Source organism: Oculina patagonica, chromosome 10 (assembly GCF_052425735.1).
Source record: "Oculina patagonica isolate OP01 chromosome 10, crgOcupat, whole genome shotgun sequence".
NCBI lineage: Eukaryota > Metazoa > Cnidaria > Anthozoa > Scleractinia > Oculinidae > Oculina > Oculina patagonica.
In genome coordinates, this window is record NC_135767.1 from 14771271 (window position 1) to 14914421 (window position 143151).

Here is a 143151-nt window from a genome sequence, read left to right on the forward strand (position 1 = left end):
CACTCGTGCCACGACCATACCGTCGGGAACGATTTATCTTTTAACAACAAGTGACATTCGACTGCTATGCAAGCCGCTTGTTTAACAATGCATTGTCCGTGATTTCGCCTTTGTAATATTGTACCAAATGATTTAGGTCTTTAGCAGGTGCCATCACGACTTCTTCGGCCATCTTTGAAGTATTCTTCTAACAAGGTTTTGTAACACCGCTGCCAGTAACCGAACTTCCTCTTCTAACTTGTCTATGCGCCTTTTCAAATCGCTCCTCGATATACACTTGTCACTACACTCCTTGTAAAGAACTATGGTCTTTCCTTCCGCAGTCTCTTTCCTCTCTCGAATGCAATCATCACACTACATCGCATTTTAAAGCCAAATAGCCATGATCGACGCCGTCGTAGGCTTTGTGTCAATGGTCTACGTTTTTCCAACTCAGTTGTGAATTATCCTAAAGGCTATATACTTTCTTGCAATCGTACACAGCTATAATATCGTTCAATGTATTTGTAGAATTTGTTAATAAAACATCTGATCCCAACACCAGTTTAACAGATGCTGCTTTAAGAGTCTTTAACTACGTTAATGCTTAATAATTTTCATCTCGTGTACGTGTTGTTAACCTGTGTTTAATCTTGGATGAACCCTATTTGGTTATTTAAGTCAACTTTGAACTTACTAGCAAAAAAAAAAAAATAAGTTTACCAGCCCTTCTTCTTGACAACAAAACGTACCTCTTGAGTCGATCAACCTGATACATGACTCGTTTCCCTGTCCTGACGATCTGTCCTCAGGAAAGCCTTCGAGTCGAAACGCTTCGGTTGTTAATTACTCTAACAGGGTCAATGACTTACACGTAGCTAAGTAATATGTGGTATCATGGCCCATCGGGAGTTGCACGCTATTTCAAGTAGCCATGAATGCTCTCGGTAATGTCAAAGAAGCTATAGAGCGCCACCTTTTTCAAGTTCGAGACCAGTGCCTCGGGGAGGCGATAAAATCAGCCACAAGCACGTTAATACAAAAGCTGTTTGAAATTTGTCGCGTAGCAGTCCTACTCATAGCGGAACGTAATCAGTAATTGTTAGCAACGTTTTTCCGGTTGACGCCATTCAACGCAACCGCTAGACAGAGCTATATTCTTGTTTCTTTTTACGGAATTATCACAAATGTCAGAAAGATTGACTAAGAATGAAAACGTACTAAATGTCTAAGTACAAAAATTTAATAGCCGACAACTAAAGGGAGTTTGAGCTGTTGTTGCAAACATCCACCCTGTAAAGCCATCATGCACATGCTTACTGGTCTATCAGACAAGTATGCACACACATACACACACGCGCGCGCGCGCGCGAGTTTAAATTTCTGTTTGTGCCATAGGTTTGCTTGCACTTTTGGCCCAGTATTTCGCGATAAAGGACACAACGAGAAAAAACAGAAATAGAGTAATTTGTTTTTCTCCTCTCCTCTTTCCAACCAAACAAAATAATGGTGATCAGTAACTTGCGACAAACTAACAGAAGTAGTGGCTCTATGCTAAAGAAACGGCAAGGATAAGCTCGGGTGGACACAGGCGGTGTTGGACACGACTCGCAAAGCATGCCGGAAGAAATTTTCAATCGCAACTTATTATCGTCTAATCGCCGATCTGTAAACATCTCCTCGCGGTGCGAAGATATTCCAATGCTGAAAGAAATATCGGAGGAAATCCGTATCAAATCTTTCGCTAGCCTAGTAGCACCTATAGATGATCATGGATTCATAAAGGCGACATTTTACGGCAGAACAACTCATATATGAATTCGAAACATCGCGGTTCGTCGACAATTGGAAATAATATTCGATTCTGGCACGTTTGTGATCGAAGTAAACGAGCTAAAATCGTTCTTATCTTTGGCGCTTTCTTTTTCAGAAATGTCGAGTTATGTATGAAGTACGTCGATGTTCTGCTGGCCAACGCAGTTCCCGCTGTTGTGGTTTTTGATGGATTTTCGCTGGGTCGTTTTACTCGGAGGGCCCAACGGCCGTATTGATATATATGCCGAGTATCGGCCAAAAAAAATGATGATATAAACACTTAATATTCGTCTTCTTGAATAGATAGGTGGAACACATGCATATTTCTCGTTCTTCGATCGTGTTGCGCGAAGGATACAAAGTGAAACACGTGTATTTACCGTTCTTAAAGCGGGTTGCGCGAAGGATAAGTGGAATACATTATATTTCTTGTTCTTTAAGCGGGTGCGCAAAGTATAAGTGGAATATATGTAATTTTCTCATTCTTAAAGCGTGTTGCGCGAAGGATAAGTGTAATACATGTGTATTTCTCGTTCATAAAGCATGTTGCGCGAAGGATAATTATTCGTCGACTGCGGACCGCGGGATCATTATAGTTCAACGTTACGCTGCCTGTTAATCGCTCCGACATGCCGAATATCGTCCAAACAAAAGGATGATATAAACACTACAAAAACAAAAATGGCAAGTGAACATTAAAATATAAATACAACCAACGGGAGTACCAATTTAAGCCCTTGTCCTGTTAGAACATCGACAGAAATCACACCATCAACTCACGCAAAATGCGTCGAAATGGAAGAGAACTGAGTGACATGTCAAGGAATAAACCAAATTTGACAGTTAAAACGGCGGGGCCCGCCCGGGCCCACCGCACTTTTCGTAAAGTTCAACTATCGAACTTAAGTTCTATGCAAAAATAATCCACAGTACCGATCCTTGTTTGTCAAGAAATGAGCAAATGTTCATGGACGTCGAACGCTTGCACCAAACAACCCTTTACCATATAGTATGATTTCACTGAATCGACTAGTTCTGAGAGAAAAAATCGCTTCCCTTAATTCAGAACTTGACAGATGACTGGCCTAGGTATTATTCTTCCTGCTTCAATAAAACAGTACATAAAAACGTTTAAGTCTCGCCGGAATCGCACGAAGAAGATGAGACCTTCCTAAAATCTCGCAACAAAATTGTCCGCCATTGCTTCCACCAAGGTGACAAATGATTGGCCGGAAAATGTCACGTGAACCGTGTCCAACACCGCCTGGGTAAAAATTTTTCAGGATACAATTCCAAGACATTCCACATATAAACAGTCTCCCGATATACTATACTCTGGTGAAATATCTGCAGATTGTAGAGCAGTGGACATGTAACCCGAAGGTCGCGGCCGCCCATATGGTCGCGGAATCCCATATGGGTCACTGATTTTATTTAGTGGTCAGGATTTGCAGTGTATTAGAATAACTTCAGCCTTTCGTGACTTTCGTCTAATACTAAGTCGAGAATGGAAATTATAATAAGGGAATCGGATTAAGAACTGGGAGGCACATATATGTTGTAGTTCGAAGTTGTTTGCCGTAACCTGAAGTCAACTTAAAAATCTCATATATCGGGTCATAAAAAGAGGAAATGATCAAGATAAATATACATGAATCAAACACGTGTCAACTTAAGGACATCTCCATATATATCTACATCTACATTATATCCTATAAAAAGATAATTTATACCCAGTAATTAAATGAAATCGTACTAAACCGCCCTACAAAGTGGATCAATTGCAAAAGAAAACAATAAATAAAATGGAATTGCTTTGATTATCGCCATTTCTCTTGGGCAACAGAATCCCAACTAAAAATATCGCGACCTCGCTCCTCAAGTTCATATTAATGCTGAGATGTTTTCACAGTGGCCTCAGGTAAACTCCCCCAAAAAATAACATAGCAATAACTCGAGCATCAAAACAAGGTTATCATACTTGGTAATTTATTGTCTTACCAATGGCAAGCAATGTTGCTGCAATCAAAATTATCTGATTGCAGCAACAGCCTACTATTCTTAGATACAAATCTGTAACTTGCCAAGTCAGTCCAATTCGGCGACTTGTTGCAAACCTGACCAAAATCTTGGAAAGTAAGCGAGTCCAGTTTGAACTTAGAATTACCAATAAGAATTACAGTATGGGGCCCAGTTCTCGGCCGCTTTGTGTTCAACGCGTTTTTCACGCCACAGTTCAATTTAAATTAATGTTCCCAACCCATGAAGTCAAAACAAGACAACAAGTTCAGTGGGAGAAAAGGGGTAAGGGATGAAGTGCTCGAGTTGCCAATCAGAATCATCAATAGGAATCATGCAGGGTACATGTATCACAGGTTAGTTGGTTGGCAACGAGAGACTGGAATCCTCTCCTTCCTTTCAGGACTGGAAACCCTAGTTCCCAAGAACCTGGGGTACTAATCTCTAGGACCCTTGGGAACAAACACAACCACATGCCCTGGTTCCCAAGAACCTGGGGTCCTAATCTCTAGGACCCTTGGGAACGTTCCCAAGAACCTGGGGTCCTAATCTCTAGGACCCTTGGGAACAAACACAACCACATGCCCTGGTTCCCAAGAACCTGGGGTCCTAATCTCTAGGACCCTTGGGAACAATCACAACAACCAACAACAGCAACACTGGGGGTCCCCACTATAAGGGGAAAGCTGACCCTGTGAGGCTATGGGGCAAAAGGGCGAATGGTACAGAGCACTTCATCCCCACAAATACATGAAGTGTATTCCCCATAGACGAACACCACACAAATATAAAATAGGTTTAAGTTAACATGTAAATAAGTAGTAGTAGCCCTTCGCTCGACTCCTTCTTAGGAGTATAGACCATCAACAGTCTCTCGTCATAGCATCCTGTCCCGTGCATCCCTCTCTAGCTGGTACCAAATCTGAGATTCATTTTAAGTGATTTTGAATTGCCTTATAATGTGCTGCAAGACAGGATAAACTGTCCCAACTTCATGATCAATGCATCTGTAAATTCCTTACTATCTTGTACAAAAGTCTATTTTTTAATGACTATCCAGCCTATATGAGAAACATGTTCTCGTTCCGTTCTACTTCATACAACCTGCGTGGAAACTATATACTGGAAATGCCCAAACCTAGAGCTACAACTTTTGGTCTCCACTCCTTTACTTATCTGGCAACAAAAGAATGGAATTCTCTACCTGATTTTATAAGGCTATGTAACTTATCTGACTTTAAAAGGTACATCTGCAAAGCCAATTCATGAAGCATCTAAATGACAATTTTATAATTAGTTAATATAAGTCAATTTTAAATATGTAAATAGTAATTTATTTTTTATTTTTTTTTTGTTCTCTATTTTTCGTTCTCGGAAATATTAGCTGTCAAGCTACTCTAAATTCGAGTTTAAATAAAGTTTTATTATTATTATTATTATTATTATTATTATTATTATTATTATTATTATTATTGCCCATGGACTTGATCTCTGCTTTTAGCGAACGTCTCCAGGTGTTCATGGTCGACCTCTCTTTTAACTCCCTTGAGGATTTCAGGACAAAGCTTGCCTTGTGATGGTACAGGAAGGCATCCGTAAGGTGTGACCTAGCCATTTCATACACGTAAAGGAGTATGTAAACAAATCTCTAAGTCAGTTGGTGTCATATTTAGGTCAAGATATTATTTATCATCTAATACTAAGCTTGATCTGTACTACACCTTAATTTACCCTTATATCACTTACTGTAATTCAGCCTGATCTTCTACATGATATGTAACTAATTTAAAAAGAATTTTTCATTTACAAAAACGTGCTGTGCGAGCTATTACCAACTCAGACTATCGAGAACATTCTGCCCCCTTATTTGCTAAACTGGGCATCTTAGATATCTTCCAAGTTAATGCATTGCAAATAGCTAAATTTATGTTTTACTATCTTAACCAATTATTGCCCCCGATGTTTCTCAATTTGTTTTGCTACTAGTAGTCAAATACACAGTTATGATACAAGAATAGCCAAGTGTTATCGACCACATCACTGTCGTACAAATCTAAAGCAGTTTACAATACTTTTCCAGGGTCCTAAAATTTGGAATTCTCTACCAGAAAATGAGTCTGAAATTGACCTAGCTGCACACTCACAGCGAAATTACAAACTTATTGCTAACCCGAGGTGGCCTCCCCCATAAGCCTTGTGGTTTCTTGGAGGTCTCCTCGCCCTATCTTTTAAGTTATTTTAATTTGTATTTGTAATTCTGAAGTGGCAGATAAAATGATGATGATGATGATGATAGATATATAAATACAAGACTGTTAATACTAAAATGCCAATTCATGGTTTCCCTTTGAATGATACAGCACGAATTCAATGAGTGCTGGGAAAAACGAAAAGAAAGACCTTATACAGAGAGAAAGTTTGTTATTCACCACTGAAATTATACATTGCTGACCTGAGAAACATGGCAGGAAGGCAGAACTCGCACAAGAATCAATCAGGGAAGAAGGTGCGAAAAATAAGGCATATTTGAACAATTTAGACACTTGCGACACAGACATGCATTCATTGTAGATAGAGTAGCTCCTGTTAGATTTATCCTTGTGCCACTAAATTTGGCAGGCTTGAAATGGTTAGAATTTCGAGTATGTCGTGAGTTGTTTGATGCTTCTTGCATAAACAAGGTAATGTATTCACTGCAAAGCAAAATTTTATGTTTTGATCCTAGAATCCTCACTTTTATATTTCCTGTGACATACTCCCGTAAAAAGTCCTGTTGTTGTATTTTATGTCAGGGGCGTTCCTAGGCAATTTATAGTGCTACAAGTAAAGGCAGGTACGCCCCTGTATGTCTTGGATCAAATTCTTGCTACAATTGTTCAATTTCCCCTTGAGTTATAACCTATTTTTTGTTAAAATGGCAGTCACAATGGCACCTTTAAATACCTCAAATTCCTTGCATTAAATGTAAAAACTCTTTACATTTTCAGAATATTCATAAAGTATTCTATAAGCTGAGAACTTTCGTTGCTTTGAGTTGTTATTTGTCCTATTTTGACTTTAGTGACAAGGGACGAGAATTCACCACACTAGCCTCCAGCAAAGCTAAGTTTATGTCACTCTTCCTCAACTTTGAGCAGCCAAATTATAAAGGGTCTCGTCTACTCAGGTATTAAGACATGACTTCGAACGCTGCAGAAGATAACAATAGCGAATTCCACCGGTATCTTGTAATTTCCAGCCCTTTAGGCTTTACGACGGCTGGTGGAAACGGCAGCCTGCAAATTGCTCTAAGTTTCGTTTGTTTTCATATTGAAATCTCATTTAACGCCGGTCGAATATAACTCTACTAACTATGATATAACGCAAAATAGAATCAGCTTATAAATATTTATACTTAGCTTTGAGCAAGCTCCTGGATTCCACTTGGCCAAGATGCACCCTAGGGAAATCCGGATTGCTTGTCAATTTTTTTACTGACCACTTTCGGCGGAAGAGAAGGCGCTAGACGAGGCTTGAAAGACATTCACGACGGCCATGACCCTTGTTGACTGTTCTCCGGCTTGACAAGAGAATAGTATTTTCTAGTTGAAGAAATCGTCTTGTTCTTTATAAGTCGTTCATTCACATTACATAATCTCGGGCAAACGAAAGCATGTTGTCTCCACCATACAAATAATGTTTTTGTGAGGTTCATGCTTTTTGCTGTACTGTCGGTTTTAGCCGCGGTTTGGAGACCACAGGACCTTGAAGCCGAGTCGGTAGAGTGGCCATATTCCGGTAGAGGCAATCCGTTCTGTGTGTGCATATCAAGTTACTCAGTTGCTGGACCGAATACCTGTTCAGTAGTGCGAGGCCTTCGACAGATCGTCCGCATATTTATCTTCGAACGACAGAATAAAATATGTAAAACCGGAACGTAGTTCGCGGGCAGATACCAGGATAACTCATAAAGTACTGATGGAGCGATGTTGAAGCAAAAAACAATCGAAGGATATCACAGCAATAATAATCATTGTCAAAACTCTTCTAGGGAGCTCAGAGAATTTGAAGTAAAACTACTCAAGTCTAGATAAAACCGCATGGCCTTGATTGACATAATAGAAAAGGGGGCGATGTGATTGGCCAGCCCGAATAGCGCATCACACTCTAGAAGTGAATTTGACCTTTGAATGTAACGCAAGAGTGATAGTCTTGCAGCATATTGCGTGACAGATCTGCATATTTGAATAGAGTGATCTTATGACTTCTCTGAACTCCTTTCATGGTTGTCACATTAACTTTAATTTTACATGTAAATTGGCATTTATATTACATATAAATTTGCTGAAAAAGTTATTCTCCTTCAAAAGATAGACTGATTCTTGTGCTCTTAGTATCTTGAGTTTGATCTTACAACTCGCTATAGAAAGCTCACACGGTCGAGTTTATGCGAAGGTAGGTGGATTTGTTTTTTCGAAAACTTGTTTGTTTACGGCTCCTTAAAATTCATGGATGTAGTTAAATTCGTATTTTGTCCGTGAGCCCCTACCAAACGAGCTTATTTTTGGCATGTAAAACTTATAATAATTCAGCTTTCTGCTTTAATTATCTTTTTGTTGAACCGTTGTATATTTTGGTCTTAATTTACTTCGAATTTTTTTCGTGCGACTTTTGCGTATTTGCCAGTTCTCGGCCACCCTGCTCGCTATCACAGTTTAGTGCTTTTGTTTTTAATATAATTTCATCTGCTTCAGCAATAATAAAAGAAAGAAATGATTTAAAAATAAAGTTCAATTAAATATCTAAGTTTTGAGCTGACTTTTGTCTTTTCTATTATTTTTACAACACCTAACTCTTTCAAACCCTTTTCACACAACGTAGTTCTGCGGGTTTGCCAGACCCTGCACATAGGCAAGCAACTAGGCGCGTTAAAAACCTTCTTTTCCAAAGTAAAACAAAATCTCATAAAATAATTTGGGATCGACATAACATAAATAAGTTTACAGAGAGATTTTATGACTGTGGAAATTAATTGAGCCTTGTTACACCTAATTGCAATAACGTTGTCATAGAAAAAAGGAAAAAGAAAAAGGTAATTAGGAATAAATTAGCGTAGTTTCGTAACTGGTAGCATTTACAGAAAATTCATGAGTTTTTATCTGCACACTTTGAGTCCACTTTTTTATGCTGTAACAATATAAATTGATTTATTCGTATTTTGAGGCTTTTTGAGGCCATTTGTACGAATAAATTTCATGCATGCGCTTAATTAATTCCTATTTGACTTTTTCCTTTTCCTTTTTTCTATGACAACCTTATTGCAATTAGGTGTATACAGAAAATTACGCACAAGCTTTTTGGTGGCCGAAAACTGTGTCCGGGTGGCCGAGAACTGGGCCCACAAACGGAGCTTTTTTTTATTATTATTGCTCGGGCAAATTATTTATTGACCGGTCGATAGCTTTACAACAAAAAAGCTGAATAATGTAGTTAGCTGTGGGCGAAATTTCAAGTTCCTGCGGTTCTTCTGAGGTAAGAAATAAAAGTTTACGTCAAAAGTGGCTGAGAACTGGGCCCCATACTGTATGCCGGACACCTTTCTAGACATCACTCACTTCAGTTGACCGGATACAGGGGACGTAGACTGAAACATCTTAAAGTCACACGGTTTTGATTATTACTTAAAGGGCGTTAATTTTATGTATCTTATAGTTGTTATGGTGACACCCTTTGCTCACGAGGAGCCTAAAAGAAATAGCATTGTTAGTAATAAGTAAACGGTTACTTCATTCGCATGCAACGCTCATACTTCATAGCCATGTTTTTATTATCTGACAGTTCAAACGGAAAATGTTAGCTACGTTTTTTCCGGTTTGAAACATCTTGTGCGTAACCACAAGACAGGGATATCCTCCCGGTCGCTATTCCAGCAATGAAACTAAATTGATTAGTTCGAGTGTAAGAAAGATTACGCTCTGAATTAATGTTTAAGTACAATTTAAAAAACAGCAAAAAAACAGCGGGACAAATACAGTGGAACCCCGATATAACGATCTTCGATATAACGATATTCCCGATATAACGATGAATATGTTATATCCCGGCAAAAGTAAAATGTATGAGACGGAACCTCGATATAACGATATAATTTTACTGCCCCCTTGGCATATCGTTATATCGGGGTTCCATTGTACGTACTCGCAAATGCATACTGCATACGACAACCCGGCAGTCAAAGTAATAAATTCTTATGAAAATTGGTGCTGACAGAAACTTGATAGATTCACGTAAAGGAAAAAAAAAGTCAAAAAAAAAGGAAATAAACCACCAGAGTAAAAAGGAAAGAGGTCAACAATCATCATTCTAACATTTTGTCGCTTGTTCCAATTGTACGTGAATCCCGCACTATCGTTGCCTTCCAAATCAGTTTAAACACGTAAACGTGAGTAATCGGTTGCATTTACGAACAAGAAACTTCATGAACGAATCATGACGTCAAACCAAAGAGTGTACTTACTAATGTTGTTTCCGTCGTAAGAATGGACTTGCTAGCATGGTTCTATTTTGGCAGATTTTTGCCCTTTTTTGCTCTGTCCATTACACTGATCTATTTTGCTCACCAGGGATTGCGATAGATATTATTTTTTTGCCATTTGTTAATTAGTACGTACGCATTGAAACTTACAACAACAGTACAAAGCCTCACGTTCGATAAAAATGACCTGAGAACTTTACGTGTTCCTCTCAACACCCCCGCATGCAAATATCAGTTTCGTATTTACAGTATTTTTTGCCAATCCTACAATATTTCACTATTGTAAGGCATTTACTTATGTGCATTCTGCGCTAAAAAAAATCGCATATTTGACCACACCTAAATTTCACGTTAGCTAAGTCTTAAGTAAGAAGACACGTAGAACGGAAACTCCACCATTCTTCAGGTATGGGTGTCTGTTTAGGGTGAGGCTTATAGAACTAGACTTACAGAACCAGACAAGGATAAAGTAGCTATTATGTCCACAGGAATGCTTTTGAATTTCTTGGTCAAAGGGTTCTGAAAGTGGAATTGAAATCTGAAATATCTTTTGGACCACACGGTACCGGATTTTTATTTGCGTTTAAAGATTAAAATATGTTATGTTAAATAAGACTTTTAATCTCTGAAGGTTCTTAAAGATAATCTTTTGGTTTCCTCTTAAGATACCATTTATCTAACAAAATGCATTGAAGATAAAATTAAACATCCCACACTGATACGAATACCAACATCGACAGAATTAAAAGTAAAATAAATACACAATCTTACTTACGTCCCCTTATTACAGGGTTCAATTTCTTTGCGTCGGAGCTTACGATCGCGCGCTTTATCTCGAATAGTTTCCCACACCACAGGAACTGTGATTAACAATAAGTTTTTGTTTACTTCCACGAGTTTAATCCCACTTAGAGGTAGAAGGTCAATAGATGACTAGACGTTATTCCGCAATTGATCAAAGGTTTCCTTTTTTGCGTTATCATGACTCGCAAATGCAATTGCGAGGTTATTTGTGCTTTTTTTTTGTTTTCCAACACCACAGGAACTGCTTTTAAAAAATTTTTTTCACTATTAACTAGTCGTTATTCAATTGATTAAAATTTTCCTCTATTTTGTGTTAATTATGACTTGTAATTACAATATTGCGAGGTCATTTCTTCAAGTGGCTTTATCTCGAATGGCTTCCCCACACCGCAGGAACTAGAATTAACAAATGTTGTCTATTTACCTCCAAGAGTTTTATCCCTCTCGGAATTAAAAGGTCAATAAACGAATTAGACGTTATTCAATTGATTAACGGTTTCCTCTTTTTTCCGTTATTAATAATTTGCAAATACAATTGCGCGTTCATTTTTTCCCTTAACAGTCTTTTTATATGAGAATTCTTTCACGTAAAACAGGAGCTAAACGACTGCAACTACGATTTATTCCAGACCTATAGATTAAATAGTGATCTGTTGCAGAGCTTTTTTTTATTAGCGTATCGCAGTTTTAGTCGTCATGAATCTCTTTTTGTCAGGCATATTCTTGAACAACATATAGAACAATGGCTACCGTATTAAAACAGGCAATTTTTTAGATCACCATTTGAGTAAAAGAGGTTAAAGTTTAGGTAAAAAGGCGCCTTGGGTTTTTTGAAATCCCGAAATTGGCTCAGGTCAGGGGAATGTTATTTTCTAGGAAGAGACAAGCTCGTCCAAGTTTTAAGCCAATTAAAAAAATGTTTATGATAATTATGATCAGACACCTTCGTGAGACAATGGTCTTTAAGCTTCGCTGCACAAAACCATTTCTGCTTTGAATTACAAACCTAAATTAAAAATACAATACATCTTACAGTTACTTGACGTTGTCATTGGTTTCCACTGGTTGGCAGTAAAAAGTAAACCGACTTTGTCGGTTGCTAGTTTTGTTCACTGGCACTTCATATTACTATGCTGACAATAGGGGTTTTAGGCAAGCGCACATTTATCCATGCCCTCCCCACCCCATCGTTTTTTTTTTTTTTTTTTTTTTTTTTTACATAACCTTGACTTTAGGTTTGTCTTATCTTTTACTTCTAATTTCTTTATTCCTTCGATTTGAATGCTAAAAATAATTGCTATCTTTGGCAATCTATCTCACATTCTGAATTAGGACTAAGTGCATGAAAAAATGTCCTCGACTGTCTGCCACTTAAGGCATTATCCAGGAATAGAAATCGATAAGAATTTCAAATATTTGCACTGGGTTTACCTCCTTAACGAATTGGTCTTGGTATTATCGTTGTTGCTTTTTTATTTTACACTTCCGATAGAGGAAGAAATGTTGTATTAAACTTTGCAAGAGACAAGCTTGTACTGACTAATAATTGTCCCGGGGGGGGGGGGGGGTTTTTGGTGGGCCCCCCCCCCCTTCCGTAATATTAAAACTATACATGAAGAAATTTACTTGAAATAAAACCTATTTATAACACTGCATAAAGACATAAAACAATGAATAGTTATTATTGTCTGAGCGGGGTCCAGGGTGAGTCCAAATGTATCCTTTAGGTCATTTGAAACACGTGCGGCTCGGCGCAAAGAAGCTGCGACGTTAGTACAACCACGAATCATAAACCCCCACGGCCAGAAGACTTCGAGTGCCACATCACTTAACAATAGGAACTGGGATTCCCTTTGTAATTTAGAAGCTACCAGAGCACAACTTAAATAACACTGTCCCTATCCCCCCACCCCATCCCCCCCCCCCCCTTTACAATACTGACTTATTTACCAGACGGGAAAATCCCTCGGTCGCAAGCACTTAAGATAACAGTCCCCGGAAATAAAAGAAATATTTGATATTTTTTTATTAATTTTCAAATTGTTGGCCTGCAAATTTGAGCACTTAAATAATTTCAGGAACCACTGAAGGATAACAATAGGTGGATTACGTTCTAACGACCTATATTTATTTTGTAACTGTCGTGCTTTTACAAAAGGTATAGCAGTACACGATCATTTACTACAATTACTACACGCAGGCGTTTCTAGTACAATATTGCCAGCCGTTACCACACATGGAAGGATTTATAAGCTTGTCGACATCCTTTATGTAGGTCTCAAGCAAAGTTGCAAACTTCTCGACCTAACAGTGCGCGTGTAAATATAGGTTAGGGGGCACAGCAGACAGAACACTGCGGATTATTTATATTTCTTACGGATGGCTTGAAAAAATCTACATATAAAGACCCCCTCTATCTCCCTTTATTTAAACCATTTTATATAAAATATTAAAAGCTAAAAAAAAAAGAAGAATAAACTCCGCTAGAAATCCCAAATGGCATAGCTACGAAATAAATAATATAGTAGAGGTGTATATTGAAAGATTCCGAAATAATTATTATTACCTTCAAGACCAGGGAAACAGTTTATCCGTGACAACATATATTTACTCCGAGAGTAAATACTTTCGATCTTCAGGAAAAAGAACATAAACAGAAACTACCAAAATCAAGGAACTGATTTTCTTAAGTGTAACTTTGGCTGTGGCCCTTCAATCGGAACAAAAACCGGGAATTTTTAATCCTCTTCGAAAGACGTATCAATATAATTGACAAATGGTTCCTTGTATCAGACTCCCAAACAGCAAATATGTTTTTTTTTTTTTTTCAATTAATGAACTATACGTAATTTTAATGAACTAGGCTAGGTTGAGGATGGCATTCTTAATTTTTGAGGGTGTCAGCAAAGTTACTCCAAGTCCTCGAGTGAAAGTGTAAAGAGTCTCACCAAAATTATAATATGACTCTTGTCGTCTATAGTCTTACTACTTGGGTTCCGGCCAAAGATTTCAGTATGCAGACTTCGAACCTACTAAATGAGGTTAAGAGACCATTTTAAGCAGGCTTGGCAATAAATCCTGCGTGTGAAAATGATATTTTTGCCATAATCATCCTAAAAACATCTAAAACCGGATAAAGCTACCACTCCGTGTCTAGTGTGAGTTCCTTTAAACATTGCGCGTTTTTTTTTTTTTTTTTTTTTAATTTCGGTAGAAAATTTCGTGCAAACACTTGTGGCATGTTGTAACAAAAGGCTTGTTTGTCTGTTGCGATAAATCGGATAAGGTCTTATTTTTCCTTCCTTTGAAGATTCTCCACCCACGATGTCAAACTTAAAGCAAACTGAAAACTTGCATCTTGATATGCAATCGATACAAGTTTTTCTATTTCTTTCTATGATTTGTTTTTGCTCTGTTTGTTTGTTTTTCTTTTTTTCATCTAAGCAGAACAGGATGAAAGGGTATCGGCTAAGGCACCTATTTCAACTCATTCTCTTCCCTCACATTTTGGTATCATGCTCATTTTAAGCCGTTCAATCTCAACCAATCAGTGATGCTAGTTTTTCCATTGCCACTGTTTTTTTTTTTTTTTTTTTTTTTTTCTTTGGTGCAGAACTTGATTAAGTTCACTTTAGACACTTACTGTGACATTTGCTCTTAATTTCTATATTTCGCTAATCGTATTTAGCATTACGTTATTTTAAGAGGTTCCAGCCACGCAGCTGCAGATGCCTGTTAGTTTTTTTTGTTTGTTTTTCATTTTATCTAAGAATGTCTTTCATTCTCGAGCTTAAATCCATTACGAACACCCACACATATTTGCTTTTAATTCCTAATTTGTTAATCGCATTTAATTGATGTCGGGTTTTCCATTTCCAACAGAGATTATATTTTTCCTTTTGGAACAAAACACGATAAATGTCACCTTAGACGCTAATTTCAACATAAGCTTTTCATTCCCATGCTTCGTTAACCGCATTTGACATCATGCTTATTTCAGCAGTGCAACCAATTTAATATGTGTATCTGTGATATTACTAAAGAAATTCAACTATCAGTAAACATCTATGAAAAATTTAAAGGACGCCTTTATGGAAAAAGCCTACAAGTGCCTGCAGATATAGTTAACAGAGGAAAGTACGATCGCGAATTAAATAGCGAAGGGTATTTGTAAGGGAAACCTATGATGTAGTCTTTATGATCTAATTACCTGGCCCCACGAAAATCGTATCTCAAAACCAGTATTTATCATTGGTTTTATAAATAACGGACATATTATTTCCTTGTGCCAAAAGGGTGTGCCATTAATTTACTAGCCAAAATTTAACAAGATGCTCATATTTTTTTGGCATTCACTTAGAGGGATTTGTCTTGATAGCCGGGGTCATATTTTGCGAAGCGGTAATTCTTTGGAATCGAAAGCGACCTCAAAATAAATAGTAGTAAATATAAAGGTAAGGAAACTACAACGAAAAGGTAATGATAAACCAGTAATCAGGCGAACGCTAGATCAAAACACCTTTAAAAGGTATACACGGAGTCCTAGGAGTTGTGCGTTTTCTTGTTCAATTGCCGTTGTAGTTAAACCGTGGCCTTTTCTGCGTTCTTGCCAGCCACTATTGAGTTTGGTTTTAGAGCATTTTGGAGCATGGAGAAATTTCCCGCCTCGTCCTGGAACAAACCATTTTTTTTTTCCAAAATACTTTAATGAGAACAAGCAACAAAATTAAAAAAAAAGTAGCTGCTAGAACAGCATAAGTTGGGATAATCGCATCTCTGCCCGTTTACCTCGCGCCTACCTCGCCCTAAAAAAGGTTGGTTTGTACAGGGTTGAATTATTATTATTCTTTTTTTTTCCAATTCTAGCGAGCTGGAGTTAACATCCAAAGCTTGGTTCAGTGCCTGGGAGGTGTGAAGTGAGTTGGCGGCCAACTCTCTTAAAGGAGATCACGATCGGTGGACGAAGGGCACCAGTACACAACGAACACAGAAAGGAAATCATCCAGGGGAAATGAAAATGGAAAAGTGAAAACTCAGAAGGCCACACAGCCCAGTTCAAGCCAAACCACCGGCAGACAGACAGTACGTAGCAATGCTAGGCCACTATGTAGATTCCTTAATACCAACACCTCATGCATCAGTAGCACTATTGTGACACTATCCCTTTAAAACTTCACTATTCAAGTCTACGACGATCTCAAGCAGCTATGTTTTCTCCTCATAGATTTAAGTGACAATTTACTTTGAAGAATGAAAGACTTTTCTTATTTCAGCGCGGATCAAGAAAATGTGTTTACGCTAACAGGAAGTCATATCGAGTACCCCAAATAGATCTCCAGTCGAAATGTAGTAAACAGAAACTACCAGTGCAATCGACACCGATGATCAATTTAGCTCACGGACGGGGGCGGACTTCGTCCTCCGTAATATCAGTTGAGCCAGTCAATGTTTGTTGTTTCGTGTTTCTATAAAGTTTCAATATCACGTACAAAGAAAACGAACCTTTTTGCCATTTCCGAGAGACCTCACATAAATGTTGTAAATTTAGGTGCGGATATTGCGTTAGAGAAGTTAGTTATGTACTGTAGTCCCCGCATCGACATCCTCAAGTCAGGTACCTCAAAATTGTGTCTGCGGTGTGAATGTTTTGCTAGGAAATTATAGGATTAGTTCACAAATATTGGTAAATAAACCTTTTTTCAGCACATGATTATAGGCGTGTGGTAAATCTGAGTATTTTACTTTTTTGGTGTACATAATGTTGGTAAGCATCGCCTGTCTTGAAACAGAAAAGTGAATATTGAAACCTTTTACTACCTGTTTTTCTAAAACAAATGGAGAGGTAGAATTTTTGTTGGGATGTTAGGAATTATTTTGCATTTTGCGGTCAAATAAATGGCATTTTCGGAAATAGGCAGTCATCAACGGGAACATGGAAAAAATCCAAAAAATTGACAGATAAAAGTTAAAGAACAGGATCTACAAACGACTTAAAATTTCGCTTCACCTCCAAGAGCTAATCTAACTCGGAATTTAAAAGGTCATAAACTTCTAATCGACGCTGATGGCTTAGTCAATTGTTTTAGAAACAAACAAAAAAAAAATATCGGTATCAGCGGCAAATTTTAAGTGACTCGTGGTTACCTCAAATAGTTTCCCTTATTAGGAAAGTATAGAAACCAACGAGCTAAATTTAACTTTAGATAAAAGAACAGAATTTGTCCTCGTGGCTGCCACGAGTTTCGTAACTATAGTGCTAAATGTGGTCGACCGGAAATCGCACACTAAGTGATAACAAATTAAAAGATATCAATCATTACCTGCTAATCGATAATCGCCGTTGGTATTTAAACTTTGCTGTTCTTAACAGGTCTAAGAGGCTAAAAAACGCAATGTCAAGTGGGCTTAAATCATAAACAAGGTATCTTGAAACTTTTCAGGAAATACCACTGTATAGCGTTAAAATTCAAGTGGAATTTTTCCTGCTTAATCTCCCGTCCACGGTGACGTCACAATGATCGTTTTCACAATTCGTGCCTTCGTGACGTGGCGCGTGGCAATAAAAGGCGGGAGGTTGGCGTGGAAAGTTAGTTCAATGCTCAACTTCCACAGTTGAAGTTAAAAAGAGCAAGTGCAAGGAGAAAACAGCCAGCACCTCGCTTTCTCTTCAGCAGTGAGCAACAAGACTCCATACTACAGCAAAATACGGATCGAAGGTAAGAGTTTGCAATTACAAGCTTTAAACAATTGTTCAGTGTCGGCTTCGCCCCATTTCAGCTGTTTTCTGGTCGTTCCTTTTCGAAGTGTGCAGGATTCTTCAATAAGTAGATGGAATGATAACAAATTAAAAGATATCAATCATTACCTGCTAATCGATAATCGCCGTTGGTATTTAAACTTTGCTGTTCTTAACAGGTCTAAGAGGCTAAAAAACGCAATGTCAAGTGGGCTTAAATCATAAACAAGGTATCTTGAAACTTTTCAGGAAATACCACTGTATAGCGTTAAAATTCAAGTGGAATTTTTCCTGCTTAATCTCCCGTCCACGGTGACGTCACAATGATCGTTTTCCCAATTCGTGCCTTCGTGACGTGGCGCGTGGCAATAAAAGGCGGGAGGTTGGCGTGGAAAGTTAGTTCAATGCTCAACTTCCACAGTTGAAGTTAAAAAGGCAAGTGCAAGGAGAAAACCGCCAGCACCTCGCTTTCTCTTCAGCAGTGAGCAACAAGACTCCATACTACAGCAAAATACGGATCGAAGGTAAGAGTTTGCAATTACAAGCTTTAAACAATTGTTCAGTGTCGGCTTCGCCCCATTTCGGCTGTTTTCTGGTCGTTCCTTTCGAAGTGTGCACGATTCTTCAATAAGTAAATGGAATATATATTTGCATGGAAGCTTGTGCTGATACAAAACGAACCGTGCGTGTCGACACTATTTTCGAATTAAACACTTTCGCCTAAACACTTCAGTTTAGCTTGGCATTCATCGGTGTTCTGTTTGGCCAAGTGTGCTTAACAGTTTTGCCGAAGTCTCTTCAAATTGAGTTCGTTGTTTTTGCTGTTATACATTGTTTGTATACGAAGAAGAAAATTCAATTTAAAATGAAACCATCTCAGAAATAACCGGTTCTTTCCAAATCTAGTTTTTTTTTGTTTTAACATCGGAACATGTATCGCATTACTTTAATGAAAACTGCCTGACTTTAAACAAATTTTGTCAAATTTGTATGTTAAAAATGGTAGAAAATTGCATTTTTTTTCGTAAACCATTATGATAATTAAGTGCTTTCCTGTGGAACTTAGTCAGTGTCCGCAAGTTTCATAGCTTACATAGTTTTTTAAGCACGTCTACGATCATGACTTAAAACTTAAATATTTGCAGTATTAAGTCACAAAACAGGTATTTGAAAAAAGATAAGGAAAGAAGTAAAGTTTTCATGCCAATTGAAGTACATCATGTTTGTTCTCAAGTAACCCTTTAAAGGGACTGTGTCACGAATTTTTGCCTTAAGGCATGGGAAAATGACCTTCACGTTTAGTGAAATATAAAAATAACCCTCTTAAAACAGTGAAGGGACATTTCGATAGCACAGTAAATACAAAAGAAGGTACGGATGGCCAGAAATGACGAAGATTGAAACGGATTGCGACATGGGTTTTTGAAAAATGGTCCGGCGGAACAGTTTTCAAAGTTAATCTCGTTTGCTTGTAACTTTAAATTTTATCGCCCGGGAGACAAATTTGGATACAATGAAGCTATGGTTTTGTCGTTTAGATACATAGAAGTAATATTCCTTTGCAAACATTAGGATTCATAGCGAGTATTTGGCAAAACTAAATAAAATAAACTTCAATCAGCCGTGACACAGACCCTTTAATACGAGAAAGGAAACTTCTGCTGCCGGACTGTTCGTTTCAGCCGCATAAGCTTCCCGAGTTACCTTAAACTTAACCTAAATTTACTACTCTGTAAGGTAATGGGTGACTTTGGGAAGCACGTCTTTGCCTTAAACAATCGTTTCTCAGCGAGCATGTATCTTTTGATGTCTCGATGAAAAAAAAAATTCTGGCCATACAAACGTCTTCGTGAAAAGGCTCGACACAAGTCTACAAATACACGACTCGAAAAACATGAAACAACTTTCCGCTTCAAGAGTGTGTCATTACTTCAGCCTCAACTGAGTAATTTATTAGACATTCTTGAAATAATTTTATTATTTCCTGTCAACGAATTTAAAAATACTCTTCTGCGTGCATGTGGTCAGCTTTTGTTCTTTTGACTTTTTCCAAGGCCTATATACAGAACAATGAAAATCGGCTCTGCACTCTATGAGCTGTATTGCAGAGCATAAACAACATGTAAACAAGTGGGAAGATTTGTTTTATGACACAATCGATCTTTGGGGACGACGTAATTAAATGAATGAGTTCGCAATAGGGTAAAGATTTGTGGTTTTGCTGTTTCGAATCCCAAACAATACATTTCTGCTCTGCGGTCTTTAATGCTTAGGTTTTGAAATTATAAAATAAACTGTATAAATCTAACAATCGACTAGGAAGCGGTCTTCACGAGCGTACATACAACTGAACGTACCTGACCGCGACAAATTAGGATCAAAATTCAAAACTTTCTTATTTATTTTGGAGTTCCGCTTTATTAAAATTTGAGCTCTTTTAAACAGGTATTCTTCATCAAATGTTACAAATAAGGTCGAGTTACGTTATTTTTAGCTGTTCGTGAGCTGTTTGTTCACAGTGAAAATAACACAAAGTATCATATTATCCATTTACTGATGGAATATCTGTCAGCCTCATAAATACCAAAAATTAAGTTGACTACCGGAGGTAATTGTTATGTTTTCTTAAGGCCATATTGTCGTTCTGACAAAAATGAATTTTGGCTTGCCGCAATTTCCTATAAATCTTTTCAATTTTTTACTGAAATTTAATCTCTGTTTTGATTTCCAAATATTTATTCAGTGTGATTAGTTTTATTCCATTTTGAAACCGGTTTGTATTTAACATAACCATTTAAGAAGCGTTCGGTTGACCTTGCCCTTGGGCTGCTCAAGGCTCTAAAAATAAAGGGAAAATTAGAAATGGAGCAAGTGTGGCAGTATTGAGAAGAAAAAGATTATGTTGCTTTTAAGCTCCCCTTTCTTCTCATCTTCTCATCTCATTCTTGTTTTAACTTACTTCCAAGTTTTGAGCCAGCCTAAAACAGGGTAATCTATCCAGTTATACAATAATCTATCATATAAGGCAGATGTGAAATCCTAGATGTTGACCACTTAATTGAGTTGTTCAGCTGCAAATTCCCTACACTTTCCTAAAACGCCCAACATTCATATATTTTTTTTCTTTCTTTCCCTTGCAGAACTTACTACGATTCTATTGAAGAATAAAGAATGAAAATTGCAACGTCCTTTACTACAGCTTGCCTCTTGTTGATGACTCTGGCAATGCTGGTAACGGCAAGACCAAGATCACTTCGTCGGATTGCTCGAATGCAAAGAATGATCAAAGAGGTGAGTGACGTTTTAAGACCATGCGACTACTACTAGAAAAAAAGGTGTCGGTTCCAAATCATTCTTCGGGAAACTAGCTAAACGCGTGCCACGGGGCCCGTTTCTCGAAATCCCTGGGAACTTTTCGAGTCCATAAAGCGATTTTTAGTTATCTGTATCTTAGAAACAGAGAACTTTATAGGCCTGAAACTTTGTATGAAAGAAACCTCTGTTCAATTTAAAAATATGTGAATGAAAGACAGCTCTGAAATTATAAAGTTTGAAATTTTGCAATGGCTTTTCGGGTTCAAAAATCTTTCGGGACCATTGAGAAACGGGCTCCAGGATATAATATCAAAAGAAAACAAAGAGCTTAAGATAAACGGGATTTATTTTTGGCAAGTCCACACAGACTTGGTGGACCCTGGTTGTTTGCAGGAATCCGATACTTGCCAGGGCAGACAAAAATAGACCAAGGTGCTACAACAACGAAAAAAAAAACGATGACCTATGCCAGTTAATCACAAAGGGTCACCCAACTTCGCTAATCTTCCAAAATACAAAATAAACGCGTACGTGAAATCGCATCACTGTTTTTAAGGTTTTTCTACGTGCCTAGGAGTGGCGTCCATCCGGGAGGCCGGAACACTTATGTGAAACAAAAACATCTTTATTTAACAGGAAAGATCGATTTTGTCCCAAGGGCGGCACGCCCAACATGAAAGTTCGATTTTTATACAGGATGTCTCGAACTCACATGATAATTTTCTAAAAGGTTCCAAGTAGGGCAAAATAACTTGACAGATTGTTCACCAGGTCTGTTAGACTGGCCTTATACGTCCAATGGCGCGATAAATGCAGATGGTGATGAGATGATATTCTAGTTACACGATCAAACAAAGTCCAAAACTTGTTACAGAAGAGTTTTTTTTTATTAGAAGTCAATGAATAGAAATGTTTTCGCCATATCAAATGACCAATTGAAAATTTATTTCAGGAAACCCCGCTGGGCCTTTCCATAAGGACTGCAGCAGGTAAAGACATCCGAACAGAAGATGAAAAAGCCCGAGTCTTGGCAAAGCTTCTTGGCTTCGAGGCGATTGAAACTAGTGAAAGAAAACCAAAACTAAATCCTTCCAGCGCTGAGTTAGTCGACTCATCAACTGCGTCCAGGCTTAGCGAAAAAGAACGTCTTGGATCAGACGAAAGTAGGAAGGAGAGTGACCAACCGAAAAAGAGAGTACGAAGACGGTGTCCTGCTGGGCAATGGCCATGTCCAACTCCGGCAAGTCGTAAGCGTTCATTACATTAAAGGGACAACGTCGGGAAGACCAGCAGTAATCAATTTTGCCCATATTGGACTTTATCAGTAGACAAGACATATTGTCAGTGAAAAAAAAGTCTCCAAAGTGACGAATCAATAACCGGTATAATTATCACATACTAAAATTGACAGTAAGTGCCTTTATACATGTAAGTTGTAGACTCAATGTAAAACTTTTTTCGCTGCTTAAAAAAGTGGCTACTTGCAAAGTTTGTTGAAACATGAGTCCAGGTTCCTAGGTTATAAAACACATAAAGGCTAGCTTTTTACACGCGATCTTTTTCATCTTCAATATTGAAACATTAGAACTTTGACTTTGTACGATCATTCACACGAATCCGATTGGCTGATCCTTTCGTCGAGTGAGTTTTACTGTAATAAATTGTCTATTCTTTTTGTTAAGAACTTTTGTTTGGGGGATTTACAAATACGGAAAAACCCAAACATACTACCTAAGAATGTTGCTCTTTTTAATTAAAACCAAGCAAATAAACATTAAAGCATTTTTAGAGCCCTTTTATTTACAAGTATAAGAAATCTTTTCTACAAGAAACAATTTTTCATGAGCCGCAGCGAGAAGCTTTAATTTATGGGGCTTTGATCAGATCAAAGTTTATTTAACGCAGATAGCTTTGCAAAAGAGACAAATAAAATTGTTTAGTATTTATACGAGCAAGAAAAAAATAAAAAATAAATGATATTTAACTGGATTGTATTTCTTTTAGGTGTGTTCATTAAAAAATTATTAAGAGATGTTCTACCGAAAGGAAAGCAAAGTGGCATCAGCTGGAATTAGCCCATTCAGGCCCTGTCCAAACTGACCCGGGTAAATTTGAAAACGCACTTTTTTTTCTCCGGATAGGCCAACCGTCTACACTGAAATGGCGTTTTCGGTCACCAAAAACGGAGTTTTCCTTTTAACCCTCGGACGTACAGGGGGGGGGGGGGGGGTTGATGCCACCTCCCTCCCCGATAAGGTTTTTTCCAATTTTTGAAAAAAACAATTTACTCTACAATGATGAAACTTTCAGTAGCTGTTCATTCATCCTTTACGGAAATTTTGACATGTCAACCATATGTCTGTGGTGTGTTTTCGCCGTCCACACTAGTGCTAGTGCGCGAAAACATAACTTTTTGAAAACGCTGACGTCAAATACTCAAAGGTTCTATGTCAAAACAAAAGGATTAATTAGCTTAACAAAAGCTCTGTGCATGTGTGAGATGAGAGGTATCGTTTTCGACGTAAAACATTTTATACGACGTTTTTAAATTTCTCCAACTTGAAATTTATCCGGATTAATGCGGATAGGGAATAAGTGCAAGCATAAACATAAGCGCATAATAATCAGAACGAACTTATTCTTCTTCTACTGTCCTTACTTGGCATAAATACAGTCCGACCTCTATTAAGCGGCCACCCTCCATGAAGCGGTCACTTTCCAAAGTCCCCTTTTATATATTTGTCACTAAACTGCTGTATTCGATTCCTCTATTCAACGTAAACGGTCACCTCTATTAAGCGGCCGCGGCCACCTTTTTGCTGTCGCAAGTGTGTTATTTATATTATTTTTTACCTCCATTAAGCGGCCAGCAAACTATTTTTCCAAACTGATAACATATTAACTGTTGATGCAAAAAGGCCTGAGAAACTTGTCAACGATGTTTTGAATATTTTTTTCTGTACTCTATCAACCCGAAGAAATACTGTACATTTCAACTACCTGCCCTCTGTGAAAAGCTAGTACTATGCATGGGTGGAAATGCTCTTGCTGTTTTGTTAAAGTGAAATTTCGATTTATCTTCATATAAATTCACTTTTTAAAAACCTTTTTGCTATATAGAGTCGATAAAATCATGTTTACTGCCATTCCTATGCAATTTACATTGTATTTCTTTTAAGCGACCAACCTCTATAAAGCGGCCACTTTTCAAAGTCCCGAGGGTGGCCGCTTAATACAGGTCGGACTGTATAAGCATAAGCATAAGCACATGAAAACAAAATTAGTTGACTATATTATGTTTTTGCTTATTCCTATTGAGAACAGCATAAGAAGAATGAATGTGTTCGTTCTAGTTATGAGCGAATACTTGCGCTTATTTACACTATTGAACGACAGTAAAGACTGAATAAATTAAATCAAAGAGCAACGGTCGCAAAGGATCTCACAACAATTGCTCCTCTGTGAACGGAAGGAAATTCGGGTATCAACCAGACAACAGATAACAGAAGGATGCATAGAGGGTTGGTGGTATTCCGGTAATTTTAGTCTTGACTTGTGGTATTGCGGTATTCTCCAAACCGGCAGGAATTATTTTCTCAGCGGTCTCGTCTACGATAGTCAGTATAAAAACAACTACCTCCACTTTTTCCGACCATATCCATGTTTCGTTTCAGATACAAACTAATACATACTTATATTTTGTCACACCGTTTAATACGTGAAGCAATGGTAAAAAAATGCAAAAAGTTCTAGTAGAGAGTCGTGTTAATGTTTTCACGTTCCCGTCACTCCCGCCTCGATTTTTGCCTTTGCGGCAACCAAACCGCCAGCTAAGCAGGTTTAACAAGACATGGGCTGCTTTTCTATTCTTTTTCTTTTCTTTCTTTCTTTTTTTTTTTTTTTTTTTTTTTTTTGCGGCATTGCACTATTTGCTAATCTTTTTGCGGTAATGTGGTGTTCAGTACCACCCAATGTCCCCCTTCAAATGCGCTTGCAAAACAATTCGTTATATTAAGAATACTAATAAAATATATTTATAATATGGTTGCACAAAGCAATATCCCCGCGGATTGTAAAGTGGAAACAAAGTAAAATTGGATTGAAAATTCTGGACTATTTGTTGAAACCCGCAGAAATGAAGCGGAACAGTGCTTACGCTTTCAATTTCGACGGTGACTCAAAGCTAGTATAGTTCTTGTCTGGATTGATTAGATGCAACGTGGAAAGTTTTCAACAATCAAGCTAACTATATATTACTTTTTATTCTGTTCAAAAGTTAAAGCTGTTTATGTGTCATCAAGATTTCGCTTCACGGAAAACAGCTCCAAAAAAATAAGAAAACAAATTCCATTACTTACATTCAATTTGTTAGTAGGTACCTAAGAATTCCGTGAAATGCCGTGCGAAATAAGCCGGCCTAAATTGCTAATAAGTGGGAGGCGCGGTGGCCTAATGGTTAGCGCGCCGGACTCCGGAGCGAGCGTTCCGGGTTCGAGCCCTGGCCAGAGTCACTTGTGTCGTGTTCTTGGGCAAGACACTTAACTCTCATAGTGCCTCTCTCCACCCAGGTGTATAAATGGGTACCGGCGAAATAATGCTGGGGGGTTCCCTGCGATGGACTAGCATCCCATCCAGGGGGGAGTAGAAATACTCCTAGCTGCTTAATGCTAAGGAAACCGGGATAAGCTCCGGCAGTATGCGCCACTTTGGCTCGAAGCTGACCTTATATTATATAAATTGCTAATAAGATTTGGTGGATGGACTGGCACTGTTGTCAGTAATTTTTTTAATTGGTAGAGTAAAATAAAATAAAAAATGGATAGCATGCTTCTTAGCTGGTGATCAATTTTTGCCATTCTGTGGTAAACGCCCATATTATTCCCGCAGGAAATAGTTGACCCATAGTTGTCACGCCTTGTTCATTTAGAGGATTAGCTAGACCTTAACCGACCATCGACTAGGTGGCTACCGGCTCTGTAGAACCAATCCCTAGGTCCAGTCTACTGCTATTATGTATTACTCGGCCCAGTCTACCGTGTATATTAAGTCACCTTTTCGCGGGTTTTATGCATATTGTTTCTTCACGCAAAGATTCGTTTATATCTAAGAAGCTACGTTCGTTTGTCGTCCTTCGTTTCGCCGCGTGTCCAAATCGTCAGGTACATATCGTTTCCTTCGTTTGTCTTCTAGTATTTCCTTTGTTGTATGCTGTTATTTCTGTTCTTAGTGTAATATATTTCTTTATTTATGTCCTAGAAACCACTGGTAATTAAGTTACCTCCACAAGAATAAATTTACGTTGAATTTTAAGTTATATTGCTGGTGCGTTAGCTACAGGCTCTTAGTGTAAATTACAAGCAAGCGCATTGCATTTCATTAATTTCTATTAAGTTTTTCTACTAATAATTTAATTTTGGTATTTCTGCCATTTTTCATTTTTTTCCTCTTTTTCTTTTTACAATTATCTTTTTGCTGTTGTTGTTGTTGTTGTACATACGTGTTTAAGAATTATTTGTTCTGTAATCTACCACCTTAATTAATTGTGTAAAATTGTAAAATGTAAAATGCCTCTTTTCTGACGTTGTATTTATTTTAAATTAATAAATGGTGGTCACCCAACTAGTTTAGCTTTTTAGTTACAGTATTGTGCAAAAGTAATGCAAACGAATTTCGACGAATTTCCTGGCTTTTCGGAGCTTTTCGAAGAAATTTCGCGCGACGCGATATTTCTTCGAAATTTCAGCGAATTATCGTGACACCTATTGTTTGGAACGGCGCGAAATGTCGAAGTGATAGTTCGCTCACCTCGACAAATCGTTGCGATCTTTCGCGCGATAGTTCGCTCACCTCGACAATTCGGCTGCGATCTTTCGCGCGATACTTCGCTCACCTCGACAGTTCGCTTCGATCTTTCGCGCGACATTTCGCTCAACTCGACAATTCGCTGCGACCTTTCGCGCGATACTTCGCTCACCTCGACAATTCGCTGCGAACATTCGCGCGACATTTCTTTCTCTCGGTGTTTTTGGGTGACCAGTAACTGTATGTATTTTTAATTTATTTATTGTTTAAACATTTCTTTGTAATTTTACAGTTCAAATAAACTTTGTTGTTGTTGTTGCTGTTGTTGTTTGTTGGTGTTGTTGTTGTTGTTGTTGTTGTTGTTGTTGTTGTTGTATTAAATTCTGAAAGTATATAATGACAAAGAATGGTGGCTTAAGGATGAGCTCACACAAGGGGAATAGCCATAATGCAAAAGAACATTAAGTCGAAATTCAAAAGCCTATTGTCTCTCTATTAAACTGAACGGAATTTTGGAGGGGTCGCGCCAAAAAAAATCCGATAGAAAATAAAATTATTTCTTGAGGACAACGACTGCAAAACTGGACTGACTTGTCTGACGCGTGGTAAATTCCAGGGAAACTATTCTGTTATGTTTACTCCTGTTTTGTAATCTTCTTGAAAAGCGTCTGGAGAAAATAAACCTGATATTAAAATTTTTGAAGTTCGTAATCTGTTTTTTCTACCTTACTTAAATATGAGAAAAGGTTGCCGACGATTGGAAAGGAATTTAAACACCACATAAGTTTTTTTCTGACAAAAAGAAGTTTTTGCCCAAACAGACAACCACCCTGAATGGTCATAGTTCCTTCAACAAACCATGCTCATGAGGCCTCTGTAATGACGAGGTTTGATGGCAAAGTGTGTATTCTTAAAATACATTGTACTGTAAATCGCAATTAAACGCCTGGTATCCAGAGAGGACCGAGAAGAGTTGTAAATAAGCCCCTCAAGCATTAACTGAAGTCATAATAGCTAGATATATGGCTGTCGAAAGTAATGAATAAAACCCTTGCGTGATGAACACTGCGATAGAAGGAACTATTGTTCCTTTCTTTCTTCAGGCACCAAGTCAAGTTGAATAAAATAGCCAGGGTGTGTAATCGAGGGGAAAACACATATTCACTAGCGACGCAAGCACGCAAAAAGGATAATGTTTGATCCTTATGCTTGTGCTTGCCGCAAGCACAAGCACTTGCATCCAAATGCAGTGCGCTTTGCCTTTGCTTGAGTTGAAGCCGTTTTCATGGTGAAATAAGAGCTGTTATGCTTGCGCTTGTTCTTGCGTCGTTAGTGAAATTTTAAGAGGTTTAAAGAAGGGATTGGAGAAAGAAAAACAAAAGATTGAAACACCACCAGACAGTTGACACCCACGCAAGAAAACTCCAGGTTGACAGGGGACTGTTTGGTGTTCAGGTTAATTGGTAAATAAACACTTCTACTAAAAGAAAACGCCCACTCTTAAAAAGTCGCGGACAACGTAGATATTGATAAACAACCGAGGTGGTAAACAATAAAATCAAGCGATGATTTGATCTGATTTAATGATGGCCGAATGAGCTCCGTGTAGTAAACGTTTGGATTTTAAAAGCAATGAATAATTTCAAAACAAAATGATTTTTTTGAACTCATAGGATATAACGGAACTAGAGAATGCATCTTACCAAAAACAACCGATGGTCAAGCTGCCAACAAGGAAAGAGTCAAATCTTTGAATTGTGTTTGACCTGTTAATTCAGATCTGGCTTTTCACATGTTATCTTACAGATTCTTTAAGCTTTATTTGAAAGTAAGTAACCACGGAGACTAAAAACTTTGAAACAATCTGTTGAAGAGGAAACACGAGAAGACTCTGATTATTGTAAATGTTTGAAGAAGTAAGAAAATCTGTCCGACGATACACTCTTTTTATTCTAGAAGAATATATTTTTTTTCTGTTCAGGCTGAAAATTCTTATTTTTCTGCCGATGTTAGGCTGAATATATTCTCATGAATATTCTTAGATTATAGCCTATGGCATTTCAGTTTGTGCCGTATGCCCTAGCCTGCGTTGCAGACGAACAAAACCCCGGTATAATGCGTCTGCGAATTACTGCACAAAAGCTTGTTCCGGCCCCCCGCGTGTTACCAGGGAATTCTATAATAACCTCTGATTGGCTTTTGAATAGGGCCGTTCTTTCGTGCACTGTAATTGGCTGAGTGGATCTCATGAAACCATAGTTACGCGTTCGATGAATACCAGATACCAGATACAGTAAAACGTTCTTGTCATATATTTGTGCCGTTCTGTATTGGAATTGGTCATCCAATCTATTTCGCTTTTCACTTGTTTAGAAAGGGCACGATATGCTGTCAGTTGTATTATTTGGAGGCGTTTAAAGTTGAGTAGAGCCATAAGACATTGGTCTGCGCGGCTTTCCGTTTGTATATTTTGCCCGGATATTTTGACACCTCTGTTTTACATTTGTCATATGTAATTACTATCGCGGTTAGTCTTGGAACATTCATATTTGCAAGATATTTTTTGAGCTTTTGAAATATTCCCTCTGGTCCTAAATTTTTCGTGAAGATGTCGACTACTTGCATTCTGCATTTGTAATGCCGGGTCCGGCTGTTTATTGTGTTGCAAGGTGTGTTGCTTCTCATCACGGATGACGGATGTTCGTTGTGTGACATTCTTTCACCACAAGACAAATGAAGATTATTCAACATTTATACCATGACCTTTTTGCTTGTCATTTGTGTATGCTTCTTGTCGTTATCGTTGTTTTCTTTTTTTATGAGATAGTTCGAACCGGCTTCTTTTTTACCGCTTCAAACGCTAATACTCACCGATCTTGTCCGATCTGCCGTGATCGCCGCCAAGTTTGTTTTGTATCTGGTCTTCGTCGAAAGCGTAACTATGGTTTCTCATGATGCACTCGACCAATTACGACGCACGAAAGAACGGCCCTATTCAAAAGCCAATCAGAGGTTATTATAGAAATCCCTGGTAACACGCGGGAGGCCGGAACAAGCTTTTGTGCTCTAATTCGCAGACGCACTATACCGGGGTTTTGTTCGTCTGCAACGCAGGCTACGTATGCCCTACATATGAATTAAATGTACCATTTATCGAACTGTCATTAGTATCGAACAGTTGGCTAGTGCAAGATTTGTTATCGTTTTATTGGCTAGTTATGCCATTTAGAGAAAGGGGAATTTTATACGGTTTAGCTCAAAACATATAATTGTATCGTATTTACAACACAGAGAATTATATTCTTTTCAAAATCCCAGCCTTGGGTTTATTCTTGAAATATTCTTAAAATTTCACAAATTTTAGTCTCGATATTTTCATAAAAAAAATAAATTCTTATAGAACAAAAAAGGGTGTAGGTGTTCGTGGACGCGCGTAGAAAATTATCGACTTGCTGACTATGACGGGTGTACCGTCGAAACATGCATGCCTGCAAAATTCAAAACAAAGTCGTTAATGTTTTTGACGATTTCAAAAGTGTTGTTGTTGCCTCGACAAAATGAATATTTGAAATCGTTAGCGATGAAAATGGGGCTTAATTCCTTTTTCGTGTTTCTAAATCATGATAGATGACAAGATAAATATCTCTATTTTTATTCAGATCGATAGGAGTGTCTCTACTCTGCATGCATCGATGCACGTTACAATGTAGCTCTTCAAGATGTTTTCTCTTGCGCCATAACAATAACAACGCATTTGAGGATCCACACTTATTACGATAGGTTTCTTAGTAACTTTCGCTGCACTCTACCGATTTTGTCCATAGTTACCCAAAGAAATTATTATGCAATTCTAAGCCCTAAAGAATACATTCTGGGGATTTGCGGATTTGCGTGCACTTAGCTTAGTTCTCCAGTTAAGTTATGCAGATCCTCAACTGGTAAATAATTCTTGCCATTCTGTGGTATACGCCCAACCTCTCTCAGGAAATGGTTATCTAGGCCTGCACCTCGAGATCACCCGAGGCTTGCACGCGTGCGACCATTGCAGACGACAATAAAAAATAAGGTTGAAAATGCATCCGTTTAGATCTATCGCGTATTTAAAAATGTCACGAAGACCAAGATGGAGTTTGTCAAATGATAGAAAAATACAATGTAGTTAAGACAGGAAATTAATATGTTTTTTTTTTTTTTTAAGAATAAAATGTATGGCCCGGTATGTCTGTGAAGGTAACATAAATGTGCAGCAACTCACGAGATGTAAGCAGATAAAATGATATTGACCTTCTCATATCATGAACCATATATAATTAGGCGTTTTGGGCGTATTACAGGACGCCCCAATTACCCATGGTAAGCAATGTGAAGCATGGTCGAAGAATTGTCTTCCTTGCATGTAAGGAAATCATTCGCAATGGTTTACTTCTTATTTAATAAATGGATTATTTCTACGGCACTTCCTTTATCTTGCAATAACAAGGTAGATTACTGAGATGCTTCACACAGGAAATGGGAGCTAAATACTAATAGACAGATTATAGTTCTAAACAAATAATGTAAAGCATCTAAATGGTGTGTCTATATCGCTTACACGTGGTTGAAAAAGCAAATTTGAACCATCTGGAAGACTCATTTCACATGTTTTAATGATATATAGGCAGATAACGAAGGGAAAAAACAAAACAGATTATTTACATAGGTGGTTAAGTTAACTTAACACTTAACACTAATCGTTAAGCACTTGCTATCATCAGCAAGCTTTCAAAAGCATCTTGAAAAAATGCCCTTGTTGACTCTTTTTGGCACCATTTTGGCATTCTTCTCTTCGGGAAAATTATTCTTTTAATGCGATTTCATAAATTAAGTTTTCTCAAGAAAAGATCTGAAAACACTCGTGAATAACGAAAGAAAAGCCGTCCTTTGGGCTCGTAATTATTCTTTTCTTTGTTTTTGCGAGTATTCACCATAGTGGTACAAAGAAAAGGAACAATGTGATGTATTTTCCTTGCGCTATTATAACCGGCCGGCAGACCTGCGGTATGTTATGCTTGACCTTTGATCCCTACCACTTCCACGTTAAGCCACAAGACACGCAAAGCTAGTTTCAGCTCCCTGATAAATCCTTAAGCTTAATTTTGATCCTATTTAAGAAAGCAAATCCATTAAATGCGATTTGTTGCAATGAATTCCAGCAAACTTCTCTTCATCCTTACAATCGATGTAACATGCACTTTATTGAAGCTCGCCAAATATAGATGATAGACATGTCACTGTTCTAGACCAAATACACGCTGGTCTTGTTTTGACTGCTCGCCACTTAAAAGTTAAACAACTGGAATTAATTTACATCATGCTTAAGAGTTCAGGCTTTAATCTTACTTTATCAATCGTTCCAGGACAAATTGGAATCAAAATACCTCATACCTCACTCCGCTCGGCGTCATCTCGAACATTATTCTGACAAAGGCGACCAATTATATACCAATCTGTGTAATAAGTTTTAAACTAAATGTTTGTTGTTTTGCCCTCGCTCACCTTTCTTCACTTTAGATGACGCGCCTTCGAGTGATGTTATGTAAACAATTCGAGAGAGACGCACCTGGGTCGCACCTTAGATGGTTTTCTTGAAACTAAACAAAGCTTCCATCCTTGTATGGGACCGGGCATTCGGTTACTGGGAGTCCAAAAATAAACCTCATATCTACATGGTGGGACAGCATGGGGTAAAGTATTTCTCGTATATTTTTAGCAGCTTAACTCTGTTGTGATGTCCCCATAGATTAGTGATTTTCAATCACAAACGGTTGTATTGATACGAAAACCGCAGCGACACGAGTATGGGCGTTCTTAAGAGTGGGGTGTTGAAATATTTTTACAGGAGAACTAGCAGGGGATTGGGTAATGAGGAAACATCACAAATGACAATCATTTTCCACGGCTAATCTCGCGGTCAGTAAAAAACCAGAAGGCCGAACATGGGAGTTATCGATGGTATAAATACGCAAATAGGAAACAGTTGGAATTGCAAAAATTTCACTTGCTCATTTATCGTGGTATGACATCACCCTTCAGTTAAAAGTCGACCGGATGTTGATAGCTTGCAGAACAATGATAGGGGTATTTAAACATTTATATATAACGCGTCTCATCAAACGACGCTTAACACTCGTTTCTAAGCAGTCACTGGAGTACAACGTGTCACTGAGGCAAGAATCAAGAGAAAAGAGGTTCTTCAGAGGTAAGAAATATTTCTTGTAACACGGTAACCTAGCTATTATCGGCCTACTATACTAAATTCGTCATACACGTGCCGCCATGCAATTTGGGGCCATATTTTTCACATCACGGAAAAGCTATCGCAGAAACGCGTTTAGCTTTCGTTCAGTGGAAAAGTGCGATAATCTATTCACTACACAAATATGAAAGTAAAAACCATTTAAGGTTTGTTATTGTCAAGAATAGACCTTTATATGTCTCAGTTCTTCGTTTTCGTAATCTGGATACTTCTAACGTGTCGTGTTTGTTGCCGGTCATTTTGCAACTGATTATCATTAGAACCAAAATCTTTAGCAATGTCTCGATCGCAGATTAAATCTTAAATACAATTTGTTCATTTAGTCTTTTAAGCCCCTTCCATCAAAAAAGTGCTACTTACAAGTTCCTGCTGTAAGTCAATTTAAAAACACAAGATCGTTTCTCACTTCCGAATGAGAACAGAATTTATTTCATAGGTACTGAGATTTACTCACGAAAATCGTAGGGAGTAAAAATCGTACTGATTCAGAGCTTAGCCAATCAGGAGCACGAACGACAAAATTTCACTGTGAAAAAATATCGTTCGTACAATGAGCAACGCGAACGACTAATTTTCACTGGTAATGAATGAACGTATTGAAGGAAACGTCATCCCACAGCCGTTGCCGACAAGAAAACCCGCGCTTTGAAAAATGGCCGAGGGAAGGTTTGCTTCTGTTTCTTCAGTTGAAGAATTTATTTTAGAACAGGAAAACAAAAACACCGCTCAAAAAACTGAACGAGATGTAAAATTGCTTGAAAGATTTTTGATAACGAAGAACGAAGACAGAAAAATAGAAGATATTCCGGCTGTTAAGCTGAATGAATACATCAGCCAATTCATCATTGCCGTCCGCACCAAAGATGGAAATAAATACGAGCCGACTTCTCTTAGAAGTTTAGTGGCTAGCTTCGAAAGACATCTGAAGAAAAAGAGCTATTCTGTAAGCATAATCAACGACTTGGTGTTTGAGAAAACCAGGAAAGTTCTGCAGTCTAAACAAAAGCAGCTAAAAAAGCAAGGAAAAGGAAATAAACCGAAAGCGTCGGTAGCTTTGACAAGCGAAGAGTTGAAAATATTGTGCGAGAAGGGTTTGCTCGGTATGTGTAGTCCCGAGGCACTTCTAAACACGCTCTGGCTAAACAACACTCTTCACTTCGGACTCCGTGGGTGCCAAGAACATCGTGATATGTGCTGGGGAGTAAGCTACTGAAAACGGCAAGCGGAGTCAAGTACTTGGAGTTCAATGAAAGACAAACAAATACTAGAACGGGATCAGACTGCAGCGATGTCAGAACCGTACCGCCGAAAATGTTTGCGACCGACGGAAAATAAATTGACTGAAATAAATTGTGATTTATCTTCTTGACATAACTTTGTTATTGATGGCTTCCTTTATTAACAGACATTTGACTTAATTAAAAAATTTTGAATGCTGCAGATCTTTGATTTACTCAGTTGTTGAGCAATTGAATGGTTTTACAGTGTCATTTATTTTTGCAAATAAATTTGTCTACTCAGTAGCACGGAAAAGAAAATCTCAGTACCTATGAAATAAACATATTACAGCATGGAAAATGCTTTGTACGATTTTAATTCACTCGTTGATACGTATCAGAAAACTCACTCGTTCGCTACGCTCACTCGTTCGTTTTCTGACACTACTCAACTCGTGAATAAAAATCGTACGCGCGCATTTTCCATGAAGTAATCTCTATAAATCGCTTACTAAGCCTGCATAACAAAACGAGTGTAAGTTACATCTATGTCTCAGAGAACTCTGCAACAACGATAAAAAGAAGACACTGCATCCTTCTATTAAAATAATGTTGTCCCATTTAAAGAGTGACAGACATTTTAATTTAAAACTGAATCCAATCACTGAGGAACGTATACAAACAGCACAACAAACAAAGCAATTTGTCCTTGTATATACTGAAACAACATTACGCACTCACGTGTAGCCGACTTCATTGAGATATATTTTCTACTCGGATTTCGTCATTAATTTAATTGCAGAATTTTTTTTTTAATAAAAGACACGTGTTGGGAAGAGATAAACTTATAATTACCTAAAAATTAAAAAAAATATTAATACAATTTATAGCAATTAGATAAAATTAGCGCGATCGCGACACTAACACGTTTCCGCGTCCATTCTTTTGGCTCTATTTGTTTTGCAAAAAGGTTGTGAAACTTCTCTGCGTCAAAATGCCCGAAAGAAAACAGTCCCAGGAAACTCCAGTTGGTGGTTAAACAATCCTGCCTCTTTATGAAGATATACAAACCACTGTCATTTTTACAAATAATCTCCTGTAGACTTATTTATCTACGCATAAATTTCAACAAATACTATCATCGCCACTGTTACTGAATCAACTGCAGTTATCTTTGTAAACAAACGTTGAGCAGCTACTACAAACGTTGTTACATAAACTCGACTAACAGAGTAGTTCTTTCGTTATTCATGTAGCATTTTGCATATCGCTCAAATTTTGCATAAACACACAAAAAAATGTTCGTTCTTCTTGTGGTTATGCTTAATCCTAGTGACAACAGTATCAGAAGAATGAGTGTGTTCCTTCACAGTGTTAAGAGCGTATGCTTGTCCTTATGCCGAGTGAAAACCAGCCTTTTATTTTCCCTTATAATCCTTTTTGTTGATTTTTTTTCAATCAGTGGATTTTATGTTTAAAAAATTCTGCTACGATTCAGTTTAGCTAAGGGTTGATAGTTAATAGACCGATTGTTCAGTTAAAAGGAAAACTGGAGATCTCAAGTGAACGTTTTAGGTATTTTTTTCAAATTTGTAACGATTCATATTTTGACATTTTTTTAAGGGACATTCGAATGTTTGACATCAATTGACGTAAGCGGGGTAATATTTTTTCCTTTTTTTTAAAAAGAAAATATATATTTATCCGAACTTTTCGAATAAATCAAAGCGAAACGTTACCATGAAGCCATCGCCAGACGGCAAATAGGTAAATAAACAAGCAAACAACGTTGATGAAACATTGTTGCGGAAACATATTTTCTCGAAATGTTTCCCGGTTCGCGCACACAACCAACATTTGTTGCAGAAGCAGCTATTGTTACCGAGAAAAAAGTGTGTTTTTTTTTTTTCTTTCTTTTTTTTTTTTTTTTTGAAAAAAATTCTGCTTCCGCAGCTTATGTTGCCCCGTTTGCGCGCCAAGGAAACAGCTCAGGGAGCGTTTCCTTGTTAATGCAGGCGCGGATCCTTGGGTTTAAGTTACGTGGTGTGTTTAGAAAGAGATGTTATTGTTTTAAATGCGGCAGGTCTAGTAAGGAGAACCTGAAGGTCAAAGTTAATGATTATAGCAATTTATAATAATTATAAATTTATAATTAATAATGTGGTACAGGTGTCGAATAAAAAAGTGTCATTTACATGTGGAAGTAAAGAGAAAAATAAAATTAAAATTTGAATGGTCTTTGGTTGAGGTTGGCGACCATGGGTGATTTATTTTACAATAAAGATGACAATTCGGTTGAAATCTTAATGTGAAATTTGCTCTCCGTTTCTCTTTAAATCTTGTTGTTGTTGTTGTTTTTAATTTTAAAAACATAATATTCAATTTGTCAAGTACCAAAAGAAACCACAAAACACCAAAAGGTAACTAGAAACAATCAATAAACTTACATACCGTTTAACGCAATGGTCACCTCATGTTTACTCGTCACTCAAACGTCATCGGGTAATCGGGCACTTCATCAGTGTTTTACATTTAATCTTGATAAAAACAACTATTAAATAAGTTCAAACCAGTATCAATCCCTGACATTAACTTTTAAATTTAACACTAAATAATAAAATATGGAAATATAGCTCGCTTTCACTCCCTGCTGAGAGCGAGTGGTCTGCGAACGCATACGTGTTTCCGGCTGTCGCGGAGGCAAGCAACAGCCGGAAATATGCAATCGCAGGCTAGGCTAGACTGGCTAGAGAGCGAGCAACCTAAAACCTTTTGCTCGTCATACAATGAGAGATTACGTGACAAGGCAGGAACTTCGTGCAAAGCTGCATGAATTTCAACAAGCAATATTAGTTGTTGTTGACGTTCAAAGAAATGATTTGAACGAAATCGATGCAAGAGTTCCATAGAAAAGGTGTATTAGTACCTTGGGAGCCTGTCCAGTCAGTTATCCTTAAAATTCAAAAGCAAATGGAGTTACCTTGATTAATTTGTGTTGGCGAGCACCATGATCTCGCTTGTTCGTGTATTTTCGCTCGAATGATGCGTCGAATGCAACCTCTCTGACGTAAAAAACGATGATTATGATGTACGGCGAGATAATCACTCATTTTACAGAAAAGACAGCAAGAAAACATGTCCAAAATCGAATTTTCAAACGACGACTAGACAAACATGTCCATGTGCTTCGTACGTGAAGCCGCTTTGTGTACGTGGTCAACTGACAGCCATCTGCACGTGTCAATTATTCCAGTCGGATTTTGATTGGCGGCTGTAATTTATTTGATATAAACAAATTACAGCATTTTAATAGCTTATAAGTGACAACCTCTACAATCAAAATTAATTTTTGTTTAACATTCGAAGACATTCATTATTTCAGTGCCGTCGTGTTGTGCTGAACGCGATAGAAATCGAAAAACACTTGCCTTAGTACCCATTTTTGCCACGTTAAAGCAGTTTTACTGACTGCCAAACTTCTTCCATTGGATTTCTTGTTTGTTTGTTTGTTTGTTTGTTATGTTTGCGTCTTTGCCTTTATGATGAGAGGATAACTCATAATTGAAAATTCTACACGTTGCCAGTTAAACTGACTAACAATCTTCTTTCACTTATTTTTTTCTTTTTGTCTCGCTTTTTTTTTTTTTTTTTTTTTTTTGCTTCTTTGCTTCTGTAATGGGAAGATAACTCCAAATTGACAACTACATATTCATTTTTTTGCAGACTGACCAAACTATGGGGTATCAGAAGAGCGTTCTGGTTTTTCTTCAACTAAATCTTTGTGTGATGTTGTGTGCTTCGCTTCCACTGGCATACAAAGAAACAGAAAGAACTGGGTCCCTTGTTGAGAAGGTGAACTTTACATTTTTTCTTTTCGTGCTCAACAAAAAACATGCAAAAGGGCAATTTTTGACGGACAGGGGAGAGGGGGTATTGCACGTGGGGGAGGGGGGAGGGGAAGAGTACTATTCATAAACGATCTTACAGGCTTTCTGAGATAAGTCTCAGATTGTTCTTTAAGCTTAAGGTGGGGTACCCTTATCTGGTTCATTTTGAAATTTATGATAGTTAGATATTTTAAGGAGGCTCGATGTAGTTTTTTTAGACTAAGGGTGGTTGTTTTGAAAATTAAAATTACCTAGGAAGCCAATGTTCGATTTTTGCCAAAATACACCATAATGATCAAATGTGACCAAATTTTAATTTTTTACCCCTCACTTAGTCACAACGGTTACCATAGCAACGATTGACGTTTTCTTTTGTTCTCAAACAAGCTTGATTTTCTCGAAATCTAGACTGACACTTAGTGTTTATTTTTTGATATGTTAAAGTTTAGTAGATTGACTAACTGTTGACGAAATTTTAGAAAAATCTGTAAGAGCGTTTTCAAGTAAATCAAGAATGAAATTTTCAGAAAAACACCGTTTTAATATAAAATAGGCGCCTTAAAATTGTTTCGTATTATTTGAGCACAGTTTCTCTCACTAAAATATAAATACTTACACCATCAAAGACCATTAACTAAAAGCAAAAGACTTTTTGCTTTAATTTGTTAAAATATATCGACTGCCGATTGTAAGAAATTATAAGAAAATACCAAAAACTTCATTCTTGATTTACTCTAAAACGCTCTTACAGATTTTCCTAAAATTTTGGGCACAGGTAGTAAATCTACTGTACTTGAACATATCAAAAAATGAATACCAAGTGTCAGTCTAGATTTCGAGAACACCAAGCTTGTTTGAGAACAAAAGAAAACGTCAATGGTTGCTATGGTAACCTTTGTGACAAAGTGACGAGTAAAAAATTAAAATTTGGTCATATTTGATCATTATGGTGTATTTTGGCAAAAATCGAACATTGGCTTCCTAGATAATTTTAATTTTCAAAACAACCACCCTTCGGCTAAAAAAACCACATCGAGCCTCCTTAAGCATTCAATTACAAGGCACATTAAGATAAAAGATAACTTTTGGTCGTTGGTCTTTGGGCGTCCAAATTCAAGCGTCAAGGATTGAGACAAGGTTAGAAAAACTTATACTTCTTAGGTTTCAGTGGAAACAAAGGGGAAGAATTTGCTAGTTCGCAACGCAAAACATCACACTAATTCACTGCCAGTGTAGCTTTCGAGTAACACTGTCAAGTTGAAAACGTTAGCCTGACCTTTTAGCTAGGCCAGGTCACTGTGGATTCTCAATTAATAATACCACCTTCAATCGATTTCAAGTAGCACTAATTCTTGGTGACACTACTTCTTTAAAAGGAAAAGGGGTACCTAGCCTCTGTATTGCGTTCTAAGGTAATGGGATGACAATGTTTAGTTCCAAAAGAAAATCTCCCCGTGTGGCATGGGTCACGTCCCTGACATGTCCTTACTATTCGATAGATTCATCTGTGCATTGTTGTTTTTCCCTTTTTTTTAACTTCAGCCTGTAAAGTTTAATGAAATAAGTTTTCGCTCATGAAAATATATAGCCTTCTAGCAGTCCCAATAAGTAAAACAGAGGGGGTTAACCAGCAAGTGTTCACGGGCATAAGAATGAACGAATTACTTACGTTTTCGATCTTAACAATTCTTTAAAGCTATTTCCAAGCGAAGAAAGATCTGTCCATGATTCCTATGGTCAATATCCTTGGAGCAAAGATGAACGTACAAAACTTTACCCATCAGACAGCAGATCACATGATGAAAACACAGCGTCAAAGTTTCAAATCGAACAAATCATAAGAGATAGAGAAATGAAAAGGAACATTCTTCAAGAGTTGCTGGACTGGGTAAGAAAATAACACTTTGCGATTAAATGCCCTCACATCTCAGGAGTTTTATATTTGAAAATATAGCTGTAACTAAGGTGGAAGAAATGTTACGAGATTTTTTTTTTTTTATTTTTTTTTGCATTCCAGTCAATTCTCTGCATATCTTTATTCAGCATTTTTAAGCCTTTTTAACTGCCAAGAGTAGTTCCTTTTAAAGATGGTAGCTCGGACATTAACGTCTCTTTGTACTTCGGTACATTTGTGTTTGTTCGTTTCCATAGAAGTTTTCTAAATGAGCGGAAATTTTAAGTTATAATTTGCGTTTAATTGAGTAAATTTTACTTCGCTATTTTTTGCTATTTCAAAGATGTAAAATCGAATTTAAGTTCATTTTCTGCATAAAAAAGTTCCCTTCTTATGGTATTCTCTATGTTGATGTTTTGCTATTTCAAAGATGTATGTCTATTTTTTGCTATTTCAAAGATGTAAAATCGAATTTAAGTTCATTTTCTGCATAAAAAAGTTCCCTTCTTATGGTATTCTCTATGTTGATGTGTTTGCCATGCCCCGCTAAGCTATATGGTATATATATGGTATAATATTATTATATAACGCTTTTCCAATACATCGATGACTACGACGTTAAAACTGAAATGAACTGTTGTTGGAACCAAGCTGTGTGTCCTCCTTGACGTCCGTTGAATCTCTCAGTGAAATAGATCCTATGGAATCAAGAATTCGCGAAGAGCTCCCGCTTTAGCTAGGCAAACACTGCTCCCCAGTTTTTTTGAAGACGTCCCCCGTATAGATTTGGAACGTCCATCCACCATGGGGTGAACCACCACGCAGTGTACCCACCATGGGATGAACCCCCCCCCCCCCCCCCCCCCCGCTACCGTTCCTAAGTATTTATTAATCCGTCAATTGTGTTGCCGGTGTGAAAAAAAAACGTATCATCACAATTGAATAACGATATTGTAATAAGCATTCCCCCTATCAGAAAATGGAGCCTCGTTTAAAAATTAAAATAAGCTATGGTTTCTTTTTCAATATCTAAACAGTTCTTTTTTTTTAATAGGAAAAGAGAAAACTTGGACAACCTGAACAAAGCGAAAAAACGAACGAGAAAAGGGAACCACAAAATCGATGTTATGGTGGAAATTGGGGCTGCCATAAGGGTAAACGGGGAGAGGTCTCCAGTAATGAAATGGTACGTAAGAAATTATTTACTGTTATCAGTTCAAATTTATAGCAAAATCTAAGGGCATTAGCCTTTAAAATTCTAATAAAACGATTTCCTATTCGCTAAAGATTCAACTTTAAGTTTGTCTTGAATCAGAAGCTAAAGGTTTTCTTTCTTACAATTGCAATTACCACCATCAACGTGTGCATGGGATCCAGGACTTCCCATCTGATTGGCAGGGACGTAGTTTTTTAATTGCGTTTCGGTGCCTCAAATGGTATTTCGTCATCATAATGGGGTTAGACATTTGCTGTGTATTTTGGTTCCTTTTTTAAAGGAAGTTTGCGAAGTAAGGGAGATAATTGTCGATAAGTGAATTGTCTACGTAAGAAATAATCCGATTTGTCTTGGACATCTGACCCTCGAGTATACCACCAGAGTCACTCAATTTACGAATCTCTATAGCTACAAGTACCTTATTGTTTCTTATTTTCGCGGGACTTAATTTTCGCCATTTTCAAAAAATCGCGTAATTAAAGACCAGCAAAAATTTATTTTAAACGTTTTCTATTGTATTTTTTATGTTAATTACGTATTTTTGGCCAAATCGCGAAAATTGAGTCCCGCGAAATATGCCCGTTCCATTTTCGCGAAATTAAGTTTCCGCGAAAATAAGTAACAATAAGGTACGCAAAAATACTATACCTTCTAAGTAAAAGAGGGTAATATCTCACTGTTCGTCTTTAAGACACTTGATGAGTCAGAGGCTGGGCGTAGCCTGATGGACGACAAGGACATAGACAGGATCAAACAGTACGACATGGAAGTAGAGAGAGCGTTACGGGAGTGGGAGTTGGAAGTCCATAGTGGCAAGAAAATGTAAAACGATAGCTTGCATGCATGAAAGGCTCTAATTAGTAAAGTAATGTTCAAAGGGTTTGGTCACAGACAGTTGGTTTACTAGTCTCCTTCGCAGTCGTTTTATGGGATCCCCAAAACGGTTGCTAAGGAAAGTATTGTCTTGCACACAAAACGATCTTTAAATCAATTAAATATTTAAGTGAATGGATTAAATGACAATGATATACGAAACTCTAGTTAAGAAGACTATGGCTTGTAAAATATGACTTAATTGAGACAAAATGTATCGTGATTATTTTTAATTAATAAATTTCTCCTTTTTTAACTATTATTGTCATGCGTTTTATACATGAGCCTCCGGCTCGGATATGCGAGAGAAACTTCGTCCTACGTATGAAATTGATAAATAAATTAATTGATTGATTGATTGATTGATCCATTAATTGATTGATCGATTTGAGTTAACAGAGACCAAAATTAATGTCGAGTCCCTATAATTTTCATTGTGCAGAAATGTAAAAATCGTCACATTATGGGAATTCGCTAATGAATGAGTACATAAGTTTGAAGCTCGACCTTGTCTTTTTCAACAAGGATCAGTCTTTGCTCTGATGATTTAATGTGTATACTTTTTATAGAACGTAGTTTTTTAGTTATAGCTTTCCAGATGTACAGTCTACTGAAAACGCCTACTGAAAAAGCTTAATATTTTCAAGCACCGTCAGCTGTAAGTCGTGTTCAGTTCAAAGGTAACCACCAAGATATTTTGTTGCTCGTTTGCTTCTGGGCTTTTAAGAGTCTATAACAGTAGATTAGTAGTTTTTCAATAGACAAAAATAAAGGATAAATACTTGTACAACTTTATTTAAAACATTTAAATCAAACAATATGTACTTAAGCTGATGAACGATTGCATGATTTAACCCTATTCAGACCGGGCTTTTTTTGGTCTTTTCAGACCGGGGGGGGGGGTGGGGGGCGGATTCCGCCCCCCTCTCCGTAACTTCCAGAATATTTAAGCAATCACAATGAAACTTACAGGATATATAGAATGTCCCAAAATCTATCTTTTGGTATATGTCACGTGGGATGATGACGTCACATCGCGTGACAATTACATCATAATGTCAATACAGCCGCCATCTTGGATCCGCCATCTTGGATTTCGAAATTTTTTTCAAAACGTCAGAAAACCGCCCAAAATTACTGGAAAATACTCCAAAACCAATAAAAATGTGCTTAAAACCCGTAAACAGGTGAATATAACTGCTTTAAAGTTATTTTTCATTAATAGAAACACGAAAATTACAAATTTGGGAAAACATGCCTGTCAAAATGCCGTTGCCATGGTGACATCAAGTTCCTGACACAACAACCTACCCTATCAAATTATTCCCAGATAAATTTTAGATAAAGTCGCAAAGTTTGGCAGCGTTTGGTTGAATATTAAAAAAAGTTATAAGCGTTCAAAGTCGGCGCGGGCACTTTCCGCCCCCCCCCCCCCCCCGGTCTGGATAGGGTTAACTATCTGAAGTTGTAACAGGAAATTGCACATAGAGGTTTATATAATGCTGTTAGCTGCCGCTCAAAAAGTGTTTAAATAAACCTGTAGCACGTCAAACGTTTGTCAGATTTGAAATATTTAGCACCTAACTTTTCGCAGGTGTCTTAACCTGAGCAAACTCCCGCAGCAAAATGTGAGAAGACATTTTAGATTATGTTCAAGGGGGTCCTCAAATACCGTTTTCATCCCGGGATCCTGGGCCTGGTTGCATAAAACGTCCACTTAAGTGCTCACTTAAGTAGGACACTTACGAATCTGCTATGGGTACACTTACGGGTGTTGCATGGAACATACTTAGCGCACTCGTAAGTGTCTGCCTTACGGGGTAACTTACGGGATCACTTACGGGCACACTTAACTTTGTGTAGACTTTTTCAAAGTCATTTTTAATTTGTTTTCTGATTGAATTTTTTGTTCATTTGAGATGTGTATAAAGGCTTGACTTTCTACATTACACATTAAATGAGACAACAAATGAGTGGAAATGATACTCAAACGTGATTTTACTTCGACATCGGTCGGAAATCTATATATATATATATTTTTTTTCATTTTGCCGATGACTTGTTTAAAACGTAAGCAGTGGATAACAAAGCGCATTTTAAGTATTAAATAAAGACAAAAACCTTCCTTTTCACCTCTCAGAAAAGGGTCTCGTCAACTTCATTGAAGATACGGGACCTATGTAGGTCCCGTAAACTTACGTGCTATTTTTCACGTAAAAAAAAGTTTTATGCAACACCCGCAATTTCTGTTGCATAAACGACACTTAAGTGCACACTTACGAAAATCGTAAGTGCAGTCACTTACGTTTACCTCGTAAGTGGACCACTACAGTGATTTAATGCAACTCACTTAAGTTACGAGTACACCTACGTATACCCGTAAGTGTTACGGGCGTTTTATGCAACCGGGCCCTGGATTTTAGAGGGAAAGGTGAGCGAGATTCAGGATTGTAGTTATGAACGAGACACATGAATTGGCGACTTTAAATGAGACGGGATTCGGGAAATGTCACTTAAAGGACTCGAGATAAAGAAGTCTGGCGAAAAAATGTACAAAAAAATGCGATCTTCGTGGCGGTCACAAAAAGCTGCACAAAGTTTATTATGAGGCCTTTACGCCAGATATTGCGTTTTCTACGTGCCAGTCACACGAAAAAAAGGAATAAGCTTACACCTCGTTTCCACTTAGCAAAGACTTTAAAATCAGTGCTTAAAGGGATCTGTAAAGGCCTTTTTTCGTCGAGGTAAGACACTAAGAATAAAATACGGTCAGAACTAAAATAAGCGATAAAAAATTCTGGATTACGGAATTGAGGGAAAATTTCGGTGTCTTTAGTCAGGAGGCGGTGGGATTCGAAATCCCTATTGGAGATCCTTGTCCAAGGCTTCAAGTCCCCTTCAGACCTCCAGATTGCTTAACTTGTTAACTTTTTATGTTACTCGAGCTGTTAGACCCTAGGGAACCCGAAAGATAGAATGTCAGCTATAGAGTGTGTTCGTGGCAGCCATATTGGAGGAGTGAAACAATAGAATTATTTTCCTTTGGGAAAATAAATCATTCTTATGCAAATATCTTTTGTTGTTTCACTCCTCTGACATGGCTGCCATGAAAACATACAATTGAATTGTTCTAAATTTTTCGGCCGTTCCGTCTCTGACAACTGTTGCCTTGACCCTGCGTGGTGACAGTAAGACCGGACAATTATAAGTACTGTTTTGTGCGCCTAAGATAGAAAAGGGAAACGCGAATAAAGTTTCTTGCGCACCTAAATAGAGACACGAGTTCATTGAACAAACTCTAACCTCAGGATATATATTTTCGAGACAGTAATCATCGGGCCTGAGGGTGATTGCGTTCGTTTCTAAACCGTTAGCTGTTATGCTACAATTCTTATTTTTATATTCAATAATCTTTTCGTTTTAAAAGACACGACTGTAGATCCTTGTCTTATTTTGGTAATAATCTTTGACACCAATGGTTACTTTTGGGCTGATCCCTGTTTCTTTGGATATTCTATCCCCTTTGCCTCAGTAGGAGCGCGTGCGCGAGCGTGCAGCTGGCGAGAAAAAAAATTTTTACACGAGGAGACGTGCGCGAGAGGGCGAGAAATATATTTCGAACGTTCGGGCTTTGTCAGCATCCTTCCATTTATTCGCGCCCTCGCGCGCACGCGTGCGTGTTTTTCTACTCAACTGGCCGAAGAAAAATGAGTGGGCGCTGATTGCTCTACAGATTGATTAATTCAGTTTTCGTCTCACTCGAGCTGATTGATCCTGCTCAACCAAAAATCTCCAAATTTCCTGTTCCCCTCCTTTCGAAAATTGCATATGCCCTGATTGTGAGAATGTGAACTACCGGGTATTCCCGAGGAGTGAGTCCAAACCTGATATCTTTTCGGTTGTTGTTGTTGTGAGAATGTCTTTTCGTTGGATATAATAACTTTTCAGTTAGCATGATGAAGACTAAGCTTTCCCTTTTTGACTTTGGGCGGTAGAAAAAAACATGACTGAGGCAATGTCCTTGGTTAAATTCTCCTCCTAGGTGTTAACTTTCCCCTTTCAAAAAATTAAAAATAAAAAGGTGCGTCCCTTTTTTTTCTCAAAGCGGCCACGACCCTGGCTTTAGTCACGGAGACACAAATATATTGGATTATATACGTTATTTCGCCCTTTGCAAGGAGGACTAAATGAACTGCGCCTATAATCTGCATTTTAAGAACACGTCTTAAGAAAATTATGTAATCGTTTCTAAGAGTTGAACTTTATAATGACGATTGATTCCTGCCGTTCGCGTAACGTTCCTCGTATGATGAAAACAAAGTTGATATTGGGGACTTATCAATGATAGAAACAAATAACGACATTTATTTGTTAGCTTGCAACGAAAGTGGTTAAAAAAAGTCGCGGAGGCGCCAAGCTATACGCGACAAAGACGAATGGTGGTCTGGATATTCAGGTCAAATTTTAACAGTGTTTCGATAATCGGGCGCTCTTACGTTTTATAATACTTTATTAATCGACTTATTTATTACTTTGTGGGAATTCGGGCTCTTGGAAAATCCTCATGATATAGGCTGTAAGGGGTTTGTTTGACATAAAATGGTCACGTTAGAATTCTAGTCCCTCCCTATATTACTTATATTTAGGTTTTTAGCGCGTACATCGACTCCCTTATCCCGCCCAGCCGATCTTCCGGTCTTTTTGCGTAGGCTCAATGGATTCATCCGAAAGTATTAAAAAAAAGACATATAAAATAGCTGCATTCGCTACAGAACATCGAGCAACGATAAAATTAAATACTCCAGCAACGACTACAGGATTTTTATCCCCATTTTTATTATTTTATTCAAAAGCTAAAAATTAGAAATTTTAACAGCGAGCAACATGAAACTAAAACAGAAATACAAAAACATTGAAAATACCTTGTATATTAGAAGAAAAAAATAATTCCGTCATTTTATCCAACACCAATTTTAACTAGAAACTTTCTCCCAAAAATCACTCATTTCACAATTCCCTGTTTAAAAAGGCAAAAAAAGCTAACACAGTCCTCACTACAGGTCAACAGACTACTGTTGTTGTTGTTTGTTTGTTTGTTTGTTTTTTCAGAATTTGATCGCTTAGTGACTTGCTCAAATTCACCAAAACTTATCCTCGGCATACGTAAAAGTTGTCGTTTTACGAGAGGATGGAGGAAAACTGCTTTTAGTGGTGTACAACTAAAATCCCCTCTTTAAAAACGTGTTTTAACCCTATCATCAAAGCAAAGCAAATTAAAACGAAATCAAACTGTTCAAGTCTAAATCAACGTAATGTTCCTGATGTGGGATTCCTTGATCCGGTAACCTCCCCGCGGAACGTGTTAGATAACCATCAGCCTCACCACATGCCCGACGGTCTTCTTCGATGTTCGGCCAGTGATGGTCGCCAGCACTTCGTCACTGCTCCCTCGTGCAGCTGAGGATGGTGCCTTGAAGGCGACGGAGAAGAAGCTTTTGCGGCCTTGACGAACAGTGATGGAGGTGCGGCGAAGATGGGCAACATATTTTAGGCGATCTTTGACTTTGATGTCAAAAATCTCGGTTGAGCCTGTGTTGTAGACCACAAAAATCACGAACCCACGGCCTCCAGCCGGTATTGTGTACTCGTTCCTGGCGTAAAGGACCCTAATCAGGGCGTGGCTGGGATGGACTGTGTTATGCGAGTTGCGTTCAAAGGGGTACCCTTTCTTTGTTGTCCCTCTCAGCTTTAACTTAAATGGTACTGAAGGAGGTGTGAATGAGGCTGAGAAATGTGCTCCACTTGTTCCATGAGGAGACACAGTAGTTGTGCCTAGGCGCCTCTTATCCATGCTCATCAAATCAAGGCTAAGCGACCTGCTGTTGATCTTATTTGCTCCAGCAACTGTTAAGATGACCACCGCTTTCTTACCTATTAAATTTTAAAAAATCTGGTAAGCAATGAAACTTTATTTTGCGAAATAAATTAGGTTTGAATTTAAATACTGGCTGCATGAACTTGTTTGTATCTTATTTGCCTTTTTTTTTTACCTTCGATATGTTACATGTACAGCCGTGTAAAAAACCTTTTTTAACTTTTCAGCTCGTTTAGTATATTACTATTCTTGTTTTTTTGTTTGTTTTATTGCCTTTTTTAAAGTTACTTTGTTTTTTGCTGTAAAACAAACTATTATTATCTTTTTTTTTCTAGCAAAGTAAAATGTTTTTTTTGTTGTTGTTGTTGCTATTGTTTTTTTTTATTGTTGTTATAAACAGTTAATGTCGTGCATTTTTTCTCTACTGAAGCATTTTTGCTTCTAATTAACGGTGAGACAATAAACTAAGTAACACTTACCTAGGAGAGGATGTGAAATAGGTATTGGTTTCCTGCTTCTTCCACGGGTTGGAATCATCACAAAAAAGTACTCGAAGTCGATGTTTGTTTTGCTTGAGCCTTTGATCAAGTAGGAATGTTTGCCAGCTCCTGCACGTACATCGACTCCCTTATCCCGCCCAGTCCATCTTCTGGTCTTTTCGCGTAGGCTCAGTGGATTCATTCGAAAAAAAAAAAAAGACATATAATACAGCCGCATTCGCTACACAACATCGATCAACGGTATAATTAAATACTCAAGCAACGACTACAGGATTTTTATCCCCATTTTTATTATTTTATTCAAGAGCTAAAAATTAGAAATTTTAACAGCGAGCAACAAGAAACTAAAACAGAAATACAAAAACATTGAAAATACCTTGTATATTAGAATAAAATCCGTCATTTTATCCAACACCAATTTTAACTAGAAACTTTCTCCCAAAAATCATTTATTTCACAATTCCCTGTTTAAAAGGCAAAAAGATAACACAGTCCTCACTACAGTTCACCAGACTACTGTTGTTGTTTGTTTTGTTTTTTTTTTGTTTGTTTGTTTTTTTTTTGCAGAATTTGATCGCTTAGTGACTTGCTTAAAGTCACCAAAACTTATCCTCGGCATACGTAAAAGTTGTTTTTCGAGAGGATGGAGGAAATCTGCTTTTTGTGGTATATAACTAAAATCCCCTTTTTAAAAACGTGTTTTAACCCTATTTAACCCTATCACCAAAGCAAAGCAAATTAAAACGAAATCAAACTGTTCAAGTCTAAATCAATGTAATGTTCCTGATGTGGGATTCCTTGATCCGTTAACGTCCCCGTGGAACGTGTTAGACAACCATCAGCCTCACCACATGCCCGACGGTCTTCTTTGATGTTCGGCCAGTGATAGTCGCCAGCACTTCGTCACTGCTCCCTCGTGCAGCTGAGGATGGTGCCTTGAAGGTGACGGAGAAGTAGCTTTTGCGGCCTTGACGAACAGTGATGGAGGTGCGGCGAAGATGGGCAACATATTTCAGGCGATCTTTGACTTTGACGTCAAAAATCTCGGTTGAGCCTGTGTTGTAGACCACAAAAATCACGAACCCACGGCCTCCAGCCGGTATTGTGTACTCGTTCCTGGCGTAAAGGACCCTAATCAGGGCGTGGCTGGGATGGACTGTGTTATGCGAGTTGCGTTCAAAGGGGTACCCCTTCTTTGTTGTCCCTCTCAGCTTTAACTTAAATGGTACTGAAGGAGGTGTGAATGAGGCTGAGAAATGTGCTCCACTTGTTCCATGAGGAGACACAGTAGTTGTGCCTAGGCGCCTCTTATCCATGCTCATCAAATCAAGGCTAAGCGACCTGCTGTTGATCTTATTTGCTCCAGCAACTGTTAAGATGACCACCGCTTTCTTACCTATTAAATTTTAAAAAATCTGGTAAGCAATGAAACTTTATTTTGCGAAATAAATTAGGTTTGAATTTAAATACTGGCTGCATGAACTTGTTTGTATCTTATTTGCCTTTTTTTTTTTTACCTTCGATATGTTACATGTACAGCCGTGTAAAAAACCTTTTTTAACTTTTCAGCTCGTTTAGTATATTACTATTCTTGTTTTTTTGTTTGTTTTATTGCCTTTTTTAAAGTTACTTTGTTTTTTGCTGTAAAACAAACTATTATTATCTTTTTTTTTTTCTAGCAAAGTAAAATGTTTTTTTTTGTTGTTGTTGTTGCTATTGTTTTTTATTGTTGTTATAAACAGTTAATGTCGTGCATTTAAAGCATTTTTGCTTCTAATTAACGGTGAGACAATAAACTAAGTAACACTTACCTAGGAGAGGATGTGAAATAGGTATTGGTTTCCTGCTTCTTCCACGGGTTGGAATCATCACAAAAAAGTACTCGAAGTCGATGTTTGTTTTGCTTGAGCCTTTGATCAAGTAGGAATGTTTGCCAGCTCCTGACACAATCAATTTCCAAGTTCCTGGCCTTGGGTGGTTGATCTCGTAAATAGCTGCTTTCGTCAGAGAAATCTTTCCCGAGGTAACACGAGCTCCTCTTGGATCTCTGAGGTTAATGCTTGGCCCAGTTCTCTCGGTTGAGACGGAGATGATAATCTTTTCTGTGGAATCATCGACAGGGATGATGTATGTGTAGGAAGACCCTCGTGGACTCCGCCTCCTTTTTCCTGTTGAGCTATTAGAGTCCCCGTTGTCTAGGCAAGTAGTTCCTCCGAGTGTGACGCTAGTTAAACCTGAAAGTTTTCTCAGCTCATTGCTGTTGGGAAGTATAAGCATTTGGCCGCATGTTTCACTGGCCAGCTTCTCGAATGGTGCATACGAAGAATGCCAGCACCATCCTTCATTTATGAAGAAGTTTATAGTGATATCATTATCTTCAGCCTCCGCCAGCACTTGAAGAATATTATAGTCGGTTGCATCTTTTGCTTGTGCATCAGTGAAAACATAAAGCGGCGAACCACCATTTGGGCTTTTGGCCATGGCTTCAAGGATTCCCTTGAAAGTCAGCTCGGGACAATCTCCACCGGCATGTGCGTTTAGAGCTTTGATGGCGTTCTTGAACTGTGTCCCATTACCGTAGCTTTTGTAAGTAACTGGGCCGGTTCCTTCAAACATACAATTGAGAAATAGAAGAGATAGTGTTTATAATGCATATTTTAATATGTTCTTATCGATCAATCAATCAATCAATTAATCAATCAAGGCTACGTTAATCTTCAACCCTAACCAGGAGGAGGAGGAGTGGGGGGGGGGGGGGTGCCTTTGAACGCTTATCACTTTTTCTAGATTCAACCAAACGCTGCCAAACTTTGCGAGTTTATCTAAAATTTATCTGGGAATAATTCGGTAGGATAGGTTGTTGTTTCTGCAACAACATTTTGACAGATCTGTTTTCCTTAAATTTGTAATTTTTGTGTTTCTAATAATAACTTTAATGCAATTATTTTTACCTTTCTAGTTTTTTTGCACTGTTTGTTTTGATTCTAAGTACTTTTCAGTTATTTTGGGCGTTTTTTGACGTCCCACGTGACGTATATCAAAAGATGAATATTGGGACATGCTATATATCCTCTAAATTACATTATGATTGCTTAAATATTCTGGACGTTACGGACGGAGGGGGGGGGGGGGGGGGGGGGGGGGAGTCCCCCTCGGTCTGAGAAGACTAATAAAATCCCGGTCTGAATAGGGTTAAAGGTGGGAATATCAAGGTTAACAAGAGCGAGCGAGGGTAAACGACACGCCGCAATTCATTTCTTTGAATTGTGTTACATTTTATCTTGACCGAGAAGCATATAGTGTCGCTTGTATAGCAAGGGAGCAGCATGACGTTTAGTAAGATTGGAGTAAGAAACATTTGGTAAATGTTCTAAAGAAATAAAAGGTGTTATCATCATTATTTTACAAAATATGTACCTGGATCGTTGAAAGGTGATAGAATGAAATCTACTTTCACGTCTCTTTTATGATTGACAATCGATATTGCGATGTCTTTAGCAGCTTGAATTGCACCACTCATACTTCCAGTGTCATCAATGGCAAACATTAAAGTGACTTCGCCATTGACACTCATGAAGGTGTCAAATGTAGAATTACCAAGCTCTTTTTTAATGGCATCCATAAACGTCTTCACGGCGCTGGTGGCACCTCGCCTTTTTCGGCCACTCTTCTTATCCAGTTGCATTACTGTGTATAAGCCATGCCCAAGAGATTTGCGTGCAAACAGATAGTTCCGTTTCTTGGTCGCTAATTTGATGTTCGCTTTTATCTTAGCCAGTCGACGGGCACTATGACTGTATCGAGATCCGGCGGCCTGTGCCTCGTACACTGCTCTTTCAATTTGATCAAGTGCCTCTAGGAACTTGTTCGATGGCGAAGTCCGTTTTGGCGGCGGAGGTGGGGGTGGAGGTGGAGGTGGTTTCACGACTAAAAAAAGAAAAGATAATTAAGGGCCCTAAAAAAAATTATAATTGCGGAAAAAAGAAACATCAGAACTTAATGAACATAAACATAGAGAGTAAAAACAAAAACAAAAACGTATGAATCATTATCATCGCAATTAATACATAATATACTTAAAGAGCAGTGTCACGGACAACTCATCTTGAAAACAATTGGAATTTGTTGTTGCTCACAATGCCTCGTTGAAACGACCCTTGTTTACTTTCGGGTTAAAATTACTCCGTTAGTGTTTTTATCTTAGAAAACTTCTGTTTTGAGGTCTTCTTCAATTTGAAAGTAATCAGAAAAATGCATCGAAATACAGTGACATACCTCCTTTAAAGAAATACTCGATTTTGATTTGGTGAGGCTTTAAAATTCCGCGGTCTGGGCAGAAAAGTAAATACCCGGTACAAAGTTGTACGATATGTGACTTAATGACCTGCAAGTACTTCCAAAGATCATTAGAAGGACCACGACGATTGCTTGAACAGAAAACTTTTTAGTTTACTTATTTTTAAGTTTACTTATAAGTTTACTTATTTGGTGTAACATAACTTAAAAGTTATGTTACACGTATCTGTAAAGCGGGAGTGGTGAAATTCATTTCTTTTAGAAACTCTACAAATTATCTAGACAAAGAGTGGTCTATATTAACTGTGGTAACTGGACGACTCGTATATTTCAACTATTTTAATCGATCGCTGTCTTATCTCGTACAAATCGTATAAATTCATCTTATAAAAATTATTAGTATACTTAAAAACATATATCTGACTTGATTTATAAAAAGGTGGCTATTCGGGATTTTAAGGATCCATTTACCTTTGGTTAGTTTACCCCAGTCTCCAACTCGTTGTGTCTACCGGACTTCAATACATTTGAATTCTAAGCGCGCGCGCTGATTCGGATAACAGAAGTGTTCTAGCTTTCTATTTTGCTGTCTAAAGAAAGTTTGCCGGAGGACATCATTAAGTCCCGTGAAGGTAAAAGTCTTACGATTTGCAAGTTATGCGTCGGCTGTTATCGTACCTCAAACCGAGCTTTAGGCGGGTAAACACAGATAACCGGTCTTTTCGTTTTGCCAGGTACAAATAATGTTGAGCTTGCTTTAGACAGCAAAGGTTTTTAGCCATATCAATTAGGACTCGGAACTAGACTATAGGGCTGATTTGAAGTCTTACGATTTGCAAGTTATGCGTCGGCTGTTATCGTACCTCAAACCGAGCTTTAGGCGGGTAAACACAGATAACCGGTCTTTTCGTTTTGCCAGGTACAAATAATGTTGAGCTTGCTTTAGACAGCAAAGGTCTTTAGCCATATCAATTAGGACTCGGAACTAGACTATAGGGCTGATTTGAAGGCGGTCGTAACGATATTTGGCTTGAACTTTACCGTGGCTAAAGACTTTGTTTTTTACTGTTGAAGTGTGGGGAGCGGGCGTTACGCGCTCGACGACATTCAAAGACATCCGGGACATTGTCGGTTATTTCTAAAAGAAACATGTCGGAGTGGATAGCCAAGGAATCGCTTCAATTGCTGATGTGAGTACATAGTTTTCTTGTGTCCTCAATTTTAGGCGTTCTCCGCCTTACACTCATAGTTCTCTGTGATTCGCTAGTGGGAGGCAATGCGATCGTGTGCATTTCCGGCCGCGACAATGGAGTTGACAATTGAGATAACACATGCCCGCTTCCTCTCGATATTTCGCCTGATTTGCTTAAAGTTGAATCGAATGTCGATGTAGAATGCTTTAGTTCAGTTTATTTGAGACGTGCATGCTTTAAGAAAGCTACAGTTCAGCTCTCCGCCGAGTGTTGTCTTATGTCTATCTTGGTGTTAATTTTGACTCACATTTCAAGTTGTAAACACTCTTAATTAAATTGATAGAATTCTTGATTTAAACAAAATGCCGTATATGCAGACTTTTTGGTTCAAAACACATAAACTAGAGTACGTTACGTTAAACTTGAGCTAAAATTAGCCCTCATTCAGCGTTCGTTACAGAAATATGCCTTGTGAACTATGGTGTCGTGTCAAAATTCGGGAGACACCTTTTATCAAATCAAGTCAGATATGAACAAAACAAAACAAAAGAGTTCGCAAAGAGAACGTTTACAGTGAATCTCTGCATTTCTCTCTGCATTACCACGCGACTGACAGGCATTCAGGTGGTAAACCATACAAGAAAATAACAAAAAATAACAAACGTCAAGCAATCTACGCGATTCTCACACTTGCTTCATACCTTCCTTGGAATACACCAGCTAGAATTATTTTTTGTTGGTAGTTATGCTGTCCATTACAGGTATTTTGTTTTCTTTTTTTAATGCCTAGATGACCATCATTCTGGGTAACTACGACTACAACATCCCCCCAAGCCGTTTCATTTGTTATAATGCTTCTGACCTGTTAGTGATGCCTTTAGTTGTGAATTAACAAATGACAGTAGAAAAGTGTCATACTTGAATTCAACCATTTCTGTGGTTCCTGTGGAACATTTTTTGATGAAGCTCATCCTATCGGATTTCATATTGGATTGGTTTCTTTGTGTACTCACAACGTGCTTATGAGTTCTTTGTCTAGCTGCAGAATACTCGTCAGCGTGTCTGCTAGGTCGCGTTAGACGCGAGTGTCTTTATTACGAGTCGAGTGGTTTTATGGCCTGATTACATGAGCCGGGCTGGCCCGGTTAGCCGGGCTGGCTCGGTTTGCCGAGATGACTTTCAGCCCGGTATTACATGAGCCCGGTTTGCCGAGATGACTTTCAGCCCGGTTTTAGCATGAATGATCAGAGCACGAATGATTTTAATCACCTTTTTCCGACAATTTGGTGGTTAAATGTTTTGCACTTATGCAGCTGGATGGGTAACTTTACCTGTACATCCTATTTAGAACGAGTAGCATTGATTTTTTCATCGGATATTGTGCTCGGAAAAGAAATTTAACGCTGGCCCGCTTAGCCGGGCTGGCCCGGTGAACGCGATTACATGGAAAATTTTCAGCCCGGCTAGCCGAGATCCCGGCATCGCGATACCGGGATCTCGGCTAACCGGGCTGGCCCGGTTGTCATGTAATCGCGAAGTTGATTTTTGTTGCGTTTAACAGACGTGCCGAGATCTCGGCAAACCGAGCCAGCCCGGCTCATGTAATCAGGCCCTTACTTTGAATTTTCCAGGTTCATAATTAAGCTCAAAATGGTTTCCTTGAATTTCATACCCCACTTTTCAGCACAGTAGAGGATTCTTGAAGGTATTGTTAAACAGTGCAGTTACATGTATCGTTTCCAAAAAGGTAGTTGATGCTGACCACGTTTGTCAGCGCAAAGAACTTGCAAAGCATCTTTCTCTATCGACTACACCTTCTGAAGAACTGTTCTCAATGGATGAATACAACAGTGAGATCACCACGGCTGTTGAGACCCTTGGTATGTCCCAATTATTCCGGCGGTGGATTCCCTCAAAGGCATCTTATGCCTTTGGATGCTAAAAGCAGTACTTTTGTTGTCTAAATTCAGGATCCGCTAGAAATTGGCGGCACTCAGGTATCTCATGAAGCTAAGGGAAAACAGAGTTTTGTTGAAAGGTGGCGAAGTCGTTGTTCCTCGTTAAATGGCTGCGTACCATGAAATCAACTTGTTTGCGATCGTGCAATTCCACTTCTTCCTAATCCAATCCATTAAATGTGTTTCTATGGCTAAAACACTCAAAAACACGCTATTGGATTCTCCTTCAGGAATTACTTAAACATTCCTCTTCTCTACGCCAGCAAACCATTATTCACTGTTCTTGCAAATAGTTAACAAGTAACCTTGGTTTATGACCTTTTGATAGTAAGCTAGTGGCTGTGATAGTCACATGATGAATTTTGTGTTTTTTCCCGTTGTTATTACGGGTTTGCCTGGCGTTTCTTTCTGGATTCGTATGTCATCACTGATAATAGTTCCTTGGTTAATTCTGACTTTTTTATGAATAAGTTGGGTACGTTGACATCCACGCTTGTCTGGTTATGCGCGTTTCTAGGATTCAATTATCTTCTTTGAGCCACTAATGTTGAGCGCCATGTGTTATGTTGGTTCTCCTTTAGGCGACTTCCCAAACATTTTCCCTACTACACTCTGTACGAACCACGTTTTAAATACTATGTCACGGATTTTATCAGATTTTTGAACAGTCAAAATTTATGTTTGTGTCGCATGAAAACTATTAATAATAGTCCATTTTTATTTTAAACAGTTCTCACAAGTAATTAAAAAGTTGTTCTCTCTAAGGTGGTTGTATTGGCTTTGTTTAAGTGCTAAAACATGTTTTATCTTAATTATCGGTTTTAATTTTTCCCTTGCTTCAGATTTTTCTGTACACAAGCAGGCTTCAACTGGCTGGCGTCAAGACAGGTTGGATTCCCATCTCCCATCCCTCTCAGAATTCTGCATTTCAGGATCTATGTGGTGTAACTTGATTCTTACAACTGCTCTCCTCGTCATTTTGCAAGGTGTAATTCCTGCAGCTGGACTGTACTGCGTTTTGTCTCTCAAGACGATGTTATTTTGTCTTTCAAATGTTCATTTCTCGCTGTCTTGTTCAATGTTTGTATTGATCTCTCCAGTTCGCCGTTCTCCTTTGGGTGCATGGGGTATCAGATTGTGTTGTTAAAATCCCTCTTGTACTACCAAGTCATTAAATTCTTTAGTACTGAAAGGTGCTCCATTGTTGCTCTTTGCTCTTATACGAGTTCCATAAGTAGCAAAAATGTGAATCAGTAGCCTCTTTTTTCCGGCTTGGAAGCTTTTTGTTGGTACTGACTCAACCACTAGATATCCGGTTTTCTTGTCGATCACAACCAGGTTTTTCGGGACCGTCCGGGTATGGTCTGCCGTGGTCTATGGAGACCGTGTTTCTTGGTCGACTTTGGGTATTAAAATTTGTTACCTTCAAAGGTCCATCTCCTTTCTTCGTTTAAGCTACCTGGCATTCAAAGCACCGTTCAATAGCTGGTCGTGCTGTTCATCAGGGCAAAAGAGTAGTTCTCTTTTAATAGTTGTTTTGCCTTGATTTGCATACGATTCCTAGTCTGTGTCCTATATTGACCACTTTTCTCTGCTGGTAGTACTACGCGCTGTTTTTTTTTTCGAAGATTAGTTCCTGACTACAATTAACTGGATAGCTCTTCTTTGATATGTAGGTATGGCTTTATGTCTTTGCCTCGTTTGTGTTTCTGCCAGTTTTCTTTCATAATCCTCTTTGCTAGTCGCTACATCACTTCATCTTTAAGGGTTTCGTCTCTCATTTATGCGACGCCCTCTGCATGCTATGGTTTTTTGGTCTATCTGATAACATCTTGGTCTTGTCATCTTCTGCCTCAGTAAGTGGGTGTCTGGAAAAGTAGTCCCGGGGTCCGCTTTGGCCTTTTTTGCCTCGTGCACTAATTCATAGCCTACGTCCTGCATTTCCGTGACCCATTTCTCTAGGCTGAATGGCACCTTCACCTTTTGCTTTGTTGAACAGGAGTAGCACAAGTAAAGGCTTGTGCAGTATAACTGAATCTAGCTTCTCCAAGTAGGTAGATTCTCAGTCTCTCCTTGGTCCATTTAATGGCTATGGTATCGTTTTCAGTCTGGCTGTATCTTTTCTCAGTCTCTATCGGTTTTAGGCTGATGAAGTGTACTGGTCGTTTGCCTCTCTCTCTGTTTCCTAAAGAAGGGTTGCTGATAAGCCTTCATTGAAGCTTGCTTCTGTGCTTCTGTGCGAAGAATTATTGGCTTCCTTGGGTCAAAGATTGTCATGTTCTACCCATTTGAGATGATGTCTTGCATTTTCCTGAATGCCTTCTAAACTGCATTTCCCCTTTTGAACGTCATTTCTTTTGCTATGGCTGCGTAATTGTTGATGAATCTGTCTAAGTAGCATGCCATTCCGGGAAAGTTACGGACGGCTTCCTTGTTCTCAGGTACTCCGCGCTCTTTGATAAAGCAATGAATTAAGTCCGTCTCTACAAAAGACGTCGATCTCTCCATTCCCAAAACGGCATTTCTCTCGGTTGATTGAGATTCTGTGGTCTCTTGCTTACTGGAGTACTGTCTTAGCAAATCTCTGTGTTATTTGTCAACTTGTCCCGCAAAGAATATACCATTTCTCCGTTTCAGTCAGTGGTCTATGTCTCCGAAGATTGTAAATAATTATTGTTTATAAAGATATTAGGGGGGCTGGGGTTGGTAGTTTCTCCAAGATGTGCTAAATGTTGTCACTGCTCTGGTTGTCGGGTCCAATGTCAATTGATGGTATCTTTGTCTAAGATTCAATTTCGTTGAGATCTTGCAGTCGAGGAGAAGGTAGATAAAATCATTCACTCCTGATGGTTGAATGCATGGTGTTCGTTATATATGTTTGTCTGGGATCACCATATCCATGCTTGCTCTTATTGATCGTTTGAAACGCTAGCTCTTCTTTCTACACATTTGTGTAACATTGCTTCAGCAGTAGGAACTGAGATGAGCACCACATGAATCGTTCACCCGGCCTCCGGCACCTAGATTATCTCCTCTTCGACTCCCTATCCGAGCCACTCTTTTATCGGTTTCTGCAGATGGTATGTTACTGGTCGAGGTTTCTGAGCCACAGGAATTGCTGCAGATTCATCTCTAGCTTGAAGTTGAGTTTCAATATCTCCTATTCTGATGAGAACTGTGTTCTGGCCTGCACTTGGCCTTATCTTCTTCGCTTGGTGTAGTGTGTTGCGTTGTCTGCTGGAGGTATTCGCTGTCCCAGTAGCTGCTCCTTTCTTCCCAGCATCTTTGTGCCTTCTTGTCTCCCCCTTTACATCTTTTTAGGATTTCTTACTGCCCGTTTTGTCCTGCTCTGAAACACGGTGCGTAGTGGTTGTATTTGCCACACTTCAGGCTCTGCTTTCCATAGGCTGGGCAGCTCCAGCAGCCCAGGAGATAAAGTCCTGTTTTCCCACAGTAAAATCGGTTGTTCTTAGTACTTCTTTCTTTCTGTTTGTGGTTTTCCTTTCTTGTGGGCGCTTTTATTTTCTGGCTGGGAGTGTAGAATTGTGTTTCTTCGTCCACTTTCTTTACCGCATTTATGGGCGACTCTCTGATTGTTGATTGATATCGTCCATATCGCTTGCTTCCTCGATAAACTGATCTAGGTTACACTTCCTCTTGATACTTTTTTTAAATATATCATTGTCCCTGATAGTTTGTATTACATGCCTGTAAACTATCTTTTTGTTCCAGGAGTGGTGCTGTGTAATCGACGACGCTTTCTCCCGGCTCTAGTCGTCGTTTCCTAGACGTGTATCTCGCATATTGTTTGTTGTTCTTCACAAGAAAATGGTTGTTCAATTTTCCTCTTCAGGTTTTAGTAATCATCTTCCCGGCCTTCCGCCGGAGCGTCCGGCAGGCTGCGTGCATGTTCTTTTGATCTCTGGTCAACCATTTTCACCTGTGCTTTATTGAGCAGGGTAATGAATAGAGACTTGTGGCCTGTAACGATTTTATATCAATGTGATCAGTCTCCCCTTGGCCCAGGCAGAAAAAAAATTGTGCTGCTGCCGCTTCGTAATTTTTGATTAAAATGTCTAGAAGCATGCAATTCCGGGAAACCTGCGACGTCTTTCTTGTTCTAAGGAACTCGGCACTCTTTGATTGCTTTTAATTCATAAGTTAAGTCGGTGGAGGTTTCGTCCATTTTTACCAAAGTCCAAGGAACTCAACAGCTTGCATTTCTGCACAAACTGGCAATTAACGTAGATCTTCAGCGCACTCACTATGTCTTTCTTATTGGTAATTCGAAATATGGCTTCCTCTTCGAAGTCCTTCAGCTGTTTCTCCCACGCTCGGCCAACTTCAAGATGGTTGTCCGATTTTTTGAAAGGTCCTATCCGTTAAGTGTATTATCCACGGTGGTTACTCTAACTTCTGTAGCGGCGCTTACTCCTTCGTCAAAAATGTTGCTTTTTCTTCTGTCGAGCACTGATCGCCTCTACGAATTCTTCTCGGTGTTTATCTTTACTCGTTTTTAGTTTCGTTCTGCTTTGAATTTGCGAGTTTAATAAAAAGCGAACTAAACAACCTCGGCCTTTTGTATTGCGGCTAAAAATTGTTTCTCGCCCTACGCGTAGAAAACTACGACTTTGTAACGCCGGAATGGACTTTTCAATAAATAACGTAAATTGACCTTAGGCAACCTCTAAGAAAAGACTAAAATTACCACACAGTAAGAGGAAAAGACTTATTTACACACGGATGCAAAAGAGAATATAAAGAGCGGAGGCTATAGAGAGATGGTTCGCTAGCTAGTTTGAAATGTTAGAGTACGATGGAAAAGGATCGTTAGCGGCGAATTTTTAAGTAAAGCATCCGCTAGGAGTCGAAAGTAGAAATTGTCTGTAACACACTTAATATATTCAGCACTACCATAGTGAAAACGCAAATAATAATTCAGTGATAATAACTTACCAGAGCGGCGGCGGCGGCGACCTGAAAAGAAATAAAATAACAAATTAATAAATACACTTTACATGCTTGCAAACTATTTGTTTTAATTTTCGTTATTATAAGTGCTATTAGGTGTAGTCTTGTAGTTTGATGGCTCTTAGGGTCGATATATAGCGTTTTTCATTTATAAAAGAAAGGGGGAAGAAGGACGCAAAGGGTTAAAACTCACCAGACCAACCAGACCAACCCCATCCTCCGCCTCCGCCTCCGCCTGGTGCAACCCCAGGTCGCAAAGGTGGTGAAGTAGTTGGTTTTGGCGAACTAGCACCGGATGAAAATGACATTAACGCGTTTCTTGTATCATCTAACGGAGAAGTGTAGAGGTTTTGGGTAAACACCAGATTGGTCAGAGCTGTCACAAGTGCAAGGCAAAAAATTGCCTTCATGTTGACGTGGAAAAACACACTTTGGGCCTTCATCGATTCTGCTAACCTCTGCTGAAAACTGAGCGTTTTCGGTAAATTTAAATCAAAATCCTCAACAAACAAAATTTAATGTTTGTTTCTCATAAGTAGGTTACCAGAAAAGTGAACGCGTATAATTCTTTTGTGGCATCTGTCAGCAAATTGAAAATATTTGGAGTAGCAGTATTTATGAAATCATTATCAAGTCTTTCGGAATTGCAAACTGACTAAACTGTTACGGAGAAACTTTCGGGTTTACAAACTGACTACAATTGTTACGGAGGGAACGAGAATTGACCGTCCACAATCGACATGTAGCCGTGATACAATAGTGTATTGAAAGTGAGGCTTTGTCAACGTCTTCACCCTGACTTTTTTTTTATTAGTTCACATTAAAATCAATATTTACCCGTGAACTGAGTCCCCTTATTGTCGAACGATCAATGTTTACACGACTGTCTTCCACCTCTTTTTAATAGTCCAATGTATGACTGGGTAACCCGCCAGAGGACAAACAACTATCAAACTATTATGTGGAATTATAATAAAATATCATAAGTTAAGAAAAGATGCACGTCATAAGGAATATTTCTGAGCAATAAACTGATAGAAGTTTTTTTTTTGGAAAATCTGACAATCTGGAGTATTTTGCTAGTACACCAGTATACTTTTGGTTTTTCTTCAGTGACCTAGCTTGGTTGCTATGGCTTTGTATGTTTTGAAACGTCCGTCATGATCACGAAAAGAATCTAGGCGCTAATAAATAAAGTGAACTTATTTATAGATAAGCGCTGTTATAAAAATTTTAACCAAATTTATTAACCTCGGCCATTGTTTTGGTTGCATGACCTAAATTCATATTAATGTTTGAGTGAATGCTGTAGAATGGAACATTTCATTTCAAGGCTAACCAAGTGGATTTTTCGTGGGTGCTTCATCTTTGAATTCATGGGCTCTTACATTTACTCCCTCGCCTTCTAAGTCATTACCACTTGAACGTATTTTCGCTACACACCAGTCTGATATCCATCGATACGTTCTCGGTATTTGCAGCGCCTAAGCGAGACGAAAATTCCTACCGAGGAAATATCAGGGAAAAAGAAACAGTTTCATGAGAAATAAAGTATTTTTACTGCAAATTTCTACCGAGGCAAGTGAAAGAAAAGAGAAAAAAATCGAAGAAAGCTCTGGGGAAGAAGACAGTCTTTGTTTTGAAAATAGAGGTTAAAAAATTGGGTAAAACTTACTGAAAATTAAATAACTATTAAAACTTCACAACAGTCGGCGCCGTTGGAATGAGAGTTATCAGCAAAAACAAACATCAGCTCACCATATTTGTTATTTCCAATGTTTCCAAATAACAATTCAAGTAAGATTGAAGTCACTATTTCCAAAGGGTCGCTTACTTTTATCAGTGAAATTTATCACTACTCTTGGTCGGAACCTTAAAGGTTCTTATTAGTGTTTTATTGCATTTCCATATACATTCACCAAATGTCAAGCTGATTAAACCTATTATTAATACATTATTATTAAACGGGCTGTATTAGGAGTATAAGGTCATCGTCGAAACGCACCGAGGGGTTTACTTAAATAAGCGATTTCAAACAGGCGGAGCTTGGCTACAGAGTATCCTACTCTTGGGAATGGTAGAAAATTCTACACCGTCTATGCAATATATCTCAGATGGCTTGATTCTTCACTATTCTCTCGATCGTTCACACGGCACAGTCTTCGCTGACGCGTGAGCAACCACATGTACCCTTGTTAACTTATGCCTTCTATTTTCGTTTATTTTAAGTGCATTCTTAAAGGGATGGGTCACTCATCGTATACCACACAATTTTGCTTGCGAAAATTTCAAAGGTCATTTAAATTGAATTCTAAGCCTTGCGTTAAAAGGCGCCAGTAAGGTCCAATTGATAAGTCGCATTTTAGTCGTGTCGAATTTAAATCGAGTGCCAGAAACCGCTTTTAATCAAATAAATAACTAAAAAACACAGATAACAACAAATTTGAAATTTTCGTTGATTCCAGGATGTACTCCAAAGTAGTTGAATCGATTAATATTAGCGATTGTGGCGGCCTGGAATATTCAACACAACTAAAATGCGACATAAAAAAGACGTAATTTCCACGGGCTTCCCCTGCTTCCATTACTGCGACATTTACTGTGACAATTAATTTGTGTTTAGACAAGTAGTTTAGGAAATAAGTTTCTAACAAAATGATTTTTTTTTTAACTGTAGACCCCAAAGGTGATGTAAAGAAAAAGACGTGCCATACACCATACAGTCAAGCAGGAAGTAACGATATCGTGTTTGTAACAAATCAACGAAGGTACGCTATGATGTTATAGGGGTCAAAGCAGACCACATTTATGGTCGGCTTCTCGGATGGGTTGTGCATGCAATTAGGCTTGTTTACATGAAAAATTGCTTTTGGCCATGCATCTCTGAGTGTGCCATTTTCGGTTGCTCGCCAGATGACAAAAAAATAAAGATGTTACGTCATTTTTTTAGCTCGTTAAATGAATGACTTACATTATATAACGTACTATCTCAGGTAAAATCGGTTAAACATAACTGGGAAATTGCCATCAGCGTCCAGCGTGAAAACGCGGAAGCAAAATTGAATGGAAAGGGTTTTTCTTGTTTGAATACTAACTTGCTTAGCTTAAGCGACAAAATGACATGGGCTTTTCACGAAATTGATACGCTTGTCATGTTATTGATTTGCTCAGTCCTTTGTTATAGTTTCATAACAAAGGCCAATATTTTTTTCAGTGTCCGGCTTTCAGCTTTGTTAAATAGAGAACTCAAAATTGATTGGCAAAGGCGCCAGAGAATAAACATAAATCTTCATATACAGTGGTAAAATTCTTATTACCTAAAATGTCGCAAATTAAACTCGTTACCCTTGTAAAAAGCCGTTATCGAATAATAAACTCTGCAAGCTTTGTCTTCTGTAAATATGAACACTGACACTTTTACAGTTTTGGTAGAACGGTCAGCGTGGTTCCCAACGTTCCTTTGAATGTGTTTAGTCGCTACGTGTTGCTGAAAACATGACAAAATCGGCAAGGTAGTATAAACCGCGAAATAAAATAATTGCCAGTCTTAGAGTGATAGCGGCAACTTTTCCATCCTGCCATATATATACAGCAAAACACGTCCCGCTTCGAAACGTTACGGTAACAGTTTCGACCACATTTCGGTGCGAATCCTCGGGAAAAATAACGTCAGCGGAATTTGATTTGATGGATATGCGGCAATGCGAGGCGCAAGAACTCAAACTTTAGAACTAGGTAGGAAAAACGTATCAGAAAATCAGGAATTTCGATGTCAAATAACTTTCATAAAAAAAGACTTTTTTGCGTTATATTTTTAATCATAAACGTTAAATATTAGGTATGTGTTTTAACGTATATAAAACTTGAAAATTACGGCGCTTTCTACTTCGTTTCGTGAAACCTTTGCCCCATTTTCAAAATGGCGGATTTTCCTGCGAAAACCTCTATGGCAGAAATCAAATATTCACTAGAATAACGATAATCGTATGGCGCGCGAGTTTTCGTCAAGAAAGGAAGAGCAGGCAAACATAGCAAAATACTAAATACTGCGAGACTAAATTGAGCTAATAATCATTAGCTGATAATTATTTTAAAGATGGCGGAAGCATAACAAAAGTGAAAAGTCTGTTAGTTGCCGTGTTCTCGATGCACCGAGAGCACGAGAGGTAGAGCTCGGATTTTAGATCCGAGCTGGACTCAATCTACGAGTACAGGATGTTGCCGCGCACGTTTATAAGCGATCTAGAGCGAAAGCGACATCCATTTTTGCAACATCCAGAAAGCGTTTCGTTACTCAGCACTTTGAGAGCAGTGCAATCAACAACGATACATGCAACGATTGCCTGAGGATAATGATGCCATTTACTGATTGCAAAAGTATTAGCTAGTACCTTTCAAGAAATTGTTTTCTCGTTCTTGGCATCCCATCATTTGAGCAAAACTTCAAAGTGATATGACGGCGGCTTCCAGGTTTTCCCTGACCATAATTGTTCGCGCAATAGCTGAACCTTTCTGGCATCGTGGTCATCTAGCTAAAGGCTTCTATTAATTATAAACATCAATTCTCACAGCTGTCTTTGTTACCGATAAATGATGAAACAACATTTCGACCCGAGCCGTCACGTACAATAATTGCACAGTAACTGTTTATTTTAGAAAGTCCGCTGAATGCACAGTGAGCGCGCCGTCTTAAAAGAAGACTGGCACGAGGCAGTCACGCCACTGATATGGTTGAAAGCACTTTCGTTTTAAAGTTTTAAACTGACGCAAATTAAAAAAAAAAAGATGCGTGCGTACTGCTGAGAACAAGCTGAAAGTTGAAGCTTGGAAACAAAATTAAAGCGAATATAAACCACCTTGATATACTAAAATGTATTAGGAATCGCAAATAAATATAAACGAAGAATTTGGAAGACGCAGTTAGACAATTCGACTCGGCATGAACTTTAGATATCCTTCGGTGAAAGACATGCAAAAAGGTGTTTACATATTTAACAATATAAACGAAGTAAAGGTGTTTTTGATTTCTCTGAAGTTATATACCCTAAGTGCGCCCATCTTTTGGGAGGGGAGGTCGCATAATCCGAATATTGTTTAAACAATTCTAAAAGCTTCTGCTAGCGTTAAATAAGCCGTCAAAACTCACACACCCTCGAGCTTTCTATCACTTCATTGAAGAATAGATTTTATTCATAACGTTAAACAGAATGGAATTGTCTTTCCGCTTAAATAGTCCCAAACAAGAGGAAATTTTGATAACATTTACAAGTTGAATGATGTCATATTTGATTGCTCGCTATCTTTCAATCTGTTCGTGGTTTCCAGCAAGTTGTTTCTGTTCCTTCTGTTATGAATACTGAATTATAATGTATTTAACTATTTGATCAACTTTTCAACATCAGCTACTTCATACCGGCGCAATGCCTCGCTAAGCTCAAGCTGAATTTCGCTAATTCTGTTAATTAAGTATTTTTGACCTCTTTAAACGTATAATTACCAGCATAAAATTAAACTTAACAACTGTTATTGCTTCAGCTTAGAACGATTATCTCTTCGGGATCTTCTCTGTCTTGCACGATTCTCGATCGCACTCTTTCCTCTTTCTGCGGTCGCCTGCCAGACGAAGCGATGCTAGAAACATCATCCATGCGACTAGACTGCATGGATTGTATCACGCTTCCAGATTCCTCTGTGTTCGCTGGAGTGAGACCATTCACAGTAGGTAGCTCGTGTTCTTGTTCTTGTTCTTGTTCTTGATCGTGTGCACAGCAATCAAAATTCACTCTGATAAAGCTTGTGACTATGATTAAAAGATTTTTAAAGGCAAATACTGAAGCTCCAGTTTTATATGTATAGTGAAGCACGAGTCGGATCACCAGAAATGGGAGGTTAACAACAATCGCCTGCACAAGAATATATACTATATAAATTTTCACTTGTGTCTTATTGCCTTCATCTGTGTTCCTCAGCGCCTCCCTGACGGGTATTGCAAAGCTAAAAGTTAGAATGACAAGGCTTACAATGGCAAACGCACAAATGCAGTAGTGTATATCCTTCGGTAAAATTTCATTCTTTCTCGGATCAATGATTGCATCCAAAAGATTTATAATATCAAAGATGTCGACGATAACGGGCCAGTTTAGTTTCATGTGCAGTTTAGGTTCAAATTCTCCAGCATCTAACAGCATGTACACCAGAACTGTAGCAGATAAAGGATATTTAATGAACCCGTGGTCGAGTCCTGGAGAGTCCACGTTGATCTTAGACATTAACGTGCCCAGAATCCACCCGGAATGAATACAAAGCGGTAAGATATATAGAAACCAGACACCAGCCGCCACCTCGCGCTGCCGATAGTTCATCTGTCCCTTAGCCCAGAGAAGAATCATTGGAACGTAAGTGAGTGTAAACGCTTGAAACGATGAGTTGTTCTCGTATGTAACCAGGTACTGATTAAGCAACAAGACCTGAACAAGCAAGATCGAAACGAAGAGGCATCTTCCGACCCACTTGAACAGCACAAGACGGCTGATTTTAAGCTTGACATGTTTATACATTGTGCCGTGTTTTTATAAGAAAGACTGAGCGGTTTAAGGAGATAAACAACGGACCCCTTAACCCAGGATTCATTGCAGCATTCTTATGTAAATACGTGCGTGTCCACTCGATTGGAAAGATACAGTAGATTCTAAATTAAGATACTTCACTGACAAGCAACAAGAAACACTTGTTGTGATTAACGGTTAAGGTTGATAAAAAGTTTACGTTATCTGAAGACGAATTGCTGCTAGCTAGTTAATGAGCTCTTCGTCTGGGCAACAGACAAAGGATTAAAGGGGCCGCGAATCTTCGGTGACTGTTTACAATGAATAGATTTTTTTATAAAACAAACTGAAACGTCAAAAACATTTATCAAGATATAAAGGCAGCCAAAAAACAGTGAAAGACAAAAGCGGGGGTATGTTCTTGGGAAACGATTGAAACAGATTGCAAACAAAGATTTTTTTCTTGACGATTCACAGTCGAGAGTCAAATAACCAAAATGTCGAACATCTTTACAAACAGGGTCAGATTAGTAGCGCTTCGGCATTTGAAGGATATTGGTTGAATAAACAAATAAAAACCAGTTAAATTTATCAAAAAGCAATATATGGCGCCGCTGTGGATGCTGTAGAAGCAGAGAAAAACCGACTGTTCAACCCACGATTCCACCTTTACCCACAGCCCCCATCAGCACAATGTTAACAGGTGTGCCCCGGCCCCAGTCCTCTACTGCAAAGGAACAAAATGAGCTTTTCAATGTTGAAAAGGTTTTTTTTTTTACGTTGGGACGCTAACGTTGTCACAAGTAGTTTAATGATTCGACGAACAAATCTTGCGTTTGGTACATGAATCGGCCCAAAGGGTAGTAAGATAGTTGTAAGAAAAGGCACAGGCCAGTAGGTTGTGAAAGGGGAAATAAAAAAAAATAAATAAATAAAACAAAACAAAACATAAAACATGCGCGACCCGCCGGCGTCTATACAGCAATTTTTTTTCTATTCGGTTTATTGTCCCTTTATTCGATACATATTTAATGTAGGAAAGAAAAGGAAATAAGAAATATATGTTATCGGATGACCTTCAGCCGAGCACTTTTAGACTGGAATCGAGACAGTTTAAGCTAGTAAGAAGTATAGGTGCTCAACATTGGCTTTTGCATCACGCTGATTTAAGCCCAATAAAACTGGTTTATTCATTTTATTTTTAAGATTCTGTAAATGTAACTGAAGCTACGGAAGTTGTAGTCTCTCTCTGACATTCATCATGGTTCCTCTTCATTAACCACTGCAGGGCGATTTCTAAGAAATGAAAAATGACAACGAACATAGTTTTTAAAATTAATTGACAGTCTAATTAGAGTTGCATTATAAAAAAAGAGGTTTGCATAATTTATCGTTAGTAGCATAATTATTGCGGTTTTCAGTGAAATGCGAACTCTGATATTCAAAATCCAACTAACGATTGCGCCCTAACGACTAACGACAACTAACGATTGACGTTTTCGGCATACTGTATTTCACAGACTGGACTGGACTGGACTGGACTAGTAAAACGCGGACTAGTAAAACGCGGACTAGTAAAACGCGGACTTGTAAAACGCGGACTTGTAAAAAGCGGACTTGTAAAACGCGGACTAGTAAAACGCGGACTAGTAAAACGCGGACTGGTAAAACTCGGACAGCCAACGAATCATGAAAAAACAGAGACAAACAAAATGGATCGAAATCTACCAATCGCAACTGACAGACGTGACCTTTTGACCCGGTTGAAGTGAGCTCCTGTTTCCCGAGAAGTCCACTAAGATGAAAAAAGCGTAAATCGTTGATTGAAGATTGAACTGCAATAATGTCATTTAACTTCAGAAGGATATGAGAAGACGGGCAACGTTATAAAAATAAACTTAACAGATCAGAAAGCAACTGACACGTGAACTTACCAATGTTATCATTTTCTTTGCAAGAAATACAATAGCAACTGATGTCTCTACCTTGAATGGAAGACAAATCCCTGCATCAAGGTAGAAGAGTATCAATAAGTTACGAGTTAACGTTAACAAAAAAACAAGTTTACACTATATATGGATAGTGAGCACATATCTATATCTAATAAAGCCCTACTATTAGATTTTTAGGCAATGACGTTAAGTTATCGCCTTATGTTATGGGTCGGTGGATGGGTGCTGTTACGATCACTCCCACCGAGTAGCACTAAGAACTAAGTATTCGGTTGTTTACTTTTGGTGCGCCAGATCGGTTGGCCATTACTAATTGTCATGAATGTGATCATGAATCGTTTAAAACATGCAGCACGCCATGCCAAGTTTTACCTTCCACTTAAATGGTCGGCAGGTGGGAGCTAGGGATAAACACTCATTCCTGAAAAAAGTCCGGTCTAAATAATATCAAGGCATGGCTTAATAGAAGGAGATGACTTAGGCCTGAACCACGCTATAATAATAATAATAAGAACTTTATTTAAGTGTCTATTCTTCTAGCTAGCCTTAAGCTTACTAATCGGGGACACTGTTTAAACTAAAATATAATATAAGTACAAAAACGATTCTGGTCTATTTACATTAAATTATGCTACATTTTCCAATACTCTTTGTATTTACATCTAATTCCTACAATTAAGATACTACTTTAAAATACGGAATATCGAACCTATATTTAATACTTATAGGGTGGTTTCGGCTCAAGAGTTGCAAAGGTGACACCCTTTGCATGTGTCTCCTCCGACAAGTCCACTGAGTTCCCTTCCCCTGATGTTCGCCTTGAATCGCTGCAAGGACGTTTCGTTTTTGTCCCTATTGTCTAATTTCGACCACATCAATGGCCCAAGGAAACGAAGGGAATGTTTCCCGTACTTGACAGTTCTTACTCTGGGTACGTAAAAATCTGAGTTCCTTAAGCTATAGCTCGAGGGTGATCTAGGAAAAAGCTCTACTACGTTGCTAGGAAGTAATCTATGTTTCACTTTAAACATGAAAACTGCGATCTCTTGCAATCGTTTGTTATACAAGCTGGTCATCCCCGCGCGTTTTAGGAGGTCACTATAGGAGGAGACCCGATCGCAGAATACTGTACGGAGTCCTCTCTCATTGATCCTCTCCAGTTTCCTTGTGTCGCTTGCTCGGCAGAAATGCCACACCAAGCTACAGTATGTTAGATGGGGTACTATTGCTGTCTTATAGATCTTCAATTTTGCATGTATGGGGATGAGGTTTTTCAGCCTTCGCAGGACGCCAATCATTTTGCTAGTCTTCAAGCAAACCTGCGATATAAATTATGTTCCGTAAAGTTAAGGTCTTTGTCGATGATCACGCCCAACAGCTTAAATGCATCGGTGATATCAATTTTACTGTTGTTAATTACTAACTCCGTCTGTTGTGTATCTCTCGCTATTATCATCGCTTGGTATTTGCTGTAATTGCCCTCCAGGAAGTTTGACTTGTACCAGCTAGATGTCTTTGCCCCATCTTTCTCAACTTCATCCATGGCTGTTCTTAATTCCTTGTTGGAGGAATATAGCTGGTGGTCATCAGCATAAGCAGACAGTTGAGATTTTACGCCAGCGTAGAACAGATCATTTTGGTATATGTTCCACAGCAGTGGTCCCAGAGATGATCCCTGTGGGCAGCCCCGTTTAAGCGCCCCCCAAGCACTAGTAGAGTTACCTACTCTTGTTCTATTTTCTCGATTACTGAAGTACGATTGCATCAGTTTCAGTGCAGGATCTGATAGCCCGTACGCTTTCAAATAGCCCGTACGCTTTCGATAGCCCGTACGCTTTCAAAGCCCGTACGCTAGCGACATAACGATTTAACGGCAAGGTCACGCAAATGCAAAAACACCTCAAGTTGATGTTTTATGTGACCAGTGTCATAACAATTAACCTAACGACATAGTTGAAACATAATGACGACTTTATGTAAATGTCATTATGTCGTTATGTCGCTGAACCAGGCCTTAATTATACTTAACTACCTGAGAATGACAAACGGTATGTCTTTGAGTAGTTTAAAACATTTTTCAAATAGACTGATCTTAAGGAACTTAAAATTAATCGATGTACTATGGTCGAAAAACACAAAAAAGGAAACATTTAACATAGAATTTTACTAAAGATTTTGAAACATCATAATAGGTAAAAGAAGAGGAAAATACAATGTGATCCGTAACATAGTTCTTTAAATTTGTGACACAGTACTTACATTCTTAACACCAGTTCTCTCTCATCCAACGAATATGGGAGATCCTTTTTGTTTCCTAAAATTAAAACCTACAAAAATTAATCATATTAAAAATTAATCAGCTCGCTAGACAATTGTTTTAGTTTTGAGGGCTTAATAAAAATACAGGAATGCTCGCAAATTAAATATTGTGGGGAACCAGCTCACTGGTAGTCGAAGCGAACGTCCGAGAATTTGGACGATTACGTCTTTTATGAACGCGCAGTAGTTATTCTCGAGTAAATTAGCACTGAAGTAGCACTTCATACATTACTTACAGGAATGCCTGCTAATTGCGGCTTCCCTAACAGTCGATGAAGCTCGTCCCTGGAGATATCTATGTTCCCAACATCTGCAGCGTCCACCATGTACCTACATTGTAGAGAATGAGAATTGTAAACAAGCCACATGGGTGACGCTTGTAGCCAAGTCAAACATAAAATGATTTTATATCGTACGTACAAGCTAATTTATACCCCAGCTCAACCCCCCCCCCCCCCCCTTAAGGTTTTAGTTCCATTAAGTCACAGCAAAATTGATTAACATTAGATACAGAGCCCTGTGCTTGTTAAGGTGACACTACGTTATTGGTTTTCACGTCATATAACGTAACGAAATCCGCCGTCCTTGACTCGTCATTTTAGATTTCCCTATTTTCTTAGAACGTCATGAAATAACGGACATTGATAGAAAATAAGGCCATAATGCTAATGTAATATAAAAATACATAAATTTTGTAAATACACTTTAGAATAAAAAAAATGGAAGAAGTATGCCAAAGAAGTTTGATTTAGAATATTATTAATACCTACACTATGCAACTGACGCCTTGACAGAACCCTTCCCACAGCTTTCTAAATCGAGGAGAACCTCCGAGGTCCCAGACCTACTAGTAACGAAACCAGAAATGAGATTGAGAAGCATTTAGCAAAAGAGGTGTTTCGCTGGGGTTCCGTACTATCTAGGTGAGGAGATGCACTGTAAGAGTAAAGTGTCATGCCCCAATAGCTATTACACTTCAGTAAGAAAGACTATTCGTCATTCTAATAAAGATAAGGGTCTTGTCTTTGAGATTCGCCTCTTTAACTTTGACCTTTCCTCAATTTTAAACCAATCTATTGTTGATGACCAAAACAAAACAAAAAACAAAAAAACAAAAAGATGAACCAGCCTTGTTTCATTTGGCCCCTTCTTGTCAACAGGGGATTGGCGTAAAATCGGAGGTCACTGAATAATTACAAAACAGTCACAGACTTTTCGTGGAAGGCGTGGTTGCTATAATAGACCCTATGCATGAATGATCATGGTTAAATGGTGCAAAACCGGCCATGCGGTGACGCAAGTTACGCAATGGGAGATTCAGAACAAAGCGACTCGCACTTGTCAAGCTTCACCTTCCTTTGTTTTGGATGTCCTACTACATAAATATGTCACCGGATATTGCAAAGCGCCTCTTGTTAGCGAACTGGACTCCGGATCGAGCTGTCCGGACTCAAACTGTGGCCAGGTCATTATATTGTGTTCTTGGGCAAGCCACTTTACTCTTATAGCCACTGTACTTTCCAACCAGGTGTGTAAATGGGTACTGTTGAATTTAACTCTAAAATGCGATTGACTCAAGGATCCCATTCATGCTGGCTATCCCCAGAGGTATGGGACAACCCGGTCTGGAATAAAATTTTAGAACACTATTTATAACCATGGAGCACAAAAATGAATAAATGAAAACATTTTCTCTTGTACGTCTCAAAGTTAAACGTAATTAGCATCAATCATCATGATATTGCAGAGCACTTAAAGGAAAAAAAGTACATACTTTCTTTATTCGGAATGTGTACGCTTATTTTGCTTAATGGGATTAAAAGTTCAAGACTTAAAATAAGAGAGTATTTTTGGCTGTTTGAAAAAAACAAATTTTAGCATTCAAATGACATCGTAAAGGTTTAAAAAAAAACACATCACATCATGATGTTCCAGATGTATGTTTACCATACCTTTATAACACCATTTCCATTCGCATACTTTCTCATCTGCCACCCAACTGTAGGAAGCATGTCTTCACTAAACTGATGACCAGACTAAATTAACATAAATGCAAGTTGTGGTCAAACTTATTACATAAGTATAGTTACCATAGTAACTTTAGCTTTTAGTGGAAATTCGAAAATTTAAAGTGCTAATTTAAAATAAAGCATTTTCTATGCAAATCCAAGTGTAAAAAACGTATACGAGAATTTGTCATAAGTGAAGGTGGGGTTTAATAAAATACTAAAAAATAAAAAAGGTTAGATTGGAGAGCTCAGCAGAGACATGGCGCATTCTTGAGAGCGCTCGCCTCTCACCAATGCGACCCGTGTTCGATTACCGGACCGACCCGGCGTTATATGTAGGCTGAGTTTGTTGTTGGTTCGCCTCCTTGCTCTAAGTGTTTTCTCCTTTCCTGAAAATCAACATTTCCAAATTCCAATTCGACCTGGATAGAGGATCTGCATTAAAACCAGCTTGACTAATAGCTGATGTGGGTTTTATAATAACGTTATTCATGACAGGAGCAAAGACAAATTAACTGGTCAAAAATAGTCCAAAAGCCTTATGAAGGCAGCTTTTTCTAGATCTAGAAATGATGCACTTATGAAATGCCAGGGAATTGTAACGTAAATAAAATAGCTCTTGTTAAATGAACTGGGGTGCCTTTAAACGGGGCCGGTTTTGATTCTGTTTCCATAAACATTGCTTAATCTCCCTCACTTCTTATAACTATCAATTTTAGACTTCATCATTTTAGTTTGACATGTCTTCTCTATGTCCCTCGATAATTTCCACATTTGTCTCATTTGTTTTTCTCTTGAAATTTTCATTTCTACGTTCGGAATCGAAAAAATGCCCTAAGAGATATATTGTAGATGTGTATTTTCAACTTTCCATTTTTTTTATTATTATTATTATAATTATTTTCGTCCAAGTGAACTGGCATTGTCAAGTAACCAACAGCGCTATCTTTGCTTCTGCTATCTAATCTGTTGATAAATCTTTCCAGACTAGGCATTAAATACGTGTACATCATTGTTCCTTTTCACCCCCTTGGGAGCATAGGGCGTCTACCAGTTTCCTAAACTAATATTTTTAAAATAGAAGATCAACCAGGCCGAAACACATTAAAGATCAAAAGCTACATACTCACGGTAAATTGAAAGGCTACAGACTGGTAGCCAAAAGCTTATCTTTTCAAAATTCATTTTTTTTAACCAGAGAATGTTTTTAAAACTGTTCAACCAATGTAAACGATGTAGCTGATGAAACTATTTGAGTAGCCCTGAGCTGCCTTTTTAATGACCTTATAAAAAGGGTTTGTTCGTCGGTAGACGCTGGTAGAAACGAAACCGACTATTTGGTGTTTAAACGACCCAAAACTTTAACAATACTTTCAAATTTATCATGTTGAAAAACGCTAGTTGAATGTAAGTAAACTTTTTCCCTAATATATTACTACAAAACTCGTTTTCATTCATTTTCCTTGTGATTGTTTGATGATTTCGTGACCACAGGTCACCTTAAGGCCGGTGACAACATTTCTCGGAATCCGTTATTTATAAAATTCTCCGAATTTGAAAAATAAAACTTTGCGTCCTCCGGTCTACTGAATAGAACATACCAACAAATCGTCTAAGCCATTGATTACAGACCCATCAGGACTACCCGTAGAACTGTTAAAAAACGATCCAGTTACGTTGAATGTTAATCGACTCGACCCTAAAAGTTTGAATAAATATAAAGCAGTCATTTAGTAGGTTTACTAACCATGATGACATTGAGAAATGTCGTCTTGCCAGACTTTTGCAACCCTACCAACACAACCTTGGTTTCCTCTTTAAAGAATGCATTGTTTATCCAATCAAATACACTCCTGTAAAAAGCCAACATTTTCTATCTGAATGCACACGAATAACTGACTACCGTTCAACACAGGAAGCAATAACTTTTTACATCCCGAGATATTCCATGCGCATGCTCTGCGAACGGGAGAGCCTGGACCCTGAAAATTAATCAGAACTGAAAGAGACCAGGTTAACACATAACACATTACACGGTTCAAAGATTCGAGAAAACAATTTTTGATCTTTATTCAACCCACTTTTTGGATCAAATAATCTGACAGTTTGTTAGCGAAACGAATTACCTTGTATTACATTTTTGTTTATTACCCGTTGTAAGATGTATACAATACAAACCCCCGAAAGCAAACGTTGACGCTCGAACCAGCTCTTGGAACACACGTAGCCAAGAACACGAAACCAATTGCTCGAAATCTTTCGACGTATTACTAACAACTGCTTCAAATATCACTTAAAGCAGAGAAACCGCTCGAACAAATCTGTGAACACGCGTAAACCAAAACCGGAAAACGAAATGCTGCTAGAAGATGGCGAAGCTCGAAGGTGACGCAACGCGACCTCATGGTTGCAAGTACCCGACACCACCGTGCGCGCTTGCTAAAATATTACCCGAGACGACCGTGCGCGCCTAGTTTTGTCAAATCGAGAACGCTCCGCCCATTACAAACACATTTCTTACTTTTTCAACAAACATTCTTTGTCCTTGTATGTATACACGCGGGGACTCCTAGGGTGCCTCCTCGGGTTTTGGCAACAACGATGTAAACACGTCAGCCGAATTGGTCTATAAAAGCATTCTTTATCTTTGAATAGTTTTCAACTCTGACATTCAAATAGATAATACCTATAGGTTTACAGCGTTGGAAATACCAAATTAAGATATCTTGTAGTTGAAAAAGAAAATGCTGATGTACTCCTATCCATTTCAAATGTAGAATAGCAGGTGGCATATACGGATGGGATGACAGCTCAAAAACGTTTTACATGATAATTCCTGCATGTGCGTAATAATGCAAGCAGTTTTCCTAAACTATAAGCTTTCCATAATACGGCAAATAAAGTTGCACTGCGTTTTATCTATACATTAACCTTCCTTTCCTTTTCTCCCCTCTCTCCAGAGTCATTTCCATGGCTGGACCCTTGCATGTCTACGATGACTTTAAATTTCGTCTTCCAAAAATTCAATGGTAACGATTTTCCTTTGAATTAGAGATTTCTCAGAAGCATATATTCTTCTCATCTCCACAGTACAAAAAAAAAAACATGTTTCTAACTATCTAGCACAAATTACCAATACAATTATTCTTAGCGTTAATTCGATCATAATGCCATGTTTATCGGATAAACATTTCCCTTTCTGCTTCCTTAACCTTACTTCGTAGATTCATTAAATAAGGCAAACATGATGAGGCATTATTTAAATATCGAAATTGTGACGCAAAATAAAATTTGACGTTCTGAGTCATTTGAATGGCAAGTTAATTTATTTTTACGCTTAAATAATTCAGAAAAAAAAAAAAAAAAAAAAAAACAGAAAATAACATGTTCAACTACTGATATTTTTGCCCTACTAAAAATCCCTATTTTTATAGATGATATCAGTTGTAATGAATGATCGGGAAGGTGGTAGAAACTAATACAATATAACTGCATTTATATCATGACAAAGCAAAATTAAACAAAAATATATTAAAGGAAGTCTTTTCCCTGCAGTCGCATTAAAGTAACACTAATATTTAACAAGTAGCCTAATCTAAATGTTTAAAGGCTAACTACTAATTGCCTAAAACAACTTCTTAAGTAAGCTGAGGTTTAAAAAAACTTTAAAGGTGAACATGTCAGTGAATTTAGATATCGAATGACGCTTAAGATTCCATCTAGTGTAGGCAACTCCAAATGGGAATGCAAATTAGACTACACTGTGTGGATTCACCTGTGTATTATATTTGTTGTATCTGTTGTATCACCACAAATTACACAATGGCTGCGAATTTTACTGAAGATGAAAGCCAGGGAACGTTTGAAGATCTGATTTGTTCCACATCACTGGATGAGCCACACGCCTTGCGATTCATCGCAGCCGTAAACATTTTCCTGTCCGTCGCCACATCTCTGGGAAATACTCTAATTATTGTTGCTCTTCAAAAGGAGTCTTCGCTCCACCCGCCTTCGAAACTGTTGTACATTTGCCTCTCGGCCACCGATCTATGCGTTGGTTTAATTCTGCAGCCTACCTATGTGATCATTTTAATATCTGAGATAAATGGAGACAAAGAACTCTGCTATCGCATTGCAACCTCAAATGTAGTTATAGGCGTTATCGTAAATGGCGTGTCGTTGTCAACTCTAACCGCTATAAGTGTGGACAGACTTCTCGCCCTGTTATTAAGGCTGAGGTACCGACAAATTGTAACTTTAAAACGAACCCGTGTGGTTGTAGCCATGATTTGGTTATTGCACATTTCTGTTGCCATCACGTACTTCTGGGTCCAACTGTTTTTCCTATGGTTCGGCTACTTACTAATATCTGTTTGTATTATAACATCAGTTGTATCATACGCGAAAATTTACTTCAATCTCCGCCGTAAAATGGCACAAATCCTTAACCAAGGGCAGGCTTATGCAGGAGGAACTCAAATGAACATAGCACTATACAGAAAGACTGTTTCAACCGCATTGTGGATTCAGCTGACATTAGTGGCTTGTTTTCTTCCATATGGCATATACACAGCTCTCATTCCAAAGTTTGGATCATCCCCATCATTTGTTCTAGGCGGGAGGTTTGTATCAAGCTTAGTCTTCTTAAACTCATCTCTAAACCCATTTTTGTACTGTTGGAAGATGAGGGAAGTACGACAAGCAGTGAAGGAAACAATCAGACAGTTTTGGTGCTTCTCTAATGAAAGTGCTGATTAAGACGGCATACGGTGAAACTAAACAGTAGAACTGAGACAACCAAAGGACCAAATGTAAATGGTGGTAGTTACCGAAACTGATTTCAGTACTGCCAGATGAAAAACAAAACTAACTGCGAACACCTGAGAAGACAATTTCGGTTCCAGATCAGGACAACCTTATGTGTATGTATTTAAGAAGAGAACCATTAGATGGTTTAGATGAATAACTAACTTCTATAGACACAATCGACTAGCAAAACATAAGACTGCTAAAGCTTAATAAAGTCGGTACTTTGTAAAGATACGATTGTTTTTAGAATTTAGTAGCTCGTAGGTAGCGAAGCTGTTCTGGGCGAGCTACCCCTATGTTGACTATATTGAATATTATTAGCCAAAAAGGAAAATGAGGAAAAAAAACTGATTAAATACGAAAATTAATATTTTGTAAAGACAGAATACTAATTTTGTTAATCATAGCACGCAAGTCGGTCATAGTAAAGTTCACAATTTATGCAGCAAATAAAAAGCGAAACATAGTGTACACAAGGTATAGTAAAGCGAGTTAACAGTAGTAATGGAGATTCGAAACAAATGGAAAGAAGACGGTGTGCTGATTTAAGAAGCGAGAGATACTTGGAGATTTCAACGTAGCCTATATCAACATTTATCTCGTCATTTTCAATTATATGCAAAGGTGATTTACCCAATAAACGTTTGAAGGGCGAAACGGAGAAATGACTGTTGGTTTATTCTTTTTTTAAAATCTGCGTAAATATTTTTTTTACGATATGATGTTGTATGGCCAACGTAATAAAAAACCGAATCATAAGTGACAATATTAGCAGTTGCATTTTCTATTCCTCGACAGCTGAAAATTTATAGGACAAACCATATAAACCCACCCTTAAGGCATGATTTTAAAACATACCTTACCATTTCATCTGGAGATAAACCTTTTTCGGTTGTTATATTTCATTTATGCGATCTCTTTCCAGGCAACATATTCTTTAAAGTAGTGAACATTAAACGAAAAAAAACGCCACACAGTGAGGTAAAACATGGATGTGGCCTTTGAATGAGAAGCGATATCGAAGCAAAATTCCGGTTAAGCAAATGTCGTGTAAATTGAGTTTTTTAAAAAAATTCACGCTGGGGATCGAACATGATCCAGAAGAGCCAGTTGCCATTAACTTAGACAACTTAGTCGACATTAAATAAGCCAGGATAATGTGCTATATTTCTTTACAGTTTTTGAATTAGTTTAAGACAAAAGCATGCCTATTTTTTTTTTAAACTTACATGCATAAACTATTGTCGTATCTTGCTACGTCTTCCTTATATAATTACACGCAAAGGGAAAGAGGAAATTAAATTAAATACAGCCATTTTATCTGTTTCATATATTTAGGAACTCCGATGAATGTATTGCGTCATTTATTCAGGCTTTGGTTTAGTTAGAAAATTATATTTATAATCGAAATAAAAAAATAATAGGTCTCGACTATCTGCATAAATTCGACGGGAAAAAGAGCAATTTAACGTGCTCTGAAACTGGGTGTTGTTTTGCAAGAATGGAGAGAACTTTTGTTAATACACTGATGTATCTCTAGGCCTGGTTGTCATATAATCGCCCCGATCGTTTCTATCGCCTCTGTCACCTGAAAAGGTTTCTTGCGTTCAGGGCGACAAATTATATATATGATCGCTAACGTCTGCGACAATTAGGACGATCACGATACTGGCTTGGAGTGCCCATGTTCTAACCTTCTAGCTTCTCTTTTCTTTTTTCGCCGTGAAACAACAATAACTGAGAAGGAGGCCACGAGTTTTGCCCTTTCATTAAAGGCTGCTTGGACTAAAATGATTGTTTTTTCGTAGGTCTTCGCTCCTACAAGGCGATCGGGACGTTCATATGGTGAACCCCCGATCGCTTCCAATCGCTTCGATCGCCTACGATCGTCTCAGTTTTTGTAAACGATTGATGCGATCATATGAGAACCAGGCTTTAGTTTGTATAACGGCACTGCACCTTCGATCGACACGGCACGTCTTTTCTTTTCTTTTGCTTAACTAAGTTATACGCTCAGGGAATTAAAAATATATATTTATATAATATACTTTAAACGTGGTCACAATTTGAGCGACTGCTTCAAAGAGCTTATAACATCATTCAATCAGCTTTTGTTTTGGCTATTATGTTGCATTAATAACCAAAATAAAGCACATTCAATATGTTAGTATCAGTATTAAGTAATATATTAGTTTAGCACAAGACCCCACAAGCATTGTGCTTAAAACCCTTATTGTGTTTAAATAACGGAGATGATGATGATGATGATGATGATGATGATGATGATCAAACACGTGAGAGGGTAAAAGCATTGTAACGAAGACTATGTGACCATAAAGCTACAGGCAATTTCTTCCCTTAAGCTTATAAAAGTAATAAAATATCTGATTACAAAACATATGCTTGATATCTCTATCCATATGGTGAGAAGTGTCAAGTATCTGAAGGTAGCTGTAATTTCTTCTTCAAATAAAACCTGGATGAAAAGCAAAACACATTGTAAAGCCAACCTTACAGCGCGATCAATGCCTCAATGCCTGTTCTTTCCAAATTTCATTCTAAAATAAACCGACGGAATCAATGTCTTTAGTTAAATGGTATGGCTGACGGTCAACTTTATTTTAAATTCCGGCACTAATCCACGCTCACCTAAAACAATGGGACACCATCTACGGAGGTGCTCTCATTGGGAGAGGGGACCGTCCCAAAGACTAATTTACTTTAAATTTTGATTTTGCTCTTTTTTTCAGGAATTGTTTTAAAAGTCGCCATCGCCGTCTTTGTTGTTTCTTTTCGCGTTGAAAATTAAAATATGGAGAATAGTGTACAATCTCATGGTGCTTTCTCGCTCGCCACTAGGCCGGTGCTGTTTGGGCATGTACAGAAAAGATCATAGCAGAGAACATGGCAGCCACATTGTGAGATTCGCTGTATAGTTTCGAGCCTCGCATGTTGCATATTAGACTAAGTATCTGCTTCCGGGGAATTTTCTACGGCAGTCAAAAAGAAAACATGCGGTAGTTATAGCAACATTTCATTCTGGAAACTTCGAAAATGTAATCGACTATGCGATCAAGAGAGCTTTACAATGTTGCTTTCTTTCAATTTGTTGAGTTGTAGGTACAAAGTACACGCCACTATAATCGAGTTTTCGATGCGGCAAACAATGCAACGTGCGAAACACATCGAAAAAACCGAACTTTAATTAAAAGAAAGCAAAAACACTTTTTAATTAAAAGCAACTAACTTCAATTAAAGTTTCTAATATTTCCGATGGTGCTTTGTTGCACTTAAGTGACAGACAGCAAGGGAGAATACCCCTTAGGTAGAAACAAATATTGCGCAAAGAAATTTCCATTGCAAACGAAAACCTCTAATTTATTTAGGACACAGAACATTAATCGAGTTAAAGTGTAAATGCACAGGTGCATAAACGGATATAACGTTCAGAATAAATAATGAATAAGCTGAAGATCTGGTTTTGTCAACTGAGGAACAACACTGCCTTGGATTTTAAATATGTTTTTATGCTAAACACCGTTAAACGCAGGTATGAATGAAAAGCGGTAAACCATCTCTAACAGTGCTAGAAAACAGGCGACACGACGTTAGCGGCAGATGACCTAGGAAAACAGCGAACTGGTGCTTGAAAATCTAATCATACGCTCAACATTTGACTCCGCCACTTGGTTAACAAAAGAATGACAATACGGTGCAAATAGCTTTTAACGTATCATGTACACGAGGTAAAGAGCTCTTTTTTCGATTTAGAGGATTTGTACATTAAAACGAAAAAGAAAAGTAAAACAGTGGAAAATGGCTGCGAGTTTTACTGAAGATGGAAGCCAGGGAACGTTTGAAAACCTTGTTTGTTCGTTGGATGCGCCACACGCCTTGCGATTCATCGCAGCTGTTAATATTTTCCTATCAGTCGCCACTTCTCTGGGAAATACTCTAATCATTGTTGCTCTTCAAAAGGAGTCTTCGCTTCACCCGCCATCGAAACTGTTGTATATTTGCCTCTCGGCCACCGATCTATGTGTTGGTTTAATTCTGCAGCCTTTTTATGTGATCATTTTAATATCTGAGATAAATGGAGACAAAGAGCTTTGTTATCACGTCTCAACCTACTTTGCTGTTATAGGTGCTATCTTGTTTGGCGTGTCGTTGTCAACTCTAACCGCTATAAGTGTGGACAGACTTCTCGCCCTGTTATTAATGTTGAGGTACCGACAAGTTGTAACTTTAAAACGAATCCGTGTAGTTGTAGCCATGATTTGGTTTTTGTTCATTTCTGTTGCCACAACGTACTTCTGGGTCCAATTGTTTTTACTGTGGTTTGGCTATATACTAATAACTGTTTGTATTATAACATCAGTTTTCTCATACACGAAAATTTACTTTAATCTTCGCCGTCAAATGGCTCAAATCCTAAACCATGCTAGCCAAGGGCAGGCTCATGGAGGAGGAACTCAACTGAACATAGCACTATACAAAAAGACTGTTTCCACTGCATTGTGGATTCAGCTCACATTAGTGGCTTGTTTTCTTCTCTATGGCATATACACAGCTCTAATTCCGAAGTATGGATCACCCCCCTCATTTGTTCTAGGTGGGAGGTTTGTATCAAGCTTAGTCTTCTTAAACTCATCTCTTAACCCATTTTTGTACTGTTGGAAGATGAGGGAAGTACGACAAGGGGTGAAGGACACGATCAGACAGTTTTGGTGCTTCTCTAATGGAAGTGCTGATTAAGACGGCGCACGGTGAACCTAAATCGTACTAAACAGTAGAACTGAGACAACCAAAGGACCAAATGTAAATGTTGGTAGTAACTGAAACTGATCTCAGTACTACCAGATGAAACAAAAAAAAACGAACTGAGAACACCAGAGTAGAACATTTGGGTTCAAGATTAAGACAACCTTATTCGTATGTATTTAAAAAGAGAACAATTCGATGTTTTAGATGAACAACTTACCTCTATAAACACAATTGACTAGCAAAACATACTGAGATTGCTAAAGCTTAATTAAGTCGGTAAAGAGTGACTTTTTTGAAATAAGACTGTTTTTAGAGTTTAGTAGCTCGCAGGTAGCGAAGCTGTTCTGGGCGAGCTACCACTTTGTTGACTGTAGTGAATTTTATTATTCTAAAAGGAAAATGAGAAAAAAAAAATTAAATACGAAAATTAATATTTTGTAATTAAGCAGAAATAAGACAGAATATTAATTTTGTTAATCATAGCACGCAAGTCGGTCATAGTAAAGTTCACAATTAATGCAGCAAATTAAAAGCGAAACAAAGTGTACACAAGGTATAGTAAAGCGAGTTAACAGTAGTAATGGAGATTCAAAAGAAATGGAAAGAAGACGGTGTGCTGATTTAAGAAGCGAGAGAAACTTAGAGATTTCAATGTAGCCTATATCAACATTTATCTCGTCATTTTCAATTATATGCAAAGTTGATTTACCCAATAAACGTTTGAAGGGCGTAAAGGAAAAATGACTGTTGATTTATTCTTTTTTTTTTTTTTTTTATCCTGCGTTAAATATTATGTTTACGATATAACGTTGTATAGAAACGTAGTGACAATTTTTAGCAGCTACTTTCTCTATTTCTCGATGGCTGAAAATTTCTAGGACAAGACATTTTCTAAACCTTCCCTGAGGGCATGATTTCAAAACATGCCTTATGATATCGAGATGTTCATTGCACTTGGCCATAAACTTTTACGTTTTTATATTCCATGTTTGCGATCTTAAGCCAACATATCACTAAACGTATAATGAGGATTAAACGAAAAAAAAAATACGCCACACAGTGAGGAAAAACATTGGACATTGATTTTGAATGAGAAGCGATAACGAAGCAAAATTCCGGTTCAGCGAATGTGGTGTAAATTGACTTTTGAAAAAATTCCAGCTGGGAACATGATCCAAAAGAACCAGTATCCATTAACTTAATCGATATTCATTAACCCAGGATGATGTACTATTTTTCTTTACAGTTTTTGAATTAGTTTAAGTCAAAACCATGCCTACTTTTCTAAAACTAGCATGCATAAACTACCATTATGTCTTACTACGTTTTCCTTGCACGCAAAGGGAAATAAGAAATTTAATTAAATTTTGACGCGAAAAAGAGTATTTTTAACGTGCTCTGAAGGTGGGTGTTGTTTTGCAAGAACAGATAGAACTTCCTTGTTCATAAACTGATGTATTTCAATTAGCCTGGTTCTCATGGAATCGCCCCGATTGTTTCTATCGCCTCTGTCTTCTATCGCCTCTGTAAAAAAGTTTTCTTGCTTTTAGGACGATTATATGAGAGTATTACACAGGTGATCGCTAACGTCTGCAACAATTGGGACGATCACGCTAATGGTTCTATCCTTTTAGCTTCTCTTTCCCTTTTTCGCCATGAAACAGCAATAACTGAGAAAAAAGGCGGCCAAGTTTTGCCCTTTCATTGAAGGCTACCATTGTGTTGGATCTAGGACAAAAATAATTGTTTTTCGTAGGTCTTTGCTCATACCAGGCGATCGGGACGTTCATAAGAGAGCCCCCAATCTCTTCCAATCGCTTCGATCGCCTACGATCGTCTCAGTTTTTGTAAACGATCGATGCGATCATATGAGAACCAGGCTTTAGTTTCTACAACGGCACTACACCTTCGATCGGCACGTCACATCATTTCTTTTCTTTTGCTTAAACGCCACAGTTATACGCTGAGGGAATTGATCAAATATCATTATATAATATACTTCAAACGTGGCCACAATTTAAGCGACTGCTTCAAAGACCTTATATATAACAACATTCAATCAGCTTTTGTTTTGGCTAGTATATTGCATTAATGACCAAAATAAAACAAATTTAATATGTTAAACGATTTTCCTAAATAATTATTCAGAGTAACTCACAAACTTTCGTCGTTTCCAGCTCAAAGAACTGAGTTACAGTTTCTTAAACGGACAAAATGACATTATAAAAATTTGTCTAACGTTTTAAACTTGGCCATAACTTTACAACATCAATTATTCTGTTGCATCATTCACTCAGGTTTTGTTTTGGTTAGTATATTGAATTTGTAACCAAAATAAAACGAACTTATTAAACAAAACGAATATTCTAAATGATTTTTGAGAAATATGTTTCCAGTTAGTATGCTATAATTTGTTTTGTTATTTCAAAGGATTCTGTGTTAATCAGAGACGACTTGAACATAAACACTTCCTCTTTCGCATGTCGATAGTCTACATAGTCTCGTTTGTTGTCGCATCCCGAAACTAAACGTGCACGTAATTTAATTCAATTAAGGGAGCTTGCCACGTCGGTATTGACATCTTTCTATGTTTAATCATAAACTTACAAGTGATTCTACAACGGTTAACCCCCCCCCCCCCCCCTTTAAGAATACAGAGAAAGTTTAATGTATTTATTCCATCGAATTGAAGAAGTAAAAGAGTTTGACTAGTCCAATCCAAGGACTCCAATTATTTGAATTTAAATTATAATTAAGGTAAATCAATTGAGAACATATGCAATGCAAATGACATTTAATTGTTTATATAATATTCCTATCAGAAGCGAGTAGAAAATTTTTACTTCAAAATAGATTTGGATACACTCCTGGAAATTCATGTTAAACGAACTGGGACGATGCCCCTCGTGTTTTGCAGCAATCAGACGACAAATTTTTGACTTATGAAAAGAAAAGCGATATTACAACCGATTAGCTACGTAGTTTAAATTGGAGAGGTAAGATTTTTTACCCTTTTGTTGCAATTTTATTTAAAAAAGGAAAACAAAAAAAATATAAATATGCCGTTCGGCCTGAAAAAAAAAGTTACCAAAAAATACGAAAACTGTGGGGTTAATACGTATCTAAAACTCCTTATAGTTTATTGCAGAAATTGTTTCGTCTGTAGTTGCGTTTAATTGCTTTCAAAGCAACTGATTACACATATTAAATGCAGTATATTTGCTTAAGACTGGGTTGATTTAGTTATATCGGGGTTCCGTCCATACATTTTTTTGTATTTTTTTTTTATATCTCCTGGTGTATGCTCAATGATACAATGCTCTACCGACCAGTTTACGCCAACGAGGATAGTCTCGATTTGAAATTAAACTTTGAAATGACAACTCATTTCTCCAATTCCCGTACGTGTTCAATTCCAAAAGAAAAAAAAATTGCGCGGCTAAATTAAACAACAAATAACTAATGAACCATATTTCATAACACTGCTGAAGCTAAATCAGCGTAAAATATTTTATATTAGAATTTTTTTTTTTTTTTTTTTTTTTTTTTTTTTTTTTTTTTTATGAAAAAAAAAAAAAAAAAAAAAAAAAAAAAAAAAAAAAAAAAAAGAAAAAAAAAAAAAAAAAAAAAAACGCACAGGCAAAGTGCTGGCCAATGTCTGGCAGGCATTGGCCTCAAAAGCCAGTTAAGCGTTTAGAAAGCGAAAGGAGACTTCAGTTTAGTCTTCTGAAATGTCGTTGTTATTTGACTTTTCGAAAGATGAAGCTGGAAATGGGATTCGGAGAACCTATAATCGATCAATTTAGTCGAGTGTAATAACCTAGTGTTATGAATTATTCTCCTTTTAGTGCTTTGTTGATTTGTTGATTTTAATCAAAGCTCACCCTGAAAACAACAGTGAACCCACTTTTCTAACACACGCACAAACTTCTTGTAACCTGTAACTTGTAACTACGACTTCCTTGCTTAAAAATAAAAGTTTCGCAAAGAGAAAGAGAAAAATGTGTATATTATACTTAAACGTAGCCATAACTTAAGTAACAGTCTTTATAAATTTATTGCATCATTGAACTGGGTTTTGTTTTGGTTAGTAATGTTATTTAGTTTATTACTAAAATAAAGCAAATTCAATATGGCAAGTAATTATTCTTAATTATATAATAACATTGAGAAAAATTACCTTGGTATGCCTTGACGTTGGCTGCTTTTTTCAGGACTGCGTGCATGGTAAATAAACGAATTAGACAGAAGAACTCCAGTTTATTATTGATATTTTAGCAACTCGTGCTTTCATAATTATGTAAAGTCATTGCATCAGTAACTCTGGTTTTGTTTTGGTTAGTGAGTATATTGTATTTATAACGAAAACAAAACAAATTACCTGAATTAAATTAAAATTTTCCTTATTTGAGAGAGCCGTAACAGAATGTTCCCAGTAGTTTGCTCTGATTTTGTTCCTAGTTTAAGAGAATGTGTGCTCTTCGATTAGGTAAGCACTTTCTCGTTCATATCTATATGTTCAGACTTTACACTTCTCAAACTGACGCATCGCAAAGCCAAATGAACGTGGCTTTTATCTAATTAAGGCAGCTTGTTGTGTCGGTTTATAATGTTGGATTATAAACATCACGTAAATCTTATATCTACGGAAATGGAGCTCATTTCTAGTTCCCATCCGAGACGCAAGGAGACGACATCATTGGTAGCCATGTTTAAAGAGAATTAAAATAAATAATGAAAGATCAAAATAGATTTATAGAATAAACTTAGGTCCGTTTTCTGTGGATAATTTCATTTAATTTCAACAATACCGGAAGTTGGTAGCGGTGGGTTACACAATAACGCCGAACATGTTTAATTTTCGCGAAACCCTCGAATAACAGTGAGTTACACTTCCGTTAACCATATACTATAAATATATTAACAGAAGACACCAGAGAATATTGGAAGCGACGAAGGATAAAGTGTTCTAATGTTTGAATACTTCTTTGTCAAAATGTTTCTTTGTCTGGTCGCCGTTCTGTCCTTGAGTATGTCCGTCCTCGCGCAGGATCTGTTCACGTCTCCCTTGGACGAAGTAAGGAACACGTTACTGACTTATTCTACTGGTTCCTCGACGGCGCCGACAGTAACACCAACGACATATAAGAAGCCGGCGTATAATTGGGGTTTGTAAAGCTTATTAATCTTAATGATCTTCCAGGTTCCTTAAATTAAACCTTTCTATTTCTTTAAAAAGCGCAATCGAAATAAACACGGCATTGCTTAAAAGGCGTACCATACATAACGCCATAGTCGGCAAGACAAGGAAAACAAGTTACAGCAATTTTAAGCTACATATTTATTCGAAGCCTACAACATCGATTAACTGGATATTGAAGGTCGGCATTTGGAACCAATCAGTCGCTCAGCAGCATGGACCAATATTATCTAACTCAGTTCAAACTCATCCTTTTTTCGCATTGTATTGATGATGATAAGTAAAAAATATATATATATGAAAAACTTGTGATTGATGGATCCTTAACACTACATTTCTCACCGACCAAATTGAAAATGTGTTGCACATGAGGCATTACTGTTTAAATTTGCTTTATAGGGCGCTTATCCTCTGCCAAACTTAACAGTCAGTGACGAATCATTTGTTTCTGATTATTTTATAAGTAATTTTTTCAGGAAATGCTGTTATGCCCGCTTCGGTTGACATATCAGTTTCGTCCTGCGGCTCAAGCCAAATCTCGGCAAACCCTACGACACCCCCAAAGCCAAAGCCTACAAAGCCTTCCAATAAATTCCTCGGAGCTGTCGATGAAATTGAGAAAGCCCTCTACGAAGCCCAGGCTGCTGGAAATCGCTACAGCCATACGGACGCCAAATTGCAGAGAATCAAGAAAAGCATTAAACTCGCTGCTCAAGAGCGAAGCTATCAGTTTTTTCGTCAATCCCTTGGCCACGGTCTGTTCACTGCAATGGTACTAGACAAAAAGGCAGGTCGTAAAAAGCGAACACCAACCAACCAAGTGAAGAAGTTTATGGATTCCATCAAAACGGAATTAGGCGATTCAGTATTCGATACTTTCATGGGTGTTCATGGGGATGTCACACTGATGTTCGCTATCGATGATACTGGAAGCATGAGTGGCGAAATTCAAGCAGCTAAGGACATCGCAACCTCAATTGTAAATCATCAAAGAAATGGGGCAGTCGACTTCATCCTGTCTCCCTTCAATGATCCAGGTAGCATAAAATATCGTACCGTATTGTTTCCCTCTTCCCACCTTTCCCTTACTTTCCTCTTTTCCCTTCGGCTGTCCCCTTCCCACTTTCCCATACCCATTCCCTTTCCTTCTATGCACTTTCCTCCCTCTCTCCCGCACCCCTTTCCTCCCTGCACGTCCTTCCCCTATTCCCCCTTTTCCCTTCCAATGTCACCTTTCCCCTTCCCTATCTGCACTCCCTTTTCCCTCCCCCGCTCTTCCTCTCTTGTCCCCCTTTTCCCTTTTACTCTCCCCTTCCACCTTCCCTCTCTGAACCTTCTTTGTCCTCTCGTGTTCTTTCCCTCTTCCCTTCTTCCCCTTTTCCTCTCTTTTCTTTTTCCCAGTTCATACTTCCCAATTTTTCTTACGTTTTTTTTTTTTTACCTTTCCCCCCTCCTTTTCTTTAAATCGCCCCCTTTCTCCTTGCTTTCTTCCTAAATTCCCCATCTCTCTTTCGTCCTTACATTGTCTCCCTATTTTCAGTTTTCTCACTACCACTTCCCCATTCACTTTATTATATATATCCGTCTATCAGCCTTTCGCCTTCCTGCCTCATTTCCCTTCATGCCCTCTTTCCAACATTTCTTGTTTCTCATTTCAGTTTCTCTGTATTCCTTCTACCTTTCCCTTCTCCTACTTTTATTCCTCCACTTTTCCCCCCTCCACCTTCCTTTATCCGTCCCCGCCCTTCCCCTTCCCTCTTTTTTCTTCTCTCTTTTTTACCTTTTTCTGTTATTGTGTTTGCCAGATCTTTACCCCTCTCTCCTCTTCCCTGACCATCCCCTATATCTTGTCTCCTTTTTCTTCCCTATTTTTCATCCCACCTTCCCCTTTCCTCTTCCCGTTCCCGATTTTTCCTTCTCACAATCCCTTCTTCTTTTATTTTCTATTCGCTTCATTTCCCACGCTTTCCCTCTTACCTTCTTCCACACTCCCCAATACTTTTCCCCTTCCCTCTGTCACCTTTCTTATTATTCCTTCTCTCCAGCATCCCCATATCTTCATCTCATCTTTTCCTTTTTCATATTTACCATCTCCCCCCTATTTTGCTCGATGTCCTTCTTCTTTAATTTTTCTATATACTTTTTCCAACATTCCATTTGACCTCCTCTTTCCCTGATCCCCTTTTCCTTCTCCCCTTCCAATTATTTCTTGCTATCTACCTCTCCATTTTACGTCCTTTTTATTTCGGAATCAACGCTTTCCTTTCTGCCTTTTTCTCGTTTTAACTGCTGCTGTTTTATTGTCCAAACAGGTACAGGGCCAGTGGTTTATAGGGATCCTAGTCAGGGTGGCCAGTTCGTCAGAGACATCAATGCTCTAAGAGCACATGCTGGAGGCGACTGTCCAGAGTTAACTTTTACAGGGATCCTAGATGCCATGAATTTTGGTCCTCTGCCAGGTTCACCGCTCTATGTCTTCACTGATGCTTCAGCAAAAGATGCTTCTAACGAAAACTTCATGGATGCTGTTTCATTTGCCCGTGCAATGGGGCTGACAATAAACTTCTTCACTACGGGAAACTTGTGTGGAAACCCATCTTTCAAGTCCTTTGAAGATCTTGCTAGAGAAACCTGCGGTCAAATGCTACGTCTTCCATCCAGCGATGACCTGAAGAAACTCTCAACTATAACTGGGATCTCGCTAACCGGCACAACGTGCCTTTGCAGTGGAGGAGATAACAGTGCAAGTGGCAAAAAGAAGAGGAGTGCTACCAAAGAGTATGAAATCCCTCTTGACGATTCAATCGAAAAGGTTATTGTCACAGTTACTACGCAGAACACAGGTCCGAACATCATCTTAAAGGATCCCTCAGGGAACACTTTTTCCTCGGGAAAGGTTCCTTTTCCTCAGGGGGCGTTGTACGAGATCAATAACCCTATGCCTGGGTCGTGGAAATTGGTTATCTCCGGAGCAGGAAAGCACACATACCTGGTTAAAGGATCCAGCAAGACAAACGTTGACTTTGACTTTTTCTTCGTCATGATTCCAAGCTACGGAACAAATAAAAAGCCGATACCTATTTCCCAGCCGCTGCTTGGTAAGTACTGAAACTACCATTTCGTTTCCCTACGTTCCTAACGATGCCCCTTCTCCTGCAAAATAAGCAATCTCACATATTTTTCTGCCCCTTTTAGAAAGAAAACGTTAACGAAAAGTCTGTCACTATTTCATCAGCTTCAGAATTCCACTCACAATAGGAGGCAAACACCTATACATCTCAGGATATACACACCACTACTTTTTCCGTTCTTGTCTTGTCAGAAACTCTCGCTACCGTTAGCACTAATTTCATTCCTTTTTTTTTAGAAGTGACAAAAAAGTAAAATCCAATAGCTTACCATCGTTTTATTTCATTTTATTTATTTACATTTTTCTAAGGTGAGACTGCACGGGTTATCTTGATAGTCACAGAAGCCGATAAACTCGATGCAATGTCTCTTGACGTTGACCTCCTGAGCAAAGATGGAAATTCCCTTGGTAAGGCCTCTGCTAAACCTGTTGGGACAAGTGGCGCCCATTTCTCGGCTTCTTTCACTCCACCTTTAGTGCCTTTCCGACTTGTACTTAAAGGAAAAACAAAGAAAGGAAACAAATTTGAGCGCAGTTCCCACAGTATCGTCACTCCAAGCAACGTTTTGATCCGAGTGTTGTACGCAAAAGAGGAATACACAGTTCCAGCGAAAGGAAATGGATACGTAATGTTTATTGTCTACAACAATGGCCCAAGCGAAGTCTTTGATGTCAATGTCAAGGATACTGAGAAGTTCAAAGCAAGCCTCCTCCGCCCCACCATCACAGTTCGTAAGGGGCGAACAAGTTTCTTCTCCGTCAGCTTTACAGCCAAAAGTCCAGCCACCCCTGGCGGTACCGATGCAGTGCTAGTTACTGTCACTGGAAAAACATCTAAAGTCACTGCTGCTCATGTTGTGACTTTAATGGTCGCTTAAATTGCATGAACTGTAAATGGTATTTCTGACGTAAAAATGAAACTGGAACGGACATCGGAATTGCGATTTTGAAACCCGATTTTGATTTTTTGATTTTATTTTTGCTTTTGCATTTAATGCCTTAAATACGGCCCGTTACAAGTTTTATAGATTAAAGGAAACAGGCTGAGCGAAAAACGGAATTAAAGGAGAAAGTCGAGGTTGTTCTGCAAAGAGCTATTCATTGCTGTGCAGCCAGATCTAAAACTTTAAAACAGGCTATGTCTACGTGGTAAAATTTTGCTCAGGGACATTTTTTTTTAACATAAAATGGGATAAAATATGGGGGAAAAAAATTTATTAAACAAAGGATTTCAACTGACATCATTTCCAACTCTTATAGCCGATCTCTTATCCAACTCTTTCCATCATTCGATAGATAGAGCATCCCCCCCAAAAAGCATTACGACGGAATCCGCCAGGACTTCGAGTATTAGATGGACAGAATTATGTACCAAAACTTTTTAAATCTAATTACATTCAAACATCTTTGTTACTTTTTCAAAAATCATATCAAAAAATCATTTCTTACAACACCAAACATCGCAAACAAATTTCGAAGTTCCACTGAATCGCTTGAAGCACGAGTTCACGGATAATTACTTACATCTTTATCTTTTAAAAAAGTGTAGAAAATAACCCAGGGGGGGGGGGGGGGACTCGCATATGAAAGTGAGGGGGGATGCTCGTCGTCTCGCTTAGGGGTGTAAATTTCGGATTTTTGGTCTCGCTTAGAGTATTGCGGGGAAAACGCCAATATTTTAAGCTACAATGGTCTCGTTTAGGGTTACACACGAAGAAATATACAAAAAATTATAAATTATATTCTTAGTTTTTTGGTATCTTGTAGTGGTCAACAAAAGGTCGAGCCATACCCAGATGGATCTCTTTTAGGGGTTCTTTTTAAAAATTTCCGACGACCATCCCCGTCCGTTGCATATAGGGGTCCCCTCCCCTCCCGGAGAAAATAACGCAATAGGATTTAAATTATTCTGGTACTGGAGTTTTGTCCACCTCAATCAAAGGCTTTGAAAATCAGAGAAAAAACCTAAATCGTTTATGGTTAGTGCAAAACATTCCTACGGAAACAGTAACTCATAATTAAACTACTATTTTTCAGGTGATTTCTCATTCAATAGGTTCGATTTAGTGCTTTCAGGTGACTGCTTTATAGGAGTGCTATATCGATCGGACAATGATGCAGTTGCAACTATTTTATATTCCTTAATATGTGGTGTGGTGATTGGAATTTTTCATTATTATTTAGCAGCTTACCACGAGCTTTAATGAAACAGATTTAATGAGTATGCAGAAACTTTTGTACTAAGGGAGTGCTTCTGCTTTTGTAATAATTGGGTTTATTCAGTAAATAAAAAAGGGAGTTTAACCTGCGGTTAAATTTTTCATCTAGGTTTAAGTGAGGCACCAATACTTTCCAACATTCACCCGCCCCACCCTTCCAATTCAAACACATTCTTCAAAATCTTTACGGTGCCACTTCTCCAGCCGACCGAATCGTGACTCACCCTTTACATAAGGGAATAAAACGTAACCTCCTGGATTGTTTTAGATTTATTAATTTTCTTGTTTTTTTTTTTTTCTTTTTTTACTTGAGCTGGATCAAGGGTTCGATGAAACTTTCAGGGAATCCGTTAACTTTTAGATCGCTTATTGCTTGCTGTTTGTTTTTCGGCTTCATTTCCGCTAAGGGGTCGAGGGAAATTAATTGGCAGGATCATCAATGCCTTGATAACGGCTCTTTTGCTCTGCACAGGTCCCTGCGACTCAAAAGCTAGATATTTGCAACTTGTGTGAACGGGTTTTCTGTTCAGGGGCCCTTTGAGAGAGTTTGACGTGTACTCAGCAAAGAAAAAAATCACGATCTCGTTCATACCCTGACTTGTCCCCAGTCGTCTTTATATAGCAGGCGGCAAAGGGAGAAGCACGCGCGCGAGGTGGGGGAGCAGGGGATGATCATCTCCCATTGCGCTCCTTTTCTCGTACCCATCTCTCCCTCCGCAGTACCTTTGCCGCGTGCTATATGAAGACGACTGGGGACGAGTCAGGTTCAAACTTAACGGAGGGGGAATTCCACATAATGTAGCAAGGTACAAGAAGCGTTTAGCGTCTTGTGGGTGCACTTAACATTAGTTTCTTGCTACATACCTTTTATCGTCGTGGCTTTGTTAATTATATTTGGCCAAATGCTTGGAATGCTTTCATTTTCTTTCACAGCAACTCTCACATACCTAAATTCGTCCCTTAACCCAATTCTTTACTGTTGGAAGATCAGAACCGTTAGACTAGCAGCAAAGAGCACGATCAAGCAATTAAACTGCTGCAAATCAGGCTAGACGTTGCAGTGACGTAAATTCTTTGGAAGGGCCTTGGGATTTAACGATAACGATATCTAACGAGAACAAACTCTAAAGGCTAGTTAACACGAGATTTTTGATGTGTTGTTGTTGTTGTTTTTTTGCGCTTTCCAATACATCTTGTGTCGCGCTAGAGTTCGCAATGAAAATTGCAAGTGCAATATCGGCGATTTTGTCGCTGCGATATAGCAGAGGTTTCCAACACGTTCGAGACCGCTGTGGTATCGCAGCAGTAATCCTATTTTTTTTTTAAAATTTTGTCGGGCGGGGCGAAAGTATAAAAAAAAGAAACGGGAAAAACTCACTAAGTATTCACCGTACTATTGAACACTGACGTATTATAGGTGCAGTTGGCATTACGAACTTCTGACAACTGTTATAGGGTTGTGTTGTTGTGATTGTTGTTGTTGTTGCTGTTATTGTTGTTGTTTTCAGAGATGGTCCTTCTTCCAAACAAACAAACAAGAGGCTAGTGAACGACGGAGTGTGAACTAGTAGTTCTTCGCTTCCAATTTAATTTGAATTGCTCTATAGTCAGCTATGAAATGATCACATCTTATTTCAATTCATATTTGACAAGCGGGATCCCTGCAGTCCCTGATTGCTAGCTTGGGGCTGGTATATACTAGTTATGCAACGCTTTCGAGTGGTATACTAGGAATATCCCCGGTCACTTGTATTTTCTCGGTATACACACAGTTAGGGAGTGTGTATACGAAGAAAATACAAGTGACAAGTGGGATATTCCAAGTAACACGAAAAGTGTGTGTAACTATTTTATACCATGCCATAGAAAATACGCTCACTAAATTTCATCGAGAATAAGATCGCAGCGCACGATGGGAAGGTTGGGTTGAATACCGTCGAATATACAACGGCTTTCCTGTATTCTGATTGGCTGTATTTTCTATGGCATGGTATAAATGTCTATATTTATTACATTTAAAGAAACGTGGCTAACATCATCTCGGTTGATGCGAGAAAACAGTTCAAATTAAGTCATCACAAATTTGAAATTCTAATGTGAAATCAACCTGTTCTACATGTCAAACTTCATGTGTCAGGGCTCATGACGTTACAAATTAATTATCATAATTTTTTATGGCTCTACTAAAAATGTCATATGCCAGATATATAAATCACTTTGTGACGACCAGTCCAGAAATAACGGTGTGTTTTTTCCGTGAGTAAAAGCCTTTCGTGCATAAGCAACTGAACCAAGCCTAAGAACCAATATGTTGGACTTTGCCATAGATGGAAACTACACAAGCAGGCTGAACGAAACAAGCACATCAACAATAGGCCGACCTCGCCATGCGTTTATTTCCGCCTTGAACATATTTCTAGCCATCACCGCGTCAGTAGGAAATTCTATTATAATTATTGCTCTTCATAAAGTGACCACCCTTCATCCACCTACAAAACTTTTGTTTCGATGCCTGGCGGTCACTGATCTTTGCGTTGGCCTTATTACGCAACCACTCTATGCTATCGCTGTTATGCCACAAGGAGCAATGAATAGGGATATTTTAAAATATTTCATTACAGGAAATTATGTTTCAAGCTATATGCTGTGTGGGGTATCCGCCTTAATATCGACCGCAATAAGCGTGGACAGACTTCTCGCCCTGTTGCTACGAATGAGATACAGGAACGTTGTAACATTGAGACGAGTTCGTGCAGTTGTGATATGTTGTTGGTTAATCGGTGTTTCATGTGGATTAATGTACCTTTGGAGCATTACCTTAACCTGGATCGTTGTATTTATATTTCTAATGCTTTGCCTTGTAATCTCAATCTTCTCATACGCGAAGATTTACCTCAAACTACGTCAACATCAGAACCAAATACAAGAACATGTTCACCAAGGACAACCGAACGGAGGGGAAATTCCACTGAATATAGCACGATACAAGAAGACAGTTTCTAGCATAGCATGGGTGCAGTTGACATTAGTTGCATGTTATGTCCCGTATGGTATCGAGTCTTTATTGTGGATTAGAGGAATAGATACGTACAATTCTTGGTTGTCAACAGCAACTCTAGTCTACTTAAACTCGTCTCTTAATCCAATTCTTTATTGTTGGAAGATGAGAGAAGTGAGGCAGACCGTGAAGGACACAATCGGACAGTTTTGTTGTTTTTCAAGCTAAGATGTCTACGTGAAGCAAAGAAGGGGAAATTTTACCTTTTTTAGGCTTTCTACACTGAACACGGACCAGCACTGAATTTTCGATAAATTAACATAGCCAATGACCGTGTCTCATCATCATGCTTTTTTACCCTCGGATTTCAGAGTATCTTGTACAGCTATTATCCCGAGTATTTCAACAGTACACAGCACGATGGGCAAAGGCCTGACCACAACGGTTCTTTTACGTCCTCTTCTAACCATAACACTAAAGGTGCAGGAGACAGGGCCTACGGTTTATCGTCCTTATCCGAGAAGACTAGAATATCTAACCATTTGCAGATGTCACTGCAAAGGCAGCATATTCTCCTCAGTTATTTTAAGACCCTAATTGTTGGTGCGGTCTGGGACTCGAACCCGAGACCGCCCGCACGGTAGTCCTGCGCTCTACCAACTGAGCTAACCGGTCGGAGCATGTATATTGCAGGCGTTCGGTTAGTTGCAGGGGAGCAGCGCGAAAAACGGGATAAGCACGAAGAACCGCGAGTGCAAACAAAAAATATATATATAGCGATCACCAACTAACCAAGCGCCTGGAACAGGATATGTTTGTCCAAGCAGGCAGGACACTTTTAGTCCACATTCGTTGCACGCGCGCCTGTGTGATTTTTTTTTTTCAATTCAGCTTCTAAATAATCCAAGTAGTTTGAACAAAAAAATTTCGAAGAATTAACTAAGTATAACGGATATGATGACTTTAACCGGTACGACAATATTATCAGCCGGAATATGGACATGTTTTTTTTTTCAATGTGATTGTCTACCTCAAGCGGAAATATTAACGGTCATCGGTGAAAATAAATTTTATAAAAAATATAAGGCAAGGCATTAAAGCTTTTATGTCGACGATGTTAAAGTGAAGACCAAAAGTGTTTAGCAATAGTAGTGCTAATTACAAGGAGGAAAGCACTAGGTTAAAATTAAAAACCGTGATCACTTAATATGTATACCGCCGCTCAAGCTTTTAACAGTTGATTTAAAAGGTTTTGCCAGTCAAAACTGAATGCGATATTGAATAAGCAAATCCACAACAAAGAAATTTTAAAAAAGTAAATTTCTTGTGAGTCAGAAAAAATGTATGAATGCCCTTAAATGTATGTCATTAAACCAAGTATGAAAGCTGAATAACAGGTTGTTATGTTTACTCTCGTGTATTGTTATAAGCTGGTGGTACTATTCTTTTAAACTATCGGAAATACAATAACTTCTTGACTAAAATGATAGTAAGTTTATTGTAAATGCAATTGATATTCACAGCGTGTCGCTGAATTAATATTTTGGGTTGAAAGTTTATAATGGCTCTGAAACCGCTCCTAGGATAGTTCTTTTTACTTTGAAGAAAGTTGCAGATCATAACTCAATAAACGCGCGCCTCCGTACGTTGACGGCGCTGTCTTTTCAGTTGTCGTCTACCAAACGAACTTTAGAAATGGTTTCCAAGAAATCCTCAACCGTGTCCAGTGTTCCTCCTTTCACGAAAAAAACTGTACCATGTCATAGGATCGCAAAAATGAAACGGTTCAATTTTAACGTCTCTATCGATTGAACGAGCTGCCATCTGTTTTATTCGAAAGCCAATATAACTCACTCGTCGTTTTCTTCGACGCGCACCATTCAAATGAAACCGCTTCCAACTCGCTTGACTTTTCTTCTTCTTTTTTTCAGTGTGAGAGCTACAGAAGAATTTTTGTTTACAATATTTGATTCATTAGCATAAGCATTTACTTTCTGATCGAGCTAAAATATATCAATTCTGAATATCGAAAGCATATGGAACGATTATCTGGCGCCTCTAATTTGAGCGCGATGAATTGTACTCTTTCTGTGACGCAGGTTTGAAAACTTTATATTTTACAAATAATGTATGGGCGCATTAGTGCTCAACCCAGAAATTTTGCAAATTTTGAACGCTTATATCCCTTTAAATATTGCATACAAAGAGCTAAAAATTTCACCGATAATTAAGTTTCACAAGCTCTTTAAATATCTGGAGTCTTTTTATAGCATGATCCCTTTCCTCTACGGAAAGTTGTATCTTACTAAATGAGGCAAAATGTAAACAATGGCGACAGCAAAGATAGCAACATTACAGCAAAGATGGTTAAATATCTCATAAAAATCGCTTTCTCGGTTCGCACTCTAAGATACGGATACTCATTTTTTCCGCTATAATTCGATGAGGAAAAATATTGGTACGTATTGTACGGACCCTTAAAATCGTTTAATAAGAGGTTTATGTTCAGTCCGGCTCAAACAACAAGAATAAGTCTTTGAATGTCGGTACTCATCGTAGCCAATGTTCATAAAATAAAACAAAATATATTATATATTCACCGAATTTCTCAACTGGGAGATTTAGGCTGATGTACAAAAGTTCAGTTGTTTGATTGTGTCTTTCGCTGCTCGTCGCACTGTTCTTATCTTCCAACAGTAAAGAATCGGGTTCAGAGACGAGTTTGAGTAGACAAGAGTTACCGTACCAAAATAGGCCACCTGAATTAATCCTCCTTTCGACATATTTTTTAATCTCAGTATTGAAACAATAATATATGGAACATAACAAGCTACTAACGCCATCTGCACCCATGCTATGCTGGACACCGACTTTTTGTATCGTGCTATATTCAATGGAATTCCTCCTCCGTTCGGTTGTCCTTGGTGAACATGGTCTTGTACTCGAGCTTGATGTTGTCGTAATGTTAAGTAAATCTTCGTGTAAGAGAATATTGAAATTATTAGAGAAAGTACTCCAAAGGTAATGACTGCAAACCAGGCAATACGCTTATTCCAAAGATGCATGGATCCACATGAAACGCCAATTGCAAACAAACAAGCTATAACTGCACGAGTTCGTCTCGAAGTTACAACTTGTCTGTATCTCAGACCCAGCAAGAGAGCTAAAAGTCTGTCCACACTTATTGCGGTCGATGTTAAGACCGATATCCCACACAACATAAAGCCTGAAACAATGTATCCTTCATCGTGGTAGTTCGTCTTAGTTATACGAGCCACAACAGCGACAGCATATAGTGGCTGTGAAATAAGCCCAGCACAAAGATCAGTAACCGCCAGACATCGAAGCAGAAGTTTTGTGGGTGGATGAAGATAAGACTCTTTATGAAGAGCGACAATTATCAGAGCATTACCCAGTGTCGCGGTGATGGATAGAAAAATGTTCAAGGCTGATAAAAATACAAGTACGCCTGCTTCCCACGATTCTGTGCTTGTTTGGTTCATCTCGCTTGTGTAGTTTCCGTCTCTAACAGAGACGTTTGCCATTGTTCTTGGTAGTGAGTACAGTTTTTCAGTTGTTCAGTTTGTTCTGTTACAAAGGTATGTTTAGATTCGAGTTTAGATGAGAAGACTGCAGTAGTTAAACCGGCAGTTTCAGTTTCTTTTTTTTTCTTCTTCTTCTTCTTTTTCCGGATTGATGATTAAAAGATTTGCATGCCCAAGTACATGCACTCTGGCGATAGCTTTTTGTATTGTATCATTTACAGGCAGGAAGTTAAACCATTCGTTGAGAGGATATGATGTTGTAGGCTTGAATAGTCCAATGTGTATTCGCTAAATCGATTGCGGTTTTCAATGATGTCGTTGTATAGATGCCACCTGCATAGATCTGCATGTTTGACAACTGCAGGTAACCCAAAACAAATAAAGCTACTAGTTTGGTTACTGAAACAAAAATTAATACTGTCATATTCGTTTCGCCATGTGATGTCGCATTTGATGGTCTACATGACGTATTCTTATCGTATCCTATTCGCAATCGTTGTGATCACTTCTACTTTGTTGTCTGGTCTGATAAATTATGTAGAAATAAGACGATGTGGAGAATAAGGTCTTTTTTAGCTATTCAATCGTATTTTTTAGTCATTTTCTCTTTTTCGAAAAGCATATGGAGCAGAAATGTCCGATATTGAATCATTGATATAATTATATATGTAGATTTTGGAATCACCGACACGTTTCGATAACCTATTCGTTCATTGAGTTTTTTTTTTAGCTGATAGTGTTCTGTCAAATCATTGCATATGAAAGTGACCCCTCGTACAACTTAGCATCACTTCAATGATAGGCGAAATTGCACCAACGAAAGACGCTTAAATCCTAGAAAACTGTAAAAAGTAATAAAAACAAAATTAAGAAAGGCTTGCTCCAAAACAACGTAATTATGTAGTTCAGATGTAGATTAACCAGAAAAGACCAGCTTTAATGACAATTTCATCAAAATAAGTTATCAAAAAAAATAAAATAAAATAAATATATGTTTATAGTGGTCATGCAGTTAGCTTCATATCTCAACGAGATAGCTAGTTTTCAGGCATGCCACTGAAACAGAGGAAACAAATAATTTTAAATGAATGCCACCAGAACATACTAAAATAAGGTAAACTTGTAAAATACTACTCGTAGCTAAAATCTGATTGCAAAGAATCGATTTAAATCGTCCCAAAAGACTATAAAGACACTTTAAATTGCAGATTGGGACATAAGTGATCGCGAAGGAAGCCTGTAAGCGAACTGTTCCTTTGTCGGCGAAATCCGTCTGCATGCAATACCTCTATTTCTATTTATACAGTTTAATTTTCTCCACCGTGTTAAAAAGGTGTGTCAAAATGTAGTGTTGTAAATAAATTATTTCCTCACAAATAACGTTTTTATATATTCCCTCTGAATTAAGTTAATTCTCATTACCGCACACTCCATTTTACCCTGGACGAGATCACGTGACTATTGAAACCATGTGCCTGTCATTCGTCTTGTGTCAGTCGAGGATTTAGGCAGGTTTTGGTTTTAGAGGGAAGTTAAATTGTATTTATATTTTTTTATCTGCCTTAAGAAAGGAATTGTTCAGGTCAGGTCTGCAGTTCTTGCATTCTTAAGGTCGCGGGGGATACCTTAGGCTCATCATTATGCATTTATTTAAAGCGTATGCACGAAGTTCAACGACTGACATCGAGAACTTTACGACGAGATATTTGCATAAAAAATATGAGCACGCGCGCGTGATTTGATGTGTTTGCGTCTGGAATTGTTTGTCTCTTTGAAAACGCATTGTTCTCATCATAAAAGCGTGGAATATAATTACTTTAATTACCATTTTGAAACGGTTTTTTGATCGGGACACCTTCGGAAATCTCAAAGTTTGGACTTTTCCGACAATTTTGTGGCAGAGAATTCAGCGCGGATATAGAACTTCATGAGCTGCCACTGCAGAGAGGTAATATAGGAATACTGTAGTGTGTCATAACAGAGGCGGAATTTTAAAAGAGCGCTTTTAGAAAGAGGTAGAAGGCATTCAATTTAAATTTGCGCATTTAAACCGCCATAACTTGCTGGAAAACTTTAAATTAAAAAATCCGCTTCTGTTATGACACTCTAGAGATATTGACTGATTAGTTTTTGACAAGATCACAGTGTGCTGTCTCCCACTCGTTCTACAAACTCTGCCACGAAATCATGTTCTTCCCAGTTTGGCAGTATCGTGGCTATAACATCGCCGTAGGTACAATCTACCAAATAAAAGATGACATACATAATCTTTTATCATTTTTTTATGTCTCTGTAAAATTTGAGCTTAATCGCATTCATAACAGCCGAGGAATAAGCGTTTTAAAAGATGCAGGTCAAGCAAAATTTCGCTTCATGAATTTATTCATGCTGTTTATATCCCCCGCGACCTTAAGTGAAGGTATTCTGCCGCTCCGGTTTGTTGTCTAATATATCTGCGTACTATTGTATTTGTAACATCGATTGCCCTTATTCAGTTTAAAGATTGGGTGTTTGCTTACAACTTTCAGTAGCTGTTTTACCTTCCCACCGTACTAATTTGGGGTGCTGTTTTGTTCGAAGGTTGAAAGACAATCTTAGGTCCGATTTTGACCCTCGGGCGAACGGGACATTTGGGCTTTCACACGATGCTTGTGTTCATTTCCATGGCGTCGTCGGACGTACGGTTGAAAAATCGTATCCTCGGTTGTCCGTAACATTGTTGTTCTGAGGCTAGAAGTGGTGGGTCAGAGTTAGAGGAACTTGTTTCTCTTTTAATCGACTCTTATTCCGTTTGGGTAGTCGCTGAGTGCGATTAAAAATCTCGTGCTCAAGGGCCAAATTTTGACACCTTAGTTAAGTGTCCTCTAGCTAATGTTTTTTTTTTGTTGGCAGCATACTGACTGCTTGTGACTGGCCGTCTGACCGACCGACCGACCGACCGACCGACTGACCGACCGACTGACTGACTGACTGACTGTCTAGCGGCAAGCTGGCTAGCTGGCAGACTCACTGACTGACTGGCTGACTGACTGACTGGCTGACTGGCTTGCTTGCTGGCGGGCTGGCTGGCTGGCTGGCTGACTGACTGACTGATACACTGACCGACCGACCGACCGACCGACCGACCGACCGACCGACCGACCGACCGACCGACTGACTGACCGACTGACTGACTGACTGACTGACTGACTGACTGACTGACTAAGCACTTGGCAACCAAATGGAGTCTCTATTGTTATCACGCTAATTAAAGTGTGTTTTTTTTTTTCGGCATTGTTCATTATGTACACAGAACGTGGGGCCACCAGTTATGTTGAGCTTTGGGGAAATACATGTATGAACTTGAGAGCTCTTTGATAGGTAAATTTTTTAATTATTTTTCCTGTTTAAGTAGATAATTTAAACTCTAAATACCACCAGAGAGCACCCTGAAGAATAACACTTTTCATATTTTTCTCGTGAAGTGCCCGCAGACCCCTCCTTCGTACAATAAGGGAAACTTTTTTTCCCGACCCTTTTCCTTATCAAGGCACTGAATACAGCGGCGTTGGCAACTTTTTGTTGACCCGTCTGATAAATTTTGTGACCCCTTGCTTCAAAAACTTAACTGGAACACTGCACCCAAGTTTACTTAGAAATAATAATCCAGCACGAGGTCAATACGCTGCCCAACAACAACATAAGTTTCATATGCAACTCAAGTAAGTCAGAAAAATCCAGCACAAGGTTAATATGCTGTCCTCAGATAACATGAGTTCCATAAGGAACTCCCCGTCAAAGTATGACAAAATAATCCAGCATGAGGTCAATTAAGTTAAAAATTAATTAAATTTTAATTTCATAACGTGAGTTCCATAAGGAACTCACCACCCAAGTAAGACATAATAATCTTGCAGGAGGTCAATATGCTACCCTCAGATAAGATGGGTTCCATAAGGAACTCACAAGCCAAGTAAGAGAGAATTACCCAGCACAAGGTCAATCTTTTGCCCACCGATAACATAAGTTCCAGACCTAACTCACCCCCCCAAGTAAGTCAGAAAAATCCAGCACAAGGTCAATATGCTGCCCTCAGAAAACGTGAGTTCCACAAGGAACTCACCATGCAAGTAAAACAGAATAATCCAGCACGAGGTAAATATGCTGCCCTCAGATAACATGAGTTCCATAAAGAACTCACTAGCCAAATAAGACAAAATAATCTAAAAAGAGGTCAATATGCTGCCACAGATAACATGAGTTCCATAAGGAATTCACCACCCAAGTATGAATTAATAATTTAGCACAAGATTAATATACTGCTCTAAGATAAGATAAGTTCCAACTCTCCACCCAAGTTTGCTGCCCAGCGACAACATAAGTTTCATACGCAACTCACCACTCAAGTAAGTCAAAAAAGTCCAGCAAAACGTTAATATGCTGCCCTCAGATAACATGAGCAGCATAAGGAACTCACCACTCAAGTTTCATAATCCAGCATGGGGTCAATATGCTGCCCTCAGATAAAATGAGTTCCATAAGGAACTTAACAGTCAAGAAAGAGACAATTACCCAGCACGAGTTCAATATGTTGCCCACCGATAACATAAGTTACATACGGAACTCAGCACCCAAGTTAGTCAGAAAAATCCAGCACAACGCCAATATGTTGGCCTCAGAAAACGTGAGTTCCATAAGGAACTCATCACAAAAGTAAGACAGAATAATCCAGCACGAGGGCAATATGCTGAAAATGGATAACATGAGTTCCATAAGGAATTCACCAGCCCAGTAAGACAAAATAATCTAGCATGAGGTCAATTTGCTACCCACAGATAAAATGAGTTCCATAAGGAACTCACCACACCACACAAGTTTGAATTAATAATCCAGCACGAGGTCAATATACTGCTCTCAGATAAGATGCATTCCATTAGGAAATCACCACCCAAGTTTACGTGGAAATAATAATCTAGCACGAGGTCAATATGGTGCCCTCAGATAACGTGAGTTCCATACGGAATCTCACAACCCACGTTAGTCAGAAAAATCCAGCACAAGGTCAATATGTTGGCCTCAGAAAACGTGAGTTCCATAATGAACTCATCATACAAGTAAGACAGAATAATCCAGCATAGGGGCAATATGCTGACCTAGGATAACATGAGTTCCATAAGGAACTCGCCAGCCAAGTATGAATTAATAATCTAGCACGAGGTCAATATACTGCTCTCAGATAAGATGAGTTCCATAAGGAACTCACCACCCAAGTTTACTTAGAAATAATAATTCAGCACAAGGTCATTATGCTGCCCAACGACAACCTAAGTTTATACAAATCCCCCTTTTCCCCTCCATAAAATGTCCAAAACTTAATTTGCAGTGACAGTTTTGAAAGTTTTCTGACGTCATTTCTATGGTCTATAAGAGTGTAGACCATGGAAAAATGTGGTCGATTTGTTAACTTCACACTGAAGCAGCCCTTTTTTTTTGTTTGTTTGTTTGTTATTTTCTTTTAATGTACAAAACTGTAGTTGTCGTTGTCAGGTACAGAATTGTCTTTGTCGTTGTCACGCATATATGACGAACCGCTGTATAATAAATTGTTGCTTACAAATTCCGTCAGAATAAAAAAAAAACCGTATGTTCGCTCTGGAAGGCAGCGAAATACTGAGTTCGAGAAGGCGCAATGCTATCTGATGTGAGCCCTCAGTGCGGTGACGGAATAGAATTAGTTTTATGCTATTGTTACAGCTGACCCCCATTCTAAACCCGCATATCGCTTGAGGGAGGGAGAGCGCTGCAAACAGATTTCTATTTGTCAGCAGTCTCCCTCAAAGCACATATATATATATACATATGTATTCTTTCTCCTTTTACACCAGACTGGCTTTTTCATCGTGTTTTATTCAGTGTTTTATCTCCGTCGGCTTTTCTCGCTGTCTACTTTTAGATTAAGTTTTCTCCAGCGCTCCCGTCCCTTTACCTACTTGTTTCTTTCTTACCTGAAAGCTACAGCTATTCCCCTAGTCTAAATCTAGATAACTTCGTTCAATTTTGTAGTGGGCGTTCTCGTCGGGGATCCTCTGGGCTGTTTCTTTTACAAAACTACTAAGTCATCTCTTTTCCGTAATTCCTTCTTCGTACGTATAACCAGTCTATAGAACGCAATACCGATCGCAATAAGATCGGAGATGACATTAGCATCCTTTAAGAATAAGTTACAATTGTATTTATAAGAAAGACTACGTTCAGTATTCCATCACGATGACATTGGTACGTATAAATTAGTTAATCCAAAATGCCGCCGTGTAAATACTGTTTTGCGTTGTTCTTGTTAGCTCTTTTCTTTGGAATATTTATTTCTTTTTGTTTTCATTGTTATTTATATTGGGGTTCTAGGAAATGGGATATAGATTTTTTTTTCAGGGGGGATGGTTTGGTGGTGGGTCAACCTTGTAGGGGACTTAGTTTTCCTTTGTGAACTTACCTTCCGTAGGGCTAATTTGTAAAAAAAATAAAAATAAAAATAAATCTGCAAAACTTCATTCTTACCTGGAAAACGCCCGCGGCATCGCATATCGCACAACAATTACACCAGGAAACAGCGGCACATCACATGCACAGGTTTATCAACTAATACAATGTTAGGAATAAATAATGAAGAGCTGAAGATCTAGTTTTGTCATTTGAAAGAAAACTGCATTTTGGCTTTTAAAAGGTGTTTTATACTAAATACGAGTTAAACGCAGGAACGAATGAATATGGTAAGCCCAATCTAACAGTACTAGGAAACAGACGACCTTGAAAACAGCTATTTGGCGTTTCAAACTCTAATTGTACGCTCAACATAAGACTCTACCACTTGGTAAACATAAAAAATGATAATGCAAGCGGACAGGTATTAGATACTCGCCACTCCGACATAAACTGAAATTATGGCGAAGAGCTACTATCTCGACTAAGAAGATTTGCGCAAAACAAGGGAAAAAGACAAAGATTAAGAAGAGCTACACACTAAGAAGAATGGCGAATGTTACTGAAGACGGAAACTTCACAAGCGCGCAAAACCAAACAAGCACGCCAATATGGCATACAGGCGTATTTGCTTTCCTTTCAGCCTTAAACATTTTCCTATCCATCACCGCATCACTGGGCAATGCTCTGATTCTTGTTGCTCTTTATAAAGAGACTTCTATGTACCCCCCGACCAAACTTTTTTTCCGATGTCTGGCAATCACTGAATTTTCCGTTGGCCTTATTTCCCAGCCGCTATTTTCTGTGTATCTTACGTCATCCATAACAACTGGGATGAACTCGAATATCGAACAGTACATCAGTGCCGTTAATGGCCTTTCGAGTTTCACTTTGTGCGAAGTATCAGTCTTCACATCCACCGCAATAAGCGTAGACAGATTCCTCGCCCTTTTGAAGGGGCTGAGATATAAGCACGTTGTAACATTAAGGCGAGTTCGGGCAGTAATAAATTGCTTTTGGTTTATCGAATGTATTGATGTACTTTTGGAACATAAGGATTGCCATAACTGTAGGCGTTACCCTTATGACATTTTTCTAGCAACATCAGTGGTTTTTTTCACGAAGATTTATCTCAAGCTTCAACATCATCAACTTCAAGTGCAAGTCCCCGAAGGACGATATGCACGATACAAGAAATCAGTTTCCAGTGTATTGTGGGTACAGATTGTATTAGTTAGTTGTTATGTACCATTCATTGTAGCTGTTATGATGGAGATATACGGCAGAATGTTTGGAAATAAGCTTCATATCGTTTTTCGCCTAATATAAACCCTTACCTACCTAAATTCGTCTTTAAACCCGATTCTTTACTGCTGGAGGATCAGAACAATACGACAAGCAGCGAAGGACACGATTAAACAATAAACTGCTGCAAATCGCGGTCTTACACATTTTAGTGGAGTAGATCATTTACTGCAATGATTACAGTGAGAGGCCTACTCCAGTCGTTAGGGTCGGACGGAATACTTCATAATTTGCAGAATAACGGTGCCACAGTCTAGAGGGCTAATGCGGTTGATAGAAAACCGTAAAACCGTATGACTATTTTCCCGAAAGTCGTGTCAGAAAGCTGCTCTTACACTTTAAGTCTCCTAATAAAATAAAACCTGTCGGAGAGTTCCGGACTGTAGCTGCGAGTAACTTGTGTACCGTATTTATTCGATTAAACGCCGCGCGGTTTATTATTTTTTTTCGCGATTCGAGTGCGGCGTTTATTCGAGAGCGGAGTTTATACGATGGCGGCGTTTCTTAAAAATTCAGCTTATTTTTTTGCTAACAATAGCATGGTTGACAACTGAAAATTTGAGTTTAAAAAACAAAAAATGTTTTAGTGCTTCTCTAAAAAAGTCATTTTTGATAGCTTTTAACATTGTTACAATCAAGGAAAACATTATTAGGCTTCCTCAAACTTGATTTTTACTGAGTTTGCTTTTTGACCCTATTAATGGAATAAACGCCGCATTATGATGCGGCGTTTATTCGAGGGCGGCTTTTATTAATATTTCTACCATTATGTGCGGCGTCTGATCTATTCGAGGGGGCGTTTAATAGAATAAATACGGTATATATATATGAAAATTCAATCAACCTAGTGGGTAACGGTGCGTGACATAACCGTAAGCGAAAAGGCGGACTAATGCAAACAACAAATCTGGCAGCGAGCGGAAATAGCGAGTCGAAGCTATCAATAAAGAAGACAGATGGTGTTTTTTTTTTTCTTGTATCTCAGTATTTTCTTTTTCAGCACGAAACTTACCTTTGTTATAGCATTCATTCAAAGTTTACTACGATAATAAAAAATCAACTGACATTTACGATCGCGCAAGACATTAAACATCTAATCTGCGCCGTAAACTATACTGCCGTTATTTACGTCAATAGACTCTGGCCAATAGCCCAATTTCGATATATTAAAATTCAGCCTAAAACAATAGTCCTCAGGACGAGACTCCGGGACCAATTTATAGAGTTTGTGGGGTTTATTCCCCGGAGCCTCGTCCTGAGGTCTATTGTTTTAGGCTGAATTTTAATATATCGAAAAAATTTTGGGCTATTAGTGTCGATTCCGACCGGGCAACCTTGGGCAAGTCAATTGATATCACTGTGTAAGCGTGAGGTTCATTAACTATACCAATACCTTTTACCTAAATACCTATAAATATTTCACCTATACCTATACCGTTATGAATGATAATAATTCACCTGTACGTTTACCCAAACCTAAACCTATACCCTCACGGGGCATATCTTTTTCCATGGTATACCACTTATGATAATGAGTTTGATCCTTAATATGCTAAGTCCGGATTATTCCGGGATTTGGAGGAAAGGCCATTCAACCACCTATGACATCACCAACTTACACGTCAGAAGATTTTTGTGACGTGCAACTTATAGTGTTTGGATAGATTTTTCCACAGGAATGTCCGTCTTGACTACTGACTGCATTCTGACAGAGCTAATCATAAAAAACGCGATCAGTTTTTGGTGTAAAATTGGAGCTAAAACATGCAGGCCAATATACCCGTACTTGATCATGGTCTCCTTTCCAGGGCTTTCCATTGATTAAGATCAAAACTTTACAGGCCTGTAGAAGAGGTGCACAAAGTAAAAGATAAAGACAATAAGAAAGAAGAGAAAAACGAAAAGGAAAGGAGCAAGGAAAAAAGTCGGAACAGTTCAGCAAAAAAAAAAATTGGCTTATGCGCATGCGCCAAGTAAAATGTTGTACATTTTTACAAGGAAATTGCATCAAAAACCTACTGCAGAGAAAGTTAGGACAGTAGAGCCAAGAAAATCGATTAACGTTTAAAAAAACCTGTTTTTGGAGAAATTTCAGCATATTAAGGGTTAAAACAAAAGAAAATAACGTTTGGTCCAAGGATAAATTTGAACCACATCATATGTACATGTTTTGTTGTTGTTGTGGTTGTTATGTGTGTTTTTTTTAACAGGAGTTCACTGTTTTTTTAACTGCCAAGTATTTGTATCTTTTCCACTACTCAGTCATATTGAATATTTATTTGACCATCCCCCTGTAGCCATCCATCTGACTGTTCTGATTCCAGTTTGTAGTGCCACAGACTAAACGTTCCTCCCGTTCTTTTAATTCAGAAAACTGCTTTCTTTATGATACCATTGCAAAACTAATTTATCTGTATTGAGTGAATATTTCTCATATACAATTGCCCAGACTTCCATGGCTAAGTAGAGCAATTAAAACTCCGTCGGTCGGCAGGATGCATCATCGAAACATTTTCTTTTCACAAATTAAAAGTCAAATATGGGCGACGGTATCAGATTTGTTTTTGTCCTGTAGTTCCGCGATAATTAGGTGTTCTGTCATTCCGCATTCAGTCTAAGGAACCCCTCATGTTATTTGAAGTTTTCGCATGCTTGACGAACATGTGCCTCGTTATGATGACTGCGCTATCTTTTCAGCTGTTCTCACAGCCTAACAAACTTTAGGAACTGTTTCACAGTAATCCTCAACCGTACCTTGCGTCCATTCAATTGTTCGAACAAATAAAACGTTGACATTTTGGATTAACGTCTCTATCGATTGAACGAACTGCCATCTGTTTTCGAAAGCCAATATAACTCACTCGTTGTTTGCTCTGACGCGCTTAATTGAAATTATTCGAATTCTGAATCAATTTTCGTGGTTCATTTAGCGACTGTGACTTTGGTCTACTTAAACTCATCTCTGAACCCGATTCTTTACTGTTGGAAGATAAAAGAGGTGAGACAAACGGTTAAGGACACGATCAGACAGTTTTGCTGTTTGTGTAATTAATCCTGTGTGACCAAATGACAATTCAACGAATGGAGTATAGTTTAAGCGATATTCTTGGCGTGCCAAAAGCCGCGAATGATTATTTTTTGTGATATGCATTATGGTTCGAAACACTGGTATCAAGAAACAAACCTTAGGGAAGGAGAATTTTTCTATTGTCTTACTAAAGCAAATAATTTTATTACAAGGCCATTTCAGCACGCTTAGTCGGCTTCCACTTTAAAATGGGCAAATGGCCTTACAGAAAGTAACTGCTTTGTTTGCTGTTGAATAAAACTTCTTTTACAGATCCGGAATGCGTTGTTCTGTAATTACATTAGCTGAAGGGTATCTTTAGCCAAATTAGTCTAAATGGCAATAAGTGGGATAGCAATAACAAGTAACTGCCATCTTCTCTAAATAAGTTGTATTTGAATATTGTATATAATTAAAAAAGAGAAAATAAAGCATTTTTAACGAACCCGCAAGCACTGTAGTGCAATTCCGAATCAGTTAGCGCCGTATTATTACAGGGGTTTGCAAAGTTTCACCTGGCCTTTATTTCAATATGCGATGATTTCAAAGATAGCATGATGAGTGGTCATTTAAATATGACGTAAGCTAGCCAGGGCATGGTAATTATTAGGTCCTGCTTTCATTTCTTAAGCTATACGAGTTATGTTAGCCCTTCAATTCGGCAGCAAAGAATAATTAATCTCAAAGAGTTAAAATACATAAGGGCAGTCACACCACGACAGCACTGCAAGACAGCAAACGATTTAACAAACACATTTGACGTCTTAAGCTACAACATTAACTAAATGCAAGGCTTGAACTCATGCCTGTAGATAATGAAATACAAACAGCACTCGGGGATAACTAAATATGAAATGTTACCGGATATTGTTCTGTCAATCATCCATCGGACAGAAACTAAAACTACAGTTGCAAATACTGTAGTCTTCTCATCTACAAAACTACTTTGTGCAGCAAACAAACTGAAGAAGCTTTACTACCAAGAGCAAATGGCGAACTTTAGTTTGAGAATCGGAAACTGTACAAGTGTGTTGAACCAAACAAAGCACAGAATCGTGGACAGCAGGCGAACCTTTATTATTTTCTGCTTCGAACATTTCTCTATCCATCACCGCATCACTAGGCAATACTCTGATCCTCATTGCTTTTCATAAAGATTCTTTTCTTCAACCGCCAACAAAACTTTTGCTGCGATACATGGCGTTCACTGTTTGCTTTTGATAATGGGTTCTCTATAATGATGTCCAACGGTGTATCAGAAAGCAAATATCATTTTTGCTAATGCAATCAAATGTATCCTACATGTCTGTACTGCATTGTTCTTTAATTACACAGTACAGAAGAGAATCAATTTAGTCAAATTGGGCTAAATGAGAATTATGTGGGAAAGCATTCATAGAAAACGATGATTCCTTTAAAAATGTTCTGTTATAATTTACAAACAGAATTTACCTAACTAAGAAGCACTGATGAGCACTAAAAAGCGTCGTATTATTATAGGCCTGAGTTCAATTAATAACTAAAAATTTTCATTTCAAGATCTGAAACGATCGCGTCAGAGGCAGGTGGTTTGGGGAAGCTTCTCGTGCCTTTTTAACTAAAATTTGTTTTCTAGCTGACAGCTCGGTGTTTCATAAAGTGGCGGATCCTATAAAGACGTAAATAGTATCGCGGCACTTTTATAATCTCTTTGAAACTCAAGCGTACTTGTGCGTTATGTAACTGAAGTGAGTCGAATGGCCAACTCAGCTATAGACGAAAACTACACAAGCGAGCTGAACCAAACAAGCACATCAACATGGCTTACAGGCACAGCTGCTTTTCTTACAGCATTGAACATCTTTCTATCATTCACCGCATCACTGGGCAATGCTCTTATCCTTGTCGCTCTTCATAAAGAGACTTCTATTCATCCTCCCACCAAACTTTTGTTCAGATGTTTGGCGGTCACTGATCTTTGTGTTGGACTTATTACACAACCGATCTTTGCATTTTTAATTATTGCTTTATTCAGTGGTAAAATTATAAACGAAGAAGATCTTAACAATCTCTACGAAGGAGCAAGAATTTCAAACGCTATGTTGGGTGGGATTTCAATCTTAATATCAACCGCAATAAGTGTGGACAGGCTTCTCGCCCTCTTGCTGGGTTTAAGATACAGACATATTGTAACTTTGAGACGAACTCGTGCAGTTACATTTTGCATCTTTGTAATTGGTGTTTCATGTGGAGCTGTGTATTTTTGGAGTGAAAGTATTTTCTGGATTACAGGCAATGTAATAGGAGTACTTTTTGTTTTAATCTCAATTATTTCCTACACGAAGATTTACTTAACATTACGACAACATCAAGCTCAAGTACAAGGCCATGTTCACCAAGGCCAACCGACCGGTGAAGGAATTCCACTTAATATAGAACGATACAAGAAGACAGTGTCCAGCATAGCATGGGTGCAGTTTGCGTTAGTTGTTTGTTATGCTCCATTTCTTGTTGTGTCTATACTTTTCAAAATATATTCGAATCAAATATCAGTTTTCATGGTTTATCTTGCTACGGCAACTCTAGTCTACTTAAACTCATCTCTGAACCCGATTCTCTACTGTTGGAAGATCTAAGAAGTAAGACAGGCAGCGAAAGACACGATCAGACGGCTTTGCTGTTAGTGCAGTTTATTTGTTTGGCCAAACTACAATACGCTCTTTGGAAAGAAAATTAAAGCGATCGATATTTGTGATATTCAGAGGACCAAGAATCATCATCATCATAATCATCATGATGTTAAAAAAACACACGATAGATCGCTTTGTAACGTTTAAATATGATCTCGATAAAAGAAGAATAGTGTTTCAAAAGAAATAAATGCCTGGCAAATTAACTTTATGGGATGTAAATCAAGAAAAGCATTTAGAGAAGGAGTATATTTTTATTTTCTTAAGCGAATATTTCAAGGCCATTCAAGCTTAGCAGGCTGGTACTGAATAATGGGCTCTCTATGATGTTATCCAACTTAATGTATCAGAAATTAATTATTGTTTGCTTATGCAATAAAATGTATCCTACAGATCCGGAATGCATTGTTATTTAATTACACAGTACAGAAGAGAATCAGTTTTGTCAAATTGGGTTAAATGAGAATTATGTGGGAAAACATTCACAATAAATGATGATTTCTCTAATATGTTTAAAATTTTCTGTTATAATTTACACACAGGTTTCCTTTATCTAACTGGGAGCACTGGTGTTTAAAGCGCCGTATTATTACAGGCCTGAGCTCGAGTTCGATAACTTCAATTTTTCCTTTCAAGATCTGAAACGATCGCGTTAGGGGCAGGTGGTTTGGGAAAGCTTTATCGTGCCTTTTTAACTAAAAGTTGTTTTACCGCTAATAACTAATGTCGGTTTTTCATAAAGAGGCGGATCTGACAAAGTCGTAAATAGTATCGCGGTACTTTTAAAATCTCTTCGAAACCCAAGCGTATTTGTGCGTTATAACTGAAGTGGGTCAGAATGGTGAACTCAACTGTAGACGAAAACTTCACAAGCGAGCTGAACCAAACAAGCACCTCAACATGGCTTAGCAGGCACAGCTGTTTTTCTTACAGCCTTGAACATCTTTCTATCCATCACCGCATCACTGGGCAATGCTTTGATTCTCGCGTTGCTCTTCGTAAAGAGACTTCTATTCATCCTCCAACCAAACTTTTGTTCAGATGTCTGGCGGTCACTGATCTTTGTGTTGGACTTAGTTCACAACCGATCTTTGCATTTTTAATTATTGCTTCATTCAGTGGTAAAATTATAACCGAAGATGATCTTAACCAGAACGGAGAATGAACTCCGCTAAACATCACCACGATACAAAAAGTCAGTTTTCAGCATAGCATGGGTATAGTTAGCACCAGTCGTCTGCTATGCTCCGTACATACCGTATTTTCTCGATTAAACGCCGGACCTCGATTAAACGCCGGCCTCGTATAAACGCCGGGTCAAAGTTGCTAGTTTTTAAAATAAACGCCGGGGGCGTTTGTTCGAGGTCCCGGCGTTTATTTGAGGTCAAGCTAACAAGTAAATCTGATTCTGTTTGTCACAAATCTTGATTGCAACATAAACTATTCAATCCGTAATAACAGTGTAATAATGTAACCTTGGGTAATAATCACCTTTGGATACCCAGGGACAGTTTTTCGAGGAAGAACGAAGAGAAAAATCGTCCCGCCTTGACAAAATGCCCCTTGGTCTCAAAGATCGGTAACAATAAATCAATCTGACAAATAGGCAGAAAATTGCAGTCCTTTAATAAACGCCGGGCCCCGATTAAACGCCGGCTTCAAATAAACGCCGGGTTTACCAAGCCAAGTTTGAAATAAACGCCGGGGGCGTTTAATTGAGAAAATACAGTAACTGTGTCTTTATTCAGATTAAATATCACATGTTGTATAGAAAATTAATTTTCGTGCTCTTTTTAGCTACGGTAACTTTTGTTTCCTTTAACTCATCTCTGAACCCGACTTTTTACTGTTGGAAGATCAAAGAAGTGAGACAAGCAGTGAAGGATTCAGTAAGGCAGTTTTGCTTTTTGGGTACTCGAAAAAGTTTTGTACGGGGAGGCTCCGCCCGGAGATCGAACCCCTTACCCTTTTATATACCATTTTGATAGAAAAGGTACCCCTTTTGTATACCTTTTATTGCAAAAAGGCACCCCTTTCATATACCTACACGACATCACTTTTACCTAAAACAGGAAGATTTCTTGTCATTTTTATGTAGCGCTTAATAAATTAAGACGATACAGCCAAAAGTTGCGTCTGCTCGAAATATTTAATGTAAAGGCCTTTCAAAATATCATTATGGCAGATTTCCCTACCCTTTCATATACCTAAATTTGTGAAATCCCTACCCTTTTATATACCTGGAGCCTGAAAAAAGTACGCCTTTCGGGCGGAGCCTCCCCGTATAGGCCATTATAGGGAGTATCCCCTCCCCCCCACCCCCCTCCCCGGGTCCACGTCTTCAGAAGATGTAATTTTACGTGTGTATATTAGATTACTTAGAAATGACCACTGGTACTACAAGCTAAGTTATTGCATTGACCAATAAAATTTCCCGTTAAAAAAGGGCGAGGGCTTTAGATGCTTTCTTTAACAAACTTGTGTATAATTTTTTAAGACTTTATTTTGCAATAAACTCATTATGTATACTACTGACACATTTGTCACTTTGCAAATAAGCAATATCTCATAATAGTCAGTCTGGAATCTTCTCCAAGTCATGGGTATACATATGAAAACCCTTCTCCACATAATGGTTCAGCAGATATCGTTATTCGGGTTGGGGCGCGGCAAATCAATAAATATACAATGCGGTGTCTTTAAAAACCTATATTATATGCGTATATTTTCAAAACGAAACACGGAACACGCAGAAAACAACACACACTCAGCGGGGACAGTGGTTCAACATTATCCTCCCTTAAGCTGTTTTTTTTTTTTTCCGCGGTTTCTTTAGAATGCGTCAATGTTACATGGTACGCTATCCCCAACACTTTAGCAAGTTCAATAGCAGTCAGTCTCGAATGTTCTCCAACTCACTGATATACATATAAAAACCTTTCTACAGGAAATGAATCAGCAGATGCCATTATTCAGGTTTGGGCAAAGCAATGAATATACAATGAGGCGTTTTTGAAAACCTATATTATATGCATAAATTATAAACCGCAACATGGAAAAGAAACCGCAACAAGGAACACACGGGAAACAAAACACATTCAGAAGGGACAGATCGTTCAAACGTTTTTCGCGGTTTCTTTAGAATGTGTCTATAGTCCATGGCAGGTTACCCCCAATATTGTAGAAATTTCAATAAGTATGCACCTCTACACCCGTTTACACTTTTAGGTAGAGAGAGCAGTTTGGCATGAAACCAACGTAACTCTACAAACAATAAACAATAATTAATAAATTTTTTTTGGTTTTTTTTTTATTTTTTTTTTTGTTGGGGGTTTTTTTTTTTTTTTTTTTTTCTTTTTTTTTTTTTTTTTTTTTGGTTTTTTTAATTTATTTTTAATTTATTTTTTTATTTAAATATGCCACGATTTGACAGATCAAAGATAGATGATCAATTATCGCAGGCTAGCGTTGGCGTAATTAGGTTCTTCTTTCATTACTTTGTGAGCTGCGTCAGGTCCTTTCATTAGTCAGCAAAGAATAGAATTAATCTAAAAGAGATAAGACAGATCTATGTAGCCATACGACGACATCAAATATACACTGACGGCCTAACGCTACAACATGCTCTAAATGCATGGTTTAACGACGTGCGTTAAGTAAGTTAGGTTCAGACACAAGCGGCATGTCAAAGACAATTTTACATGAAATATACTTGATATTTATCCGTAAATCATTGATTAGGCGGAAACTAAAACTGCAGTTATAAATATAATACTGTAGTCTTGTCATCTAGAAATTACTTTGTGTACGGAAGAAACTGAAGAAGTACTGACGACCAAGAACATGGCCAACTCTACTTCGGGATACGGAAACTACACAAGCGAGATAAACCAAACAAGCAAAGAATCATGGCCAGAAGGCGTACTCGTATTTCTTTCAGCCTTGAACATTTTTCTATCCGTCACCGCAACACTGGGCAATACTCTCATCCTTGTAGCTCTCCATAAAGAGTCTTCTCTTCATCCACCAACAAAACTCCTTTTTCGATGCCTGGCAGTCACTGACCTTTGTGCTGGACTTATATCACAGCCACTATTCGCTGTCGCTCTTATAGGGCGTATAATTAAGATGAACTACCTCGACGAAGTCGACGAAGGATACATTGTTACAGCCTTTACTTTGTGCGGAATATCCATTTTAACATTGACAGCAATAAGCGTGGATAGACTTCTCGTTCTCTTGCTGGGTTCGAGATACAGACATGTTGTAACATTGAGACGAACTCGTGCAGTTATAGTTTGTTCCTTTGCAATCTGTGCTCTATGTGGATCGATGCATTTTTGGAGTACTCGTATTGCCTGGGTCGCAATTATTGTATTTGCTGTACTTTGCCTTATAACTACAACCTTCACTTACACAAAGATTTACTTAACATTACGACAATATCAGCCTCAAGTACAAAACCATGTTTACCAAGGCCGACCGAACGTAGAAAGAACTTCACCGAACATTGCACGATACAAAAAGACAGTTTCTAGCGTAGCATGGGTACAGTTAGCTCTAGTCTCTTGCTATGCTCCGTATATTATTGTATCTTTGCTCAGATTTAATATGTCACATGGAAGATTACTGTTCGTGTTCTATCTAGCTACGGTAACTCTAGTCTTTTTCAACTCATCTCTGAACCCGATTCTCTATTGTTGGAAGATCAAAGAAGTGAGACAAGCAGTGAAGGACACGATCAGACAACTTTGCTGTTCCTTTAGTTAATTAATTATCTATTCTAAGCGGAAAAACTAAACAGTCATCTTCTATAAGTTTTGTATAAAGCTCAGCCCCAAAAATATGAAAACTTCAATAAAAGAACCTCCAAGTCTAATTTCTGCATGTATAGATTTTTTCCTACGGTCACTGACTTTAGTAATGGCTAAGGATAAGCCGACCCGAAACATAACATACAGTTTTGTTTGTAAATATCTTTGGGGCTGTAAAACATTCTCAAGTCTCTAGAAAGTTCTTATTCGTGACTGAATCTAGGATTGGCTGAAAGATCCTTGCGGAAAAAATTGATGAAAATTAATTTAAAAAGTTAAAAATTAATTAAATTAAAAAACTAAATATTCAAATGAGAAAAAATGACACTAATGCCATGTGGTAAAATGGCTTTAAAAAAACGTATTATTACCGTTAACCTCCTGCGACACAATTTTAGTCTGCACAGGAGCATTACCAAAGCCAGGTGTACACGTTTTCAGGAGATGTTATTTTAAATAATGTACAGGTTAGTTCATTCAAAATTACCACTGCTTTTTCAAACCACGTTATTGAAACCACCCTTGGTATTTGCCTTGAATGGGATCTTTTAATGCCTTCCTAACCAAACTTTTAAATGAAATGTTATAACTAGGTTTTGCAATATTATAAGACCATTCTACTGAAATTGTCACCTTGGAATATTTAGCCATATCTTAACAGAGTCTTTGAAACCCATTTTGCGTTTTCGACGAGACCACAAAAAAATAAAAAGAGACCATCCTTTAAGAAGACTTAATACGAAACACGCTGGGAAAACGAAACACGGAAAACCGAAACAATAACACATTCAGAGGAGCTTAGTGGTTCAGTCGTTCCCCTTCCTAACGCCTTTTCGCCGCGTTTTCTTTAGAATGTGTTTATAGTCCATAGAAGGTTACCCCCAACATTTTATCAAGTTCAATAACAGTCAGTCTCGAATGTTCTCCAACTCACTGATATACAAATAAAAACTTTTCGTCAGATAATGATTCAGCATGTGTCATTTTTCAGGTTGGGCAAAGCAATGAATATACAATGCGGAGTTATTGAAAACCTATATTGTATGCGTATATTAAAACCGCAACACGAAACACACGGGAAACAAATCACATTCAGAAGGGACAGATGATTCAAACGTTTTTTCGCGGTTTCTTTAGAATGTGTTCGTAGTCCATGGCAGGTTAACCCCAATATTTAAGCAATTCCAATAAAAATTCGCCGTTATACCCGTTATTACTTTTAGGTGGAGAGAGCAGTTTGGCATGAAACGAAAGTAACTCTATCAACGAAGTAAACAACTTTTCATTCGACTTAACTTAAGTCATTACATAAAAAGATTGGCGAGAAAGACACTCTCTTTTTATATTTTCTCTTTCTTTTTTTTTTTACAGTATTTTTTATTGAAGTACTTTTGTTGATGCGTTTTCCGCTGTTCTAAACGTAGCCGTTATTTCAATATGCAATGATTTGACAGACCAAGATAGATTATCAATTATCACAGGTTAGCGTTGGCGAAATTAGGTCCTACTTCATTTCATTCCTTTTTGAGCTAGGTCAGTCCTTTCATTAGTGAGCAAATAATATAATTAATCTGAAAGAGAATTAATTATTAAATCTAAACGGAAAAAACAAATAAGAAAGATCTATGTAGCAATACCACGACATTAAATACACATTTGACGGTCTAACACTGCAACATCCTCTAAATGCATGGTTTAATGCCATGCGTTTAGATAGATTCAAACACAAGTAGCAGTCGAAGACAACTAAACATGAAATATACCGGATATTTATCTGCCAATCATTGATTGGGCGGAAACTAAAACTGCAGTTATAAATACTGTAGTCTTGTCATCTAGAAATTACTTTGTGCACGGAACGAACTGAACAAGTACTGACGACCAAGAGCAATGGCCAACTTTACTTTGGGTGACGGAAACTACAAAAGGGAGATGAACCAAACGAGCACAGAATCATGGCCAGCAGGGGTTCTTGTATTTCTTTCAGCCTTGAACATTTTTCTATCCATCACTGCAACACTGGGCAATACTCTGATCCTTGTAGCCCTCCATAAAGAGTCTTCTCTTCATCTACCAACAAAACTTCTATTTCGATGCCTGGCAGTCACTGACCTTTGTGCTGGCCTTCTATCACAGCCACTATTCGCTGTCGCTCTTATAGGGCGTATAATTGAGATGAACGACCTCGACGAAATCGACGAAGGATACATTGTTACAACATTTACTTTGTGTGGAATATCCATCTTAACATTGACAGCAATAAGCGTGGATAGACTTCTCGCCCTTTTGCTGGGTTTGAGATACAGACATGTTGTAACTTTGAGACGAACTCGTGCAGTTATAGTTTGTTTCTTTACAATCTGTGTTCTGTGTGGATCGATGCACTTTTTGGAGTACTCGTGTTACCTGGGTTGCAGTCATTGCATTTGCTGCACTTTGTCTTGCAACTGCAACCTTCTCTTACACAAAGATTTACTTAACATTACGACAACATCAATCTCAAGTACAAAGCCATGTTTCCCAAGACCGACCGAAAGTAGAAAGAACGCCACCGAACATTGAACGATACAAAAAGACTGTTTCTAGCGTAGCATGGGTTCAGTTAGCACTAGTCGCTTGCTATGCTCCGTACATTATTGTGTCTTTGCTGAGATTAAATATCTTGCGTGGAAATATAATTTTCGTGATCTATCTAGCTACGGTTACTCTTGTTTACTTTAACTCGTCTTTGAACCCGATTCTTTACTGTTGGAAGATCAAAGAAGTGAGACAAGCAGTGAAGAACACGATCAGGCAGTTTTGCTGTTTTTGTACCTAATCCGCCGTTTGACCAAAGCGGGGACAGTATGTTTTGGGGGAAGTTACGGCGACTTATTTGGCGTTCAGTAAATTTGCCAAAATATATGTTTGTATTTCTGCTGCTTTGAGACACTAAGATATCATCTTAATAAAAGAAAAACACTGCTTTCAACAACAAATACCAGGCAAACAAAAAGGTTAATTTCAGTTTATAAGATTTAGATCACGAATCGTAAGGAAGGAGTGCGTTTTTTCGTTATATTTTAGAAGTAATATTAATCAAGCCAGGTGTACACTTCTTCAGGAGATGAAATTTTGTAATTTTATAGTCAAGGCTAGATTATTTAGAAATTGCCACTTGTATTACAAACTACGTTATTGCATCAAGCCATTAAATTTCCCCGTTAAAAACGGGTACTTTAAAAGCTCAGTTCTTTCCAAACTTGTGTATAAATCTTTATGACTATGTTTTGTAACCAACTCATTACGTATACTACTGACGCATATGCCACGTTTCAATTTTAACCAATATCGCAAAACAGTCAGTCTCGAATGATCGCCAACTCTCTGATATACAAAATATTTTTTTGTTTTCAGATAATGGGACAGCAGATGTCGTTTCTAAGGTTCCGGCAATTAGTCCAATTTATATACAAGGCGGAGGGTTTGAAAACCTATATTATATGCTTATTCTATTAACCCCCGGAAAAGCAAACTCATACCCCCACCATCGTAAAAAAGAGGGGGGAGTGGGGGGGGGGGGGTGGGGTTGGATGGAACCCTTCCCAAGAGTTTTCGTCCTATAAAGGGGCACCGAAATATTTTTGAACTGGGTAAAAAGCCCGAAGCATACTCTACAAGATGACATAATTCTTGTTGGTGTGACGTCATATGACGTCAGGTGACGTCATTATAGCCGCCATCTTGGATCCGCCATCTTGGATTCTACCATTTTCTGTGAAAGTGAGAAAATAACGGAAATCGATGCAAAATCAAACCAGAATGCTAATGGAATGCAAAAATAATCAAATCGTACAATTCTGTTTCAAACAACTGGAAAAAATTAAGAACAATGTTAACAATGACGATTTTTGGCAAAACCTGCTTGTAATTATGACGGGGCCATGGCAACAACAAATATCATGGACACATGGTTGACATATCAAAATTTCCGAAAGGGATGAATGAACAGCTACTGAAAGTTTAAGCATTGTAGAGTAAATCCTCTTTTCAAAGTTTTGAAAAACCCTTATGGGGAGGGGGACGGCATCCCCCCCCCTTGTACGTCCGAGGGTTAAACGGAAGACGGAACATGCGGAAAACGGAGCACATTAGAGAAAACAGATAGTTACCCTCCCATAAGCTTTTTTCTTCATTTTTTTTATTTTTTCTTGCGGTTTCTTTAGAATGTTTCTAAAGTCCATGGCAGGTTACCCCGTACATTTTCGCAAGTTCCATAACTACCGCATTCGCCGTTATACTCGACCATACCCTTAGGTGAAGAGAACTGTTTTGCATGTAACCAAAATGACTCTATCAACAATATTAAACAAAAAGTAAACAACTTTGCATTAGGGAAAGTCATTACATAATTAGATTAACGAGAAAGCCATTCCTTTTTATTTATTCATTTCATTTTTTTTTTTTTATTTTTTTTTTCGATTGTATTTTTAGATGTATGTGTTTTCGTTGATGCATTTTCCTCTATCTTGAACGCAAAGCTTCACGTGGCCGTTATTTCAATATGTGATGATTTGGCATACCAAAGATAGATTGTCATCAACTTATCAATTATCGCAGGTTAGCGATGGCGTAATTAGATCCTACTTTCATCTCTTTGTGAGCTGCCTAAGTCCTTTCATTAGTGAGCAAAGAATAATTTATTTTGAAGAGTTAAAACACATATATGCATCTATAACACGACACCACTACATCACACGAAAAGGCAACTTTACTGTTCCGTAAAACCGCCGTAAAGCTGCCATGAAGCCCGCCTTTACGGAACTTAATGCACCTTTACCGAGACGTAAAGTTGAACTTTACGCATTTTTACATTACGTCATAAATCTCCGCAAGGGGCTCCATTTACGCAACTTTACTTCGTAATAAAGTTGCGTAAAGCTCTACTTTACTGTGGCCGAAAAGCCCTTTAAAGCGTTGCAAAGGATCCCTTTATATACCTTAATACCCTTTATTCCTGCTTTACGGGCATCACAACCCCGAAAATCATGTCTTAAAACAACGTAAATTCCGTCAATGAAATGGAAATTGATTCGCTTTGTTTGTCGTAATTGTGAGAAAAGCTACATTCATAACGCTTGTTTTGTACTAAATCTTCCCCAGAATTGCTATATCACTGAAACAGTTTCTTTCTCTAACTCATATCTTCCCAAATATATAGAACATCGATCCCAGTAAAATAAAAAAAAAGATACCAAAAGCCAGAAGCTAGTTTGATCATTATTTATACTGTTTGAAAGCACTAACTTGATTCTGTTGGCGACGGCCTTTGAAGCAATTGTTTAATTGGTATTTAAGAGCGAGTAAGGAGTGCCAGTTTCTTTTTAATAAAGTAGAGCTCTGCGTCTTTCTTTTGAATGAGTTTATGTGGTACGTCTTTGAGTAATGGACATGCTTCCTTAATCAAATGCGATTTTGCCAGAATTTCGAACTCTTCATGCCAGGAATCGAAATTCGAATCGTGGATAAACGAATTTCGAATCACTCTTGTCGGTCTTCGGCGGCTTGTTGGCAGATTGGCAAAAAACAAGCGATGAAACGTGGTGTTGCATCTAGATCTCGGAATCTTTATTCTACTGGTCCTCTAGTGTATGTAGGATTTTATTTTCGCAACAGCTTAAGTTGTGTTTATAACTGCGAGGATCTTTTCTTCATTTATACTTCATCCGCAGTTTAAATACATGATTTTATATATTCATAATTTCAGGAGTTACTATTGTTAATTTCGGGGGCAATGGGCATTTTTCTGACATTTGTTCTATTGTTTTCTCGAAAGGAACGAGCCATTCATGTGAGACCTCGCGAGAGCTGCTACCCGATCTCCTTAGGCAGCCAATTACCTTATTCGAGATGTTATCACAAAGTATTAGAAAGATCACATTTTAGCATATCCCCCACTACTAGCTCAGTTGGTAGAGCGCCGGACTGCCGTGCGGGAGGTCTCGGGTTCGACTCCCAGACCGGATCAACACCCAGGGTCTTAAAATAATTGAGGAGAACTTGCTGCCTTTTTAATTACATCTGCAAATGGTTAGGCGTTCTAGTCTTCTCGGATAAGGACGATAAACCGTAGACCCCGTCTCCTGCATCTTCAGTGTTACAATCAGCAGGGGACGTTAAAGAACCCACACACTCATCGTAAAGAGTACATAGGGCATGGAGTTCCCGGTGTTGTGGTATTTTCTATTCTATGGATTGGGTGGTGGGGTGAGATCATACACATGGACGGATAGGGCTGCCAAAGGCGCCTGATATGCTGATGTCCGTTCCCATCCAATAAAATTCTAACTGTGAAGCGCATTGAGCTTTGTAAATGCTCTATATAAGCACCTATATCATTCATTCATTCACTATGACTTGATTTAAATAACCTTCTTTAAGATGATTCGCCGTACGCCACTACGCTGTACTATCACTGCCAGAGAAAAATCAGGTACGATCACCTTAAGTCCCAACGGTTAGTTTTCAAATGTGTTTCTTAGCACGGCCTTAAGGTGACATATCAGGGCCGACCCAACGGTTAATCATGCGAAAATGTGAAAACCGATGCGCAATTTTTATTTTAAAAAGTATTTATTAGGTGTCCTTGTTTTTAATTAAATCGGCTTTCATCGTTTGCAGCTTAACTCTGGATCGTTGATAATGTAACAGAAATCTTAGTTCTCTAACATCACTTTATCTTACCTTACCTTTACTTAAACACGGTTATCTTTTTTAAGCTCAGAGAAACTTGTGGGACCATGTTTTCCTGATCAAATTTGAATTTGGCAGTAGAGTTTTTTTTTTTTTTTCGCTCTCCTTTTCACGCCACTTACACAGATGTGAAAGAAAAGCTACGTCAGTCTGTAGCTAGCTTCTTTTAAAGCCAGTTTGGTTGTTTTTTTTTTTTTTTCAGGAGGTCTCTTATTCGTACCGTATTTTCTCGATTAAACGCCGGGCACCGAATAAACGCCGGGTCTCCAAGGTGGAGTGGTAAATAAGCCGTTCAGGCATTTATTCGACGTGTAACATGCTTCAGGTATAATGGCAAGAGGCATCCATGTCACAAATAATGATTAAAAGCCCTTTCTTAATCCAAATTTTGCTCGAATAAACTGCACCATTCAAATAAACGCCGGATCCACGAAGCCAAGTTCGAAATAAACGACGGGGGCGTTTAATTGAGTAAATACGGTACTCTCATACCCGTGTAATTTGTTCGCTCAATAGTTAAATGAAAGTCCGGTATAGTAATCAAACATGACTTGCGTTGCCAGAATCTTATAATGATAACACTGACATATAAAAAGAAGAGAAGAGAAAGAAAACATTCATCTATTTCTTTTTTATAACCTATATGATATGAACATTTATGATAAACGGCCACGTTTATTTTGAATTCTTGTAAGATAACTGCCGTTGTCATGGTCGGAAACTAAATGAATTTGTAAACATGGCAAGATGAATACAACAAAAATAATGTATTTTATTGTAATTTTCTTTCTAAAAAGCAGCAGAAAACGTACAGAATTGAAAGGAGTCTTAGGCTGGGTTAGGACGAGGGCGCGCAGAAGACAACTGACACATATGATTGAAAATTTTGTTTATTAACCTTGGGGGGGGGGGTCGGAACCTCCCGCCTCCCGTACCTTTAACTCCCGCCTCTCGCCCCTTTCCGTAGCTGTTCTCTCCTGTTTGTTTCATGTCCATTGCGAAATATTATGAAATGTTACGAAATTTCACTCGTTTTCTCAGATATGTCCAGGATTGAACGCTAATGAGATGCACGTTCCTCATGACAGGCATCACAAAGTGTCCTTATTAATAAAAATTCACCAAAACACACCAAATTATGTCAAATGTGAAGTATTATTATATGACTAGCTCCGTGAGCGGTCAAGATGAAGCGAAATTCGTGTTCTGATTGGCTACCCGAGCGGTCAAGATGGAGCCATCTTGACCGCTCGGGATCGCCCGCTGTGCTCCCGCAAGCGAAAAACTTTTTCCGACGCTACTTGAAAAAGCTTTTCGTCGTAATTTTTCGCTATGAAACTATTTTCCGAAACAACACAAAGATTTTCCAGCTAAAGAAAGTCCAATAACAAAGAAATAGGTTTTGAAGCGAGAGCAAATTAAACAACAAGTTTACGAGTTTCGTGAATTTTATTTGCCGCAAAAACCGGCTAATATAAAAATTAATACGCAAAGCGACTTCAAGACATGATACCAGTTTTGTTTGACGGAAAAGGGAGAGACTGAGGACAGTAGCATACCTGAAGAAGCACTCGGCAAACTTGTGTGACATCTTCAAAACTGCATGGAATATTAAAAGCGGATGGCACGGCGAACCAGGCACTGCAAGCTTAACATCTTTTCACCGGAGCCTCTAACGCTCACGTCGAAAAATGGGTGGGTCGAACATTTAAATTAATGATGTAGAAAAGTTCAAGCTTTTCCCGTGAAGTGGAAAGTCCCAAACGCTTTCAACAATCACAATTTCAGCTCGTGTCTCGGCAGGTTTGCACAACTAAAGCGCCAGAAGCGAGCAAATACTCTGAAAAACGTCCAATATACTCAATAGCTGGTGGCCAGATGGAATGAACATTCTCGTTTCAAGGCTTCAAACTCAACGTTGATTCGAAAATTTAAGAAATTTCGATATCCTTTTGAGGTTAAAAAAGAGCTAAAATTCGCTGTTGTCGCATCGTGTTACTTCGTCTCGATTCATTCAAGAATTTGACAGTCACTCATTAAACTTCCAAACCAATGAAATGATTTTAGCGTGCGCCATTGATTGTGCATGCAACTGGCTTCCTTTTCAGTGCTCGAAAAAAGTCATATAATAAATCCTTTATTGACCAAGCTCGTTCGGTCAAGATGACAGGATATTGGCCTTGTTCTTTTTTTGCGTATTTATGGACCTCGACTTCGTCTCGGTCCATAAACACGCAAAAAAAAAGAACTTGGCCAATATCCTGCCATCTTGACCTCACGCTTGGTCAATAACCCATATATATGGAAATGTCAAATAACACAGTCAAACATGAAGTACTCATTAAACAATACCTGCGTTCAATCCTGGAAATAAGTGCGTTTTCTCCCGGCTCCCGCCACCTTGAGAATACCCTTTCCCGCCCTCTCTCCTCCCGCTTCCCGCCCCTTTTCTCCCGGGCTCCCGCCCCCTGTCCCCCTCCACAACCTTGGCATGCAAACAGTTTGTGCCAACTGAGTCATTGTTACTATGCCTATTTAAAATTCTAAATTAGAACTTGTCTTCAAGAGCTTTTGCCCAAACCAAACTGAAAAAGCTAACCTGTAGATAGTGGAGGGGGACAGGGGGGCGGGAGCCCGGGAGAAAAGGGGCGGGAAGCGGGAGGAGAGAGGGCGGGAAGCGGGATTCTTAAGGTGGCGGGAACCGGGAGAAAACGAGTGAAATTTCGTAACATTTCATTATATTTCGCAATAGACATAGAGCAAACAGGAGAGAACAGCTACGGAAATGGGCGGGGGGCAGGAGTAGAAGGTACGGAAAGCGGGAGTAAAAGGAACGGGAGGCGGGAGGTTCAGACCCCCCTGTCTCCCCCCCCCCCCCCCCCAGATACGTGCCAGTAGAAAATGAAATACAAGCAGCTAACTAAATATTGAATGTACCTGATAATTAACTGTCAATCATCCATCAAGCAGAAACAGCAATTACAAATATTGTTGTCTTCTCATCTAGAAATTTATTTGCGCAATGAACAAAAATGAAGAAACTTGATCAACAAGAGAAATGGGGAACTTGACTTTGGAAGGCGGAAACAACACTAGCGTGATGAACCAAACAAGCACGTCAACATGGCCGATAGGCGTACCTGTTTTTCTCTCAGCCTTGAACATTTTTCTATCCATCACCACATCACTGGGAAATGCTGTAATCTTCATTGCTCTTCATAAAGAGTCTTCTCTTCATCCACCAACAAAACTTTTGTTTCGATGCCTGGCGGTCACTGATCTTTGTGTTGGCTTTATTTTACAACCCCTATTCGTGACATTTATCTTTGCTACATTCGACATAAAAAAGATGACATGGCTTGCCCTCTACTACCTAGACGAAGGAATTCATGTTTCAAGCATAACGTTGTGTGGGATGTCGATCTTAACATCAACCGCAATAAGTGTGGACAGGCTTCTCGCACTTTTGCTGGGTTTGAGATACAGACACGTTGTTACTTTGAGGCGAACTCGTGCAGTTGTAGTTTGCGTCTTTGTAATCGGTGTTTCATGCGGCGCGGTGTATATTTGGAGTGATAGTATTGCCTGCATTGCAGTCAAAATATTCGGAGCTCTTTCTGTTATAATCTCAATCCTTTCTTACACGAAGATTTACTTAACATTACGACAACATCAAGCTCAACTACAAGAACATGTTCAACAGGGACAACCGAATGGAGGAGGGGTTTCCACTGAATGTAGCACGATACGAGAAGACAGTTTCTAGCATAGCATGGGTGCAGTTGACGTTAGTAGCTTGCTATGTTCCGTTTCTTGCTGTGAGTATACTCAAAAGTACAATGTCAACTGACCTAAATCTTTACATGGTCAACCTAGCTACCATCACCTTCGTCTACTCAAACTCATCCCTGAACCCGATTCTTTACTGTTGGAAGATTAAAGAAGTGAAACAGGCAGCGAGGGACACGATCAGACAATGTTATTGTTTATGTTACTAACGTTATATATGCTAAGCTTTTTTGAGCTTTGTATTATGCGACAATTTTAAGGTTTTGAAAATTTCAATAAAAGAACCTACAAGGGCATGTACAGATCTGTATACATTTGTCTCTAAGATCGCTTTGGTGTTCTATGGATGAGGTGAATCCGAACGTTTATTACAAACAGTCATACATGGGCTTTACTTATGTCCAGCTCTAATAAACGTATAACATTCTCATTCTCTAGATAATTGGATAAGTGGACTACTTTTAGTCACGAGAGGACAGCAACAGTTTTGATAATTTATATTGCTCAAACTAATGATTTGCAAGAAGTTGTATACAATCGGGTTTTATTGTTTTTGTGATGTGCACGTCACGGAGATGTAATTTTACTTGTGTAGGTTAAATTATTTACAAAGAAGAACCTGGGGTCTTTTTGAGGCAAAGAAGGTATTTTAATCCTTCTTTGCCAACTTCTGAATGAGTATTTATGGCTAAATTTTGCAATACTGACACATCTGCTTCTTTGAAAATTTAGTGATATCTCTAACAGTCAGTCTTAATTGTTCTTCAACTCTCTGTTTTACTTATGAAAACCTTTCTTTAGATAATGGATCAGCAGATGTCGTTATTGAGGTTCCGGTAATTTCTTAAAATGAATATAAAATGACGAAGCTTTGAAAACCTTTATAGCGTATATTTTAAAACGGAACACGGAAAACGCGAAAACCGGAACACATTAAGAAGAAGCAGATGGTTCAAACGTTTTCCTCACTTAGGCTTTTTATTTTCTTTCTTTTTCTGGATCAATTTAGGTTTCTGGGAAACTGCTCACCTACCCCTCCCCAAACCAAACATTTTGCCCAAAGCGATAAGTAAGGGTTAATGTTAGGTTTGGGGAGGGGTAGGTGAGCAGTTTCCCAGAAACCTAAATTGATCCCTTTTTCTCACGTTTTCCTTAGAATGTGTCTATAGTCCGTGGTAGGTTAACCCCAACAATTTAGCAAGTTCGATAACTACGGTATTCGCCGTTATACTCGTTTATATCCTTAAGTGGCAAGAGCCGTTATGCATGAAACTAAAATGACTTTATCAACAATATAAAACAAAAGCAAATGAAAGATCATCGCAGTAATGTACTCAAGCAGTTGAGAAAAGCAAGCCTGAAGCCTTCCCGTTCAAACCTGATTTTTTTTTTCAGGCTTGCTTTTCTCAACTGCTTAAGTTGAGTAAATTACTGCGATGATCTTTCATTTGCTTAAAATGTATATCCGCAGTAACAACTTTGCAAACGGCATAATTAAAGTCATAACATAATTAGGTTGGTGAGAAAGCCACTTTCGTTTTTTTTATTATTATTATTTCTTTTCTTTTTTGACAGAATTTATTATTTGTTTGTTTTCGTTGATGCGTTTTCCTGTCTTAAACACAAAGTTTCACGTGGCCGTTATTTCAAAATGGGATGATTTGGCATACTAAAGATAGATTGTCATCAACTTATGAATTATCGCAGGTTAGCGATGGCCTAATTAGATCCTACTTTTAATTCTTTGTAAACTCCCCAACTTATTTCATTAGTGAGCAAAGAATAATTAATCGTCTTGAAGAGTTGAAACACATCAGTCTATGCAGCCATACAACGACAGCACCGCAATACAAGAAACAGTTTAACGAAGACACATTTGACGGTTTAACTCTATGACTTCTGCAGATTTGTCGTACCTGTTGATAATGAAATACAAGCAGCTGTCAACAACAATCTAAATATGAAATGTACCAAATATATATCTGTCAAACATCCATCAGGCAGAAACTAAAACTGCACTTACAAATATCGTAGTATTCGCATCTAGAAATTAATTTGCGCCAGGATCAAACGGAAGAACTTTAACCACCAAGAGCAATGGCGAACTTTACTTTGGCAGGCGGAAACTACACAAGCGAGATTAACCAAACAAGCACAGAATCATGGCCAGTAGGCGTACTTGTATTTCTTCCAGCCTTGAACATTTTTCTATCCATCACCGCATCACTGGGCAACGCTCTGATTCTTAATTCTCTTCATAAAGAGTCTACTCTCCACCCATCAACAAAACTATTGTTTCGATGCCTGGCGGTCACTGATCTTTGTGTTGGCTTTATTTCACAACCCTTATATGTAACTTTTATCTTTGCTATATTCGACATTAGAAAGATAACATGGGATTTTCTCTTCTACATCGGCGAAGGAATTCATGTTACAAGCATTATATTGTGTGGAATGTCAATCTTAACATCAACAGCAATAAGTGTGGACAGGCTTCTCGCACTTTTGCTGGGTTTGAGATACAGACATGTTGCAACTTTGAGAAGAACACGTGCAGTCATTGTTTGCTTTTCTGTAATAAGTTTTTCATGCGGAGCGGTGTATTTTTGGAGTCATAGTATTTCCTGGATTGTAATCTATATATTCGGTGTACTTTGTCTAATAATCTCGATCCTCTCCTACACTAAAATTTACGTAACATTACGACAACATCAAGCTCAAGTACAAGACCATGTTCACCGAGGACAACCGAACGGAGGAGGAATTCCACTGAACATAGCACGATACAAAAAGTCAGTGTCCAGCATAGCATGGGTGCAGTTCGTGTTAGTAGTCTGTTATGTTCCGTTTCTTGTTGTGACTATACTGATAAATACAACGGAAACTGGACTAACACTTTACATGGTTTGGCTTGTTACGATTACTTTAGTCTACTTAAACTCATCTCTGAACCCGATTCTTTACTGTTGGAAGATCAAAGGAGTGAGACAGGCAGCGAAGGACACGATCAAACAGTTGTGCTGTTGTTTATGCAGTTAATGCTAAGCATTCACCTTGCTTGAGCTTTGAATATTGTACCGACAGTAAAATATGGACAACTTTAATAAACAACTTACAAAACTTGTATATAAAGGAGCGTAGAAACTACACAAGCGAGCTAAACCAAGCAAGCATGCCAATATGACCAACAGGCGTATTTCCTTTCAGTAATATTTTAGAGAACCTATTTATTTTTTTAATATGTATATTGTCTTGAAAACTCTGATCTGTTCGCAGTATGGGAGGATACTGTTCATAGAAATTACATTGCTGGCAAATTACAAGTTTTACAAACGTTTAGGAGATTTATAATTATTAAATCAAGAAACACATGTATTGGAGTAGTACATTATTATTCCCTTATACTACAAGCAAATATTACAAGACCATTCTAGCACGCTAAGTCTGTTTGCACTTTATAAAAGAGCAAAATGGATTCTCTATAACATTTTCTATCTTGTACATGTGTCAGAAAGCAACTATTGTGCTTCCTTATGTAAAAACTGTTCACTGTTAGAAATTAAAAGCTTTACCGAAGTGGGGCAGGACGAAGGAGACGTTTTTTAACCATTTTATCGTACGGAGCCGAGATACTTACTGTACGTGTCACTGAGCTTTCGTTGCTACTAAGTATATTCTTTAACCACTTGGATTAAAAAAAATCAAATTATGATCACCGATCTCATTATCTCTGTGTAAAACAATTATTTTCGCCATACTTTTTTGTGCCTCGTTTTCAGTTGTTAAAAATATTGAGCGAGTTCCCTTTACTTCTGTCAATAGTAATTTATCAAATGGAGGTGGAAACTTCCTTTGCCAATAATTGGCATTTAAAGAGTTACATGTAAGTTCCTTTTTAAAATTGCATGCACTAAAGCTGGGACACCGAAACATGCTTAAGTGGCTGTCCAGCTAACAGCGGTCTGGCGATTTTCGGGTCGCGGGTAAACCTTCCCTTTATTTTTTGTGACTGAAAAGGACTTAAGGTGAAATGATTAAAATCGATCTAATTTTTTCCAGAAACTTTTTCTTTGCTTCGCTACAGGACAAAACGTATTTTACTATCTGAGAGCGGTTTTCAGGGTTATTCGATGACCGAAATTCGGCGATTTTAAAAGCCGCGTTTCTTCGAAACGGATAAATATCGCTAAATTTTAAATAGATCATTACATTAAGCCGCATTTACCTTGTCTTATCAAGGAATATCGAATTATTTGATGAAAAATTAAATTAACTTAATTAAATCAAAGACAACGCGGTTTGCGGTATCTTTTCTTGCATGACAGATTCCTCAAAAGTAAAAGCTAAAATCTTCAAAGCGGTACGAAAATCACAGGTAAAATGCACTTCACAGCAAAGATCTAACCCTATTCTAATAGAAAATAAATTAAAAGGTCCGGGTATCGTTCTACTTTGGACGCGAACAAACGTTTTTAAGAGCTCATTTTGGCAATATTTACATTAGATTGCTCGTTTGACGGTTATGCCCAGCGCATGTGATTAGATAGAAATATTTTATCCAGCAGCTCAGAGTCTTGCTGTACATCCTCGAAAAACGAGTACTTTTGGTTTTTATGGCCGTTGAAGTTTGTATAAATAAAAACGGCTGAAATGCCATAAATAGGAATCGTTCGTCCGCTCGCACAATATGCAAATTTTGCTCATTTTCAACAGGTTGTCGATTTCAGCAAAGTCAAAATTATCTCAAAGATTAAAACTTACTTTTTCTCAAACGTTTTCCTTCTTGAGTTGAGACACACGGCAACTGGAGGCATTTACCTTATTCTGACATAAAACAAACTTAAAGGTGAAGGTATCATTTTGCTTCGCACGCGAACAAGTGGTTAGGAGCTTCTTGGTCAATATTTACATCAGAAATACTCGTTCGACGGTTACACGCAATGTCCAACGCAAACTGTATTACTGAATAGATTTATTTCTTTACATCTCAGATTCATTTTATGCCTCTTCAGAATAACAAGCATGTTTTTTTCTAAGCCTTTGTTAGTTTGTAAACAAAACATTAAAGCGAAAAAAATGCCATAAACAAAAATTCTGTATCTTATTTACAGCGGGCTGTCGATTACAGCTTTGTTTGTTTACATCGCAAAAACGATAAAGCTCTTCCCTACTCAGTTATAGTCCAACCTTATCGTATCACCTGGACGAAATTAATCACGTATTTAAATTAATCTCGCATTACACATGAAAACATCACTGACAATCCGTATATCAATGGCTTTCTTTTAGTAAGGGGTGGCCGTGTTGCGGGGGGGGGGGGGGGGGGGGGAAGTGGACAAATACCCAAATAAATATCCAGATGCGCTTTTGATTTTTGGAGCAAATATCGAGCTCTAAGAAAAAGTTACCGTGCAAGGACCGGAAAAGAAAAATATCAAGAAATGAATTTTACATCAAAATATCAAATTCATGCATCTCCCTCTCCATTTCAACAGTAATGTTTTGGCACACCCCTATGAACATGGCAAACACCACACTACTTGTAGCTAAAACTAATTAATTAACAGAAATTACTCGGTACTTGAGCTCACCTAAAATCGCAAAAACGATCTTACTGCTGTTTTCGTGACATGCGTTTTACACAATAATTCCACCTTGCTCCTGGTTTATGTATTTTGTAACTTTTCTTTCTCTTATCGTTAAAACATACAATTTAATAAACTGTTATCCTTAACAACGACTCCAAATCAGAACATGACCGCGTGCATGCACAACTTTTTCCCTTTTCTCATTTACAACTATCGGTAAACAAAGCTTACGTACAGGGCAAGGTTTTTGTCAAGTTAGAAATTGCGATTTATTCGACTGGTGCTTGGAAACTTTGTCCACAGCAGACTCAAACGACGTAAAATGCCCACCAAAATTTCCGAGAACATCCTCCCCGGCCTTAAAGTTATAGGGCTATTCAGTGGTTGGGCGGCAGCAGCTGCATTCTTTCACCATGTCTGTGATTTTGTTTACAAGGGTAGCCTTTGTATCTTTAGATTTGAATGGCAGTTCAAAATGATTGCAGATGGCTTTCAGTGTTTTCACATTGAATTTTGAGAGCCCTTCTTGTTTGGTCTGCTCGCATATATCATAGCCATCGTACATCATAGGATGCATTACACCCACGTTGTTAAAAATATCCTCGACCTCTTTGTCCCGACGTTTATCATTCAGAAATGATACTTCTTCTTGCAAAAGCAGATCCCCTTCGTCATCACTTTCAACACTCTCGGCTCCGGACGACCCTTTTCTTCTTCTGAGTGCAGACAGTCTCGAAAAGAATGACTGAACTTGCTCCTTCGTCAGCCATTCGTCTCTGGGAAATCTTCTTGAGCCATCTGCATTTCTGGTCGTTCTCATGTCTGCTGCGACCTGAACAGGATCTGCTTTCCGGCCTGTTTGCGCGCCGACATCAAATCGTACTGTGAGGTAAGACCTGACATTCTCGCTAAACCTTGTCCCGCCTCCCCTTGGCTTCTGTAGGGCCCATCCACTAGCCTCAAATTTGCAAACACCACTGGGAGAGTCAGGTTGGCGAGAGTCTTCGGTTGGCGGCAATTTCTGTCTTGAATCGATGGACATTGTTGCGAACTTGAGCGCCCAGTCTCGGCGTAATCGATCGTATATGCTTTCCTGATTCGCTTGAACACTTGAGACATGTTCTCCAAAGTGAATATGATCTTGTAGTTCGTCAAATGTTTTAAAAACGGAAGAACAGCCAGGCTCTTTACATTCAAATAATGCTGCTTCTTTCTCTGACTCCTGTGTCTCACACAGTGACAGCTTCATTTGCCTGGGCGTAACAGCAAAGAAGCCTTGTTCGTTAACTTCCCTCACGAGAATTGGACCTTGTCTCTGAACGTTGAGTTGCGACCATGGTATCAATTTTCCCGGGCCAATTTCATAGGCTTTTGAGACGCGGACACCCTCTGCTTCATACGAGAAATTATGGAATGAACTGAAATTGCTAACGCGGTCAACTTTAATACTTTGGCTGCAATCTAATTCGCACACCGCTGCGGTGGTTCCCTTTACCTGCCGTAAAGGGAACGTCGTATCTGGAAAAACAAAATACAAGAGATATCTATCCTATGGAAGTATTCCTGTAAAGCTGTAAGTCTCGCGGATCAATTTCATAAACTCATATATGCCCTGGGATTGGGGTGTCTCGGTGTTTGGATACCCCAATGAAACACTCGCTCTCGCTTTGGAAATAGTACATGAAGGTTCAGGATAGCGGAAAATCGTAAACTAACCGGAAATTATCGCCTTCATTTAGACACAAAATATCACGCACTATCACTGACTATCACTAGATAAATGAGCTTGAGATTAATTAATAGACTTAATAGTTAGGAAAAGCAGTTCCTCAGGGAAGCCCAGGAAGAGACGGAAAGAATAAGGCAGTGGTTTATGTGTATATCTCAGAGTTCATTCGAAATCGCCTTCCAGTTATAAAACAAAAATTGCGCCTGAAGTTAGAACTAACTCCATGAGGACGATTTATATTATGGGCATCTTTGACCAATAACTACAAGCCAATGTTGCGAGAATTCTGACTTTGTTGGATAATCAACTTATTAAAAGCATTTAGCCCTTCTCCAAACAAGCATGGAAAACCATAGTTTATTTTATTATTTCAAATGGAATGGAATTACCTCAGAACTCGTATCCCAACCTGCTTGCCAATGTCGCTCACAGCTGCAATTAAGTTATTATTGTGGTAGCATCCAGCGCCATCGGAACGAATGTAGGCCGTATTCACGTACGGTCGTTCAGCTTTGACGGTCGTCAGCAGGTGTGTTAGGATTGCACATACTGCGTACCAGTCCTGAGCGTAGCTATCCAGGAGGTGGACATACGATACTATCTCTTGATCTTGACCCTCTGCAGGCTTGGAGATGACGCAGCTGACGTGCCAGCTCATTCCCCGTTTGCCGTACCACTCGGACCGTTTTTCTCGATACTTCATTTGGTTGAATTTCATCGCCCAATCCATTAGCACTAGTATAGAGTCATTTGGTAGAGACCTGAGTGCATCTTGTTTGGCTTGGTCTTGATTCTCTGCCCGAAGGATATGCGCCTTCCATTGAAGCACCATATCCTGTGCCTGTTTGGCATCATACAGCAGGTCTTCCTTTTGGTCTTCTCCATACAAACTGATTACTGGTGACTGGATCTCTGTCAATATGGAGATCATTGCGTTTTTCAGTGATTCGCATTGTTGGCACGGTGTATAGTGTTCGTGGTTGCAGGAAGCCTGGAAGTCAGTGCTCTGGGGATCACTAAGAGCATAACGTCCACAATGGTCCGGGCATGGGCTCTCGCCTTCTCGACAGTGCGCTCGGTATTCTGTCTTAGGGTAGCGCTTTCCTTCTTTCAATTCCTTCCTTGTTGCTTGACACCATTCCGGCCGCGATCCGCTTTGCTCCAGCCTGTCTATGATCTTATTCAGAGCATCGAAGCCGTCTGCACCACTTGCTGCGGTATTGTCGAGCCCTTGTAAGGACTTCCGTTGAGATGATTTCCTTACTTTTAAAATCTGAAACAAAGTCGACCGTCCAAGGGGTTCGAATTCTTCATCACGGCAGTGGCTGAAATATTGGGCTATCGTGGTTGATCTAGCGACAGTTCTCACAACGTTGGGCATGACTAACTGCTCTCCGGAATCTAGTTTTAAAGTCCGAGTCCCGTAGGAAACATCCTGGTAAAAATATGGTTGGTCGGCAAATGAAAGGAAATGGTTCAGCTTCATCAAATCGATACGGGTTCTGTGGAAAGGAGCTTTCTCTAGAATCAATCCAGCACCGACTGTCTTTGCGTGGGCCCTGGCCTTTTTGATCTGTCGATCACTTAGATTTTCAAAGTGGCCATGCATCTTTTTTAATTCACTGAAAGAATACTGCAAAGCGTAAATACTAAGAATTTGTGTTTTCAGATTCTTTGTTGGGGCATGTCTGTATGCAGCTATCAGGGCGTTTTCGCCTTTATCTAGCGTCGACGAGTTTTTGTATGCGTTTAACAGTTCATCACTGGCATTAGGGGCAATAACCTTGCATACAGCTTGACAAGCTTCATCGACCTTTTCTTCGCACAACGCTTTTTCATTTGCGGACGCACTTTCCCAATCTGACGCAAGCCTGAACGTAAGTTGCTCAACTGTTTTCATATCAGTCAACGATGCAATTTGTGACATTGCGTCATTGTACACCTTGAGTGGGTCAGGTGTCGATTCGTCAGCTGAACCATCAGATTCCTCTTCGCGCCACTGGCCTGGTGTCCATGGCGGATCTGACGAGCTGACGCCTGGTCCTGGAGTGCCTGGTGACCAAGTTCGCATCGCCAAGTAAGCATCGTGCTTAGATTTTCTAGAATAGTTAAAAAATGAAACATTTTACTGACTGAAACGTTCCCCGAAGAACATATTCATTCCTCAACTTAAGAACGTTTAGGACGGTACCTTGTCGTATTTTTATGGTTTGACCCAGATTTCATTACTGTACTATAGCACAACACCTCAGCTGTTAGTCTCTTTTCTTATCTCCAGACTAATAACGCTCCTCCTCTTTCTGCTAACCCCATTCAACCTTAACATGCCTTAAAAACTGAAAAACTGAACATGGCGCTAAATAAACTTTTATGTACTTGTTGTGCAGGCTGTGGTACAATATGTTTGTTGCAGTGTCAAATTCGCCATGGAAATTCTTTTACGCCACCTCTGTATCAATACAACTACTGAGAAAATATTGCAATGATAAAAAAAGAAGAAGAAAGAATACCTCGAAAACTGTTCTGGTTTTTCGACCACCCCCTCATACAGCCATTTCCACTCGTTTTTTAATCTTTCCTTGTGACTCTTTCGGCAGCTGTTGCACAAGGCTGAAACAGAAGCATGTTGTAGAACGTTTTTTAATTGATCTATTTAACATACAAACAGACCTGCGTAAGAATGAGAGAAGTGCACGTGTGACGCCTTATCGGTGAAAAATAGGCGTGTCGGTTAAAAAGTCCACTCTAACCGAGGCATGGGCCTGGGTCGAGGCCAGTTATATTTAAATTTTTTTCTCATGTATTTTTTACCTCGTTTTTTTTCTTTATTTTTCTCAAGTTAAATGATTTCCGAAATTCTGGTTCTTCTGAAATTACAAACAATAAAAAGTATTTTAAGGAAAAAGGAAAAAAACAGTTAAAACAAAAAAGAGGAAGATGTAATAACAGTTTATGAAGTGCACGCCCCCAATCCGGCCTTGGCCCCGGCAACGGCACCGACCTTCTCGGCATTTTATCGATCACAGGAAAGGTTTCGGGTTTTGTAGAATACAGAGCTTACCTTATTTGTTAATAGGTAATTTTAAATTGATGCTGGGTTGTCAGAACGAATTTAACGGACAGAATGATTCCAGTTGAATTGATTTCTCCAGTTTCGTGACCGTTTGATAATTTAATTAGTTGTTCTTCTTTCAGTTGAATGAAAACATGGGCTTTAAAAATCTTTTCTTTTAAATTTTATCACAGAGAATTCAAGTCCATTTATTGTTTCCAGCTTGGTTCAAGGGTACACAAAAAAAAACAAAAGAAATCAAATGGAGTTAAAAGTTTGGTAAATTAAATTAAGAGAAGTTTTAATTTTGGCAACAGATAGCATTTCTCTATGGGAAAATGAAAAAGAACGGAGAATACTTCCCTCTCAGCTACATGTTAACTATAAACATCGTAGATGGATGGGGTAGGTGCATGATAAACTGAAACTATAGTCCGTTTGAGCTGTAAAAGGAATGAGCAAAAACCGACGCAAAATCGAAAACATTGAAAAGTGTCAAATACACTGAGTTAATTAAGCGCAGGTAATTTTCAAAACGCAAAAAAATTCCTTAATCCTTTATATAGAATTTGGTTAAATAAGACAATGATGCGTGATTTGAACTATATTATGCCCGTATTGTGTGAATGTCATTAGAGAAGACAGAAAAAAGAATGGAGAAAATGTTGTTTCTTGCTATTACTTACGTGATCCAACAGGAATAGCAACGTCAAAAACTTCCATCACTTCTCGTGCAATTTTCACAGTCACGACTCTGTCACTTTTAACACTTTTCTGCTTACCCTTGTGATCGGGATAATGGCATGCTGTGCGGCCAGTTTGATTTCTCCAGTCTTTGCCAAGGTTCGCACGATGTCTTGGGCACACAAACATATTTTCAACTTGTTGGGCAGTTTTACTAAAATAGCCAGCCCGTAGTAAAATAAGTTCGCTTTCTGAAATGTCTTCTTTTGTTAAATGACATCTCCTCAGGTGAGCCGTAATATCACTTTTGCATTCACTTAGAGGCACCAACTTTGTCTCTCCGTTATTTTCCCCACATCCAATTTCATCCTTCGCCGACATGAAACATGTCGTTGAAGACGCCATGTCTCGCACTCTCGGGTACATTGCGTGACAACAACACATCAACATTGCAAATGACATCATTACATTGGGAAGAGAACTTATTAATAAAAAAAACGAAGTCAAAATCTGTCTTTTTTACGAGCCTCCAGTTGCCGTGTGTCTAAACTCAAGAAGGAAAACGTTTGAGAAAAAGTAAGTTTTAATCTTTGAGATAATTTTGACTTTGCTGAAATCGACAACCCTGTTGAAAATGAGCAAAATTTGCATATTGTGCGAGCGGACGAACGATTCCTATTTATGGCATTTCAGCCGTTTTTATTTATACAAACTAAAACGGCCATAAAAACCAAAAGTACTCGTTTTTCGAGGATGTACAGCAAGACTCTGAGCTGCTGGATAAAATATTTCTATCTATAATCACATGCGCTGGGCATAACCGTCAAACGAGCAATCTAATGTAAATATTGCCAAAATGAGCTCTTAAAAACATTTGTTCGCGTCCAAAGTAGAACGATACCCGGACCTTTTAATTTATTTTCTATTAGAATAGGGTTAGATCTTTGCTGTGAAGTGCATTTTACCTGTGATTTTCGTACCGCTTTGGAGATTTTAGCATTTACTTTTGAGGAATCTGTCATGCAAGAAAAGATACCGCAAACCGCGTTGTCTTTGATTTAATTAAGTTAATTTAATTTTTCATCAAATAACTCGATATTCCTTGATAAGACAAAGTAAATGCGGCTTAATGTAATGTTCTATTTAAAATTTAGCGATATTTATCCGTTTCGAAGAAACGCGGCTTTTAAAATCGCCGAATTTTGGCCATCGAATAACCCTGAAAACCGCTCTCAGATAGTAAAATACGTTTTGTCCTGTAGCGAAGCACAGAAAAAGTTTCTGGAAAAAATTAGATCGATTTTAATCATTTCACCTTAAGTCCTTTTCAGTCACAAAAAATAAAGGGAAGGTTTACTCGCGACCCGAAAATCGCCAGACCGCTGTTAGCTGGACAGCCACTTAATATGACTGACTAGCACTTAGCGCCAAACACTCATTATATCCTCCGCAAACTAACATAATTTCAGGACCCTTTAGGCCTATTTAATAACTAAGTCAATATCATCAAGTAGTGCGCTAAAAGCATCGATGCAAACATCTGTTCTTGTCTTTTCGCACAAGTCAGTGTTTTCATGCTAAACATCACTTCTCTTTTTGCAACTAATGACATAGTACTACAATGTTTACCTTAATTTAACATCGACACATTTTTTATCAAATTCATTTCAGTTTAGAGTGGTCTTTTTTTTATTCATCAGGCCCTGTACCATCATTAAACCATTTACTCGTGAATTTATAACGTATGAATTCGAAGCTTTTAATTTGTAACGTCAAAAGGTGATTCAAGTTTCCGTTTTAATTTCTCACAATAAAAAGCCGTTTGCTTTCATGACTGGCAGAAAATTGTTTAAAAGAGATGGAGTAACGCAGCTGTATTATATACTGCTTAATATTCAAGCCAAATGCCAAACTGTTTCTCTTTGAAAAAGAAACAGGTCTATTTAAGGAGGCTTACAACGGTTTTCAACACCTTTTAGCTCTTAAACGTCAGTACATCGAATCTTAAACAGTAGCTGCTACAATAATGATATCAAACCAATGTTCAATCATCGCTGAACAAGTTGGGGTCATTTTCATAACGTCACTGGTAGCCATAGCATTTCCCTTTAAGCGCTTATACTGAACTCAAAAACAATCCCGGTGACCCCCATTTTAGTCCGGCGGCTTAGCTCCTGAATTGTGCGATTTTTGATACAAGCACCAAACTTTGCAGGATTTCAAGCATTCGCATACTAATCAATTCTTGATATAGTGCCAACTCCAATAACCTATTTTTAGCTAGTAAACAGCAATGAAATTTTCCGCCGAGAGGCCCCCCTGCCCCGGCCTTTCCCACAAAGTATTTCTTCTTGTACTTTTATAAACCTTTTATTGTTGATTTTTATTCATAAATACAAGTATGAATGCTTTTAATTAGGCTTACAATTGTTATTTTTTACCGTCTGTTTGATACCAATAATTTAATAAGAAATTATTGCATGGGAAAAGATTTTTCGTTCCCCGCCCTCTGCTCCCTCGCGTCTCTCGTTTTGCGCTAGCGTCCAGGTCTCTCGCGATCGGTGAACCGTTCGCTTATAGAAGAAAAGTAGGAAAATATAGGGCTGTGAACAGTCTA

The 143151-nt window shown here is 38.4% G+C and overlaps 14 protein-coding genes and 1 pseudogene across 15 annotated transcripts in view; 10 read left to right on the plus strand and 5 right to left on the minus strand.

Moving 5' to 3' along the window:
• The first annotated feature begins 18279 nt into the window (after window positions 1-18279).
• Window positions 18280-22724, plus strand: LOC144628245 (uncharacterized). The gene is made up of 3 exons (XM_078486316.1): window positions 18280-18391; window positions 21008-21158; window positions 22135-22724. Exons 2-3 carry the CDS (start codon window positions 21039-21041, stop codon window positions 22447-22449), a joined length of 435 nt encoding a protein of 144 aa, XP_078342442.1. The 5' UTR covers window positions 18280-18391; window positions 21008-21038; the 3' UTR covers window positions 22450-22724.
• Window positions 22725-32532: 9808 nt separating this feature from the next.
• LOC144629207 (uncharacterized) lies at window positions 32533-43918 on the plus strand. 2 transcript variants are annotated; one of them, XM_078487433.1, is made up of 6 exons: window positions 32533-32707; window positions 33165-33222; window positions 38220-38348; window positions 40080-40271; window positions 41332-41463; window positions 42185-43918. In XM_078487433.1, exons 3-6 carry the CDS (start codon window positions 38232-38234, stop codon window positions 42317-42319), a joined length of 576 nt encoding a protein of 191 aa, XP_078343559.1. In that variant the 5' UTR covers window positions 32533-32707; window positions 33165-33222; window positions 38220-38231; the 3' UTR covers window positions 42320-43918. The 2 variants fall into 2 exon arrangements, with proteins under 2 accessions (XP_078343559.1, XP_078343560.1); XM_078487434.1 differs by lacking the exon at window positions 32533-32707 and adding an exon at window positions 36864-36916 and having other exon boundaries at window positions 32820-33222.
• On the plus strand, window positions 33789-34991 carry LOC144628554 (uncharacterized protein KIAA1958-like). Its single transcript, XM_078486670.1, has one exon. The coding sequence runs from the start codon at window positions 33932-33934 to the stop codon at window positions 34490-34492; it is 561 nt and encodes a 186-aa protein (XP_078342796.1). The 5' UTR covers window positions 33789-33931; the 3' UTR covers window positions 34493-34991.
• A 3523-nt stretch (window positions 43919-47441) lies between the features above and the next one.
• Window positions 47442-48846, minus strand: LOC144667437 (uncharacterized). Its single transcript, XM_078528852.1, has 2 exons — window positions 48721-48846; window positions 47442-48297 (listed from the first exon to the last, which is right to left on the minus strand). Exons 1-2 carry the CDS (start codon window positions 48776-48778, stop codon window positions 47729-47731), a joined length of 627 nt encoding a protein of 208 aa, XP_078384978.1. The 5' UTR covers window positions 48779-48846; the 3' UTR covers window positions 47442-47728.
• A 412-nt stretch (window positions 48847-49258) lies between these two features.
• Window positions 49259-61713, minus strand: LOC144667436 (hemicentin-2-like). The gene is made up of 5 exons (XM_078528850.1): window positions 61362-61713; window positions 61145-61165; window positions 52159-52668; window positions 50553-51347; window positions 49259-50137 (listed from the first exon to the last, which is right to left on the minus strand). The coding sequence occupies exons 1-5, from the start codon at window positions 61600-61602 to the stop codon at window positions 49569-49571; spliced, it is 2136 nt and encodes a 711-aa protein (XP_078384976.1). The 5' UTR covers window positions 61603-61713; the 3' UTR covers window positions 49259-49568.
• Window positions 61714-66287: 4574 nt separating this feature from the next.
• LOC144628055 (uncharacterized) lies at window positions 66288-67964 on the minus strand. The gene has a single exon (XM_078486108.1). The coding sequence runs from the start codon at window positions 67714-67716 to the stop codon at window positions 66691-66693; it is 1026 nt and encodes a 341-aa protein (XP_078342234.1). The 5' UTR covers window positions 67717-67964; the 3' UTR covers window positions 66288-66690.
• Window positions 67965-68885: 921 nt separating this feature from the next.
• LOC144629199 (ADP-ribosylation factor-like protein 8) lies at window positions 68886-75901 on the minus strand. Its single transcript, XM_078487419.1, has 7 exons — window positions 75732-75901; window positions 73928-74011; window positions 72746-72819; window positions 72212-72305; window positions 71916-71983; window positions 69639-69709; window positions 68886-69000 (listed from the first exon to the last, which is right to left on the minus strand). The coding sequence occupies exons 1-7, from the start codon at window positions 75852-75854 to the stop codon at window positions 68906-68908; spliced, it is 609 nt and encodes a 202-aa protein (XP_078343545.1). The 5' UTR covers window positions 75855-75901; the 3' UTR covers window positions 68886-68905.
• Window positions 75902-77806: 1905 nt separating this feature from the next.
• Window positions 77807-78742, plus strand: LOC144667281 (melanocyte-stimulating hormone receptor-like). Its single transcript, XM_078528676.1, has one exon. The coding sequence runs from the start codon at window positions 77807-77809 to the stop codon at window positions 78740-78742; it is 936 nt and encodes a 311-aa protein (XP_078384802.1).
• A 3867-nt stretch (window positions 78743-82609) lies between these two features.
• On the plus strand, window positions 82610-83548 carry LOC144667282 (melanocyte-stimulating hormone receptor-like). The gene has a single exon (XM_078528677.1). The coding sequence runs from the start codon at window positions 82610-82612 to the stop codon at window positions 83546-83548; it is 939 nt and encodes a 312-aa protein (XP_078384803.1).
• A 4826-nt stretch (window positions 83549-88374) lies between these two features.
• LOC144628152 (von Willebrand factor A domain-containing protein 7-like) lies at window positions 88375-93089 on the plus strand. The gene is made up of 4 exons (XM_078486210.1): window positions 88375-88725; window positions 89234-89794; window positions 91070-91855; window positions 92197-93089. Exons 1-4 carry the CDS (start codon window positions 88530-88532, stop codon window positions 92763-92765), a joined length of 2112 nt encoding a protein of 703 aa, XP_078342336.1. The 5' UTR covers window positions 88375-88529; the 3' UTR covers window positions 92766-93089.
• A 3257-nt stretch (window positions 93090-96346) lies between these two features.
• On the plus strand, window positions 96347-97595 carry LOC144628555 (melanocyte-stimulating hormone receptor-like). The gene has a single exon (XM_078486671.1). It carries the CDS (start codon window positions 96415-96417, stop codon window positions 97330-97332), a length of 918 nt encoding a protein of 305 aa, XP_078342797.1. The 5' UTR covers window positions 96347-96414; the 3' UTR covers window positions 97333-97595.
• Window positions 97596-99466: 1871 nt separating this feature from the next.
• LOC144628560 (melanocortin receptor 5-like) lies at window positions 99467-100751 on the minus strand. Its single transcript, XM_078486677.1, has one exon. The coding sequence runs from the start codon at window positions 100647-100649 to the stop codon at window positions 99726-99728; it is 924 nt and encodes a 307-aa protein (XP_078342803.1). The 5' UTR covers window positions 100650-100751; the 3' UTR covers window positions 99467-99725.
• Window positions 100752-117709: 16958 nt separating this feature from the next.
• Window positions 117710-119028, plus strand: LOC144628267 (melanocortin receptor 5-like). The gene has a single exon (XM_078486335.1). The coding sequence runs from the start codon at window positions 117990-117992 to the stop codon at window positions 118914-118916; it is 927 nt and encodes a 308-aa protein (XP_078342461.1). The 5' UTR covers window positions 117710-117989; the 3' UTR covers window positions 118917-119028.
• Window positions 119029-128632: 9604 nt separating this feature from the next.
• On the plus strand, window positions 128633-129756 carry LOC144667092 (5-hydroxytryptamine receptor 1D-like; annotated as a pseudogene).
• A 1783-nt stretch (window positions 129757-131539) lies between these two features.
• LOC144629121 (melanocortin receptor 5-like) overlaps window positions 131540-143151 on the plus strand; it is a 25770-nt gene continuing 14158 nt past the window's right edge. The window contains exon 1 of the mRNA XM_078487316.1: window positions 131540-133078. Within this exon, the coding sequence (XP_078343442.1) occupies window positions 131579-132520 (942 nt within the window). The 5' untranslated portion in view covers window positions 131540-131578 and the 3' untranslated portion in view covers window positions 132521-133078. The remainder of the gene's footprint in view (window positions 133079-143151) is intronic.

Excerpts from the sequence above, each read along its gene's own strand:
- LOC144628245 (XM_078486316.1), top strand. The coding sequence starts at position 21,039 with ATGAAAATTGCAACGTCCTTTACTACAGCTTGCCTCTTGTTGATGACT. Across the intron at positions 21,159-22,134 it reads TGCAAAGAATGATCAAAGAG|GAAACCCCGCTGGGCCTTTC; the intron begins GTGAGTGACGTT and ends AATTTATTTCAG.
- LOC144628554 (XM_078486670.1), top strand. The coding sequence starts at position 33,932 with ATGGCCGAGGGAAGGTTTGCTTCTGTTTCTTCAGTTGAAGAATTTATT.
- LOC144629207 (XM_078487433.1), top strand. The coding sequence starts at position 38,232 with ATGGGGTATCAGAAGAGCGTTCTGGTTTTTCTTCAACTAAATCTTTGT. Across the intron at positions 38,349-40,079 it reads CTGGGTCCCTTGTTGAGAAG|CTATTTCCAAGCGAAGAAAG; the intron begins GTGAACTTTACA and ends AATTCTTTAAAG. Across the intron at positions 41,464-42,184 it reads AGGTCTCCAGTAATGAAATG|ACACTTGATGAGTCAGAGGC; the intron begins GTACGTAAGAAA and ends TTCGTCTTTAAG.
- LOC144667437 (XM_078528852.1), bottom strand. The coding sequence starts at position 48,778 with ATGATTCCAACCCGTGGAAGAAGCAGGAAACCAATACCTATTTCACAT. Across the intron at positions 48,298-48,720 it reads TATTTCACATCCTCTCCTAG|GTAAGAAAGCGGTGGTCATC; the intron begins GTAAGTGTTACT and ends AAAATTTAATAG.
- LOC144667436 (XM_078528850.1), bottom strand. The coding sequence starts at position 61,602 with ATGAAGGCCCAAAGTGTGTTTTTCCACGTCAACATGAAGGCAATTTTT. Across the intron at positions 61,166-61,361 it reads CGGAGGATGGGGTTGGTCTG|GTCGCCGCCGCCGCCGCTCT; the intron begins GTTGGTCTGGTG and ends ATTTCTTTTCAG. Across the intron at positions 51,348-52,158 it reads ATCACCTTTCAACGATCCAG|GAACCGGCCCAGTTACTTAC; the intron begins GTACATATTTTG and ends GTATGTTTGAAG.
- LOC144628055 (XM_078486108.1), bottom strand. The coding sequence starts at position 67,716 with ATGTATAAACATGTCAAGCTTAAAATCAGCCGTCTTGTGCTGTTCAAG.
- LOC144629199 (XM_078487419.1), bottom strand. The coding sequence starts at position 75,854 with ATGTTGGCTTTTTACAGGAGTGTATTTGATTGGATAAACAATGCATTC. Across the intron at positions 72,820-73,927 it reads ATGGAAATGGTGTTATAAAG|GTCTGGGACCTCGGAGGTTC; the intron begins GTATGGTAAACA and ends CGTTACTAGTAG. Across the intron at positions 71,984-72,211 it reads CGCAATTAGCAGGCATTCCT|GTTTTAATTTTAGGAAACAA; the intron begins GTAAGTAATGTA and ends TAATTTTTGTAG.
- LOC144667281 (XM_078528676.1), top strand. The coding sequence starts at position 77,807 with ATGGCTGCGAATTTTACTGAAGATGAAAGCCAGGGAACGTTTGAAGAT.
- LOC144667282 (XM_078528677.1), top strand. The coding sequence starts at position 82,610 with ATGGCTGCGAGTTTTACTGAAGATGGAAGCCAGGGAACGTTTGAAAAC.
- LOC144628152 (XM_078486210.1), top strand. The coding sequence starts at position 88,530 with ATGTTTGAATACTTCTTTGTCAAAATGTTTCTTTGTCTGGTCGCCGTT. Across the intron at positions 88,726-89,233 it reads GAAGCCGGCGTATAATTGGG|GAAATGCTGTTATGCCCGCT; the intron begins GTTTGTAAAGCT and ends TAATTTTTTCAG. Across the intron at positions 89,795-91,069 it reads GTCTCCCTTCAATGATCCAG|GTACAGGGCCAGTGGTTTAT; the intron begins GTAGCATAAAAT and ends TTGTCCAAACAG.
- LOC144628555 (XM_078486671.1), top strand. The coding sequence starts at position 96,415 with ATGTTGGACTTTGCCATAGATGGAAACTACACAAGCAGGCTGAACGAA.
- LOC144628560 (XM_078486677.1), bottom strand. The coding sequence starts at position 100,649 with ATGGCAAACGTCTCTGTTAGAGACGGAAACTACACAAGCGAGATGAAC.
- LOC144628267 (XM_078486335.1), top strand. The coding sequence starts at position 117,990 with ATGGCCAACTCTACTTCGGGATACGGAAACTACACAAGCGAGATAAAC.